Source organism: Sceloporus occidentalis, unplaced genomic scaffold (genome assembly GCF_023333645.1).
Source record: "Sceloporus occidentalis isolate IW3139 unplaced genomic scaffold, rSceOcc1.0.p SCAF_6, whole genome shotgun sequence".
Classification (NCBI taxonomy): Eukaryota; Metazoa; Chordata; class Lepidosauria; order Squamata; family Phrynosomatidae; genus Sceloporus; species Sceloporus occidentalis.
The window spans coordinates 135,361,396-135,505,574 of NW_028316986.1; the positions used below are offsets into that span (position 1 = coordinate 135,361,396).

The window sequence follows — 144,179 nt, forward strand, 5'->3', positions numbered from 1 at the left end:
CACTGCAGAAATATGGTGCCACAACAAACTACAATTCCTAGAATTCCATAGCATTGAGCCATGGCAGTTAAAGTGGTGTCCAAATGGGTTATTTATGCAGTGTGAATGAACCCCCGGGGTCCAATACTCACACCACAGCACCAGACTTGATATTTCTGACATTTCTTGACAAGAAACTCTTTTTCTGAAACAGAGGCGGGTTACACACCGCCATTTAGTACGTATTCTATACGTACTAGGGTTAGGAAGGGGCGGTGCTTCCGCACCCCCCTAACCCTAGTACGTATAGAATACGTACAAGATGGCAGCGCCCTGTTCATACGGGCGCCGCCATCTTTACGTATCGGAGGCTGTGCGTCCGGACGTCGCGAGGCGTCTATGATGTCGCGAGTCCGCCCCAGGCGCCTCGCGACATCATAGAGGCGCCGCAAAAAGAAGCTCCAAAATGGAGCTTCTTTTTTGCTCCGTGCGGAAGCCGCGCGGTGTGGCTGCTGCAGCTCCCTCACGGAGCAAATGGCCCCAGCGGGAGACCGCCGCAAAGCAGCGGTCTATAACCCGCCAGAGGTCCAAAACACACTGCAGAAATAACCCAGTTTGAGACCGCTTTAACTGCCCTAGCTGAGTGCTAGAGAATCCTGGGAATTGTAGTGTATTGTGGCACCACAGCTCTCTGACAGAGAAAGTTAAATGTCCCACAAAACTACAATTCCCAGAATTCCCTAGCATTGAATCAGGGAAGTTAAAGCTGTCTCAAACTGGAGTATTTCTGCAGTGTGTTTTGGACCAGAGACACAATAATTTTGCCTTTGATTGTATACCCATGCTGTTTCTGATATCATGGTGCAAGTCTTTTCTGGTGAATAAATAAAGCTTTATTACTGTTTTATTTTTTTTTAAAAAAATTAAAATTCTAAGCATTCAGTGCTAACTGTAACCAAATGAATAATCCTCATTGCCATATTCTTAGCCCCTTTCCAAGATAACTTTAAGGGTGACAAACAGATGTGGCCACCAGAAACCTAATGTGTGGATGCCACCATTTTTAGGTTGAGTCTTTTGTTTTCATTGGAAAACTGTATGGAGGCAGCCAGTTTTAACCCACAAGCGCCCCCCCCCTCCTTTGTGGAATTCATGGCAGTGCAAAATCTTTCACTTGTGTAGTTTGCGGAGGCTATTGCAAAAGAAGAGCCTGCCAGAACAGACTGCTACTCAAGTTAGAATTGTACCCTCAAAATATTTGCAGGCAAACGTAAGCCAGATACATTCTTTGAGAAAGACTCTGGGCTTTTTCCTGCTACAGATTTCCTTTTAAACAACGGCAACTAGAGTGTAACTCCCTTCCCACTCATCAAGCCAAGTTGTTAGGCAAAGCCACACAATCTCCTTTTATGACCACCTAAAGGAGAGAAATGTTTCTAGGGTTTGTGCCAGAGCTCTGGGTTGGCATTTGTTTTCATGGCAGGACTCTTCATTGTGCCTTCAAAACAATGCCTAATACCCATCAATACTGTGGAGGTAATACTATTGTTGGGTTGGAATGGCAGCTCTAAGAACCTGACACTTGGTGATCCTGGAAGTCTGTGGTGCTTCAGAGCTAAGGTGCCTCCTGAGCATGTCTTGAGTGCTAAGCGAATGTTCAAGGATTCAAGAGTAATAACAACTGGGGGAAATGTAAGGTTTTCTTGTTTTTAAACTTGTGCCATTTTTTTGCTTTTGGTAGCCTTGAAAATAAATTAACTGTTTAACACCCATAGCCATGCACACCTTGCTTAACCCAGTTTAGGGTTTCTCCATACGGAAGTACAATAACATCCAAAATCCACAGCACAATGATACCTTTATGGGGCCAACCAAAATGCACAGAATACATGATGCAAGCTCTTGAAGCTCCATGGCTTCTTCATCAGGCAAAGGAAGGCTTTGTTCCCAGTGCCACACGTCCAGAGAGACCCGGTATGCACAGACACCCCTTCACTTTGTCTCAACACAGAACAACATACCAACCACACCTTCACAAAGTGCAAGTCTGAGATTAATGTTGTCATATTTCTTTTATTTTTTCCCCTCTTTTATGATTTTTTAAAACACCTTTGCCTGTTGAAGAATCCAGTGGAGCTTTGAAAGCTTGCAACATGTATTTTGTGCAGTTTGGTTGGCCCAATAAAGGCATCCCTGTTTTTTGGGATTTTGGATGTTACTCTGCTTTGCTGTATGGCCAACAGGGTCACTCTTGGATACATAACGTGTATATTGTGTCTTTTGGTTGGGTCCATAAAACTATCCCCCGTTTTGTTTAGTGTGGACCATTGTACTTTGCTACATGCCTAACATGGCTAGCCCTGGATATGAGACATATATTTTATACATTTTGATCGGCCCAGGAAAGGTTTTGTGGCTATTGGATGTCATTGTACTTTGCTACATGTCCAACATGCCTTCCCCTGGATATATTTCCACACAGAAGGGATACTTCTGTCCTTTGTGTGTGTGTGTTTCTGGTGCCTCAGATGAAGAAAAGGCAAGGGGTGCTGGAGCAGAAGAGGAGAAAAGATGCTTTCCCTCTGGCATCATCCCTTCTTCTTCCTCTACTTTCTTTGTAGCCTCTGAACAGATCTTCCTTTTCCAGGACATATCCTACATTTCAGCTTTCTGCCCACAGGAAAAATTTCAAAAGGTCCTCAATTTTTGGAGCATGACTAAGAAGCATGGGTTTACATTTCTATGGGTGTTTTTCACCTTTTTATTTGGTAATGTCCTACATTTTTCTGGAATGCCCTACATGTTGCAGTGCCTTGCCCAGGGTGACCAGTGTCCTCCTTTATTCCAGGAGATGTCCTACATTTATTTCCACCTTCTGTCCAGGAGGCATTCCAAAGCATCTTCCATCTGGAGCATGACTAAGAAGCCTGAATTTATAAGTTATGTGAGTGTTTTTACTCCTTTCCTTCAAGAAAAATGGAGGAAAAGCTAAAAACACTCAGTACACTATAAATATAAGTCTGTGCTTCTCAGGCCTGTTCTAAATGGAGCACACTTTTGAATCCCTCTTGGATAAAAGGCTTGAAATGGAGGACAGATCCTGGGGTAAAAAGAGGATGCCTGTTCAGCTTGTTAAGACAGAACCAACCCCTCTGGCCTGTTTTTAAACACACTCAGTATAAATATAAACCTATACTTCTCACCCCTGCTCCAAATGGAGGGCATTTTGGAATCCTTCCTGGAAAGAAGGCTTGAAGTGGAGGACATATCCGGAAAAAGGAGGGCAGCTGTTCCCCCTGGCAAACCAGAATCAACCCTCTGGCCTGTTTATACATTTAAGATAGAATAGAATGGAACTGAATAGAAAATAATCTTTTATTACAGTCACAGACCAGCATATAATATACCCATGGTTCTTAGTCCTGCTCCAAATGGAGGACATTTTAGAATTCCTCCAGGGGAGAGAAGCCTTGAAATGGAGGACAGGTCCTGGAAAAGGAGGAAAAATTCTGGGCTCAGCCTGGCAAAACAGACCCACCCCTCTAGCCTGGTTTTTAAAAAACACTACATGTCAATGAAAACCCAGTAACTTTCTTTTTTTATCTTTCATTCTTCACAAGTTCTCTCACAATTTGTGAAGAAGGAGCCAATGGCATCTCCTTGGGAGCCCTTTCTTATCCAGCAGAGGCAAGCCATTTGTATCTGAGGAGAGGCATTTTCTAGATTCCTCATCCTAATTTGAAACTCTATTTCCTTTGTTCCCCCCCCCCCCCTTTGCTTGTTTTTAAGTCTGGCTAATTCTAATTCTTTGATAGTTTCTGCTCTCAATGGCGTGCCTCCTGGTAAGAGAGAGAGAAGCCTGGAAATGGAGGGCAGGTCCTGGAAAAAGGAGGCAACTAGCCTGGTCTCCAGGTGTGGGGCTGCAAGGGGGAGGCTGGGGGGAAAGCCCTGAGCTTTCCTGGCCCCATCCCTTCCCCTGGCTGGTAACCCCCCTTTCCCCCCTCACAGGAGGCGGGAAACCAAGCCCACCGGCCCTCCCTCCTCTTCCCCCTCCAGCTGGGACCAACTCCCTTCCTCCTCTTTAGTCCTTGGCTCCCAAAAAGTGTGGGGAGGAGGGGGGGCTTCCTTGGTCTCTGTGGGGCGGTCGCTCTTTCTCCTCCTCCATCCACAGAAGAAGGAGAAGGAGAAGAGGCAGCCTCCTCCTTCTCCTCCTCCTCCACCTCCCTCCCTTCTTCCTTCCCTCCTTCTTCCTTTCTTCTCTCCATCCCTTCTCCTTGGCTGCTGGGCAGCATGGCTGGAAGGCGCAAGGCTGGAGCTGCCTTGGTTGTGGGGCTGTGGCTGTGGGGCGCCAGCCTCCTCCTCCTGCTCCCCCTGGCTGCCCCCCAGCCCCAGCCCCAGCCCCCTCAGCCCCCCCGGGGGAGTGTCTGGTGCCCCAGCCGCTGCCTCTGCTTCCGCACCACCGTCCGATGCATGCACCTCACCCTCGAGAGCGTCCCCGCCGTCGCCCCCCAGACCACCATCCTGTAAGTCAGGGAGGGGCTCCTCTGGGGAGGGAGGCTGCCACTGGCCCTACCCAGCCACTGGGTGGCCTTCCAGGTAATGGGAGGGCATGGGCAAAGGCACAAAGCTCGACACTCCCAGGGGAACAGTGAATGCAGGCTTCAGAGTCAGGCTCACCATGGACAGGAGCATAGGAATAGTGAATGCATGCTTCTTAGGATCAGAATGGACATGGGCAAAGAAAAAGGGTCAAAACACTCATAGAATAGCAAAGGCATCTTTTTACTCCTGCTCCAGATGGAGGTCATTTAGGGATGCCTCCTGGGCAAAGGGTTGGAATGGAGGAAAGGGCATGGAAAAGAGGAAAAGTCTGGTCCCCTGCTGCAGGGAGAGGAGACTTCCACTTGCCTTCTCCAACTAGAGCTGGACCACCTACCACTGGCTGACCAGGGTCCTCATAACTGCACAAAATGGAGGCGCTTCCAGAAAAATTGGGGGGATGTGACCAAAGACAAAGGCCAGCAATTGCCTTCCCATGAGGCTGAGAGTATGTGACTTGCTCAAGGTTCCCCAGTGGGTTTCCAGGGCCGAGCTGGGAATCCAACCCTGGTCTCCAGAGTCATAGTCCAGCCCCCAAACCACAATGCCAGGCTGACTTCACACTCTAGTTAAGCTAGGGATATTGAAGTAAGAGGATTTGAGCTAATTGTTGAGCATGTTTAGACCTCAGGGAATTCAGCATGGGTGAAATGATTGGCTTATGTCCAGAGAGAAGGAGTGAGACTTTGGAAAAGTTAATTCTATTGGGAAGTTACTCAGAGGCCTTTCCCTCAGACAGGATGAGGCAGGCGCCTCAAGCGGGTGGGATATTGTCATAGATGTCCCATGGGCTGCCCTATCAGGGTGACCAGACTTCTTTCTTTCCATGGCCTGCCTTCAATTCCAACCTTCTGTCCAGGAGGAATTTCAAAGTGTCCTACATTTTTTGAGCACAACTAAGGAAGTATGAATTCTATATTTATATGAGTGTTTTGTGATTTTAATTTTCGTAAAGTCCTCCATTTTCCTTCAAGGCCCCACATTTTGTGGTGCCTTGTCCTCCTTTGTGGTTAGGACATTTGCTCACCCTGTGTCCTGTGCCCTGTTAAGCTACCTACCTAGCCACTTTTAGGCACAGTGGCAGGGACGTAGCCAGCATTTTGGGAAGGGGGGGGCAGACTAAGTGCCACCATTATAATGGGGCTGCGCAGCGGCACACACCATTGATTTTATCTAACAGAAGGGGGGGTCCAGACCCCAAGGACCCCCCCCCCCCCTTTTTTGCTGCATCCCTGACAGTGGACAACTCTTGCCCTTCAGTCCCAGTGCCAAATATACAGAAGTGCCAACTTCAGTAAGTGAAACAAGATGCCCTTCACCTCAGGAGGCAAAATGTCTTGGGCTGGCGGTGGTGTCATTGAAGAAACCTCTGTATCAAACCATGTTTGGTTTCTCTTAATTCTTCCTCTCCCCCACTCTTTTTGCTCTTTATTCTTGAGAGTTTGATTCTATGGTGTCAAGGTCTTTGTGTGGCTTTGTGCTTTCCAGGAATGTAACCACTAGCCTGAGCTCTGTGGCTTTTCCAAGTCACTGGTCTCTGAAGCCCCTTTGTTGTTGTAGCTTTCCATTCATCCTGCCCTTCTCTTTGGTTTTGAACCTCTGGTTAAAGGTGTTGTGGGATTGGCTAAGAATGTGCTAATTGGGGAGTGCTGCCATTTTTTATTGTTTTTGATACCTGTTAGAACTAGGAATCTTGCCTTTACAGAGTTCTGGTTTGTATTTTGGACAGGGGAGATTGTGGGCTACTTATGTGTTTCCTTAAAAAAAATAAGCACAGGCTTTTGAAACATTAATGCTTATGTATGATTTTTTGGAAGTGGGTTCTCCCCTCCCACCTTTCCTCCATTGCAGGCACTTCTGAGCAGTTTAAAAACATGATTCTTACTATTGACTCTAAGGCAGTGGTTCCCAATCTTTCTAATCCCGCAACCCTTTCATACGGTTCCTCATGTTGTGGTGACCCCTAACCATAAAATTATTTTTGTTGCTACATCATAACTTTAATTTTGCTACTGTTATGAATCATATTTTCGTTGTTATAAATTGAACATAAGTAAAGCATAGTCATTAATCACAAAAACACTCTCAGAAGATGGCAGTGACCAACCCCCTCTGAAGAAACCTGTCCAGAAAGCCCCAGGATAGGTTTGCCTTGAGCCTTGGGCAAGGAGCCACACTCTCTCAGCCTCAGCCAGCCCTCTCTGAAGAAATATGTCCAGAAAGCCCCACGATAGGTTTGCCTTGAGCCTTGGGCATGAAGCCACACTCTCTCAGCCTCAGAGGATGGCAGTGGCCAGCCCCCTCTGAAAAAACCTGTCCAGAAAGCCCCAGGATAGAGGGGCAGAGGGGTAGTGGTTCAAAGTGGAACTGGGACTCTATGGCTGTGCTGTCTCTTCTGTTTTGCACAGCTCTATCCTGAGAGGGGAAAGAAAGGGGACGCTGTGGGCAGTTGCTGAGCACCTGTGGGGCCTGGAGGTGGCTGCTGCTTTAATGAGCTTAGCTTGGAGACCCTTTTTTTGGGAAGAGGTGCTCCTGGGAAACTGTCATTCGACCCCCAAAGGGGTCCCGAACCCCAGGTTGGGAACCACTGCTCTAGGGGGTTATTCAGACATTGTTGGTTTTTAGTGCAACAGTGTGAATAATCTCACTCACATATTCCAGTTTTGTTGTTCACACTATTTTTTTTCATCAGAACTGCATCTCCATACATCACTGCATGGTCTGTTGCTCACACGTGTCAGCACTGTGAATAAAGATGGATTCGATGATGCAGATGTATTCAAAACATGTTCAAGGCATGCAGAGTTTTATCCTGATTTATCCCTGGTTGATTTGCATGCCAGCAACGTGACTGTTTTTGGAAAACTTTGGGGAAACCCCCCCAAGATCGATTATCCCAGGTTAAGTGGGGGTTTTGGCAGCCACATCTCCCAGACTTAATCAGATGTATTCCAAATACATCTGAATGACAAAGATTCAGCCCAGATTCTACCAAGATTGTTTTCACCATCTGAATAACAACCCCTTAGGCAAACTTCATCAGAGACAGGGGTCTTTCCTCTTTGTTTCTGCTTGTTTAGCCATAAAATGTACAAGAAGGAGCCTGTACTGAATTATGCCAGGAGAATGCAAGCTCCTTGATCTTGCAGAGATTTATGGTCATGCTTAAGATTACCTACGGCATGAACCACAGTGATGTTGCTGAGCACATTCTGTAGAGAATTGAGTTCTTCCAGTGTGCAGACTGAGGCATGCAAAGGGTTCAAACCTGGTGCCAGCCAGTAAATGGAGGAGTGCGAAGGCCTGTTATGTGAAAGCTTGATTTCCCTGTTTTGAGTAGTCACATGCATTCATTTGTATGGGATTACTTTAAGTTTATTTTTTTGGAACAGGTTCTGAAGTTTCACATTACTTGAAACTTCTGCTGTGTGAAGTAAACCAATAACACAGCTGAGATAAAGCTTTCCCTTTCAGTCAAGGGCTGCATAAAAACCTTGCCCGTTATGTACTCAGGATACTTTTATAGCTGTGAAGTGGAACTATATTACTACTGGATTGCACTGGGAGAAATAATATGGGGGTCTTCCATTTGTTTTCATACAGATAGATCTTTAAAGATACTTAGAAGATTGCATGAGTACAGAAACAGAGCCTGAAGAATTTGTCTGGAAAATTATTTCAGATTCCTAGAATCCTGCATTGAATTTGTAGGAGCCAGCCTTCCAAAGGGCTGTATAAACATTTTAAATTTCCAGGCAGCCATGTTCCTGGGATTTTCCAAGGCCTGTGTTTTGACATTGGTATTGTGTGTGTGTGTGTGTGTGTGTGTATTTAAAAGTGTTCTTTGGGGCTTGCCGTTTACTTCAAATAACAAAATTCATACAAAACCCACACAGTTTTCATACTCAGAGTGTTCATGTTCTTTTAAATGATCATTCCAGCCTTTCTGCTTGTGTTTTTCTTGAGTTTTAGGAGGACTTCTGGATGGAAAGAATAACTAGCACTTGATCAATACATATTGACTCAGAAATAAGTCTGCTGGAAATTACTGGGGCTTATTTCCAGGTAAATGTGTTTAAGATCAAAATTTAATTTTATAAAAACAGGTTCTAGCTGTAAGAGTTTCCTGTGACCCTAGTGTTAAAATCTGTTTTAGACTTTTTAAAACACTTAAGAATGTCTTCCTTTGTTTCAGATTCAAAAAGGAAAAAAAAAGTACAAATGAAAAGTGCTGTTATTTTGCCATTGCTGAATCCTTTGGCTCCACATGCAGCGTTTTGGCAGGCTCTGGTTAATTCTACAGAAGTTGTAAAGAAATTAACTGACTGGTGCAGGAAGTGGGTGGCTAATGTTTCGTGCATTTAAAACAAAGTGCATTTGCAGAGCACTTTTATATTGGTCAATGTTCCTTATTCCATTTTGTGTCATTCCATTTTCTGAATATTCATGAAAGCTGTTCATGCTGTTATTCTATTTTTATTTATTTTTTCATGCCCGAAGTTTAGATAGATGTCTGAAACTTACTATGCAGTTTTATTTAAATTTAGTGTATGGAATCAGTGGTGTAAATGACCTTTAGAATCATAGAATCATAGAATCGTAGAGTTGGAAGAGACCCCAAGGGCCATCCAGTCCAACCCCCTGCCATGCAGGAAATCCAAATCAAAGCATCCCTGACAGATGGCCAGCCAGCCTCTGTTTAAAGACCTCCAAGGAAGGAGACTCTATCACCCTCCGAGGGAGTGCATTCCACTGTCGAACAGCCCTTACTGTCAGGAAGTTCCTTCTAATGTTGAGGTGGAATCTCTTTTCCTGTAGCTTGCATCCATTGTTCCGGGTCCTGTTCTCTGGAGCAGCAGAAAACAAGCTTGCTCCCTCTTCAACATGACATCCTTTCAAATATTTAAACAGGGCTATCATATCACCTCTTAACCTTCTTTTCTCCAGGCTAAACATCCCCAGCTCCCTAAGTCGTTCCTCATAGGGCATGGTTTCCAGACCCTTCACCATTTTTTGTCGCCCTCCTTTGGACACGCTCCAGTTTCTCAATGTCCTTTCTGAATTGTGGCGCCCAGAACTGGACACAATATTCTAGGTGGGGCCTGACCAAAGCAGAATACAGTGGCACTATTACTTCTCTTGATCTAGACACTATACTTTTATTGAAATTGCATTGGCCTTTTTAGCTGCCACATCACACTGTTCACTCATGTTCAACTTGTGGTCTACTTGGTCTCCTAGATCCCTTTCACACGTAGTTTCATTCAGCCAGGTGTCACCCATCCTATATCTGTGCATTTTATTTTTCCGCCCTAAGTGCAATACCTTACATTTCTCCGTGTTGAATTTCATTTTGTTAGCTTTGGCCCAGCTTTCTAGTCTATTCAGGTCATTTTGAATCTTGATCCTGTTATCTGGGGTATTAGCTATTCCTCCTAATTTGGTGTCATCTGCAAATTTGATAAGTATGCTCCCAATTCTGTCATCCAGGTCATTGATAAAGATGTTGAATAGCACTGGGCCCAGGACAGAGCCCTGTGGGACCCCACTGGTCACTTCTCTCCAGGATGAAAAGGAGCCATTGTTGAGCACCCTTTGGGTTCGGCCAGTCAACCAATTACAAATCCACGTAACAGTTACCTTGTCTAGTCCACATTTTACAAGCTTGTTTGCAAGAATGTCATGGGAAACCTTGTCAAAGGCCTTACTGAAATCAAGATATACTATATCCACAGCATTCCCTTCATCTACCAAGCTGGTAATTTTATCAAAGAAAGAGATTAGATTTGTCTGGCATGACTTGTTTCTCTGAAACCCATGTTGAGTTTTTGTGATTATGGAATTGCCATCTAGATGTTCACAGACTCTCTGTTTAATTATCTGCTCCAGAATCTTTCCTGGTATTGATGTCAGACTAACTGGACGATAATTGTTGGGATCCTCTTTTTTCCCCTTTTTGAAGATGGGGACAACGTTCGTCCTCCGCCAGTCTGCTGGCACTTCTCCTGTTCTCCAGGACTTCTCAAAGATTATTGCCAATGGCTCCGATATTACATTGGCCAGTTCTTTTAATACCCTTGGATGGAGTTCATCTGGTCCCGGAGACTTAAATTCATTTAGATTAACAAGGTGTTCCTTTACTATCTCTTTACTTATTCTGTGCTGAAATTCCCCTATTCTGTCCTCTGCTCCATTATCCTCAGGTTGAGCACCCTTTGCCTTTTCTGAGAAGACTGAGGCAAAGAAGGTGTTGAGTAATTCAGCCTTTTCTCTGTCTTCTGTTAGCATTTTGCCATCTTCTCCACGCAGTGGCCCTACCATTTCCTTCTTCTTACTTTTGCTGCGGACATATCCAAAAAAGCCCTTTTTGTTGTTCTTAACTTCTCTAGCAAGCCTGAGTTTGTTCTGTGCTTTAGCTTTTCTGACTTTACCCCTACACATGCCTGCTATTTCTTTGAATTCCTTTTTCGTGATTTCCCCCTTTTTCCATTTCTTATACATGTTCCGTTTCAAACTTAGCTCGGTTGAAAGTTCCTTAGTCATCCATCCTGGTTTCTTGAGACACCTCCCGTTTTTCTTTCTCACTGGAACTGTTTGAAATTGTGCCTTCAGTATCTCTCTTTTGAGAAAGTCCCATCCGTCCTGAACTCCTTTATCTTTTAGTATTTCTGACCATGGAATCGCCCTCAATACTTCTCTAAGTTTACTGAAATCCGCTCTCCTAAAGTCTAGAATGCGTGTTTGACTATGCCTGGCTTCTCCTTTCCACTGTATTACAAACTCCAGGAGAACATGGTCACTTCCACCTAATGATCCCACCACTTGCACCCCATTAACCAAGTCATCCTTGTTGGTTAGGATCAGATCTATAATAGCTGACCCCCTTGTTGCCTCTTCCACCTTTTGGACCATGAAATTGTCCTCCAGGCAAGTGAGGAATTTGCTAGACCTTGAGGATTTTGCTGAGTTTGACTTCCAGCAAATACCAGGATAGTTGAAGTCACCCATCACTACTACATCTCTCCTTTCTGACTGTGTGGTCATCTGTTTTAGAAAGATATCATCCAATTCCTCAGTCTGACTTGGGGGTCTGTAGTAGACTCCCACCATAACATCCTTGTTGTTTCCCTCCCCTTTAATTTTTATCCAGATGCTCTCCACCTGGCTTCCATGATTGATGTCCTGGATCTCTTCACTGGTGTAAATATCTCTGACATATAGTGCTATTCCTCCACCTTTCCTGTTTGGCCTATTTCTCTTAATAAGGTTATACCCCTCTATTTCCACATTCCAATCATGAGACTCATCCCACCAGGTTTCAGTGATGCCTATTATATCATATTTGCTTTGTTGTACTAGGAGAAGACCAATATCCCTACTGACAACGATATTCTGCCTTGCCCCTGGATGCTGGATGGTTGATGGATTTATAATAAGGAGAAGTCTGTTGTATGTGGAGTCTGGAAGGGATTCACTTCACTTTGGCTTATGACCCTGAGGTGGGAAAGGAGGCTTCTTTTCTCTGAGACGTTGCCTGGTTTGTTTAAAGCTTTAAGAGCTCTGTGGCAAGCATTACACCCACAGAACTATATGGTTTATTTTATGGACTACAGATAGCTCCCACATAGGGAATAAGTTGAACTTGTAGCCCATCTGACAGCTAGTCTGAAATAAAAAAACCCAGCTTCTCTCTTCTATCATCTGCTAGCCCAAATTTTAATTGCAATAGTACATGGTGGGTGAGAATAAAATTGGTTATCATTTTTGATGTTATTTTATGTTGAGCAGTGTTTTTCAAGGTTCAGCCACATGTGGACCATGGATGATTTTTCTTTTTCCTGCTGTTTGTTCCTTTCCCCACTCTCTGTGCAGAGACATTAGCAGAGGATTGAGAGGCTCTGTGACTTTTTAAAGATAGTCCATGGTGCTGGCCTGAGAAAAGGGCAGTACTATTTACTACAGCTCTGCTTTCTATAGTTACATATTTCAAATCTTTTACTGTCTGATTTGTTTTGATTTTTTTTAAAAAAAGAAGAGAAGTAGAACTGGGGCATGACCTGAGGACTGACTGTAGCACTTAACTACTTGCATAGAGGAAGAAACTGTGATGTTAAAAATATTCATACTCTGCTATAGAATATTATGCTGTATAATGTGTGTTATAACAATATCCATCATCACAGGGACACAGTACAAAATTCAGTTGTTTCCATTTGCAGATGATAGGATGGAAAACAGATTCCTGCTCTGCCTTCAGCAACCTAAGGTTGTGCCTCTTCCCACCTCTGCCCTGTGCTCTGTTTCACTGACGCCCCTAAAACTGGAGTGGGCAAAGTACTATTCTCCAGTTGCCCTGCTCCTGATCTTTTAAATATCTAGCTAATGCTCTGGATACTCCTAAGCACAGAAGGAAGCCAAGTACAATCCTCTGGGTATTGTAGGACTGCCTATCTCAGCATTCCTCAGCATGCCATCATGATGGTTAGGACTGATAGGAGCTGTAGTCCAACTATACTGAATTATACTTTGGCCATTTCTGCACTGGAGTATCTGGAATGCTGAGCTGAATTTTTCATAGAATTCCTTATCTGCCGTTCTGCTTACCAGAGGTGTTGCTTACTATATACCGTATATACTCGACTATAAGTCAACCTCATGTATAAGTTGAGGGCACATTTTGGGGCCAAGATTATGGATTTTGATATGACTTGTGGATAAGTTGAGGGTTAAACTAGGGGCATGTAACAAAAGCTCTAAAGGATAAAGCAAAGGAAAACAATGCTGAAGAATTAAAAATTTCAGCAGACATAAGTGTTTAGCTCACACTAAAGTTTGGATGAATGAGAGCGGCAGTGGAATCAGTATTTCAAGGACGGATTACACTTGTCTTTCACCAGGGGATGGTTCCTTTCTTAAATTAAGAGTTAAAGTATACTTCTTACATTGACTCGTTGATAAGTCAACTCAGGATTTTTGGGTCAATTTTTTGACTAAACTTTCTAGACTTATACATGAGTATATACAGTACTTAAAACAATCTGGAACAATCTGGAGCATGTGTACATGTTACTAATCTGCATATATCAAAATTAGAATTCCTAGGTAGGAACATCTGTTGTTGACCCCTGGAGTTTCTCCTTAATAGTTCTTTCTTGTGATTAGCAAGGCTTGTACTGTTCCTTGTCTTGACTTCTCTGCTTTCAACAATAAATCTCAGGGTGCATACATTTCTTCAAATAGATCCTTTAGATTCTAGATTCAATTGCAATTCATTAGATACTGCTGATTCAGATTAATTTGAAGTAGCTGGATATTCTGCTATTCATTCTTTTTGTTTTACTTTACATCCCTTCTGTTTCTTAGTTTAGTTTTGTTTATTTTTTAAATTGAGGCACTGGGTCACTCTTTGCTTTTTTATTTGATGAAAGGGGCAATGAGAAATTGAGTCTAACCTTTAAATCAAATTGCTTTTTCATGGAACAATGGGTCTATAGTTTGCATTGTTATTTTTATTGGTTCATATATTCCTTTCTTGGGTGGATATCTTTTATTCCAAGCCTTCTCTATCTTGTTTTACATGTCATGCTGTTCTTTTACACTTATCTTTATTGGAATTTCATGTAATCCTGCCTTCCAGCTGACAGGTCATCATGGATTCCTTTGTGAATATGCTTAGTTTTGTTGTTCACGGTTGTCTTTTATAGCCTTTTTCAGACTTCCCTGCTTTGATTGGAACACGTGCGTATGGGCTTACATACATATATCCCAAAGAAATTAGCTTCTGGATAAAACAACTATAGCCTTATAGGAAACAAATTGAGCTTACAAAGTCTGTGGCTGAAATTCTAATGTTAGTCTTAACTAGAGTAGAACTATTTAACAAATGGGGTTTAGCTGCATCTTGATTTAGCATTCAACATTTGACTCAGTGGGTTTGCTCTGGTTATGAGTCCAACATAAGTTATGGTATATACAGCCATAGACTCCAGTGTGTATCCTCTCAGTGTGTACAAGTTGTGGATATGCCCATTAGACATTGTGGGTAACTTTTCTTTGTTTGTGCATTTCATCCATTTGATTGTTTACCTTGACTACAGATGTCTAATCTATCATCTGACTGTCCACACAGAGTGTATGATAATTTTTGTTCTCTCTTTAGGTACAGCTTACTTTTGTTCCTACATAGTGGTTTCAGTGTATTTTATTTATTTTGAAAGCCTTTTCTGCTTAATTCATATAATCTGCTATGCTTATTTCTCTCTGCATGTTTGTACCGATAAGGGATTATGTTTGTCATTGAGAGCTTGAGAGTTGAGAGTTTGTTCTTACTCTCTTTATCAGTTTATCTTCCAGAAAATGCATTGTTTTCCATAAGAACCAGAAAATGCATTACTTCTACAAGACAAGGAAGCACTCAAACATCTTCATGGACTATCCAGTCCTGAAGGTGTGCACACATACGCTGTAATATGCAAATTTATTTGTTCTACAATTGTGAAATACCCTTTTTAGAGTGAACAGTTTTTACACTATACTGTTTTCAAGATGGCGAGTGAGAATGTGTTTTTGTTTTTCAAGCAGGTGTTTATAATTCTGATGAGTAGCATTGTTTTATGGTGGCATTTTGACAGTGTTGGCTATCATCTCATTTCACTGTATATTTTCATTACATTTTTATATTCTGTGGACTTTGTTAGCCATAGTGAGTGCATTTGTAGAATGCAAAGTGTGATCAGAATTAGAAGAGTAAATAATATATTCATTGGTATAGAGCAGTGACTCCCAAACTTTGGTCCTCCAGGAGTTTTGAACTTCAGGTCCCAGAAACCCCAACCAGCTTGGCCAACAGGAATTCTGAGAGTCCAAAACATCTGAAGTACCAGAGTTTGGGAACCAATGGAATAAAGGCTAAATTTACTCTCCTATATTTCTTACCTTTTATGAACTCAGTAACAAGTTGTATGTCTGTGATGGTGAATCCAAAACCAATGCATGTTTTGCCATTGATAAAACTTTCCCAGAAATTTCAATGGTGTACCATCTCCAGAAGTCACTACTGCATGTCCCCTGAAATAAATTGTTCAGAAATATTGGGTGGTGGGTTAAGATACTAAATCAAAAGACATGCTCCATCACATAGCTATGTCTCCCAGTGTTTGGTATTGTTGTTGTTGTTGTTGTTGTTGTGTGCTTTCAATCATTTCCAACTTATTGTGACCCTAAAGTGAATCTATCATGGGTTGACAAGTTTTCAGAAGGAGTTTGCCATTGCCATCCTCTGAGGTTGAGAATGTGTGACTTGTCCAAAGTCACCCAGTGGGTTTCCATGGCTGAGTGGGGATTTGAACTCTAATCTCCAGAGTCAAATACTCAAGCCACTGCACCATGCTGGCTCTATGTCTCCCAGTGTAGCTTTCCCCAAACCCACCTTTTCAGTGTGGCAGATCCTTTGCAATGGCCATTTCTAAATTGGTTGAGAAATGGGAAGCAGCAGAGATTTGTTCTCTAGCTGGCACACCAAGTATTCTCTGAGATCTCCTAGGTGTCCTCTGGAAGTCCTTCAGGAAGATCTCATTGCTGTTCAGTCAGCTGTAAGAAAATAGGTGGAGGCTTCTTTGCTGCCCCTTCTGCTCTCCACTGACATGGGAGGAGGTTGCAAAGGAGGCAAGAATGGAATTACAACCTCCACAGTGACCAAAAAAGTGGGATATGGTGGTATGAACCATTAATAGAATAGATAATGGATTGGATCCATACCCATCTTTCTGTAAATGGTCAGGTCCCTTCTCTTTGTGGAGTGGACTGGAGGCTTCCTGCGTGGGGAAGGGGCCATCAGCAATTATTTTCACTGGCTATCCCTGTCCCTGGCACTACCACCACACAATTCCAAAAGGTTAGTAGACATCTGGAACTATATCACAAATGGAGCATGCAGTGGGACATGGAAATTAAAAAAAAAAACACCTGCCCCCTCTATACATCTTACAATTTTAACATGCTTCCATTGGGCACAAGGCTGGCTTCAGTCCTATCTGTTTCTTAAACCTTTTTCTTCTTTTTACACTCCTCCCTCCATTCTTGCAGTCTTCAGACTCGTGTCCCTTGCTTATGCACGAGGGAAAAATTGAGGGGGAATGAATGGGGTGCACCCTCGCCTATATTCAAGCCAATGGGGCTTGAATATAAGTGAAACTGTTTTTGCAAGGGGGTCCAGAATGGATCTCCCACAAAAAGGAGGGGCGACTGTATACAAACAAATTGCACAGCATACTTTATTCTCTACCTATGACTGAACTGTGAGCTATGATTATTTAAGGCTGACATCATGCTGTTGCTCACTCTCATTTCATTAAATGCATATTTTCATTCTCATTCAGTTCTGTGTCAGAAGGAAAATGAAAAGTGTGGGAGCATTTCCCTGCAAGTCCAAGGCATCTCATAGCACAAACAAACACAGAAAGATGCACATCCAAGTTTGCAAATGTTGTCTCAGCTAAAATATGTATTTGTGGCTGGTGACTTAGAATATTGTGTTAGGATACTGTGAAAACATCTGGAGGGAGTAGTTGATATACGATGAGAATTAAAGAGAATTGTATAATAAATCGATTGCACAGGACTATTGTAATATACTGTAGAGACATGAAGAAGCTTATATATACTCAGAAGAGAATATAATATAAGGATCAAGTTTCCAGGAAATCAGGGAAACTTTGGGAAGTTTATTGTGTTGAGTTATTCATACTAGTTTAGGTTTGTTCTTTATTGTTTGTGTGTATTTAATGTTTATTAGTTTGTATGAATAATTTATGTAATGTATTCTATATGTTTTTAATTTTTTTTCTTAGAAAAGTCTAGTTATGGCTGGTGACTTCTTTTCTTTTAACAGCAGTAACAACAAAAACCATAAATGCTGCAAAACATACCCACAAATCAAGAGTTCACTTAGAACTCAAGAGAAGGTGGGGATAATCAACTTTTTGACTGCCTTTAATTGTGGGTGTACATTTCAAGCCAGCGGAGTCAATGCTGGCTCAGCTGAAAAGGAATGTCTCAAATGTTTGGGTTGGGGGGAAGGGGGTTGCGAGTTTCCATTGGTTGCCAGGTTTGGATTCTTGTTGCTCCGGGCTATTACTGTTGCTAAGAGCCAGCTGATTCCTTTGAAAACAAAATTGAATGAGCATTTAAGACCCAACCATCAATGACTTAGAAACTGGAGAAATGTTAAGGTCTGCAGGCTTCTTTTCATTGGTCCTTGACAGCTGCAAGGATACAATTCTTGCCACCATGTAATCCCTTCCTCTTGTCTGCTGTATTTATAATCTCCAAAAAAGTATTTCTAATATATACGACTGAAAGTCTTCCTAATTCTTTAACATGGGGGAAGAAGAGGCCAATTCTGAATTCATATGCAGCTTTTCAGGCAAGTAAGAAGTCTTATCCTTACACCAGTGAGAATCTGTAGGGTTTTAGGGTTATGGGAACAGGAAGAGAAAAAGAAACATGCTCATTACCTATCCAGATATACTATAAAAAGGAACATCTGATACACACTTCAAAATAAATGTCATGTTTTGTTTTTCATCACAGAAGGGCTTGGGCAGGAAGCGATTGGCCTGCTCTGGGGTTTGCTGCTTAGCTGCATCTGTCAAATGGAATAATGGGAAAAGATGTTAATAATAATATGTTTTATTTATAGACCGCTATTCCGCGATGATCATAGCGGTGTACAGTAAAATCGTTAATACAATAAAAATACAGTTAAAGGAGGGAGAAGTCTCATCCTTCAGGCAGTCCAAGATGTTGCTGGTCTGCCTGATGGCTCCCTCTGAGGCCGAGATGACAGTTGAGGAGGGAGGGGCCTCTTCCTTCAGGCTGTCCCTGATGTTGCTGGGTCTGCCTGATGGCTCCCTCTGAGGCCGAGATGACAGTTGAGGAGGGAGGGGCCTCTTCCTTCAGGCAGTCCCTGATGTTGCTGGGTCTGCCTGATGGCTCCCTCTGAGGCCGAGATGACAGTTGAGGAGGGAGGGGCCTCTTCCTTCAGGCAGTCCAAGATGTTGCTGGTCTGCCTGATGGCTCCCTCTGAGGCCGAGATGACAGTTGAAGAGGGAGGGGCCTCTTCCTTCAGGCAGTCCCCGATGTTGCTGGGTCTGCCTGATGGCTCCCTCTGAGGCCGAGATGACAGTTGAAGAGGGAGGGGCCTCTTCCTTCAGGAAGTCCAAGATGTTGCTGGGTCTGCCTGATGGCTCCCTCTGAGGCCAAGATGACAGTTGAGGAGGGAGGGGCCTCTTCCTTCAGACAGTCCCTGATGTTGCTGGGTCTGCCTGATGGCTCCCTCTGAGGCCAAGATGACAGTTGAGGAGGGAGGGGCCTCTTCCTTCAGGCAGTCCCTGATGTTGCTGGGTCTGCCTGATGGCTCCCTCTGAGGCCGAGATGACAGTTGAGGAGGGAGGGGCCTCTTCCTTCAGGAAGTCCAAGATGTTGCTGGGTCTGCCTGATGGCTCCCTCTGAGGCCAAGATGACAGTTGAGGAGGGAGGGGCCTCTTCCTTCAGACAGTCCCTGATGTTGCTGGGTCTGCCTGATGGCTCCCTCTGAGGCCAAGATGACAGTTGAGGAGGGAGGGGCCTCTTCCTTCAGGCAGTCCCTGATGTTGCTGGGTCTGCCTGATCGCTCCCTCTGAGGCCAAGATGACAGTTGAGGAGGGAGGGGCCTCTTCCTTCAGGCAGTCCCTGATGTTGCTGGTCTGCCTGATGGCTCCCTCTGAGGCCGAGATGACAGTTGAGGAGGGAGGGGCCTCTTCCTTCAGGCAGTCCCTGATGTTGCTGGTCTGCCTGATGGCTCCCTCTGAGGCCGAGATGACAGTTGAGGAGGGAGGCGCCTCTTCCTTCAGGCAGTCCAAGATGTTGCTGGGTCTGCCTGATGGCTCCCTCTGAGGCCGAGATGACAGTTGAGGAGGGAGGGGCCTCTTCCTTCAGGCAGTCCCTGATGTTGCTGGTCTGCCTGATGGCTCCCTCTGAGGCCGAGATGACAGTTGAAGAGGGAGGGGCCTCTTCCTTCAGGCAGTCCAAGATGTTGCTGGGTCTGCCTGATGGCTCCCTCTGAGGCCGAGATGACAGTTGAGGAGGGAGGGGCCTCTTCCTTCAGGCAGTCCCTGATGTTGCTGGTCTGCCTGATGGCTCCCTCTGAGGCCGAGATGACAGTTGAGGAGGGAGGGGCCTCTTCCTTCAGGCAGTCCAAGATGTTGCTGGGTCTGCCTGATGGCTCCCTCTGAGGCCGAGATGACAGTTGAGGAGGGAGGGGCCTCTTCCTTCAGGCAGTCCAAGATGTTGCTGGGTCTGCCTGATGGCTCCCTCTGAGGCCGAGATGACAGTTGAGGAGGGAGGGGCCTCTTCCTTCAGGCAGTCCAAGATGTTGCTGGTCTGCCTGATGGCTCCCTCTGAGTTATGTTAAGTCACTTGTAGACAGTTGTTATATGGTTATCATTTTTAAACCTGGCAGTTGCCTCCCAGATGGCACGCTACCTTTTTTCTCTGTATACACTGGGTTCTTGTCATCTACTGGGATTTGGTTCCAGGACCCCCTGTGGATGTTCAAGTCCCATAAAATACAAAGGCAAAGTAAAATGGTGTCCCTTATATAAAATGGCAAAATCAAAGTTTGCTATTTGGAATTTATACTTTTTGTGGATATTTTCAAGCCGTGTATGCTTGAATCCGTGGATAAAAAATCCATGGTTAAGGAGGGCCTACAGTATTTATCTGTACAGTCACCCCTCTGTATCCATGGACTCTTTATCCCTGAATTCAAGCATCCTTGGCTTGAAAATATTTTTAAAAATATATAACTTCCAAAGAGCAATGCTTGATTTTTCCATTTTATATAAGGGACACCATTTTACTAGGTCATTGTATTTAATGGGATTTGAGCGCCCATGGATTTTGGTATCCACAGGGAGTTCTGGAACCAAACCCCAGCAGATTCCAAGGCCCCACTGTATAACTAAATACACATTCCTACCAAAATGATAATTTAGTCACATTGGTTTTCTGAATGTAGGAACTCATACTCTCACCCAAATAATCTATTTGCTAAGTCTGCACCCATAGAATGAGGTCACTCCATTGATTCACTTCAGTTCAAAGAGAAGAATAATTTGAAAAAATGGTCCTGAAGTAGGGATGAGATTTCTTGATTTTCCCACTTCTCAGCAGATGTTGAGGAAGAGACATTGGTATTACTTACCATGGTGTCAAAACATTTTCTCACAAAGGACAGCAAACCCACTGAAACATTTAAAAACTATGCGTTTTCAAGAAACTCACACGTTTACTTGGATCTGTGGAATTTTCTAAGGAACAACTATCTGCCTCTGGCCATGACTGTTTCATTTTGCACACCTTTTTGAGAAAGAAGTACAAGACAGCATGGGAATAGATAAGCCCAGAAACCAGGAATTAAGGTGTATTGCATACTGGAGTCTTTGGGCTGGTTTTTTAGTCTTGCTTGAGAGAAGGATCAAGTTGTGCAGCCAAAATCACCATCACTCCCCTTTCCCCCCGCTAGTCTAAGGAACTGCCAAACAATGGATTATCTGGGCTGTAAGACTCAGCTCCCCTTCTTCCTTGGCCTGTCTGCTTCTTCCAGTTCCCTGATTCCTTCTCATCCCTGCTAATTTACTTCATCCTCTTCAAGGCTGATTCTCTCCTGTCACCTGCCTCCACCCCCACCCTTCTGAACTGTTTTTTTGTGCAACATGCTCCCTGAACTCTTTGGGCTCTTGAGTCCACACTCCCCTTTATTCTTGACCTTCTCTGCCTAGACCAATTCTCCAATTCCTTCTCAACTACAAGTTGGGTCTCCCTTATCCAAAATGCTTGTAACAAGCAGTGTTTTGTATTTGGGAATTTTTCAGATTTTGGAATATTTGCATATACATAGAAAGATATTTTGGAGCTAGGAGCCAAGTGTGCACCTTTTTGCACATAGCATAAAGATAATTTTATACTTTATATTTTTAATAACTTTGAGCATGAAACAAAGTTTACGTACATCAAACCATCAGAAAGTAAAGGTGTCACTATCTCAGCCACTCATGTGAACAATTTTGGATTTGGGAGTATTTCAGATTTCAAATGTCTGAATGAGGGAGACTGAACCTATGATTCGCTTCATCTTCACCAAAGCTGCTGCTCTTCCTGTTGCCTCTCCTCTGCCTTGATTTCTCGGCTAGCTTTTTGTGCAACTTGCTCCTTGAACTCTCTGGGCTCTGAGTCTGTGCTCCCTTCTTTCTTGACCTGCCTTCCTACTCTGATTCCTTATTATCTTGCTCATCTGCTTCATCCCCACCAAGGCTGCACCTCTCCTGCTTTCCTGTTTGGAGGGAGATGAAATCACAACTGCTATTCTGTGAAGAATTTGGTTTCTAGAAACAATCTTTTAATTTGGGAGAAGGCTTGCTTTCATCACTTAGCAAGTGTGGCATGCATCTGCTGCAAGAATGCCCAGAATGTAAGGGGTCTGTTTTGTGGTGAATGATAGGAATGGCTCCTGCTGATAGATGGAAGGGCCATCTGTCCTGGGTTTATGACTAAGAACTCTTGAGAGGCTTCATCCCAAAGAACTTCTTAGGTAAGTGGATAGGATCCCTTCTTTGACTTTGTTGCTCACCTTGCAAGCCCCTCTTGATTTATAGACGTTTATCTTTTAAGCTGTTAGATGTTGCACAGGGCACCCCTAGAATTAACCATGGCCTGTGCCCAGGCACACCCCAGTGATGTACTTGAGAGAGGGATTAAGGAGCAGAAGTCCAGCATGCCTACTCAGCAGAAGGAGCAAGAGGCTGCCCATATAGAGTAGGGCTGGGTTGCTGCACTTTGCAAAGAGTGAAGTTAATATAAGTTACCATCCTAAAAGCCTTCCCTATGGAGTTTTGAATTACTTAACCGCACTGCTGGGCATCCCTCTCCTGACTCCTGTAAATAACACCTTTGGCTCACAGTCATTGTTACTTCAGTCAGAGTGGTGAACTGCTGGCATTTCTGTAGCATGTATGACCAATTGAAAAGGGATTGCTGGGAGTTGTGGTGTAAAACATTTTGAGGGCCACATGTTCCCCATCCTTGATTTAATATGCGGAGAACTGGAGCAAGCTGTAGCAGAAAAGAGGGCTCAACTTAGTTGTTGAGTTTTTAGCTTTGGGGAAGAAATGTTTAATCTTTGCCTTTTCAGACATTTTTCCTGTACTGTACATACAAGCATACCTTAATTAACAAAGCTTCTGACAAAGAAGGTTTTTTTTTACAAAGTGTTTTTTCACTTCACAAGCCCCCCCCCCCCCTTGTTGTTCTTTGTTCCTGTGGTTATATATATAGTGGCATTGGAAGAATGGTGAAAAAGTCCTGTTAAAACACAGAATTTCAGTGTCAGATTTCAGCAGCATCAGTTAGCCAGTGTAACTGTAGTAGTTGGAGCGTTGGACTACAACTCAGGAGACCATGCCATGAAACCCACTGGGTGACCTTGGGCAAGTCACATGCCCTCAGCATCAGAAGGAGGCAATGGAAAACTTTCTCTGAACAAGTCTTGCTAAGAAAACCCCATGGTAGCTTTGCCATAAGGCAGAAATGACTTGAAGGCACACAGCACTTTGGCATTGGGAGGATGGTGAAAAAGTACTGGCGAAACACAGACTTTCATTATCAGATTTCAGCAGCATCAGTTTGCAGTAAAAAAAATTGCATTGAAGCTTGAGCTGGGAATGAATGGGATTCTGTCTAGCAAATCCTACTGTAGATGTATGTGGCTACCTAAATCAATGAAGGTAATCAGCAGCTACTTCCAGACTCCCTTAGTGAGCATGCATGAACAGGAAAAGAGAGGTCCAAAACACTGCAGAAATAACCCTGTTGGAGACCACTTTAACAATCCTGGCTCAGGGCTAGGGAATCCTGGGAATTGTAGTTTATTATGGCACTAGAGCTCTCTGACAAAGAAGGCTAAACATCTCATAAAACTACAGCTTCCAAAATTCCCAAGTACTGAGCGAGGGCAGTTAAAGTGGTCTCCACCTGGATTGTTTCAGCAGTGTGTTTTGGACCAGAGAGAAAAGGAGAAATGAGATAAGTCTGCCTCATCAGCTGTTCCCCATAGAGTTATACTCTTGGCCAGAAAAATAGAAATCGTAAGAAAAGTGGAGGCTGGTGAAAGAATAAACATTATCCCTGGATGCATCTTGGAAGAAGCCTTAACATGATCTCTAGAAGGATCAAAATGCGTCTGTTTATTTATACAAGGCTTACCTGACCTGGGTGTTTTATTTCACATGTGCATGTTGTTAGTTTTAGGTAAAGAGTTTGCTGAAATATATTGAATTGCTCTTTATTTTGTGGGGTAGGAACCTATCCCTATTTTTCAGTATTATTTTTGCCTCTGGTTACCAAATGTTCTGCTAAAAACACACACAGGAACACATCTACTGTACTTAGATAACCAAGCTATACCTGTACTTGTATCTTTCTCCCATTTATGGATAATTAGTTTTGTTTGGTGGCCCTTTTGTGAAGAATTATATCCAGTGGGAAAGAATAACCCTCTCCTTCCTTTCCTCCCCCCCCCCTCTTTATATTCTCTGGCTCTTGAGAATGAGTGTGCGGTGTTTGTTTAAAATGCCTTTAGGGAAAGATGCTTGTGGGATTGCAAGTCGCATCTAGTTTGGGTCTGAAGAGTTTTGTCTGGGAGCTAGTAATATTATGGTTTGAGTGTTGGATTATAACTCTGAAGATCAGGGTTCGATATCTCTCTTGGCCATGAACCCACTGGTTGGCCTCGGGCAAGTCATACCTTCTCAATCTCAGGAAGGCAGTGGCAAACCTCCTCTGAACAAATCTTGCTGAGAAAACTTTATGATAGGTTCATCTTAGGGTCATAAGTCAGAAATGTCTTGAAGGCACACAACACAACAACAGTGTTCTAAGTCTGCTGAGTGAAATCACTCTTGTCTTTCCCTGCAATTGTTTTTGTTGTTGTTGTAAAGTATGGTTCCATTGGAAAAAAATGTGTGCCACTGAAGGAATAAAGCAAATATGGATATAGCTAACCTTACCATTGGTACAGTGGAGTAGTTGCCTCAGCAGATGCCAAAGGACACGATAGCTGTGAATTCGAAGGTTTTCATGGCCGGCATCCATGGTTTTTTGTGGGTTTTTCGGGCTATGTGGCCATGTTCTAGAAGAGTTTCTTCCTGATGTTTCGCCAGCATCTATGGCTGGCATCGTCACTCTGAATTCTACAGTTTGACACCACATTAGCTGCCATGACTCAGTGCTGTGGAATCCTGGTATTTGTAGTTTGTTGTGGTATAAGCTCTCTGACTGAGAAAGCTGAATAGCTCCCTAAACTACAAATCCCAGAATTGGTAGTTAAAGTGGTGTCAAACTGCATTATTTCTGCTGTGCAGATGCAACCAAAGTGACAACAAGATATTGGATCTATATAAACCAGGCAGCCTACTCTGTACAGCATTTTTTGTTGACAGAAGGTGTGGTGGAGCGTGGAGGATATTTGTGGTTGTTGTGTGCCTTCAGGTAATTAATTGGAGGCTATCGTTCCATCACAAATATTTAAAGGTGTATCTACACTATTGAAATAATGGCCTGTTACAGACAGCCAAAATAAAGCTGCTTCGAGTCATTTTGCAAGTATGCTGTTTAAATGATACATGCATCCTAAGAGTCCAGAAGCCGCACCAAAGCCACGCTCCAGTCCTACGGACTGGAGTGCAGCTTTGGTGCAGCTTCCAGACTCTTAGGATGCAAGCATCATTGAAACACCATACCTCCAAAGTGACTTGAAGCAGCTTTATTTTGGCTGTCTGTATAGGGCCAATGTAGTTTTATATAGCACTTTAAGTGCCATAGTTCCAGCCTATGGAATACTGGGATTTTAAGCTTTCTCTGCTGGTGCTTCACATTGCTACCAATCCCAAGACTATAGGATGGAGCCATAGGAGTTATAGTGCTGTCAAACTGCATTATTTCTACCGTGTAGATCATAGAATCATAGAGTTGGAAAAGACTCTTTTTCATTGCATTAAAGGAGAGGTACCATTTTGTCCTTCACTTTTGGCAGCAAAAAGTCTTGGGCCAGGCTTGGAGCTGTATCGTGAGCTTTGGCTACTGACTGTTGATCACTCATGTTCTGTGAGTCAGCCGGACACATGGAATAATTAAGTACTGGGAAGAGATCAGTGGGTTTCTGACATAAGCAAGAGCAAGTCTTGTGATACCTTAAAAGATGAGATGTATGTTATGGCATAAGTTCTTGTAGACTGCAATCCGTTTCATCAGATACTCAAAAGCAGGGGTAGGCAACCTGCGGCCCGCGGGCCGGATGCGGCCCGGCAAGGCCTTGGGACCGGCCCCAGCCCAGTCCTGCCGCCGATTGCTGCCGGGGCCTTTGGCCTCTCGCGCGCAAGGGCAAGGGGGGCAATTGTCTATAGAAGCCTCGGAAACATGCATTTATATTAACATTTTTTAAAAAATCAGCAATTTTTTTCGCATGTCCTCCACTTTTTTAAAAAAAGTGTCCACCATTTGAAAATTTTGTCCTACATCTGTCCCTGTTTGTTTGTTTGTTTATTTATTTTTAAATTATTTAATTGTTTATTTTTTTGCTTCGGCCCCCCAGTTGTCTGAGGGACAGTAATTCGGCCCCCGGCTCAAAAAGGTTGCCTACCCCTGCTCAAAAGTATTAGCCTGAGTTATATGCTTTAAGGGAATCGCCTATCCAAGTTGGCCTTGCAGTTCTTCTCCTTGGGCTCCTATCACTCACCTAGTCTCCTCGCCCAGTCCCCTTCCTGGGTCTGGTTTTGGGCCCCCAAGGTTATTCTTAAAATGGACAGATGGATGTATTGATCATTGGGCTTGGTGTGATAATGCATGAGCAGTCTTCCTTGTTAATTATTAAATTAAAACATCTAGTCATAGATGTATGGATTTATTGTATAAAAACATCTAACTTTACATTGGCTCCATGCTTTGTATAACATAACACCTCAATTAAAACAAGCTAACTCTTTCCCCTGATCTCTGTCTATACTCTCAGCTCAGATCAAACCAATGTCCCTATTCAGATCTTGTCCTCTATTCCCATTTGGCCCTGTCTCATCTTAAGATTCAATCTATTCCTATCTGCCACTGATCCTAGCTCTATCTCTACCTGATCCTAACTATCAGCCCCATCTAGACCCAGCTTGGGTCCCACTTTGGAAAAAAGGTGACATGTAAAATAAATAATAATAAAATAAACCTGGCATTGTTGAAATAAGTAACACATGTAAAAAAAAACAAGAGACTTCCCCCTGTCCATATACACACAGTTTAAGTCACTGTTGATAGAACTGAACAGAGCAGTGTAGTTAAGTGTTTTCATAATACTCTTCACTTCTGACTTTCCTTTGTCCTAGGAGGATGGCAATTTTAAGGTGAATTGCAGAGTTGAAATAACTATTTCACTGGTTTATTATTGCAGTTGTTGTTATTTCTAATGTCATCTTTCTGTCTACTTATCCACTGTGTAGGAACATTCCCCCCCCCCCAATTTTTTTTTTTTTTTGATGCATCAGGGTATTTTAAATGAAGTAGTTTCCATACACAAAAGGTTTTGAATTTGAATTGACATTCTCACATACCAGTGGCATATATATGTCTGTCCCTGGTTTTCACTCTGCTGTATGCATCTGAAGAAGTAGACTGTAGTCTACAAAAGCTCACTCTGCCAACTTCTTTCTTTCAGTTAGTCTCAAAGGGGTTACAAGATCTCTCTACATACCGATTCCACAGACTAACATGGCTATATCTTTGAACTGCGCCAGCTACGTTTGGACTGGGAAAAACAATTAGGTGAATTGATGCTCAGACTGCTCAAGGAAAAAGTGGATAGGTATTGAAATGCTATATTGAGTACCACATATGAATTTCAAGCTTCTAGTGCACATTTGAAGAAAATATTTTATTCAGTTTGAAATGCAGTTCCTTTGCTTTAGGTGTGAAGCTAAGACATCATGTCTGTTGCATCTTGTTTGGGAACAAGCTTTATTCAGTCAGTCTCCATTAAACAGTCTCATTTCTATTGTATCATTTTTCACATTGTCAGAATCAAATACAGATCCTCCAAGGCTCTGACTCAGAGAGCTTCAGTTCTGCTGCTTCATTTTATTTATTGCACCATCCTCCAAAAGCATTTACAAGCTCCATTATTTTCTTTGATTTTCTGGCTACACAGCTGCATCATCCTGGTATAACATGTATTCTTTCTTTTTTTCCATAAGAATGGCAGAAATTCATTGTTTGCATTTTAAAACTAAATTCTCTTTTCTCACTTTTGTAATCAGAAGACTAGATGTTTCTTCTGGTTTTTTTTTCTTTGTTTGACAATCTTAATTGTTGCCAGGATGGTAGTGATAATATCTGAGTTACACACACCAATTGTAAGAATGCACTCAGGCCTGATGAATTTAATACTTGTGGCCTGTTAACAAACATACTGTATATGAGACTAACAAAACAGTCCTGGAAATGACAGACACAGCTGTGGAATTTGTAGCAGTCAAGTTTTCCATCTGGCTATTTTTCTGGGGCTGAACACAGTGGGTGGATAGGGAAATTTAATGATTTGCAAGAGTTATACCTATTTTATGCAGTTTTGAACTGCTCACCACTCTTAGGTTTAGTGTGATTGAAATGTATGTTACTTTATGTCAGGACAAGCGTTTCAAGGATTAAAATCACACAAATTATAATCTGTCTTTACATTATACAGTTTCAAGTTAAAACACTGTCAGAATTCACAAACTAAAATTTTAAATCTCACACTAACCACAGGCTAAATTTTTGGTTAGATGCATTTTTAAATCGTTTGAAGATGTATAATAAACAGATCAAGAAGTTTCTTAATTTTCAAATACTGTTCATTCTACTTTAATGATACATGCTTATTTACTACAAATCATTACAGCATTGAATATTAGATGATGGGATACATGATAGAGAGGGACACAGTACAGAATCATGCATGGAGGTAGAAGGGAAAAGGACCGACCACTGTTTGCACAGAAGAGGGATAATGCTAGTAATGGATATTTTTATGTTAAAAAAGACCTTTGTGCTTTTTATATCTCAGCAGAGGATATAAACTTAAGTGCATTATATGATCTTGAAAATGTAATTTTTAAGGCAGATGCCTAAAATTAATACTTGGAATTAATACTTAGCATTTTATAGCACTTTCAGAGCTAGCATGATACAGTAGTGTGAGCATTAGATTATGATTTTGGGGACCAGGGTTTGAATCCCTGCTCAGCTATGGAAACCCAGTGGATGACCGTAGGCAGGTCACATACTCTCAGCCTCAGGGGAAGGCAAAAGCAAATGCCACTGAATGAATTTTGCCAAGAAACCCCTGTGATAGGTTCGCCTTAGGATCTCCATAAGCCAGAAACAATTTGATGGCATGGAACATAACACTTTCAAGTGAGAGGGGAGAATTTCCTGGCCCTCTGGTTCTCAAACCCTTGAGTTGGCTATCCAACTTGTCCTGGATGGTGTTGCACTCATGGAGAAAGATAAAGGGCGCACTGTGGGAGTCATACATTGGGAGTACTATTTAGTTCATGTAGGAATTGAAGGATCAACTCGACTTGTGTTTCAAAGTGGCTTTGTTAATGTTTTGGTCTGCTATAACCATTCCTAGACAAGGGCTAACCTAGCCACTATAGATAATGCACTTGTAAATTCCCATTTCGACTACTACAGTCTGTACTGCATGGGGCTGCCTTTGAGGATGACAGTTAGTGCAAAATGTAACTACTGGATACCATCCAGAACATCACACAAAAACCATATTATAGGACCTGCACTGGCTTGCAGTATGGGGCACATCTACACTGTAGAAATAATGCAATTTGACACCACTTTAACTATAGAATCCTGTAATTTGTAGCTTTGTGAAGCATGAGCAATGAATGCTAAAGATCTTGTAAAATTGAAAAAAATCCCAGGATTCTATAGGATGGAGGTACAGCACTTGAAGTGGTGTCAAATTGCATTATTTCTACAATGAAGATGCACCCATAGATAGATCGTAAACTGCTAATAGTATCAGAAAGATATTCCATCTTTGCTAGCATGAATGGCTTCTCCCTTGGTCATATAGGATATCCTCCTCGAGTCTTAAATGGAGTTTCTGATATGCTTCCAGACAGAGTCCTCTAAAATATATCAAAAGAAAGAAAGCAGTTGTGGATGGGGAAGTATTAAAAGTAGCTTTTGGTGCCTGTTCAGGATACAGCCAAGAAAACAAGGAAAATACAAGCTCCCAATGTGAGTTTGGAGGAAGAGCTGGGGAAGGGGCCAAAGCTGCATAGTTGTAGGCAGAGGAGGATCTAGCATGATTCCAAAATCCATTCTCTTGGCACATAACACGCATAGTGTTCTACGGGTGTTTGTAATATTGGCAGGACTTATTCTCCTATACACCAAACTCATGTTATTTCAGTTTTTAAAGGCCTATATTTATTTGTTTGCACCTGTGTCCTGTTTTCATAACAATGGGAAAAATCTGTACTGACATGAATCACGAATTCTTCCATTTCCCCTGGGTTTCTTGTGTGTTGTTGCCTGGAATTGTCTGTTTTAGATTGTAGGACTTGTCATTTTGTTGAGTTCTATACAAACAAAGCTGCTGTGCAAAAAAGAGTAACCTAGCAATGAGTCTTTTCATTCACCTTTCTTTTGACAAGAAAAGAAACAAAATTACATTCTGAAAAAAACTCAAGTAGGATTGACCAGAACAAATTACAGTTGCTCCTCTGTTTCTGCAGACTTGAAGTCTGCGTCCTTCACCTGTTAGCGGGTGACAAACAGAGGGGGACAAAATGGGGCATGAATATAAGCTTGATTATAAGCAATTTTACATCACAGGGGCATCCAGAATGGATCCCCCATGAAAACGGAGGGGCAACTGTAATGCCAAAACAGTTGTGTTGTTGTTGTTTTTTTCTTTTTACAGATATAGTATAACGGAGTTTTATTAGCATGCTTCTATTGTATTTAAGGTACACATCCCCTTGGAAGACTGTGATCTTGAAAGATGGCTAATCAATGGAATATATAAATAAATATGTTTGGGTTCAAGCAGAACTGCAGTTCCAACAGCATACCCTCCAATTGACTGACAGGGACAGTCCTGATTAATCCTCTGTTGTCCCAGTTTTCCAGATTCTTTTAAATGGTTCCACTTTTCCTCTCCTTCTCCCATTTCCTGTTTGTCCTCAGCTTATTGCTACTGCTGCAAACTGAGCTCAAAGTGCAAAACTAGTTTGCATTCAGTTAGCTCAATGAGGGGAGAGGAAAGTAGGGTGTGGAATCTTGCCCTTCCCAGTAGGCAGTGGCAAAAGCAAATTGCTGCAGCCTGTCCTAGTTTGTTGTTAAGTTCTTTCTCATTAATAATGTTTCCCAGTTTGACCACCCTCTGATGTTGCTTAGCCACACATGTCCTAGTTTTCATCTGTGAAACGTTGGAAGGTATGCAACAGAATACCTTACTGTAGTGCAGGAATGGGGAATGTATGGCTGCCCAGATGTTGTTTAACTCCATCTCCCATCAGTTCTAGCCAATGGGCAGGTATAGTGCTGAATTGTAGATCAGTTGTATCTGAGCCAAATATACCTCATCCTTGCTGTTGTGTGAAATCTGTAAGTCTGTGGCAGTCTATATAAGCTGTATTTATGTAGAAACTGGCAAAACAGTTTATTATTGGGGAAACAAGTAATTCTATAGTCAGTGCAATTGGGAAAAGTGATAAACAAGCAAGGGGACTTTTATACTGTTCCAAATGCAAGGAAGTTCCCTGAAAGCAGCTATACCAGTCAGTCTCTTGAGCCAAAGTCAGGAATGAATTTCATTGACTCCTAAAAGACAGGGGCTTTAAATGTATGAAATTCTTCCCTAGATAATATTAAAATCTGAGAACAATTCCTGGCTTTCTTCTATCAACCATCCTTTCTATATGCTCCCCACCACACCTACCACAGTTCTGATTGTAAAGTAAAGCCCTGCTTCATTCAATTAAGGCAAGAAGAGGGCTAAATGGTTTGAGTAAATTATCAGAATAGTAGTAGGATGGAGTATTTTAAAAATAGAGCAGATACAGTTTGAATCTCTCTTATCTGAAAAACTTGGGTCAAGAAGTGTTTTTGAGTTTGGATTTATTTATTTTGTTTTGTTTCATTTATTGGATTTTGGAATACCTATATGACTCAGAAGGAGGAGGAGTAAAGAGAAGAGGAAGGAACTTTATCAATCGAAGATATGTGGATGACACCATAGTGCTAGTGCAAAACATCATATACTTTCGAAGAAGAAAGTGCAAAGACAGGATTACTGCTGAATATAAACAAAAACAAAAATATTACCATGGAGAATCTACATAAATTCAGCCTAGACAATGAGGAAGTTGAAATAGTCAAAAAGTGCCTGTAGCTTGGATCAACATTGATTAGAACAGAGATTGCAGTGAAGAAATAAGAAGACTAGGAATGGGAGAATAAGCCATGAAAGAATTAAATAAGTTCCTAACATATAAAGATATAAAACAGAGCACTAACATTGGAATTGTCATTGTATTCCCTATGACCTTACATGGATGTCAGTGCTGGACAGTGAAGAAAGCCAACAACAGCAACAAAAATCAACTCATTTGAGATACAGTGCTGGAGAAGAGTGCTGAGGATACCATGGTAAACTAAAAAGAGAAACAAATGGGTCCTTGAATAGGTCAAGCTTGAATACTCCCCAAAGTCAAGATGATGAAACTGAAGCTGTCATATTTTGGCCACATCATGAGAAGGCACAACTCATTAGAAAAGACAATAATGCTTGACAAGGTGGAAGGCAGCAGAAAGAGAGGAAGACTGCACACCAGATGGATTGACTCAATCGAAGTCACGGGCCTGAGTTTGAAGGACCTGAGCAGAGCAGTGGAGTACAGGGACTCTTGGAGACGTTTCATCCACAGGGTTGCCATGAGTCAGGGTTGACTCAAGGACAGCTAACACACATGTAATTAAATATCTTGGAAATCCCATCTAATGGCTAGTAAGTATCTTGGAGGTCCCATGCCTAGACATTAAATTCATTTATGTTTCATATAGGCCTCTTACACACATAGCCTCAAGGTAGTTTTATACAATACTTCTATATAATGTTGTGTGTGAAACAAGGTTTGTGTAATCGAAGCATGAGAAAGCATAGGTGTCACTATCGTAGCCACAAAAGAAAAGTTTTGTTTTTTGAAATATTTTGGGCTTTGGTATTCCAGATAAAGGAGACTCAATCTTTGTTCTTGTATTTGTTGTTGCTTTTGTGGGCTACAAGTAATTTCTGACTTATGGCGACTCTAAGGCAAACCTATCACAAAGTTTTCTTGTCAAGTTTCTTCAGAGCGGGTTTGCCATTACCATCCTCTGAGGCTGAGAGAATGTAATTTGCCCAGTATCACCCAGATTTTTTTTACTCAAGCTGGGATTTGAACCCTAGTCTGCAGAGTCATAGTCCAGTGCTCAAACCACTACACCACAGATTCAACCTTTATATATATATATATATATATATATACAGTGGGCCCTTTCCTTACATGGGGGATCCGTTCCGGATCCCCCCATATAAGGGGAATTCCACATATGCTCGAGCCCCATTCAAAAGAATGGGGTTTGTGCCTGCGGCATAGTGCACGCACCATAGGCGCACGCACCATTACCCCATCTGGAGTGTTCTAAGGATTCTCCCAGTGCGGCTTTCAGTGTATGCTGAAAGCCGTGTAAGTCGTGCCCACATATAACACAGGTGCACTGTAATATATTTATATATTACTTTGAGGGATGGGAAAATCTAATTTAAAACTTTTATGGAATAGAGGAATGGAGCATTATATATTTTCCGATGAATAGAACCTAATATTGCAAACAGGAAATGTATTCTCATTGTATTCAAATTTACAAATACTTCAGCATAACATTCTTTACATATGGTGCCAGAAATGCTAAGCAAAATAAAATTAATCCATTCATTTGTTGTAAATGTATCATGAAAATAATATACATTGTGTGTATCTGTTGGATTTGCCTGAAGGTAGCAAAGTCTTGGGATGTGCTCATATAAGTATATGAAATAACTGTACAAAGATTTTAGAAGCAGCAGAAATAATATTGATGGACATTAAGTAAAATGTGGATGTGAAAGAGATTTTTTTTTGATGGACCCTGCTAGTGGCCAAAATTGTCTGTGGCAGAAGGTGGAGATTGAGTACTATTCCAGAACTGATGGAGCAGTTGACTAAAAGTTAGACAAGTCTCCAAAATGAAAACACTGACTTGCCTATGGGGAAAGAGGTAGAGAAGATTATTTGGCTTGGTTTGCAGAATATTGGTTAAAAAATAACAACAACAACCTTTATAATACCGTATATAAGAAGGAAGGAGTGAAGGAAGTCAGGAAGGAAGGAATGTGTGATTGTGATGACTTGGTAATATTTGATAAATATTTAATGGTTTATTGCTGTTGCTGTGTGCCTTCAAGTCTTTTCTAACTTATGGCGAACCTAAGGCAACCCTATTGTTGGGTTTTCTCTGCAAGATTTGTTCAGAGGAGGTTTGCCATTGCCTTCACCTGAGGCTGAGAGAGTGTGACTTACTCAAGGTCACCCAGTGGGTTTCCATGGCACAGACTAATAAAGGTGTCAAAATGTCTTTAAAAGTACGATTTCCTCAACATTTCTGCAAGATCCATTCTATTTGTAGTGAACATTTGTGTGCATGTGTGAATGCTAATAAACAACTCCAGATATCGCTTATATTATTTAAAACAGGTAATAGTTTAAATAATGCTTATGTAATATTAAGTAATCCTGTGAAATCACCATTCTGGTACTATTTACATCACACAGTCACTACATTGACTTGATTTGGTTATATAACTTTTTTTTGGTGAGATTTTTCAAGCTTTATCCTCTTTGATTGTTTTTTGCTCTGTTGATGTCTGTTTTTCATTTCCTGCTGCACTGACCTTTAATAATAATAAAAGGAGATTAAGAATAAGGTATGTATAAGCAAAACAGTCTTGCTGGCAGTTGCAGACCTTTTGTTAGTCACAGGGAAACAGTGAAGAGGCTTAATGTTTACCATTAGATGCTCTTGAGTAAACTGGGGACGTGGAGTGGTAACAGCTGCATCTCATATCCATCTATTTTTACTTGTTGTTTTTTCTCTTCCCCTCTCCATGCTCTGTACTCCAAGTAGCAGAAATTTGACAGAGGAAACTTCCCATTGTTACTTCCTCTGGTAAAGTATTATTGTTATTGTGCACCTTCAAGTCATTTGCAACATAGGTTGTAGTGCTTTGAGTGTTGGTCTGTGACTCTGAAGGCCAGCGTTCAAATCCCTGCTCAGCCATGGAATTCCACTGTGTGATCTTGGGCAAGTCATACTCTGTCAGCCTCAGAGGAAGACAAAAGTAACCCACTTCTGAAGAAACTTGCCAAGAAAACCCTGTTATAGGATTGCCATGTGTCATAAACAACTTGAAGGTGCAGCAGCAGCAGCAGCAACAAGAGAACCTAACATGTGGTTTTCTTGTCAATATTTGTTTCTTTCTGAGCCTGAGAGAATGTGACTTGCCTAAGGTCACCCAGTATGTTTCCATGGTCAAATGGGGATTTGAACCTGGGTCTCCAAAGTCATAGTCCAACCCTTAAACCACTACACCACAATGGCTCTCATACTGTCCTGGAATGTAGTCTCGAAGGGGAAGAGGAAGCGTAAAGAATGATTTTGCTCATGCTGAACTTACTTTATTTTGAAAACTTTGAAAACACATGGAAACATAGGTCCCATACAGACAGGCCAAAATAAAGCTGCTTCGTGTCACTTTGGAGGTATGCTGCTTAAATGATACATGCGTCCTAAGAATCCAGAAGCCGCGTCAAAGCCACGCTCCAGTCCTAAGGACTGCAGTGAGGCTTTGGTGCGACTTCCGGAATCTTAGGACACATGTATCATTTAAGCAGCATATCTCTAAAGTGACCCGAAGCAGTTTTATTTTGGGCTTTCTGTATGGGGCCATAGATATCAAAAATCAAAGCTGAAATAATTAAGTTTGGGGGAAATATTTGCAGAATGGTCAGTATACCCAGCCACAGTTATTCGTGAACGTACATTCTGTTTGGTCATTTCAGAAAAAACCAAACACAAAACAGCATGACAAAGTTCAAGTAATCACCATGTACAAGCCAACAAACTGCAATATGTGTGAGCAATAGCTCTTATCTATTGGTCAGTTTTGGCACAAGTTACAGAAAATATTGCATTTGTCTTTGTAAAATCTACAGTTTTGGCTATATAGTTGGCTCTCTGTATCCATAGATTCTTTATTCACTGATTCAACCATCCACAGCCTGAAAATATTCCAAAAAGCAAATTTTGATTTTGACATTTAATATGGGAATTTTACTACACCACTGTATTTAAACTGTACTAAGCTGAGACTTGAGCTTTGATGACATGTTTTTACCAGCCAGACTCTATCAGTGAACAGCACAATTCCCCCAAGTGGCATATGGAATTTTGTTGTTGTGTGCCTTCAAGTGGTTTCTGACTTATGGTGACTCCAAGGACACCTATTGTGGAGTTTCCAGGGGCTGTGAGTGTATTGCTTGTCCTAGTTCACCCAGTGGTTTTCCATGGTTGAGTGGGGAATTAGACCCTGATCTCCAGAGTCCTAGTCAAATGCTCAAACCACTATACCACACTGGCTCTCACATGGAACTACTGCTCCAAAAATGTGTTCTCTGTGGCTTTGGGGGGGGGGGGGCAGAGCATTGCCAAATGAGCAACCTTCCTGGGACCCCAAAGGCTGGAATGTGCTAGTATTAGCTTCCAGTCTTTCTAGACTTCATTTGCTGGCAAGGTAGAAACATGGAGGAAGCCAAGTTTCTTTTGGTTTGTTTTCTTTTTCCCATCCAAGGCATGTGTGCTTTTGACTTCTGAAAACTGTGGTCCCAGCCTTGGCTGCTAATGCTGGTTCACGCACAAAGACGACTGTGGAAAGCAGTGCTGAAGTACATACACTGATTCACCAGTGACAGAGATCAAACCATGAAGCTCCTCCTGCTCTGTCTTCACACATGTGTGATATTGCTACCTCTGTCTTCACAACTGGCCAGCCCACAAAACTGCAGAGACTGTTGTAAATGTGCAGCAGCTGAGCAACACAGAGGAAATTGTTGGCAAGTGGGAAAGGGAGCAAGCAAGGCCTTCCTGGAACAATGCTTCAGCCTAGCAGTGGTGCAGAAGCTAACTTTGAGAAATGCTGCTTTAATATAACCTTCCCCCACAAAAACACAGAGTTGCTGCTGCCAGTTGGCTTGTAAAATTTCTATTGCATAGCTAATGGAAGGCATAGTGGGCACTCTGGTATTGATTCTGTTTCCACTCTTGTATCTGTTTTCAGGAAAAGAACAAAGGGTTGAAATATTTCTTATTGATATAGTCTGACTACAGAAATTTAATTTGGTTAACTTTAGATTGAGCAAATCATATAAGAAGCAAATAACTAGAATAGAAACATGGTTGGCATGACCGTGGGATTTCAAAGAGCCCCTGGTTGCTAAAATACCAGCTACTCCTGAATTACTGTTCACTCACTATACCAGCATGGTGTAGTGGTCTGAGCATCTGACTATGTTGTTGTTGTTGTTATCTACCCTTAAGTCACTCTCGACACACGGTGACCCTGTAAATGAGACATCTCCAAGATTGGAGGGTGCATGACAGTGGCATCATGCACGTGCCACGTCCAAACGGTGCAGCACATGTGTGATGTCTCTGCACCACCCCAGGATGCTTATGGTGGCCTGGCTGTGACGCAGGAAGGAGCTCCGAAACGGAGCTCCTTTTTGTTGTGCGCATGGTTCCCACGGCAACAACGCTGAGGAGAATGGCTGTGGCTCCCGGGTTGTCCGGGGACTTGAAGCCCCAAGGACACCCCTTTTCCAGACCATGGGAAAGCAGCATTTTGCTGCTTCTCCGTGGCCTGGAAAAATAGCAGATTGGGGTCGCAGGGCTGCCGGTGAGGCTGCCCTGGCCCCAATCCCGCAAGAAAAGGAGTGCGTGCAGGCCGTGCCTTTCGGGTGGTCTGTACCACGCATTAGTCACCCAATGGGTTTTCATGGCTGAGCCTGAGGGATTCAAACTTTGGTATCCAAAGTCATAGTCCAAAGCACAAAGCACTGTATTTTAACAACATTTTAACTGCATTTTAACAACATTTTAACTTAAAAGTATGTATCTTTCATTTTTTTAAAAAAAATTCCACAATTTTATAAGGTTTAAGAAAATGAGCACAATCACACACACACACACACACACGCACGCACCCTTACCAAGATTTTAGGAGTACAGAATTTATATTTCTCAGGTATGCATAACATTTGGGGGCTGGTCCAGAAGCCAGCATTTCCCTACGTTTTGCCACAGAACACTTGTAAAGGTGATATTTTGGATTAGGCAGAGATCAAAAAGTGTTAACTTTGTACATGCCTTCTTTTATAGTTGGCTTTTTTATAGTTGCACTTCTGAACAGGAAAAATAATCTTTTTTTTTTTTTCCTTTCCTTTCTTTCTTTCAGACTTTCTTTCCAATATTATTTTCCAAAATATGCTGTGAAACTTGTGCAATGATAAACTTGTTTTAAAACTGATTCTGTCAGTCAGTAAAGTGAGTAAAGAATTTTTAAAGTATCACTTTTGTGTTGACCCCCCAGGAACAGGACAAAAGCAGGAACAAAAGAGAAGAGATTATAAATCTCTCAAGCTTGGCATATGTAGAAAGATAAGTTTGCCCTCTAGGCAGTTTTTTAATGGAGGAACAAAGACTGTCCAAAGAAAACATAAGCTCCCTGATTGACTTGGTTCCAAGATTTTAAAGATATCATTGTATTGAAAGTATGCTGGTGCATTCCAGTTGTCATTGCCAAAAGCAATATATGCTTCCCACATTTTGTGTTGTTATTAAGCTCATGGTTGTACTTAAAGATTGACAAATTTGAAATATTTGTGACTGTATTTCTGTGTATTTCCTAATATTCCTTCTTATCTGTTCTATTTATTATTATTTTTTATAACAACAACAACTCTTTGCTCTTTTGAAACCAGGGCATAAATGGCTGAAAGTAATCATATCAATCTTGTAAAGCGCTGGAAGCCATGTCTTTGATATACATTTTAGATCTCCGGACAACAGATATTAAGCAGGCTTCAATAGCAATACCAAATACGTTTCTATACCGCTTCTCAGTGCACTTAAGTGCTTCCTAAGCAGTTTACAATGTGTAAGCTAATTGCCTCTAACAAGCTGGGTATTCATTTTAGTGACCTCGGAAGGATGCAAGCCTGAGTCAAGCCTGAGCCCCAAGTGGGTATTGAACTCAAAACTTTATGATTTGTAAGTGGCTGCAGTACAGGCATTTAACCACTGTGCCACAGACTTGTTTCTAATGTGCACCCCATACCTGCCTCCACCATCACATACAGGCCCCCGGTTTTCCACTAGCTATCTTGTTTTGTTTTGTTCAAACTTCATTATTCAGTTTGAACAAAACAAAACAAGATAGCTAGTGGAAAACCGGGGGCCTGTATGTGATCATGGAGGCAGGTATGGGGTGCACATTAGAAACAAGTCTGTGGCATGGTAGCAGGAAGACATGTAAACATCCTCCTGTTGAAGTGCCAATCTGGAAACTAACCCAGGTCAGCACCCAGCATAGGATACCACAGCTTTGGCCCATTCTATCCTGCTCATCTGCTAAACCCTTCACAAGGTGCATTATCATGTATACATTTGATGATTTAATTTCTAACCCATATTTCTGCACCAAAATGGTGCTGAAGGCAACTACTTTAACAGCAATAAAACACAAAATTCTAATTGAAATATAAAACGAATGACATTAAAAACATGCATATAATGAAGAGATAATCAGCATGTACTGATTAGACCTAGGGGCCATTCACATTACCTTTTAACCCGGTTTTGAAATCGATTCTTCCACGTGAAGTTCATATTGGGCCCGATTCTTTCACAATCTATGTCGAGGCTTGCACAAGGAAATGCCCCCTACTGGGAATCGGGCTAAAATCTGCCTTTTCTCAAAAGACCCGGGTCCCGCGAAATATGAACTTGCCCTCAATCATGATTGGGGCAAATTCAGGGAAGGATTAAGGTAAGAGGGCGGGCAGAGGTCAGAGCATTCCCTCCCCTCATCTGAGGGGAGGGGAGGAGGAAAGAGCCGAAGGAAAAAGGGGGATCTGGAGGCAAAGGGTGAGAGGAGGCTAAAAGGGGGTGACTGACGGGGTCAATTCAGGGCAGGTGGGGGGGCAGAGGAGGCCAAGCCTCTGCTATCCATCAGGGACCATTTCCCTTTGATTTTGATTTTTTTATTATTATTTTCAGCAAAAAATGCACATATTTTTGGCAATAGAAATATATCTATCTATCTGTCTATAGATAGATAGAACGTAAGCAGGAGCAAGGGTCAATTCAGGGTAGGTCAGGGTGCTACAGCAAGGGAAGCCTCTGCAATCCAACAGAGACCTTTTTCCCTTTGGATTTTTTTAAAAAATATTTTTCTCCGTCTATGCGCATATTTTTTCCTTTGGAATGACTGCTGCAATGCGAATGAATGTTACCAATCGAATGTAATGTTTCTTTTTCCAATTATGTAAATTGGCAAATTGATACAGCTTTTGCTACTGTCTCTAAGGAATTCAGGGGTAGCCTAGGGAGAGCAAAAAAAAATTGCATCCTTTTCTGGCATTCCAAGGTGAGGAATTAATATTATTGTTATTATTATTATTATTATTATTATTATTACCTGTGTATGAGGTATTCTGGGGTGGCAAGGAGTGGGGGGATACAGGATGCATTAGCTTGCATTTTGGGGTTGAAAATGGGGTTAAGGGCAGATTATAACCTACAACACTGACCCAAATGCCCACCACACACACACACACACACACTAGAGGTTTTTAAATTTGACAAGCGGTCCTTTTAAAAAAAGGAGGGGTGGAAAGCACACTTCTGATGCCCCTATCAGTGCTGCAAATGTCACCTGTGACCATGGCGGAACTAACTTTGATTGACAGCCAGGCACCTTCACCTTAAACCCAAATTCTCCAAGAGGGCATTCGTGTTAAAATGCCCCTGATTGGTAGTCAGCACTTGCTTCCGGAGAGATTCAAGAGGGGCCCCCCCGAATTTGCCCAGTTCCTTCCGGAGCAATGCCGCTAGTGTGAATGAGGCCCTACTTTAGTGCAGAAGTTGAACTGAAAATCCAATTGTCTATATAAAAATATTGTTATTGTCCATAGCAGAAGGACAAAAAGATGAAATTATCCTGGTCTCCCTTAGCTGCCATATCCCCATCAAATGTGCCTTCTAGACTTAAAGAATAGAGGGAACAGATCTTACTACCTGGGCTTGTTCATTTATTGTTATATGCCTTCATGCTAACTCTGATTAAGGGTGATCCTGTTGTACAATTTCCTTGGCAAGATTTATTCAGAGGAGGTTTGCCATAGTCTTCAGCTTAGTCTGAGAGTGTGAGTTGCCCATGGTCATCCAGTGGGCTTCCATCACTGAATGTAGTTTTGCACCCTGGTCTTTTGGAGTTTGTTGAACACACAAACCAGTATACCAATGCAAACCATGCAGTTTTGTAAAGGAGAGTGGTTTCTCAAATATATTTCTTTTAAGTTGTGCAAAACTGTATAGACTGTAACCTGCACTAATTTGTGTTGTCCCTGGGAACAGCACATTAGGCAGTAAATCCATTGTGACAAAGGGATTACAGTATAATAAACAACCTCAAGTCAGTAGACTTGCTGTACCATGCTGGACCAGGTGAATCTCCCAAAAATGTTTGAAAGAACTCCCTCCCCCCTGAGACCACATTACATTGCTTCAAATGAAGTGCAAACGATGCAAAGACACTTCTTTGCAATGACACCAAATGGATGAACAACTTTGAGGCTGAATCCAGGAGAGTATCATAATTTCAAACTGGAGTCCTCAATGGGAGCTTAACCCAATACAAAATGAATTTAATCTCTAGTTCCTTATTCTACCTTTTGACTGAACAGGAGCATCTCAGTCTTGTTTGGATTAAACTGTAAATATGGTTGCCCTCATCCTATCCATGAGGTAGTGATTTAGAACTTAAAATGGGTTCCTTGGATGTAGATGGAAAGGAAAAAGAGAGTTGGATGACAGCATGCTAGTGGTGCAGACATCCAGTCTCTCAATATTCTCATGCCTACTTTAAATAGCATGGAAACAAGATGAGATACACCATCACTCAGTGACATAGCATCAAACAGAAATTTTGCAGCATCACTTTCTAAAATTTCTCTTTCAAGGAGAATGAGAACTCTGTCATGGTGGTTTATCATACATAGGTCATTCACCCAGGAGACCAAAGTACACTTTCATAGATTGAAATAGATCTAGATTATGAGTCCCTATGTTGGAAGAAGTGTGGGATATAATACAATAAAATAATAATAATAATAATAATAATAATAATAATGCAACTAATCCAGAAGAACCTGAAGCTGGAATGCATCCACAGCCTCCCAACAGCTTGCTCAAAATCAGAGTAGTGGAAACTACATCCCCGTATGGTATATTCCATGAAGGGTTTTTAAAGTGTTCTCTCTATCACAGCTTTTCCACTTGATAGAATCATAACCTTTTGCAAGGAGGCATTTACTATAAACTATCTCAGGACAAAATGCTTTCCAGTGAGAGAAAAATTGTAACATTCTATAAAATAAAAAAGTTTCATTAGGTTTGGTTTAGATTATTTTAAGAAGAATTATGTAAATTTAATAAGATACATGGGGCCTGATTTTTGTGATATTTCCTTGTGAAACCATATGTGAACTATTTTAGTTACTTGTCTATATGCAGGGTTTAGAACAAAAGGTTAATAGTCTGTCTACTTGGCATTTAGTCTTATCATGCTCAGCTATTTTAATTATGTGAAATGGAAGTGGAAGCACATTTATGTCCATTTAGCAATTAGCTTTGCAAATTCACTATGTTCTGACTATGCACATGGAATTTATCAATGTTTGGTAGGATTTAATGATGGAAATATTATTTTTATTCTATTTTATTTTTATTGCCCTGTTTCCCTGAAAATAAGACATATCCATAAAATAAGCCGTAGCAGGCTTTCTAAGCTTTTGTGCAATATAATCCATACCCCCAAAATAAGACATAGTGATAGGCCCGGCGTGGAACAGAAGGGGGCAGGAAGGGCATGGAAAGATTGGGGCCAGTGGTTCTAAAGGAAATGGAGTTGCAAGAAATTCAGGATGGAATTCTGTGTTTGGAGAGTTATGATGATGTTCCAGAAGAAGACGACTTAACTATATTTGCATAAATGTAGATTGTTGTACCATACTTAATAAAAATAAGACATCCCCTGAAAATAAGCCATAGTGTGTCTTCTTGAGGAAAAATAAATATAAGACAGTGTCTTATTTTCGGGGAAACACGGTATATGCCACCTTTCTCATAGCAGTGTGCCAAAGCATTATTCAGGTTATTCAGTTGTTATAGTACATTTAATTTTTGTCAGTAGAGTCCTGAGAGACATGTAAATTAGAATACGTTTGGTCAGTCATCTAACAGTTCCAGATGCCTTTATGCAGAGTGACAGTTGCCAAACTATATTCATGTTTTCACCTGTTATAACTGGCTCTCAGTTTAATTTTGGGCTGATTTTAGCTCCTTTCCTGGAAGCAGTATTTCTGGTTGTTTAGTTTTCTTTGAAGATCTCTGTGTTTTGACTAGAGTAAGAATGAATTATAAAGTATGCATGCACAGAGGTTGGAATCAAGTTTTTGTTTTAAGATTGAAAAATACTGGCTTGAAATGGTAATTTTTATATGGATAAATATATATATTTTTTTCCTAACAGGGATCTGCGATTTAATAGAATCAAAGAAATCCAACCTGGTGCATTCAGACGCCTTAAAAATCTAAATACATTGTAAGTTTTATTCCTGACAGAACTTACTTTCTCTTTTGCAAACCCTGTTTAACCATTTATTATTCTCACCTTCACCTAACAAGATTAACCTCATCAAGGCTACTGAGATTTTTCTGTTTATTTTCAAGTAATTTTTACATTATTTGTGTTTTCCTATGGACTGATATGTTTTATACTTAATTAATATTCTATAGTCTGCACAAAGTTCATTGACAAGTCTAATGTTGGTGAGAAAATTACATTCTTGTTATGAAAAGGAGGGAAAAAATAAATTTAGTATTACAATTGTTCCCCCACATTTTTGGGAGTTAGGGGCACAACCTCCTCTCCACCCAAAATGGAACAACCACTTTTTATTTAAATAGAAATAAAAAATGTAAATACTATTTTTTTTAACCCAAGAGGGCATTTCCCTAGGAATCTCTAGGTCCTCCAGTGCAACTCTGTAGTTAATTTCCATTGGAATTTCATTGGAGGAACTAGAGATTTCTACAGAAAACATATTAATGAAATCCACGAATCATAAAATCCATGAAAAATTCAGAGAATGTGGGGGGTCAACTATACTGCATATCACTTAATAATAGCAGGTTGGGTTGCCAGGAGCAGCCTTTGGTGCCTAACTGAATTCTGACCACCAATATGTATTAAATGTAAAAATCAGTGATTTAACTGTCAGATGAGCTTGAGTATGAACTGCTGCTTAAGTATCACATCAAGCTTTATTTGAGTATTTTTTACAATACTCAAATAACCTACTGCCCTTCAGATGTAATGGATGACAAAGCCCAGAGTCCCTAACCAGCCTGGCTAGGTGGTCAGAGTTTATGTGAGATGCCTGGGCCTTGCTGCCAGAGATGCTGGGCTAAGCCTGCTGGTGCTTTAGAAAGAGAAACTCCCCTGCTCCCCCGATGCTCCCAACCTGTCATTCGCTGTTTCTCACTCTTAAAACAGACATAGACACACAGTCACCTCACATTCAATCCCCTTTACTTTTTAAAACATGAAGCCTAACCTCCTCCTATAACTCAATCTGTGTGGATAAGGAAATCCTTCCTTCTTGACAGAACAGAGAGCTACTCTAGCTGGTGTCAGTGGCATCTCTGTGAGGGTGTGTGTGGGGGGGGGGGGTGAGGACTGCACCAGGTGACATGCCAGAGGAGTGGTGACACCCGGTTGGGCCCTCCTCCCCCTTCAGTGCAGAGGGGCAAATGTATGCCCTTTCTGGGTGACACCTTGTGCACTGGGTGACACTCAAGCTAGTGATGCCACTGGCTGGTGTTACTCTATGGTTCTTGAGAAATTAAGCTTGGAGAACAAGAACCCCCACTCTAGCCTACTGTACCTTCACCATGGTTTTGGCAAGGACAGTGGGTGCAGGGAGAAAATTGATAGTGGTTGTGTGTCGGGGAGATACTGACATACTTGTTGGACTTCAGGAGAGAACCCAAATAATGTCAACACTCTGTGGTCCATAGGTTGCTTACATTGGCTCTAATAAATATTAGAGGAGGGGGAAAAGCAAAGGAAATAATTCCATTCCAGTATAAATAAAAATAAAATATAAGTATAAATAAAATTCAGATTACAGTTGCATGGAATCACTTTAAGCAGGTTTCCACTTGTCTACAAAATTTATATAGTGAAACTACCGGGATGCAATGTTTCTTGTAAATGTAGTGTGGAAGATTTAGCAAATAACTGTTTTCACTTAATTTCCAGACTTCTAAACAACAATCACATTAAAAGAATACCAACTGGAGCATTTGAAGACCTTGAGAATCTAAAATATCTGTAAGTTGAAACATTTTTAAAGAGGGGGTGGATATGAGGTATGTTCTAAGTTCTGTGGGAAAGCTATTTTTTCATTTACAAAATACATGTGGAGGAAAAGTGGGTGAGGTTATGACAGCATTTTATTTACTATCATAATGCTCACTTCAGCTCATCCAAGACTGAACATGAATGTACCATACTGTATTAAAATTAAGAATAACTTTAAAGGGACTTCTAAATATATTTTAAGAATAAGATTGTCAAAGCACCATAAGGCTTAAGATATGGCAAACCAACACATATGAGCTTACCATACAGTGTCTTTAATTTTAATTATGTTCATGTGACTGTCACAGTATCATAAATCATATTATTAAACCGGTACTTCCAAGGTGTGTTTATGATCTTTCAATCACTGACATGGGTGAGAAGCTGAATCTCCACCAGTAACAATATTGTATATGGAAAGACTAGAAAAATAGTGAATACTTTTGGGAGTCCAAAGGAGAATGGGGTAACTTCCAGTTACTACCATAGCTGCACCATAAAATGCCATGCCAGAATTTCCAAGAATTCTATCCTATTGATAATGAACAGTGGAACAGATGTGATTCTCTGGCACCAGGAAAATAGGTTCTAGCATCCTTATCAAAATGATGACAAAATATTGGCAGCTGTCAATAGAATCATAGAGTTCGAAGAGACCACAAGGGCCGTCCAGTCCAACACTTTTCAGAAAACAAGCTTGCTCCATCTTCAATATGACATCCTTTCAAATATTTAAACATGGTTATCATGTCACTGCTTAGCCTTCTCTTCTCCAGTAGAATAAGAAGTGTTATTTTGTTTTCAGTAGTATGAATAGATAGCTTATGCTTAAGTTTGGCAGTTTAAGGATATAAAGCAGCTGGAAGCAAACTGGGAAAATAAAGCTGCCTGTTAGCAACTTACTTGTAAGCTATGGTACCTGGGGTAAGCTTTTTGGGTCTTTGGGGAGGTCTCCACACATTTCACCCTGAGTTCCTCAGGAGTGTAAAACTCTCACATTTGTCTGTTGCTGATGCTGGTTGCTATCCAACTCCCCTACCGCTGATTCCAGTAGCAACCACTGGATGGCAATCAAAAGGTCTCCCCACAAGTGGGCAGCGAAGAACACACCCACCTCACCACTGATGCTCAAGTCACAGCCATGTGCCCCTATGTGCCCAGTTCTGCCACCCTGGCAAATATTAAAACAGGTTACACCCACTTTCCCTAATCTGCTCCCACTTGATCATCATGAATTTGTGGAAACACAGCCAACTCTGCTCCCACCTTACTTTCCTCCCCTTTTCCAAAGCAGAAGCATCAGCACAACACTGCCAGCCAACATCACCCCTCAGCTCACTGCTAGGCCTTTGCTTCTGTGCATCGATTTCTGCTTGGCCTTCTCCCTGAGGCATTGATCTCTCTCAGCCTTCTCCATTGATTGTCACCATCCAAAGATGAGGTCACAAGGTGGGGCTTATTAGCTGTCTTTGCTTCAGCACCTCTCAGCCTGACACATAGCACCATGCCAAAGGTGGTTTGCGGGCCTCCATTTCAAGGCCAGCAAGGATAGCCTCTCCCCTGCAGCCACAGGTATACTTGCAGGTTTAGGGCTGAATTTTAGTTTCAGTAGTTCCTGCTAGATGGTTCATGCTTAAACTTGGAAGTTCAAGGACATAGAGACAACTGGGAAAAGAAAGAGGAAAGAAATTTTCTTCCTGTCAACTTCCTGTCAACCTGCAAGTATACCTGTTCTCACATCTACTAGGGTGGGAAATGGTCATAACTGCACAGTTCAGTGTCTTTTGTTTGTTTCTGCTCTATCCTATGAGTCTACATTTAAGTTCTCTCACCTGGATGTGTTCACTCCAGCCCAGAGGAATAGCTGTGAGGTTTGCATGGGTTAGGTTGAGTAGAATTTGTTGTTTAAGGTCCCAGTTCTATCATTTGCCATGGGAGATATTGGAACCCATAATATAAAGGGCTGTAATGATTTCCTTTATTGTAGACCCTTACAGGCACTTTGCTCTTCACCTTTCTGGCAGGCCTCACATATTGTTGTAGACTATCTTCTGCATGGAATTTCCAACAATAAAGCTTATCTTATAGCAGTGATGTGTCTCAGTTTTTGATATCTCGGTGAGATCTGTAACTGCAGCCATTTCTAGCTCAGAACAAGCAACTACTATGTGCTGCTTCATTATTCTTGCTAGTGGGGACGACTCAAGTATCCATCAACCTAGACTTCCCATTTGCCTTTCTTCTAGGGAACCAGAGTTTGAAGTTGGTTTATAACCCAAGTTTTTTAGAAGAGCAACAAGCCAGGGTTCAGGCTTAGACTTAACGCGTCTCCTCCCTGATAAATGTCTGGTTGCTTTTGCTGCTGCCATTTGTGGGAGGAACCAAGTGGCAGTGACGGGGCACTGTGTTGGACTTTCTGCTCCTTGCTGATAAGCCAGAATTCTTAACAATTTTGGCTTAGTGTTTTCTGCACATTCAGCCAATGTGAGTATTAAAAGGTTCTATCTTATTAAGTGTGGCCTGATAAGCTAATACTTTGTGGCTCAACATATATTTGCCTTGGCCAACATACTTCTGACTGTGCAAGAATTACCCTTCTATTGACAATGAGGCTTTTTTGGAGGGGGAATCAGGTTACAGATTGAGATTAATCCATTAGAGTTCCTTTGCCTGTATTTAGGAGCTTGCTCTTATCTCTTATTTTCTCAGAGTCCATGTGAAAGTGAGATTAGAAATCAGCATCAGCATTAGTGGATCTTTGTATAAGTGATATGGTCAGAATGACATAGTTGCTGAACTTCCTACACATTCTTCCAGATGGCTCAGTACAAGAGCCAGATCTCCCACTCTCTTGGCAAATCTAATGAGGCCAGTAAGGACAAAGTATATGACAAGGTCTGCTGGGTAATGCCTCTAGAATCAATATTTTCAGGAATGGCTCATGCCAAAAACCCAAAGGGTACCATCATAAAATAAGTGGTCAGTGGTAAAACAGGTAAGTTATAAATTAGAACAGCAATGGAAAAGATCAAAATGCTTAGGCTCATTATATACCACAAAATGGATTGACAAACTGAGCAGTTTTAAATTGACACAGAAAGGTTGACAGTGTAGATCAGGGGTCAGCAACCTCCGGCCCACGGGCCGGATCCAGCCGGTGGGTGCCTTTCCACCGGCCCCCGGTCCCTCCTGCCGCCATTTTGTCCTTCAAAATGGTGGCGAAGTCGCGCGAGATTTCGCTGCCATTTTGAAGGGCAAAATGGCGGCGCCCATTAAGAGGCCCGCTGTGGTCTCCGGAGCCCTGAAACGGGGCTCCAGGTGCCGCACCGGGCCTCTGGGAGGGCCGCTGCGGCCTCCGGAGCCCTGAAATGGGGCTCCAGGAGCCGCACCGGAGCTCTGGGAGGCCCGTTGCCGTCGCTGTGGCCCTCCAGGAGGGCTCCGACGGCGGCAGCGGGCCCCTGGGAGGCCAGTTGCCGTCGCTGGGCCCTCCAGGAGGGCTCCGACGGCGGCAGTGGGCCCCTGGGAGGCCAGTTGCCGTTGCTGGGGCCCTCCAGGAGGGCTCCTGTGACAGCAGCGGGCCTCCCAGAGGCCCGTTGCCTTCGCTAGGGTACTCTAGGAGGGCTCTGGCGGCGTCAGCGGGCCTCCCAGAGGCCCGTTGCCTTCGCCGGGGTCCTCCAGGAGGGCTCTGATGACGGCAGCGGGCCCCTGGGAGGCTCGTTGCCTTCGCTGGGGTCCTCCAGGAGGGCTCCAATGGCGGCAGCGGGCCCCTGGGAGGCTCGTTGACTTCGCTGGGGTCCTCCAGGAGGGCTCCAATGGCGGCAGCGGGCCCCTGGGAGGCCCGTTGCCTTCACTGGGTCCTCCAGGAGGGCTCCCAACGGTGGCAGCGGGCCCATGGGAGGCTCATTGCCGTCGCAGGGTCCCTCCAGGAGGGCTCCAGCAGCGGCAGTGGGCCCCTGGGAAGCCAGTTGCCGTCACTGGGGCCCTCCAGGAGGGCTCTGGCAGTGGCAGCGGGCCCCTGGGAGGCCAGTTGCTGTCCCTTGGGCCCTCCAGGAGGGCTCCTGCAACAGCAGCGGGCCTCCCAGAGGCCTGTCGCCTTTGCTGGGGTCCTCCAGGAGGGCTCCGGCGGCAGCAGCAGGCCCCTGGGACGCCAGTTGCCGTCGCAGGGGCCCTCCAGGAGGGCTCCGACGGCGGCAGCGGGCCCCTGGGAGGCCAGTTGCCATCGCAGGGGCCCTCCAGGAGGGCTCCGACGGCGGCAGCGGGCCCCTGGCATCAGGGGCCAGCAAAGACGGGGAGGCCTCCAGCGCTGGCGGTCCCCGCCGGCTCTTTCCCGGCCTCTGACAGGGCCTGGGGCCCCATCAGGGGCTGGCAAAGAGGAGGTGGCCTGGCCCCTGGGGGTGGAAGCTCCACCCCCCGGCTTCGGCCCCCCCAGTTGTCTGAGGGACAACAACCCAGCCCCCGGCTCAGAAAGGTTGCCTACCCCTGGTGTAGATTGCAATTGGCAAGAGCTGGCATTAGTTACATTGGGAATACAGTATACTGTATATACTCATCTATAAGTCTAGAAATTTTAGTCCTAAAATTGACTCCAAAAACCTAGATTGACTTAACTCTTATTAAAAAGGGAACCATCCCCTGATTAAAGGCAAGAGTTCAATCTGTACTGGAAGCACTGACCTTCCTCTACTCTCTCTTCCATCCAGCCTCTAGTGTGAGCCAAAACAGTTATGCCCGCCATAATTTTGTAGGTTCTTTGGCATTGTTTTCCTTGCTTCATCATTTAGGTCCTTTTTTTGCATGAACCTAAGTTTTACCCTTGACTTATCCACGGGTCATATCAAAATCCATAATTTTGACCCCAAAACCTGCCCTCGACTTATACATGAGGTCGACTTATAGTCGAGTATATACGCTAGTCCATTATAGAAACCAAGGAATTTGGGGAGGGGGGGTATAAAAGAACATCACATTCTGTTCACGGTCTAACTGTACATTTGGGGGTTGAATAGAAGATGAAGGCTTAATTAGGACTGCCAAAGAAGCAGAAGTTGAGAATAGAAGCTAGTCAGGGCTTAAGAAATTCCAGAAAGTGCAGAAGGTGATGAGAAGATTTTGTTAGTGTTGGCTGAGATCTCTGCCTCTATACTCTAGAGAAGAGCAAAAATAACAATAGTAAATTTTGAAGAGGAAGAACCATAATTGAATAAAAGAGTGAATTTGGAAGTGAGAGTCAGAAGGAAGCGGAGGGGGGGGGGGGCAGTACTTCATTTCTAAGCACCCAGTGCTATCTGCTTGAGAACAACTTTAGTCCAGAAAATGAGTTGAAAGTACTCTTGCCACTTCTTTGGACAGGCTGCTCAACTGATTTCACTTTCTTTGGCAAGAGGCTATGGTTTACATAGCCATTTGTAAAGCTGAACCAATACAGAGTATTCTCATATGTTAAGCATATACAGTACATACATTAAGATTACAATTAGAGATTAAATATATTGCTGTTTCAGAGTGTTATGTAAGTGCTAAAGTGTAAGTAAATGTCTATGCTTACTCTAGGAAATGATTCCAAAGGTTTGTTCTTAGGATTATATCCATTATTTATAAACACTTTTATGTGAGACATTTATTTTTTTTTAAATGTTTACTGGACCTGGCATTTCAGAAAACGTTTGATTTAACCTCATCCTTTCCTTGTTTGGTTATATACGAACTTTGCGTTTGAGCAAGTAATTTATAGGGCAGGAGGCATCTACGATTTTTTTGTGTACACTTTCCCAGAAGATCAAAAAAAGATTCAAATACCTCCTGTGCTGTATTTACCCAGTCACTGTAGATGCCAATCATTGGCCCGTTACAGACCGCCCAAAAGGGGCGGTCTTGGGCCGCTGCCAGTTGCAGCGCGGAGGAGCCGCAGCAGCCAAACCGTGCGACTCCTCTGCGCTGCAAAAAAGGAGTGCAGAAATCGCACTCCTTCCGGCAACCCGCGATGGCTTTTCCGGGTTTAGACGTCCGGACGCTGTGCGTCTGTTACGTCAAGATGGCCGCACCCGTCTGTATAGGGCGCCGCCATCTTGCCGTACGGAATACGCGCAAGGGGCAAGGCGCGTCCGGAAGCGCCGCCCCTCGCGCGTATTCCTGGCGCAACAACGGCACCGCTTAGGCCCGTCTGTAAGGCGCCTTAGTCTCCCTCATAAACATGGGATTAATATATTAAGAAATGTGACAGATCTTTTCATTTACATGCATACATGATTGACTTAGTATTTTAAATATCAAATATGGTCATACCTCTGTATCGTGGGCTTGCCATCTGCAGATCTGAGCACCTGCAGGCAGCAAGCTCTGTTTCCCCAATGGCAGCACATGCATGTGGCTATGCTAGCAGGCATGCACATATCACACTGCCTTTATGGAGAACAAGACTTGAATTCCTGCACTATTTTCTGTCTGTGGGGGCAAGGTCCGGAACAGATCCCCTGCAGATACGGAGGTCCAACTGTAGTTAATGGGGGAGTATTCGGCAGTCGTTGTACTTTAAAATAGAAAGATGTTTAAATTGATAATTGGAGATAAAATATATTTGTAGATTTCTGTACGTGGTCAGTCATACAACCCCTCCCCCCTTTAAAGTGTATGAAGCAGAGTATGAGGAACAAAAACAACAACACCCTTTTCATACCAGGAAACCACTTTTTGATGTGCTAGTATGTACGTTTCATTTAACTTTTTGTATGTTCTCCCTTTTGTTAAATTTATTGAAAAATAAACTGCATTAACAAAACCTGTTACATTGCTCTTGTCATATGTTTGGTTTAGATTTTTTAGTCTTTCAGTTGCTAATGTTTGTGGTCATATACTTAATGTTTAGCAAGTGCTTTGCACAAAATCTTATGGTGAAGTTGTAGTTGGTTATATTTATCAGGGCTGCAAACAACTCAATTCATTGACAAATTTGCCATACTGCCCCTAGTAATGCTTACCTTGTTGAATAGCTTCTTTAACCTTTCAGAGACACATTGTCTAAATCTGGGGTGCTTCAGTGAAGTAGCATCATCTATATTTAGGTTGTGCATTTATTTGGATATTATTTTTATCCGCTAATATTTTGAGAACAGGAGAGGACAGTTTCAGGTATAATACATTCTACACATGGAGTAACAGTACAAACATTTTTGCAGTGGATCAACTTAATGATGATAATAATGATCCCACTCTTATAAGTAGTTATCCCCGCCATAGTCCTCTAAAGGACATGATTCTTTCTGTATTTCTGGTCTGTAAGTACAGATGTAGCAAGATTGCAAATAGAAATGAAAGCCATTTTGAGGTATCATTTAAATTCCTTCACAGTTTCTGTGTGGATCCTAGAAGCCATGGCACACATGTAACAAGTGTTATTTGGTTGTTTATACATGTCTTGTTTTGTTGCTTTCTAATGTGTATTTGGAATACTGTCCTCATGTGTCACTTTAATTCTTCCCCACATTAATGTAGCTGTTGTTTGTGTATACTAATATTACTGATTGTTTCTTGTTTCAGCTATTTGTACAAGAATGAAATCCAGTCAATTGACAGGCAAGCATTTAAAGGACTTGCCTCTCTAGAACAACTGTAAGTGCCTTTTCTCTTCTGTGCTGTCATCTGCTGGGTTGCCTCAGAGGAAAAGTGCACGTTTTGTTCAACATTTTTTGCTTGCATGCTTTGCATGTCTGCACAGAATGGGTCTTTAGTCCAATGTGGCTGCAGTCATTGGCACCCAGGAAACATGTTTGTCAGACTCTTTCCTTCTACTTATTCTATTTCAAGACTATCAATCCACATTTCAGTCATTTTCAAGGACAACCACAATTTAAATGACCAACATTAATTACAGGGGTATAGCCAACATTGGAGATTTGCTCATGCAGTTGAAAAATTCAGTGTAAGTGTAAGTCCATGTCCCCTGCCCTCTGGATTTGGTTTTCAGGAGGAGGAGAAAGGGAGAAAGTTCTAAGACTTTGCCATTATCATTTAGGATCAGGATTGCAGTTTCTAATACTATGGGTTTTTATTTGAGTAAGCCAATACTTTTGCCTCAGAAATGTCCACCTGAGCTGCAATTTGTTTGTGGCAGCTCTTGGCAACTTTTTTATATGAAAAAATCCTCACATTCAGATTAGCTTTTAGTGAAAAACTATCTGAATTTTAAACTTTACTTCTGCTATAGACAACAGGCTTCTAATATATTATCACTATTCCATCAAAAACAACTGGCTTTGTGCCAAAGTTGTCATGGGGAATTTTGAGGTGCTGCAATTAAACATCTTGGTCTGCATTCACTGTAACACTAACAGCTATTACTGTAACACACACTTTCCTATGTGTTATAGCCACCCAAAAATATACTCCACAGGATTTCCCAACCTTCTGGAACAGATTCTAAGAATCCAAGGTTGCTGCAAGGGGGGGAGTTAGCCTATTTGTGCTAATTCCATGAGTGATATGACACTGTTGAAACCCGTAGGAGTTTACATCCACGCTGCAGAAATAATTCAGGTTGACACCACATTAACTCTGATGGCTTGGTGCTATGGAACTCTGAGAATTGTTGTTTGTTATGGTACCAGAGCACTCTAACAGAAAAGGTTAAATATCTCCCCAAACTACAATTCCCAGAATTCCATACCATTCAGCTATGGCTGTTAAAGTAGTGTCAAACTGGATTATTTCTACAGTACATACATATGCAGCCTAAATCTACTTATTAGACCAAGCCAGAATAGACCAATTGAATTAACAATATTTATCTAAGTGTTGCTTTACACTAAGGAATTTGGAGCAATTGGGACTAAAAACTGGAATTAGGTCTGCATGTATTAATTGTATCCATGCCTAATCCTGTGTTACACATTTTTATTGAAACAATATTAAATTTAGTCAGAAAAGCAGCCATCTAATAGTCTGAGGCATGCTGTTTCTGATCTGAAGGCTCTGGTTAGCTATTGTAATCAGTTACCCTGCATAGATATATCCTTTCAAAATTTCTCGTTAAATTGATTTGATATAGATCATTTTATCTGGTTCATTGTGCTAAATTAGTAGAATTCTTAAAACACATGTGTTTTGTACAGCACTGGTGAATCTTAGTTTACTGTTAACAAAGCTGTATACTGGTCATTGTTTGGCATTTTGTCCAAACCTGGACTTCTGACTTACTGTATATTTTTAAAAGTAGGATTAGAAACCTGGCTTTGGAACCAGTCCTAGGATCCAGTGTGGTACAACTTTTGGTTGTACTTTTTTCATGCTTCTGTATATGAGAATATCCAATACTTTCTTACAATAAGGACACATCCAATACTTGTAGTTCCCTCCATTTACAGCATGCTAAATGTAGCTTTCCATTGAGCCAGAGCTCACAGAGTGTACAAGAAGCCTCCTACCCAGATGTTGGAACTGCCACTTCCTGGCAGCTTTATCTTCCCTCTTTAATTTTTTAAAGCCTACCTCCTACATTAACTACACCAGTGGGAATAAATAGGGTACTAGGATTAAATAGGGTGAATTCTGGGCTAAAAATACTTGGTTTGGCAACAAAAAGCCAGGAACCTACTTTTGCACAACATACTAAGCAAAGCATTTTAGCTTGTCATCCAAACAGAATGAACCAAGAGTGAGCAAATGGACTGCATGCACCAGCATTTACCTTGTTCATGTTAAGAAAAGATTTACAAGTATCCTGGCTTAGCGTTCTATGAATGTGACTTCTCTCCCATACATATGGTTTCTTCTTAGCCATTTTTCAGCAGTGCTGCAGTAGAAGTTTTATTTCACGCTACATAGGAAAAAGTTTTGCTGTAAATTGAAGATGAAATTTAAATTAACACATTGTGCATATGGCTGCCAACATCAGTTATACCAAGTGATAAGCACTTAAAGCATGACTTGAGATCATCAGCTTCACTTCTTATATATTTTTATTTAGACTTGAATGGAATTCCAGATACTTAATACTGATATAGACAGTTTTATGTCTAGATATAAAGTGTGAAACGGTGAATGCTATAAAGGCTTGCATATTTTTGCTAGTCCAGTTGGAGCAACCACTTTTTCCAACTTGTTCTGGCTTTGGGGAACATTGTACTTCTTAAATGTGCATGATTGTGCTTTTAAAAATTGCATGCAAGAATTAAAAATTAACATCAGTGGAACATTTGCTCATGTTTCAGGTGGTGGTAAAATGTAATTGGTGGTGGCAGATTTTTATTTTTATTTTTTTTGGCCTAAGTATAGTTGTTAGTCTCAACTAGGGCAGACCCAAAGTTAATGCTTTGTTAATGTGTGTAACTATTGACATGCACAGTTTACTTGGATCCAGCCATCTCCTCTACTAAGTACTATACTAATATAGGCCCCTGATAATATTTTGCAGAATGCTGTTTCACTGTACAAAGAATGATGTAATTTTCATTTTCTTTTGTTATTAAGAAAATGTATTTCCTTAGTTTATTCACTGTGGCACATGAATCGGGGAATAACTGAACTTATAACAATTGTGTCTGAGGGATTTGTAGAATTTCTGTTTAGCATAATTTAATACAATCAGGTGATACTACTGCTCCTTTTGATCCTTCTTTCTTCTGAATGTTGGGGAGGAAATAGGCAAAGTTAATATGCCATGTATCCTATCATTTGCCATGGCATCCTATTATACTGTAACATAGTGCCTTTTCTTCTTATTGCTTTGAAATCACCAGCAAAATGTACACATTTCCCCACATCCCATGAGTTGTAGGTCCTGCCTTTTGCCTTCTTATTGGTTGTGAACCCTCAACCTTTATTTACATTTTCTATGGGCTATGTTTGAATTTGATCCTAGCTGTGGTTTTAAAAAAACCTTGTTTCAAACAAAAGCAGTACAGGAAGCTTGAAGCCCGTATCTGGATTGATTGGTTCCAGACTACAAATGGCTGTTACAGATTGGTCTCTTTTCAATTACACACTGAATTTATATTATCATGTAGAAAGTAAGGCATGAATCCTTGCATCACCATCTAGTTTTCATTGCAAGGAATGTTGATTTTAATGGAAGAGTCTTCTATCATGTGAACATCTGTCTCCAAACTGAAACAGCACTATTTTCATGAGTACTAATGCAGTGCATTCTCAACTCTCTATATCTATTGTAAAGTTAAAGTAGACAGAAGAATGCTCACAGAAGAAAATTGGCAGGCCAGATGTGGCCTAGCCCCACCTGCCATTCTCTCCTGAAAACTGTTGAGAACCATACTAGCTCCCCCAGAAAAACAAGAGGACCATTAAAAGGGGGAACCATTCAGATACATGAGTGATTAAGTAATCTTCCTTCCTATCTAAGACGGGCATTCTTGTTGTCTCATCGAACACCCCTGCATTCCTGTAGTCAGTTTAGACACAATCTGGAAACATGTTTAGTTTAGACATACTTTTTCTTATCCTTACCAATTTCCTTTCCAATAGCTTTTTGGTAGTTAGTAGAATGTCCTGTATTTTGTCATTTTTAGAAACATAAGGAAGGTATTCTCCATCCTATACTTGCTAGCAGTGGCCATTAAAATGGTTGCTGTGAACAGAAACATAGGCCAGTTACACACCGGCAGTTGGGACGTCCGCAGGACGTCCCATTTTAAAAAAGGGGCGTCTCTTCTAGACGCCCCTGGGTCTAATACGGACTGTGTCCGTACAATATGGCACCGGCCCTTCTACATGGCCGGCGCCATATTGACGTATCGGACGCTGAGCGTCCGAACGTCGCGTGGCGCTAATGACGTCACGAATGCGCCCTTGGGGCTTCACGACGTCATCAGTGTGCCGCGGAAAGAAGCTCCATTTTGGAGCTTCCTTTTTGCTCCGCGCGGGAGCTGCGCGGTGTGAGTGCTACGGCTCCCGCACGGAGCAGGCGGCGGCGGCGGTCTGTAGCCCGCCATAGACTTCTGGGTTGTAAAACAGTACCCCTTATTATTGTTCTGACATTTACTGAAATAGGAATACAATGTATTTTATGAAACTGAAGTGCATTTAATAGTTTACTGTGAACACATTTTTATGATGAATTCTGCTTATTGTTTGCTATGTTCTAGAAGGTTATAATGGTCTAATTAAACATTTCAGGAATGTGTTATAGGTTGAGTATCCCTTAACCGAAATACTTGGGACCAGAAGTGTTTGGGATTTTTGATTTTTTAAATTTTGGAATATTTTCATATATATAATCAGATATATTCGAGATGGGACCAAAGTATAAACAAGAAATTCACGAACGTTTCATATACTTCTGATACACATAAACTGATGGTAATTTTATGCACAAAATTTTCATAAATTTGTGCATGAAACAAAATTTATGCACATTGAACCAAAGGCAAAGCACTATCTCACCTACTCAAATGTTTGGCTTTTGGAAGATTTTGGATTTCTGGATAAGTGAGACTCAACCTGTATATGGAAATAATTTGAATAGTCCTTGGTTGTAGGAGTTATACATTTAAAGTGGAATTTTTCTTTCAGAAAAGAAAGAAAATTGTATCGCTTACTCTTCTCAATTAAACTACAATTATATCCATAATCCACAAAGCAGTAATGCATTTATTGGGCCAATCAAAGTGCACAAAATACATGTTGCAAGCTTTTGATGCTCCACTGGCTTCTTCATCAGGCAAAACTGTTAGAAACATAGGAGAAAGAAAAATATTATCTTAGTAACAGGCCTCATTTTGTCAAGATGTTGTGATTCTCAGTTAAGATTTCATTGGAGGGGGGATATCCAGGCAGGCCACTCCTCCATCTTTGGGAGACAAAGAGCTGCAAATTCCAGGAATTTGGACTTTGCTGCACAAAAAGATACTTCCTTTGAGATCCAGGTTGCCTCCTTTGGTAGGTAGAGAACATTGAAGTAAGTGCTGCTGCAAGATAGGCTGAAGTAAGTATTGCTGAAGGATAGTTTTGTGTCCAGATGAAACACGCCTGCTGTGTATGTGTTATATTTAATGGATTAAAAACAATTACAGAATAAGTGTGCGCACACACACATTCCTTTCTCGCATTCAGATTTGATGGGTACAGAGTTGTCCAGTATTTAATATGGAAATGACTCCCCCCCCCTCCCATTGTGTAGTGTTTCAATCAAGGAGGAAGCTGTGGCCAAAAAATAAGAGAGCCTGAAGTGATCAAGATATGGCATGAAATGTACAGTCATAGTACTTAGCATTTGTTCATCATAATCCTGAGAGTAGATGGTATCCAAGCAAAGAGAAAGCAAATTGCTCAGCAGACAAAAAAGGGGCTAAACCCACTTATTGGTTCCAGATACAAAAGACTTATTAAATCAGTGGGAACTTACATAATCATTGATTTACCATGTTCCTATTTATTCAGTGGGCTTACTCTAATTTGGACTAAGAATAGAAGCACCCATAGATTTTGATACCTACAGTAGATTCAGGAACCAAATGCTAGTGGATACCATTAGCCCACTGTACTATGTTTTAAGTTAACAGTTTTGTGAGTCCTGTTGATCCAACAGTTCTACTCAGCTGCGACTAATGGTTTTAGAATTTGGGATGGGAACTATGCAGCCCTACTTCCAGAGGTGATCAGACTGAAGTTGCATTATATCCTGACGTTGCATTCCAAGGAAGTATGGAGACAATATGATTTGTACCCCTGATTTAAGCTGTGGTACTTATAGAGATAGGTTTCATGCTACGGTATTTCTTTTTTGTTCCAAATGTTCTAGAAAAGTTAAGAATTGAGAATATCTGAGTAGATTAGGCAGTCTTTTTTAAAAGAAAAAACATAAATATTGCTTATAATTTTATTTTTAACTAATATGCACTCTTCATTAATTTATATTGCAATCTAATGTATAGCTGGAAGTAAATTTCACTGACTAGTGAGGTCTTGCTCCCGTTGCAAGTATACCCAGGATAACCACTTAATCACTCGGAGTATTTTTTTAGGTGCATGTACTAGTTTAGTGTGATTTCCTTGCTAGTAAGTATGCTTAAAATTTGAACTCTAGCTCAATCCTAGACCCATCTATATGATAGTAGATTCTATTGAAGCCACTAGGTTTTGGCACTAAGAAGGTTATAGGATTGGTCTGTAAGGCTGCTTTCCTAGGCATGTATCTGGGAACAAATTTTCTTGACAAGGAGCACTTAACTTTTGGGTAAACCTACATATGTTTGGTAAGTTATTAATTATGAAAAACAAACACAGTGACTTTGTACGAACATTAGCTTTAAAAAACTTAAAATATTTCAAAATAAAAAATGTATATCAGTTGAAACATATTCTATTAGACTAGGTTATTCTAATTTCTTTCTTTCTTTCTTTGAGAAGGTATTACTTAAAATTTCTTAAATGAAAAGCTGATGTTATATACAATTATTTTCTTTGGCTACAATTCTATGACCCTCAGGCTTGTTCCAAAACTGTCGGTGCTGCTTTCTGTACCTGAGAAAATAGATACTGAGAATTTATACTATCTGAAAATTGCTAATAGATGATATCAGTCTGCTCTAATATGGCATTCTCTGTTTTTATGTTTACTGTTTCACTGTCACATATCAAGGCTAGGGTTTTATGTTCGATGCCAGAAGACAGTTGGATCCATGTTCATTTTGCTTTAAAAAACAACTATAGCATTCTTTATTAAACATCTTTTCTATGTTCCCCCCACACCCAACAGGTATCTGCACTTTAACCAGATTGAAACATTGGAACCAGAATCATTTACCCATCTTCCCAAACTTGAAAGATTGTAAGTCCTCCCCCCCCCCCCCCCCCATTTCTTTTCTTAGTTCTAGGGAGCAGATCTTTTGCCCATCAGGTTTTAGCTATTTGAATACACGCAGGCATACATTCCTCATAGTGATTTCTTCTTGTTCTAGTTCTAGCTGAGGAGAATAGACGTTTCAGTGGCAGTGACAGAGTGCAAACAGTGACTCTGGGCACAGTGCCACCATGCTGCTCAGTACATCTTCTCGTGGTACTGTGTCTTTCAGTGTGAGATGCTGCCATCTGCATAAGCGTTTAATACCTGTCATTTACACATAATGATAAGTGAGAATTTTAAAGAATTTTGACTTTCTCAAGTGTTGCATTAGTGAAAAAAAGCCCTGTTACTTCTGTTTGGCTTCTCCCACCAGCCCATGCCTGCAGGAACATTTATATCACAAGGCATCATGGCTTGGTCCCCTGACAAATCCAAATCCCCAGCCAAGGTTTATTCTTGGTTTACGGGTCTCAGCTTGTTTGGATGTAACACTAACCTTGCAGTTCCTTTTTAGTTTAAACACTCTCACTCTTGGAAAGAGTTCCAACATGAATGAATGGGCTGTGTCAAGTTTTGAATGAAGTCTGGCTCATTCATAATAAGCCAGAATAGCCTGCAGTGTAGCTTTGGCAAGGTATAGAAATTATTTTCTGAGACTGTAGTGCTTTGCATGGTTACCTGTGGATGAGCCCCACTGAATTTGCTGAGACTTAATGTCCTGAGTAGTGGAAACATAAGTCTTAGTAACAGAAACATAAATGTATAATGCATTGCAAGAACAGCAATCTTTTAAAAAGGAAAACTTAGGAAGCATACCATATGTGGGGAAGCAATTTAAACTCCTAATTAATAAATGCAATATTTCAACAGATTTTTACACAACAACAGAATCTCTCATCTAATTCCTGGGACATTTAGTAATTTGGAATCTATGAAGCGACTGTAAGTAAAAGTATTTTTTCCCTTTAAACATTTACCAACTTGTTTTATAATCTATTACGTCTATTGTATTATCACCTGTTACCAGGCAGACTTAAATATTATTGATTCAGGCAACACTTACTCCTTGCTGACATGCCAGGATTTGAGGCCAAAAGTGAGCTAGGCCCATAATCTTAGTGCTCCACAGAGAATCTGCACTTGCCTTGGAGCAGATTTCTTACTCTTTTTCTGAAACAGGAGAAATGCAGAAAAGTAGATTATGCACACACGCATGCATGCATGTATGCATGCTCTCTGACACACACCAGATATTTTAGCTCATACTCCCTGATTTGACTGCAATGAACAAGGATCGCAAATCTGTAACCCAATATTGTTGTTCTAGCCTTGCCTCTGTTCCATTTCCTGTACTGACCTCTTGTATTCTGGTGCAATGAGTAATGGCATTATCACCATTAGATGTGTAAACTGTGGACCAAGCTAATGAAAATGTTTAACAGCCATAGTTAAACATAAGTCTGAACTTTCTTTTCATAGCTTCAAAATATTGTTTCATTTGTGGAGATTATCCCCCCCCAAAAAAAACCCCACACAAGAAGCACACTACCCAAACTTTAGTTCTATATGCTTCATCTTGATAACTAAAGCATCGTAGCCTAGACTAAATAATCATAGATTTTAACAGTTTTATGTCCTACTGTATGCCTTATGTACAGATTTCTTTTATCACTTTTATGGTTGTGCAGGAAGTGTTTCTGAAGATCTGCATGGACCATGGACTTCACCCAGCTTTTAAGAAAGTAGTAACAATATTATTTGTTTTGGAGTAATGACAGAACAGTAATTAAAGATTGCTTAGTCATTGATTAAACTATGGAAGTAAAAAATATCACATATTTGCCCTGTTTATTAATCAAATGTATTTGAAAACACTAGTTATAACCTGTAGGTCTAATTAGCTAAGAAAATTGATGTGAGGTTTAGCTTAGATGGTAGAATTTTGATTTGCTTCTTAGTGAGATCATCTACCTTATCCCTCTTTTGTGGTATGATTTCAAATCAATCAAATTCAGCAGAATCATCAGTGCTTTATGATGTTTCAAGACCGATTGATTTAGTATATTCATATCTCACATATATATCCCACCTTTCTTCAGTGATTGAATCCAGGTGGTGTACATGAGGGTTTGCAGTGCTCCTCCATCCTGGCTCTGACCAGATGCAAACGTGCTTAGCATCAGCAAGTTCATCATGTGCCCCCAGATCAGGAAGTCTTGATGGCTATTGTCCCCATTCTTTGCTAGCACATCCCTTGCTACAATTTGAGTCATCTTCATAGTTGAGTTATCTACAACTTGGCCATCTAAACACATTTTTATAATATACATCTTGATTCCCTTATTATTTCTTGAATGCTTTTCATATAATACCATAAATTCAATGTCAGTCTGATGTTGCTGCACCAGTAGGATGGAATTTCCTTCCTCTGACTGCAGGCCATGTAGCTACCCAAACACAATTCAAAAATGTTTCTCAACTCTACAGAACAAACTTGTGGAGTGGCTGCTGCTGCCACCGGGGTACACAAGCCCCAGCCTCCCTTCACTGCTCTACTCTGAGACTCAATTCCCTCTCTTCTTCTGTTACTCTCTCCCTCATGCATACTGATGGCACCTGCCACAATGTGCACACAAACCCCAATCTCCCATCCCCAGTTTCCCCTGGCAATCACTTTCCTTGCTTTTTCTCTTGCTGACTGTCCTGTGCGCACACCAATGTCAGCCACCTCCAGTGCATGTGTGAGCCTCAGCACCCCTCTCCACCCTGATATTCAGTTCCCTCTCTTTCTGTCTTGCTCTCTGCCCCACAGTGGTAGCAGTTGACTTCATGTGCACAGAGTGTAGTTAGTCTCAGTGTGGGGAGAGGAGGCTGTGACTTGCACAAGGGGCAAATGTCTTCAGTGTGTGCATGGAGTAGAGCACAAGAGAGGAACAGAGGCAAGTGAGTGTTGGGAGGCAGGGGCTTGTGTCCATGGCGGCAGCACTGGCTTCATTCAGTGTATGCACAGGGATGGTGGGGTGGAAGAGTTCAGATGACTCTTGAGCTTTATACACTGTGAAGTCCCTGTACATGGTATCATTAATATGTATAATGAAACTTTCTGATTTCTTCCAGGCGTCTGGATTCAAATGCACTTCACTGTGACTGTGAAATACTGTGGCTGGCGGACTTGTTGAAAACATATGCAGAGTCTGGTAATGCACAAGCTGCTGCTACTTGTGAATATCCGAGGAGGATCCAAGGAAGATCAGTAGCCACAATAACACCTGAAGAACTTAACTGTGGTGAGATGTCTTTACAGATGTAAATGTACCTCCTGCCATCTATTCATTAGGAAATTTATGTACTATGCCTACAGAACTATTCATCTCTCTTTGACTATATGATGTTGTGTTATAACCTGGAATTGAAATGGCTTTAATTGGCATTGTTACCACTTGATGCACACAAGCTACTGAAGATGCAAAATACTTTATACAATATTATATTATTGTAATATATAACATTTTGATGAGAACTATCATTAGTATTAATAATGAACACATTTCTTGGGTTTTCAGGTCCATTTTCTTTTAACCTCTGCAGCTTTATTTTTCCACTATTAAAAATTGGCAGTTTGTCTTCCTCATAACATGAATCTCTTCTTTGTATTTGTAACAATATTAAAAAACATGGGATAGGAAAAATCTCCTATAAAAACTTAGAGATATTTGGGTTTATTTTAAATGTTTTGGAATTCACTTTAACCTTCCTATGATAATGAAAAGTGTTAGAAGTCATTATGAAAAGGGCAGTGAAAAAGATAGAAGATATTTTAAACCAAGCTTGCTCAACTTGTGACTCATCAAGCTAAACCAACCACATATGCTGGTACTCCAGTGTCCCAGTAATCTCCTGTTTTTCCTTCCTCCTTGGGATTACAAAAACAAAGGATTTGTCAGTCTTGTCTCAGGACAGCGGACATGGCTAGTGAAGTGTATCAACTTGATTGCAATTAAACTGAAAGTTCACTTTAAGTGATTTAATAACTTCATGCTTCCATGTATCCACCTGCAGAATTAAAGCAGTTTGACACCACTTTAACTGCCATGACTATCCTACAGAATCCTGGGGTTTCTAGTTTCGTGAGATATTCAATCTGGTATGTCAGAGAGCTCTGGTGTGTCATCAAACTACAAATCTCAGGGTTCTGTAGAATTGAGTTATGACAGTTAAAGTGGTGTTAAACTGCTTGAATTTTGCAGTGAGGACACATCCTCTATATTTGCAGTTCTTATTGTTTTGAACAGATGCTTGAATAGATGGTTTGGAACAGGGTGAAGACCCTATGGCACTTCCAGTATTTTTAGCCATAATGGTTAGGGCTATTGGAAGTTGATATCTATCACTTGGAAGTTGGGCACAAGCTATTCATCCTTGTTTGGGAGGTTTGGATGAAGATCAGTTGCAAGTGGTTTTCCAAATACATTCTTCTTGGTTCAGTTTTTGATGGAAGCTTCACATTTGAATTGAATCTGGAAAAATGTTTAATAATTGTATAATGTGTGATATAGCTATTTATATTTGTATTATAAACTTCTTTGTTAGTTTTGTACAGCCTGTTCATAAAATAATGCAATTTTTAATTACAAAATCTGTATGAAATTATCTTTTAGAATGCATGTTAACAGGATGGACTACACTATTATTTTTAAAACACAGTTTTGTTAAGATTTTTTTTGTTTTGTTTTGTATTTTAAACACACTTTGTTGATGGTACAGAGAGGCCAAGAATTACATCAGAGCCTCAGGATGTAGATGTTACCTCAGGGAATACCGTTTACTTCACTTGCAGAGCTGAAGGCAATCCCAAACCTGAAATTATTTGGCTTCGAAACAAGTAAGACACTTTTTTTTAACAAAAGGCTATTACTCTTGTAGCCTCATGTAAAAAGAAGACTCAGTTTGAAAAAATGGATAAACATCAGACTGCTTGCAGGATTTTGGATAAACATCAGCCTGCTTGCAGGATTATTATTTTTTTGTAATAGTTTGGATGTACGCACATATACTGAACAAAGCTATTATTTTAACTTTCATTCTTTGGTATTTTTGTGACTTCAGAGATTTAGAGATACAAATTTGTTTTCCAACAGCAATGAGCTGAGCATGAAAGCAGATTCCCGTTTAAACCTGCTTGATGATGGCACTCTCATGATTCAGAATACTCAAGAGACAGACCAAGGCATTTATCAGTGCATGGCAAAAAATGTGGCAGGAGAAGTAAAAACCCAAGAAGTTACTCTGCGCTACTTTGGTTCACCAGGTGTGTCAACTGACTTCATTGTCAAATACTTTGGAAAATGTAATTGTTGGTTCCATACCTCTTACATACGAGATAAGATAGATACTACAACGGTATCTATGGTCCAGTACATACCACCAGGAAGGGGTGTCCTGGCGGCGATAGAAGGGCTTGGGACTGCGCACCAACCGCACGTTCCCAAGCCTTATGATGTGCAGGCGGTGCCATTATAGAATGGCACCGCCCACACGGGGGGCATATAGATGATGTGAGGGCATCTGAGTATCTACATGTCTTTTAGAGGAAGTGGTTTCATAGGGCTGCATTGCAACTCTTATGACGCCACAAAAAAGAAGCCACTCTAGGCGGCTTCTTTTTTTGCTGCACAGCATTGCTTTGCGGTTTGGTTGCTGCAGCAACTCTGTGCAGCAAAGAGGGGTAATCTCTTGTGAATCAAGGGCATGAAAAAAGACTATTCAAAATAGCCTCCCACGGTCCTTTATTGCAAATCACTTTATAAGTCCCATTTGAGTCCCAGTGGAAGGGATTCCATTAGTGTGGATGCAGTTGTTGATAGGCAAAAAAGGTGAATTCAATATAATGGCCTAAAACCAACTGATGGGCCCAACTAGAGCATACTTATTGAATCAGTGGAAAATATGCAAGTGTTCAGTTCAGTTCCTGTTGTTTCATTGTGTTGCGATTAACTAGCTGGAACTAACATTTTAATTTGGATCAGTGTGTGTGCTAGGACTAGTTTTGTCCTTACATTAGCACTGAAATATAAAGTGGCGTAACAACTTTAATACATACATTAATGCTTTAATGTGTTCTTTTGTTACAAAAGGTAAGGTACTAGAAGCTATTTTAAACATGTTTCCTTTTTAACAGCTAGGCCAAGTTTTGTGATACATCCACAAAATACCGAGGTCTTAGTTGGGGAAAGTGTGACCCTGGAATGTAGTGCAACAGGTCATCCCCAACCACGTATCACCTGGACAAAAGGTGACAGAACCCCACTGCCAAGTGATCCCCGCATCACAATAACTCCATCAGGAGGGCTTTACATCCAAAATGTGGCCCAGGAAGATGGTGGTGAATATACCTGTTTTGCAACCAACAGCATTGATAGTATCCATGCAACTGCATTCATCATAGTTCAAGGTATTTTTCCTTTAATGGGGAAATCTGTGTTCTGAAGGTTCTTCAAGAGCTGCAAAATCATGCAACTAGTGGTGTCCAGAATCTGCCTGTTGTAGAGAATTGTTCCTTCAACCTGCAGAAAGCTTCACTCCCAGAAGGTGCTTGTAGCTAATTTTTTGGGATTTCTTCTCTTTTTCTGATTCACCAGGGCTGGGAGAGGGGCAGCTACTAAAGGACTCTGTTTCTGACAGCCCAGTTCTATGCAACTAAATTTAGTTGCTGACTAATATTTAAGCAAAACAATAGCATCTTGCCTAGAGACATAACATTTGAAGCCTTAGGGTAGTAACCCTTTTTTTTCTGGATTTGTTTTCCCAAAGAAGGATAGTTTTATTAAAATGTGGGGGGAAATACAATATTATTATTATTATTATTATTATTATTATTATTATTATTATTATCCTGTATTTATATAGCACTGTAAATACAGTAGCGCTGTACATACAATATTTTTAATTAGACAGTTTTGTTACTATATATATTAGTACTGCTTACCACACTGAAAACAGAAGAGACTATCAGCATTATTAAAACAAATGAAATTATTTTCTTTCTTCTGATCCTCCATAGTGCCAAGGAGATATAATGCACTTTGTTGTTGTGTGGCTTCAAATAATTTCTGATTTATGGTGATCCTAAGGTGAACTAATCACAGGGTTTTCTTGGCACGATTTGTTCAGAGGTTTGCTCTTGTTTTCTTGTGAGACTGAGAGAGTGTGAATTGCCCTTGGTTACTCAGTGGGTTTCCATGGCTGAGTGGAGATTTGAACCCTCTTTTCCAGAATCATAGTATAACTGACAAACCATTAGACAACACTTGCTCTCCTATAAAATTATTATTCACATAAAAATAAAGGAGAAAGGAAACCAAGATGAGAAATTACAGTGATTTGAGAAACAAAACATAGGCCTGTTATAGACAGGCCAAAATAAAGCTGCTTCGAGTCACTTTGGAGGTATAGTATTTCAATGATGCACTCTTAAGGACTGGAGTGCAGCTTTGGTGTGGCTTTTGGACTCTTAGGATGCATGCATCATTGAAATACCATACCTCCAAAGTGACTCGAAGCAGCTTTATTTTGGCCTGTCTGTAACAGGCCATAACCTTACATACGTGTCTGCCTGCATATGTATATGAACTGTATATACTTATGTTCAAGATTACCTCATGTGTAAGTCAAGGGCAGGTGTGGGGGCCAAAATTATAGATTTTTATATGACCCATGGATAATCGAGGGTAAAACTTTGGGGCATAGGACAGGGCTCCTTGGATCCACAGTGGCTCTTTGACATTTCCCCACCTTGGTGGACAGAGGTCACTTCTCTGTTGCAGCAGGAAAACACTAAAGAGCCACCATCATTGCCTTTTTCCCCTCCCAGGCATTGAAAAAAGTCACTGAAGACAATAAAGAGGGTCAGTGCTTTTTTAAAGGTTCTCTTAGGACAGGTTATGGCAAGAGCTCCCCACCTGAAGCAGAGTTTTGCCAGGTCACTGAGAAGGTTTCTTGGCTTCCCAACCTTCCAGAGGGGGAGAGTTGGGAATAGGAATGAAGAGATAAAATTTTAAAAAAATATTTGAAAAATTGTTAGAAAAGGTGTTTCTTCAGTGTTAGGAAACTCTGATTAGAAGAATCCAAGACTGATGAGAATCTGTAATTTATTATGCACAAAATTCACATTTTTTTCTGCAGTGTTCTATACAAAAATGCTGTTTCCTATGCACAAAATGCTGTTTCCAGTACAAATATAACATGAGAATTTTGTGCAGAACAAGTCTTGAACTGTGAACAGTCTTTTAAAATGACAGTTTTCTTGCAGTGGGAAGACAATTTCTAAAATTTACTTTTTGCTTCCCTTGAGAATAAAATTATTGAAGAATTACATCCTTGATATATTCCCTAGGAATTGATATTTTTTCATATAAAAAGGCAAGGCAGTAAAAAATTAATTAGGGGGTCCCCGATACCACTTCTCCATCTATTACATGTGAGACTTGCAGCAGCCAACAATTTGTTCATGTATTTACTCTTGTATCCATTATCTTATATTTGAGTGTCAAATTAATTATGTCAGTACTTTTAACATCGTATTATTACTTTGGCAATTGACCTAGATTTCTTTTGCTGTTAGTACTTTGGAAATGTGCTTTGTGTGTTATCAGCTTATTCTCAAGCTGGTAATGATCAAATTGTGTTTTCTTCACAATATAGTTGAGTGTTTTTAAAGAGGGAAAGAAACCAAGGTGTTTTGAACCCATAGAACATTGGCACTTCATTAAAGCATTTTCAAGATACACTCCATTTTGGATTTTGCTTCTATTTGTTTAATGTCTCATACTACCTAGAGACCTTAATTGAACATTGATTGTTGTGCTAATCAGTGTGTATGTGTGTACACATACACAAAATAATGGGCATCCATACTCTATAAAGTGCTAGTGCAGTGTACCCGCATCATACGCGAGCATCTTTTTTATGCGGTTTTCAACTAATGCTGAAAGGCATGTGATGGGGTTGCAATGGCATGCGCACACACTGTGCCACGCGTCATGCACGAGCCCCATTATTTTCAATGGGGCTCGAGCATATGCGCTATTTGCTTTACGCGGAGGGAGCCGGAACAGATCCCCCACGTAAGGCAAGGGTGCACTGTATTTTGTAATTCACTGACCTACAAATCTAAATAGTATAATGCTAAAGTATATATTATAACTACTTATATTCTAAGTGTTCATTGTCTTTTTATACAGCTGTACCTCAGTTTACTGTGACCCCTCAAGACAGAACAGTGATTGAAGGACAAACTGTTGACTTCCCTTGTGAGGCACAGGGATATCCACAACCTGTCATTGCCTGGACTAAAGGAGGTAAGATTTTTGATTATTTTTTTAGCTGCTGGATTATTTTTAAGGCCTGAAAATAAATCATATACTTTTGAAACAATTCATCTGAAGTAGAAATTTTGAAGTGACTAATGTAATTTTGCAGAATTCAATTTTTCACTCACATTACCATGGTTACTTCTGGACAGTTTTATTAACAGTGCTGTTGAGTGACTGAGCCAAAGGAAGATTGGTGTGTCTGTGTGTGGGAGTAAAAGACTCAAAAACTCACTTCTCATAGGTGGGCTTTGAAAAGCCCTTGAAGTTCATTTGGCATTGCAGCATGTAGTTGGTGCCTCCAACTGCTGTTAAGTAGGACCAGGTTTTCTGTACTCCATTATTATTCCATCTACCCATGTTTTTCTCTTATCTGCAGCTTGACTTACAGAATATCTAAAATAAGCTTCAAAATTGGAGCATAAGTAGCTTTTCTACTTTTCTTACAGATTGTCACCACTTAGTGCAGGACTGGGGAAAGTGTGTGCTGTGCATCAGTGTAGCCTCTAGAATCATTTCTTGGTCTCCAAAGATTGTCTCCCCAAATGTTGATATTTGAAAATCTAAAAAATATACTTAGTTCTCTCTAAACAATATGAGAGTAATTTTGCCATATGTTTGGCCCTCTTTGGACCATTTTCAGCCCAAGTGACCTTTTTTCCTAAACATGCAAGTGTCTAAAATACCAGGAGGGGGAGGGGGGCTTGATTAAATTTCTCCCTCATACTTGCTAGATAGCATTCAAGTAAACTAATTTCTAAAAATCCAAATGGGAATGAAGGGTGGGAAGTTGTGGCACTCTTTGTTTGGAAAAGGATGTGTGCAGCTTCCAGACCTTGCGTAGAGTCCTTGGGTAGAGTTAGATTTAGTATAACACACATTATGATAGCCCTTATATATACTTTGGCCTGTAGTTTAAATTGTATTTCATAATATTTCAAAGTTGTTCTACTACTAAATATAGCATCCATTATACATATTGCCAGGTGCCTGTATTCTTCTCATTGCTTTCTTCCCTTTTGTTTTTTTCTGCAGCAGCTGCAGAGGAAACAGGTGGAAGAACTTAGATACACACATGCTACTGTATACATTTGAATTAATTCCACTGATTACTTTGAAAGATGTACTCTTGATTTCATAGGAATATATTTCCAAAAAAATATGTTCATGATCACAGTGACCTAATTATAATCCAGTCTGTTTTTTAATGTTTATGTTGCTTCCTTTTGTAACATACACACACAAGCAAAGATAGAGCATAGAGGAAAGCATGTGTAGAACTAATAAATAATGTCCAATAGCTCTTTTCACTTTGTTTATCTTTCATTGCCTCAACAATGTTCTACTGTTTCTGTAATGGAATTAGACAAGAGGAAACTTTAATTTTTCTTACTCTTTTATGTGTAAGAAGTGCTCCAGCAGGTGTTAGATTTGCAGTCCAGGAGACCAGCATTCAAATCCCCACCTCAGCTGTAGAAACTCACTAGGTGACCTTGGCAAGTCACACTCTCTCAGTTGAAGAGGAACCAATTCAAACCTTCTCTGAATAAAACTTTACAAGAAAATCCTATGACATAAGTTGGAGTCAATCAGAAAACAAATAAGAAAAGAAAGACTTTATATGATCATTTCTAATAATTTAAAGTTGCTTCTAATTTAAAGATGAACTTGGAATTGGTAACTAAAATAAAAATGACCAAGGAAAACCTTACAATTTGAAATAAACAGTCCCTGGGCCCATATTTCTTTGCATTCAGGTGAAGGCCAAAAATGCTTGGGCCTTGGTTGCTAGTTATCCTATTTTGCTAGCCTCCTCCACTTTAATACCTTCTTGCAAAGGAAGTCTTAGCTTGAAGAAGTGGTAAGTTTGGGTTAAGGATGAGAAGAACGTAATTGAAAAGCATGTTATAATTATTTCTCACAAAGGAGCCTGAAATTTATAGCTTTTCATGCCTCACAGTTTAACTCTTAAACTTAGGGACTATACATACAACCCTGAAGTGGCGGCATGCAGCTGTCCCTTCTTTAGCCAGATCGGGGTCACGGCAACCTCATGTCATGACCCTGATCCAGCCTTTGGGGGGTGCAAAAAGGAACCATAAACAGCAGCTCCTTTTTGCACCCTCCAAAGGACATGATAGCCACGGTGGCACAGCTGTATGGCACCCTTTTAGTGCTGTCTCATAATGCTGTGTGCCATCTGGAGTGGTGCATGGTGTCAGGGCACTGCACCCTGACTCTGCCCACAGGCTGGCCTTTTAGGCCGTTCTGGATAGCCCCAAAGTTTCCAGTTAAGCCAAGGTCACATAGACCTGTACTGAGTCCCACCAGCCACCTCCAGCAATCAACCCTCTGCTCACAATTCTCAAAGGCAAGGCTTTTGGTTAAAAAGTATTGACATTTCCCCACAGCATTCTACACAAAAGCTTAAACACAAAAATAAATGAATGGAAATTAAAGAGAATTTAAAAATAATACCTATCACTAGTTGAATTATTATATTTCCATTTTTTCCCTCCTGTAAGAATGAGATCATCAGAACTAAGAAAATGTAGAAATAGAAATTTTGTCCATGGGTAATCTTAGCAGTACATTCTTATGTTTCAGGAAGCCAGCTCTCTGTAGATAGGAGGCACTTAGTTTTGTCAACTGGAACCCTGAGGATTTCCAGAGTGGCTTTACATGACCAGGGTCAATATGAATGTCAAGCTGTCAACATTGTAGGATCTCAGAGAATTGCTGTACACCTAAATGTACAACCTAGAGGTAAGTTGGCAAAAGCTATATAGTAAGTATACATAACCTCTATTTGAAACAAGCTAGGAAAATAAAATTTCACAAATTTATAGTTGAGGTAGAAATAGAAGAATATCATGAACAATATTCCCCAAATTTTAAATTGAACATATATATTAAAAAAAATATGTGTGGAGAAATTAAAAGCTTCATGGAGAACCATACTGTCTGAACTAATTGTTCTAGAATTTTTTTTGTCCACTACACTTTCTATGTTATAGAGTTTAATATATAACATAGTATTGTATATATATTTACATGCATTTTTAAAAAGTATTAATTGGTTTGATGTGACCAATAAAAGAGGGCCTAAATACTCTAGGCACCAAATCCTGTCTGATCTTGAAAGATAAGCAGGGCCAGCCAAGATCAGTTCTTGGATGGGAAATGGCCAACAAAGTCCAGGTGCTGTAGGCTCTATGTCAAAGGAAGGAATTGGCAAAACCACCTCTTAAGCAGTGGCATCCCTGCTCGGGGTGTCACCCTGTGTGGAGAGAAGGGGGTTCTGGGGGTGGGGTCAAAAGGGCATTCCCTCCACCTTGCTGCTGCAGCATGTAGATAGGGCTGGGGCAAGGTGGGGTGCGTTAAGCGCTCTCAGTACCCCCCCCCCCCAGTCTTCTGAGTCCTGTGTAGCCATAGCCACAGCCACCCCCCGGCCTTCCAAGCCCCATGTGGCCATGGCCACTCAGGACCTAGAAAGCAGGGACCTCCCACCCCTCAGCCTATGGCCACATAGGACTCAGAAGGTAGCCGTCCTCTCTTCCTGGGGTGTACTACCTCATGTTTTACCTCCCTCTGGGGTGTCACCTGGTGTGGTCTGTACCAATACACATCCCAGTAGTGACGCCACTACTCTTAAGTATTCTTTGCCTAAGAAAATCTTATGAAATTCGTGTGGCACCCATAAATCGACAGGTGACTGTAAAGCACGTACACACACACACACCAACCAGCAAGCCTTTAATGGTTAGGTATAGTCTTAAAGTAAAAAAAAAAAGATCTTCTACTAAAAAAATTACTTAAAATATACAGTGCGCCTGTGTCATACGCGGGCGCGCCTTACGTGGCTTGAGCATACGCGCTCAAGCCGCGGGGCGGAAGGGGCGGCGCATCCCATTCAATTGAATGGGCGCGCGCACCCATTGCGTGCCGCCGCGCCGCCATGCACAAGCCCCATTGTTTACAATGGGGCTTGAGCATAGGTGGAATTCGCCTTACGCGGAGGGATCCGGAACGGATCCCTGCGTAAGGCGAGGGCCCACTGTATTCCCATAAATAGATCTTGTGAAGTCAGTTCCATTGGACTTGATGAGAATTATTTCTAAATACATTTTATAGGATCCTCAATGAACTTAAATTCTTCTATTTGTTTAAGGAGTTTTACTCACTTGTCTTTGCATCTGTGTAATCCCTTTCTTTTAGTAACCCCTGTGTTTGCTAATGTTCCAAGTGACATGACAGTAGAAGTTGGCACAAATGTGCAGATTCCTTGTAGTTCTCAAGGAGAGCCTGAGCCTATAATAACATGGAATAAGGTAATACACTTATGTTTTGATTGGTTTATAATAACAGTGTGTTCCCAGCTCCAGGTACTGCTTAATCTTTTCACTGCACTTAGTTGCTTCTGATAGTTGTTTCTCCTCTGTTTAAAATACCAGCTTTGCTTCTCTCTGAAGTGATCTATTGTAAAAATTATATCCAGCAAACAGGTACCTAAATGGAGTTTGAATATCTTCTGATAGAAATGTGAGGCTCATCCTATTGAAACTTTAGAAAACAATGCATGAACTTTACAGTGTAGATATGAAAAAGGGGTCCAAATATGTAATTCTTAGGGAGAGTGATCACAAAACTGGTCAATTTGACAAAGACGAATGCCAAATTCATGTCTACAATTATGGTTTTGTGTTTTGTGAACATGAATAAAAATATGCATTGAATTGTCTAAAAGGAGTATCTATTCCATGCATTATTCTGTATCTAGATGAAGCAAACTATGGATTTGTTTATATTGGGGGAAAGTGCTAAACTCACCCCAAAGCTGGTGCTAGCAGTCCTCATGACATACAGCTATTTCTGGGGTGATAACACAGTTTTTGGCTCTTAACCTGACTTTGCTCTGAAATAAGAGATTTTCCATCCCCATTCCCCACATTGAGCAGGAAAGGGGGATGGTCTGTTTTCAGACCCGCCACTGCCATATCCTCACAGGCAGGAGCTCTATGTAAAGCCTGCCCATGAAGCACTCCCCCCTTCTACTGAAGACAAATGGTCATATGGCATATGATCAGCAAAGATTACGGGTGCCTGTTTCTGTCTTCAACAGGGGTGGGGACCCACTGGGGAACCTTTACTCAGAGATAAGTGGCCTGTGCAGCTCCAAAAACAACACCATCACTACAGCCTCACCAGCCGTGCATTTCCCTTTGGCTATCACCATCATTTCTATGGAAGTCAGAACAGGGTACCTGTGTGATCAGTGAGGAGGAGATAGAGCGACCCCTTCCTTGCTGATCCCATGGTGGGATGCCTCATTCTGACCGCTGTACAAGCTCTGGTACCAGCCAGGGTCTCTCAGGGTGCTGCTTGGCCAGGAAAGTTACAGCAACAATGGCATCATGGGGGACATGGGGGTGGGCCAGTGGGGCCAATACAATATTGTCTGGGCTGGCCCAGGTCCACAATGACACATTATTGCACCTGATTTGGCCCTGTGCACATGGTCACCATTCTGGTCAGTCCAGGGCCATTCTGGGGTGTAAAGCTCTGGACTGGCTCCGAGTTAAACCACCAGTGTAGCTGAACCTTATGTTTCAGTGGGATGCAAAGAAAACAGATGTTTCTCTGAGCTCTGTCAAGCCTCTGTATTTCTAATTTCTTCATGCAACTATAGCTCTATTCAGACATTCATTGTTGTTGTTCTTGTGTGCCTTCAAGTCATTTCTGATTTTTAGTGACCGTAAGGCAACCCTATTACAGGGTTTTCTGGGGTTGAGAGTGTGTGAAAATGGCTTCTGCTAAAAAAAGAAACATTTTAAATAACTTTAAGGCACAATCCAGAGACCTTGGCTAAGAACCTGCAGCACATATATTACATAGTTATGTCTTCTGAAGATACCCTAATGAAACCTCATCTGGAAAGCAGCACAACCCTCACTAATATGGTCACTTTCATGTTATCAGAGTGCAAGGACTGAACAGAGCATATCCAGCTATTTTTCGTAGATGGATGCACTGCCAAAGACATCCGCAGAGCTCTAGGGTCCCTTGCAAATTCTCTGCAAATGACATTCTTACAGTGTATCAAGCTATGAGAAAATATCTGGATGTGTTCATTCCTCCATCCCCCACCTTCTTTCAGTATGCAGTGGTTGAGCTGGGCAGGGCTGTTCTGCTTACACAATGGGCTTTGGAAGAGATTTTGGTCATTATATGGTTGGAACAGAATGCTGGCTTACACAATGACCGTAGAAGTGAGCTGTGATGGTATAAGTCCAACTTAAAACATTCTGATTCACTAACAAGATGCCAGTCTTTATTTGTGTTTTCCTGACATTGCAGTTGCTGCCCAGTTATTTTTTTTAATATACCATGATAGAAAGCACAAGTGATTATGGTAAATTTGCTAACCTATATTTAAGATTACATTTAAAGGTTCTGTTGAAATGTATTGCTATACTTTTGAGTTGTCTATATAGTTATTGCTTCAACTACTGTGCCTAGATAGTAACTCCACATAATCTTTCACAATCAAGGAAATATTTAGGGGTTAAACAGCTGGTTCCACATCAGTCTTCGACTCTGCAGACCATTCAGGGGGGCTGTGAGCAAGAGGAAATAAGTAATTTTTCTGCCTGCCTGATATTTTCCCCCTGAAGCTGTACCCAACAAATTGTTTTTCCTCAAGTCTGGTTCTAGATCTAGATCTAGTGGAAATAATGTACATGGAACCCTGACTGGTGAAAGCAGCTAATAAGTGAGGGTGGCTGGAAATCAATAGTGGGTAAAAAAGGACTAATTCCCCAGTTTCCAACAGAAATGTCTTCTGCTTTCAAACTGCATTTTCCCAGCTCCATTTTTCAAAGCAAGAAGTACCAGTCAGGTGTAAGCACATGCTGTTGAATTATAAACTTTCAGAGTGCACAGTTTGATGTTTCCCCCCCTTAAACCAATCGTGTATAAGCTATTGATCTGGCACGTCATTGTAGGCTTTCAGCAACCTTATAGGATCTTAATACATCTTCTGGGCTGGATCTTGACTTAGGACCCAAACAGACAGGCCAAAATAAAGCTGCTTCGGAGGTATGCAGTTTAAATGGTGCATGCATCTTAAGAGGCTGGAAGCTGCGCCAAAGCAACACTAAGGACTGGCGCACAGCTTTGACACAGCTTCTGACTTCTTAGGATGCATGTATCATTTAAACAGTATACCTCCAAAGTGACCTGAAGCAGCTTTATTTTGGCCTGCATGTTCGGGCCTTTAGTTATGCTTAGTATAGACCTACTGAAGTCAGTGGGACTTATGTGAACCATGGGGAGCTTGTCCTATTGTTTTCTGTGCATCTCCTCAAACCATAATTAAGTCTGGCTCCAACCCCTGCTTTTGAAATTTATCTTGGAAATCAGAAGATGTTGAATACCTAATATGTGGTTGATGGACTGTGTTCAGTTTGCTGAGTTGTTCTTGTCTGGGCTGGGCTAAACTCTTCTTCAGCTGCCCTCTGATATTATGTTCTCTGTGTTTAAGTAGTTTTGATGAAGGGCCTATAATTCTGAACATTCAAAAATAAAAGTTGTACTTCCACAAATTAAAAACAAAGAATTTAACATAAGCTAATGTGCTACCAAATTATTAAATAATTTGGCATTCTGAATTGCTGCAGGATGGTGTTCAGGTCACAGAGAGTGGGAAATTTCTTGTTAGCCCTGAGGGATTTCTTACTATTCGTGATGTTGGACCAGCAGATCAAGGCCGTTATGAATGTGTTGCAAGGAATACCATTGGATACTCTTCAGTTAGCATGGTATTAAGTGTGAATGGTAAGATATATGCTTTACCGTGGACATATGGGGATGATTTTTTTTAAATGTAATGTTACTAAGCTCTAAAAATGTGCACTATTTATGATGCATAATGGGTTGAAGGGGTACCATGACATGAATAATCAGCTGAGTAAATCCATTCTGTTTAATAACTCTTTATCAGTAGGATCGGGCAACATATTTGCTGGGTGTAACCTTTAAATAGGGAACAAATATCCAAAGCCATCAGTCCTAGGCATAGTTGCCTACCTCCTTCATTATAAAGTACAGTTTTGTGACTGTATGGCTCAAATCTCAAATCTCTGTTGGACAGCAGATAGGATTATCAGTGTTACTGTCAGCCTCACTTTCCAGTAAACATGTCCAGAATCAAACTATATTTAGAGTTTTCTACAAAGACAGCTTTGGTTAATTCATCTTAGTTCAAACACAGTAGTTTATTTTAGTAGATTCAGAGGGAATAAACTGACAGATGGACTGTGCACCCTGGTGGTATTATGGAAAAGATGGGAAAGGGACAAAATTTGGTTGATGCATGGAATCCAGATGAGGCTGAGGGTATTAGTGTGAGGATAATTTTTCTCAGATCCTCAATGTTCCTTGATTCTACCAGCCATAGAAATTCACTGGAAGACTAGGGTTGCACGAGGGCAGAGCATTTAGACTCTCAGCAACCCTATTGCACTCCACGGGCGCCATCTTGGCACACATCCATACAGACGGTGCACGCCATGATGACATCACTTGTGCACAGTGCTGCACATGAGGGACATCATAAGGCCATGCCACAGCCCTTATGGCACCCCTGTAGCACCAAGAATTTTTCAAGCAGGTTGGGGGTGTGGCATCCAGTTGCTATGTCCACAACCCTGCACTTCAAGGGGTGGCACAGAGCTGCCCCTGTCGGGCCGTCTTGTCGAGTCCCTAGGTTGAGAACAAATAGTGGTAGAGTGAGAAGTGCCTATTGCCTTCCTACCCAGATAACAATGCCAGAGTTGGGTGAAATAACACTACAGCTTTATTAATCACAAGAACCTGCAAGACAGCAGCAAATGGGATTCGTGGGCATGAATATGTACGTGGGAACAGTTAAGCTGGATCTCCCTTCCAGAGACTTCTGAACTTGAAACTCAGGGTATAGACCCTGCAGTTCATCCTATGCTGATCCTATGAAGGGGTTGGAGGTTCCCAAAGGATTTTCCTTGATGTTATTGTTTGGCAATCTTACCTGAAGAAGTCATCCTGGGACATGAACCCATCACACATCTCTCCTCATGCCGGTCAGCAGTAACAGGGAAATGGGTGAATTCTTTAATTTGCCACTGAAAGCCTTCAAAGAGAGTGAATTGATGCTAAGTGCTTGCACTATGCCAATTGTGACATAAAAGCAACAGTTAACCAATTAGCCAAATAGAAAACTAGTCAACAGGCTCAAACATTGTACAGCATAAAACAGGCAAAAACCTGTGTCACCAACCAATTGTGGCAAAATAAAAAATTCCTACTCATCCCCAAAAAGGTAGCTGGAAATTCCCATGCTATATAGAGGTGGGTGCAGAGCAGAAATAGTGAAGAGGCTGAATCAGGGCATCTTTGCCTTAAATAACCCAGCACAGCCCTGAATGACATCATTCGGAAAATGCACCTCGGCATGCCATTTAGCTGACAGCTTGGAGAGGGCAAAACCATTGTATTCCAAGTGAAAGACTTGCAACAGAATGTGGTAGTACATCCTCTCTCTGAAAAAGAGGCCTTTCCCATGCAAGCTGGCAATTATACTGTCCCCTCCCAACTGCCTGTGTTCCTGTGTTATTTTATATTTCATGGCCATTGGGTTTGCTCAATCTGATGATGATTTTGGACACTTAAACGGAGCGTCTGTAGCCCCATAGGGTTTATTGTAAAGGTATGTTGTTGTTGTTTGTACTTCTAAAATCTTTTGAGTTTCCTACCTCTTGTTTCTTAGCCCTTTTATTTTGGCTACAGTCCTATTGGGAATAACAACTTGAGTTGAGTGTTGTAAGAACAGCATGAATTATTTTCAGTCTTGTGTTTGTGGATGTCCACTCACCCAGTAGAACAGACTTGCTCTTACCTCCCACCTCTAGCCCTTTATATGCCCTCAAAAGTTTCACCAAGCATCACACCACCCTTTGGAGCAGATCTGAACAGCCACAGGTTGGCTTCAGAGGAGAGAAGAGTATGTTAAAAGTATTAAAGCTAACGAGCCTTCTTAAAAGCATGACTCTCTTCACTTGAATCTGTGATGCATTGCAAATAAATATTAAAACTCTGACCTTACTATATCAATAGTTGTCCCTTTTGATGATTAAGATGAAATTCATTTGATAGTATATGGAGGGGTTGTAACAATTTGGAATTGTTTATAGAATATGCTAGAATACTTTTAAATTGCCATTGCAAAATAAACGTCCCTTCTGGAGTAATTTTAATGTTTTCAAAATATTCTCAAGTGATTGGTAATTTTCAGTAAAGAAAACGAAATAAAATTTCAGGAAGAAGTGGTTTTCTTTGTAATACCAAAATGATGTCGTGTCTAGACTTTGCTGACTGACTCTTTTTTCGTGTGGCTGATTTTTCAATTTTATCTTTTTCTCTCTGAAGTTCCTGATGTTAGTCGAAATGGAGATCCATTTGTAGCAAGCTCAATTGTTGAAGCAATCACTACTGTAGACAGAGCAATAAATTCTACACGTACACATTTGTTTGACAGGTATAGTATTGCTTGAGGGATTTACTTTCAGCATGACATCGTGTTGGTGGTTACTTGTTCCATTTAGTAACTGTAGCTTGAGCAAAATGGCGGGTTAGCTTAGAAAAAATTGACATTCTAATTCTTGTAAAATGAATATTTAGAAGAAATCTGCCTCCCTCCTTTTACAATCAGTCCAATGTCAGTGTATCTAGCTGCTTGTTTGTTTGTTTAATTACTTGTTGCTTACAATTGGGATATAGTAATTGAGGTATGTATTTATCAATTACTTACAGATGATTTAATATAATTTCTGGAGCTTTTATGGACACAGTCTTAATATCTGTAAGTGATATCAGTAATTTTTTCTAGTCTGTAAATGAATAGTGTTAGGATTAAGGCTATTGCTGCTTTATTTTATATTTATCTTTTATTTTTATGTGTTTTCCCTGTTTTATGTATTAGCCGCCCTCGTTCTCCTAATGATTTGCTAGCCTTATTTCGATACCCAAGAGATCCTTACACTATTGAGCAAGCAAGAGCCGGAGAAATATTTGAAAGGACATTACAGCTAATTCAAGAACATGTGCAAGATGGTTTAATGGTTGACCTAAATGGAACAAGTCAGTGTCTTTCCCTTGTATGCTCTAAGTATGCATGAAATGAGGCCAGAATGATACAGCTCTACACCACACAATCTGAGTTGTAGCTTTTGTGTTGAAGCTTTACATATATGTCCTGATGTGCTATTTTTCAGTGACAAGTTACTCCATATAATGCAGTCTGTGAGGGTGATGTGAACAGGAGAGGACAGTGATCTTTAGTCATTCCCCACCTAGCCTTGGGTTCAATGGCAAGGATTTTTCTATGGGCTCTGTTTCACACATCATTGAGTGTGGTTGAGGACTAGAGATGGGGGAAGGGGAAGAATTCTCTGCTCCATCCATGTCAGTACTATGTTTTGATGACCTAATGAAATAGATATATCAGTGTTGGTTTTTCACTGGTGTATTTGCTGGCCTACACTCTCATGACAGTACAATGGGCCTGACATATCAGTGGGCTAGCAGTCTGCAGACTTGATAGCATGCAGATCACCATATCCTGCATTATTCAATGGCAGCATGTGCACGCAGATGAACCCATGCCTTTGTCCATTGAATAAAATGGGCTTGAGTGTCCACATTTTTTCCTGTTCACAGGAGGTTCCAGAACAAAATTCCTGCAGATGGGAAGGATCTAATGTATATTGAATGCTCCTCTGGTATGACAGGTCTTTCAGCATAATCCATAGCACCCCAAGTGACATATTTTGAAAATAGGGTTGCACTTTAAAATAAATAAATAAATATGACAAATAGGGAAAAAACAGTAGATGACAGAAGTTATTTGATCTAAACCAGTGGTACTCAAACTTTTTACCTTTGAGACCTTCCTTTACATCTACATTTGGATGCCGTACCCCCCCCCCCTTGGCAAAGTATAGAAATACAAGTATTTTGTTTATTTAGTATTATTTTTTCATTTGCACATTCATGTATATTCATATTTTAACATTTTATAAAGAAATAACATCTTTCAAATTAGAACAGTTTTATTTAAGTAAATTCAATATTTAACTTAACGCATGTGTAAATTTTGCACATAAAAAGTTTGAGAAGAGGAGGAGGGGGGATCAGAGTCTCAATGTCTCATCCCTCCCCCCCCTGCCGTGATTAACTCTTGCACCCACCCCCTGGGGGTCCCACCCCACTGTTTGATAGTTTGAGAACTACCGATCTAAACTGCTCTTGGCAAACTGAAAAATGAATGGTTTCATTTCCCTTATTTTTGAACAAGGAGAGATTTGGGAGATTTAAATGTACCATTATTAACAGAAACACATGAGTTGAGAAAATGTTGTCCAAATTTGAAGCTACAGTGATTAACAGCAAGAGCTGTGGAATTTGAAACTCATGGATTTGAACTGGAGGAAAGGGTTCAGACCTCTTACATCCATCATTAATACCATATTAAGGAAAATACTATTTTCCATTCTCTTATGCTTTGGTAACTCTACCTGGTTGGAAAGGGATATTTTGCTGAGTTTGTGGTTATGTATGGGCTTCTGAGAAGAACAAAGAATCAGTTTGATAAATAGCACCCATATAGCAAGTTGAAATAATTCATAAATGGTTTTAGGAAGTAATTCTGCTTTTTGATTTGGCCCTTTTGGCATTTGCTTCCTTCTGAATGTTTTAGCTTTGTGACAGGTGATCCACAGTTGCACAGTTGAAACATGTAGGACTTTGTATATCATTCCTTGTAATGTTGCCTACTGCTTGCTAATTAGAGCAGTTCCATCTTGACACTGCTTAAAGCCTTTCGACAACAACTAATAAGTGTCCTGTGGAATAGTCATATTTGCATTCTGACTATATCAATGCAAGCTAAATTGCATTTATATAGCAATTATTTAGTGACCTTGTTTTTGGCAGTTACCTGTGCTTGCAACATGTTGCAAAGTATTTGGAAGCTACATTAAGGTTTTATAGGAAGACAGAATGGCTAGGTCCTGGCAGACAACCAAATGCTACAGCCAGACTGATCATGTGAAAGGAAATACTTGTGTTTAGGATGGCTTTTCTGTTTTGAATATCTGTGAATTTTATTAAGGCATGATAAAACTTTTAACTTCAAACTTGGAACTGTGCTAAATAGGCAAGGTTTTAGACTGTCTGCTTTGTAGATTTGAAAAATGACCAGATTAATTTAGCAACATGAGTTCCTCCACGTAACTACAGCAGAACAAATAATTTGACTACAGCCATCTTATTGGAAAAAAGAACCTACTTAAGGAAGTTGAAAAGAGTTGTCAAAGAAGGTTGTGCACGCAGCCTTAAGGTTCCTTTATTATATAACTAGCAGACCAACTAGCTTTGCCTTGGCTTGGAAGCCCATAGATCTCAACCTTGTTTCTCTTTCTCTTTTCTACTGATTCCAACTCTTATTTCTTTCTCACTGGTTTTTCTCTCCCACCACTCCACCAACCTTTCTTTTACTAACTTCTTCCCGATTTTACTGAGGATCATGTAGAGGAAAGAGACATATGGAGCTACTTAAGAGACCTTATGAAGGAATGATTCTCTCATGATCCCCTCTAACTTCATGTTTCCTGAGTAGGAAGGGTTTGACACCTAGTAATTTAAGAGACTACAACAGTTTACAGACTGATTTTAATTAAAATTAAATAATGTTTTAAAACAAAATAACCTCAAGATGCATTTAGGGTTCATTGAATATTGATGCCAAGTTGTAGGTGTTGGTTTCATGGTACAGTCAGACCTCCGTATCTGCGGGGCATTCATTCCTGACACACACACCCCACAGATACCCAAATCCGCACATGCTCAAGCCCCATTAAATTAATTTTAAAAAATTAAATGAAGGAAAACAAGGGCTTGCCGTCCACGGATGATTAAATCCATGGGTGGCAAGTCTGCCGATATGTAGGGCAGACTGTACTGGAAACATAAATGCTGAAGTTGTCAGTGTAAGTTTCATGGTACTGAAGGCATAAATGGAGACATACAACAGTGTGTGTGTGTACACAATGTTTAATAATTATAGATAAACAATTCTAAAAAAATGAATAAATTTAATTATTGTCAAAAGGTAATGCCTAGGTAATTATGGTAAGAATGGTATGTCAGATATTGTGAAAAAAGTTGCCTCATTAGAACCAGGCATTCATATTGTTTGCTACAAAACCTATCATGTGGAAACATGTACTGGGGAACTTAAAATGTGATTTGGACATGAGTGCGAGTTTAGGCTCTTGCCAGACAGCCTACTCTCTTCATTGTATTTGCTTTGTCCTCATAGTGATGATGATTAAAATGTCACCCTTTTCATATCCTAGGAAGGCTTGAGCTTACACGTTTTTCTTTTACGCGGGAGGTCCGGAACTGTATATATTTTAAATAAATAAATAGAAAAATCTGAGTTAGGAATGGTTACATAGAGTTTCATAATAACATTTATGATTTCTAGATTAGGTTCTTAAGATTCTCATGATTTAAATTCAGTGTATCCACTGGGACTGTTGGTCAGTTTCCCCCCAAACCTTGGCATTGTTATTAAAAGAGGAATTTTGTGATGTATCATATATTTAGGCTGCAGACATTTATCTGCCTACTAGGAGGATGATCTATGGTGGGATTTACTGTTTGATTATCCATGAATAGGCTTGTACTTGACGGATTTATTTTTTTAGTTGTCAGTAAGGGTGTGTGTGTGTGAACAGACGGGCCAGAAGGAGTGGCTTGAAACTGCCCCTTGGGTTGCAGCCTGATTGGGGCTGCAGTGAACGCACACCCTGGGCCCAGTCCACCTTGAAATCAGCTGGAAAAGGAGCAGCAAAGGTCTGATCCTTTTTCGGTTGGGGAAAAGGTGGCTTTTCCAGTCCACCATGGTCCCATGGAGGCTCCAGTGGCGTGTGGCATATAAACGCCATGCTGCTGGAGTACCTTAAAGCTGTCCATGTCTAGGCAGCTGCCTGACTTCCAGGCACCTTCAGGGTGGCTTCTGGATGTGCAGCATATCAACGTCATGCTCTGAAGCCGCCCAGGTGGCAGCTTAAAAGAGCTGTCTGTTCAGTCCCTATGTTAAATAATTTTATTTAATCATATTTGAACCTGTAAATTCATTAAATAAAGTAATATCTTTAGATATGTGAAAAGACTACCGTTTGTAATACCTTCCAACCCTCCCTTTCAGAAAAAAACACTTTACCTTTTTCATTTGTAGCACATCAAAGATAAAGAGAATCAGAAAAGGTAAAAAAATAATACACCCTTAAAACTCAGTACCCCAGATTATGAACCAATAAATTTATCTACATCTTTAAACTAATTGAAAAAGTTAATCTCATCATTTGAAGTTTTGTTCTCAGACTGTGAAAGTGTTTAATTTTTTTATCTCTTTCTCTCTGATCTGTTTCAGGCTATCACTATAATGATCTTGTATCTCCACAGTACTTGAACCTGATAGCTAACCTGTCAGGCTGCACTGCCCATAGGCGTGTGAATAACTGTTCAGATATGTGCTATCACCAGAAATACAGGACACATGATGGTACCTGCAACAATCTGCAACACCCAATGTGGGGAGCCTCTCTGACAGCTTTTGAACGCTTGTTGAAATCAGTTTATGAAAATGGATTTAATCTACCAAGGGGCATCAGAGCTAATCGGCGGTACAATGGATACACCCTTCCAATGCCACGCTTGGTTTCAACCACTCTGATAGGAACTGAAACAATCACTCCTGATGACCAGTTTAGTCACATGCTTATGCAATGGGGCCAGTTCCTGGATCATGATCTTGATTCTACAGTTGTGGCCCTAAGTGAGGCCAGATTTTCTGATGGTCAGCACTGTAGCTCAGTTTGCACAAATGATCCTCCATGTTTCTCCATTATGATCCCACCCAATGACCCTCGTGTCAGAAATGGGGCACGATGCATGTTTTTTGTGCGTTCAAGTCCAGTCTGTGGAAGTGGTATGACATCCCTTCTAATGAATTCTGTTTACCCAAGAGAACAGATCAACCAGCTGACTTCTTATATTGATGCATCAAATGTCTATGGCAGTTCAGAGCATGAGGCACAGGAGATCCGAGACCTAGCAAGTCACAGGGGCCTCCTGAGACAAGGCATCGTACAGAGATCTGGAAAACCTCTTCTTCCATTTGCTACTGGCCCTCCAACAGAATGTATGAGGGATGAGAATGAGAGCCCAATCCCCTGCTTCTTAGCTGGGGACCACCGTGCCAATGAACAGCTAGGGCTTACTAGCATGCATACATTGTGGTTTAGAGAACACAACAGAATTGCCACAGAGTTACTAAAACTCAATCCACACTGGGATGGTGATACAATATATCATGAAACACGCAAAATCATTGGTGCAGAAATGCAGCATATAACCTACAGCCACTGGCTACCTAAAATCCTGGGAGAGGTAGGCATGAAGATGCTTGGTGACTATAAAGGTTATGATCCCAATATTAATTCTGGCATAACTAATGAGTTTGCAACTGCTGCTTTTAGGTTTGGTCACACACTAATCAATCCCATATTGTATCGGCTGGATGAGAACTTTAAACCTATTGCACAAGGCCATATACCTCTTCATAAAGCATTCTTCTCTCCATTTCGGATTGTAAATGAAGGAGGCATTGATCCCCTTCTAAGAGGGTTATTTGGTGTTGCTGGTAAGATGCGTGTGACATCTCAGTTGCTGAATACAGAACTGACAGAGAGACTTTTCTCCATGGCACGAGCAGTAGCTTTAGACCTGGCTGCAATGAACATTCAAAGAGGCAGAGATCATGGAATCCCACCTTACCATGATTTTAGAGTTTATTGTAACCTTTCTTCAACACACACATTTGAAGATTTGAAAAATGAAATTAAGAATCCAGAAATTAGAGAGAAACTGAAAAGGTGAGATCCAGAAAAGTGTGGTTTTTGTTGATATTGTAATGTTGTTGAGATGTTTTCAAAATGAATATCAGCATCTTATTTTGGAGTGCCACATGGCTTTCTAAGATATTCATGAAGCTCTCTTGTGGCTAGACTTTCCCATTCCTCAGTGGAGGAACCAAACTCATTTTTGTATTTCTTTTGTGAGCACTCACAAAAGAAATACACATGTTCACATGGAAGGATTAAATTCATATGTGTTATATTATACATGCAAAGGGTCATTATATGATTTCTGAAGAGTGTGATTTCACTGAGGGTCTACTCCCAAGACTGTCTGGCTTCCACCAGCTATGCCCAGAGAAGGAAGCCTACTGCAAACATCCCAAACCCTCCTGATGCAAATAACCCAGAGCTTGGAAGTGATACTATTCAAGTAATAATAATACCAGCAACATGTTAGTTTTAGCAATGACAAGAGCACATTTCATTCTTTTTACAATATACAGCAATAGCAAGTACATTTCTATACCACTTATCAGTGCACTCCCTAAGCGGTTTACAAAGTGTAAGCTAATTGCCCCCAACAAACTAGGTACTGTACTCATTTTAGCGACCTCAAAAGAATGCAAGTCTAAGTTGCGCTTGAGCCCTAGCTATTATTGAACTCACAACCTTGTAGTTTGTGACTGAGTGGCTGCAGTACAGGCATTCAACCACTGCGCCACCAGGGCTCTTATAATGAAACAACCAATAATGCTGTTAGTGCACATAACATTTACTTCCAAAACTTCAGTTTATGTGCATCTAGAGGGATCATTCTCAGGATATGAAAGCATTTTGCAATTTTAAACAGTTTTTTCAAACAAATTAATTGAAAAGTAACACATTATTGAAGAAGTAACAAACAATGACTACTGTGTTTCTTTCCCTGTCTCTTTCATTTTAATTAATACTAACATGTTAGCTATTTGAAGGGACATAACAAACTCTGAAACAGCCACACATAGACTCTGCAGTTATGGCTTGGGAAAATGCATGACTGTGTTATGGTGGGGTCAGCAGGGGAAATTCATAGTAGCTGCATGTAGAGATTTTAAAAGTGGGAGAAAACTCTGGATTTGAACCAAAAAGCATGCAATGGTTGCTGGTCAGTGGTTGCTGACAAAAAGAAATAAAATGAAGCTCAAAAGGTTTTAAAGGTCAAATAGTCAAAGGAAATTTCAGAGCCTAATAAGAACTAGTTAAAATGAAGTTCTGCACACAAATACCTAAAGGCAAAGCAGCAAAAATTTAAAAAATTGAACAAGATCTGGTCTGAAATCCTTTTGGTGAGTTCCAATTGGACTCAATACATAAGTAACTGATTCAGTGTGGCCCTGTTTTAATGAGGACTCAGAATAGCATTTTAGCCTTGATTCAGATTGGTATTTTCCAGCCTCTAATTAAGTTAAATTTCAGCTGTTGCTCTTAAATACAATATGCTACTGAATTCATTTGTTTTTGCTGATCCACAATCATTTGACTTCTTATAGATTATATGGTTCACCACTGAACATAGATTTGTTTCCTGCTCTTATGGTAGAAGATTTAGTTCCTGGTAGCAGATTGGGGTCAACATTGATGTGTCTGTTGAGCACACAGTTTAAACGTCTTCGAGATGGAGACAGGTAGGTTGTGTGTAAAAGGAGTATTTTACAATTTTGACAATAATCAGCTATGGTAATTGACTAGAATTTCCAACACCTTTTCTTGAAAGCAAAAACAAAAAACAAAAAAGCTAATGAAGCATAGAAATAGTGGGGTGGGAAGATGAGCATGACCTTAAGCTCACTCAGGATGCTGCCACATGGCAGAATTAATGCAGTTTGACACCACTTTAACTGCCATGGCTTCTGCTGTGGAGATGCAGCCTTAGATTATGGTTCATGGGGTGTTTTAAGTTATTGGCATTACCCAGCATTTTATACCATGTCTAATTTTGTATGTAGTTGGTTCAAAGGTATTAGGGACTAACAACTTGGAAAACAAAATTGGTCCCAAAAGCCATCAGTTTGCCTGCTCCTTATGTAAAATTCTACGGCACTTCTTCATGAGTTATCTTGTTTGCCTTTTCCTTCCTGTTTTCTTCCCCACCTGCCTATAATAATACATCCTGCTTCATTTTTTACATAGCACACTTACACTAGCAGCTAGTTCAGGACTCTGATGTCCTAGACCAGTGATGGTGAACCTTTTAGAGGCCCAAACTGCAACCCAGAACCCACTTATTTATTGCAAAGTGCCGTGTCCCTTTGGCTTTCTAGTAATAAACTATGTCAAACCCTGAGCTGGGGCAATGGCACATGTGCCCACAGAGAAGGCTCTGAATGCCACCTCTGGCATGCGTGCCATAGGTTCGCCATCACTGTAGACAAATGACTGTCTTCCCCAAAGGACAGATTAGCCCTGTTTAGCTGGAATATTGTAATGGTGGCACTGAGTTCCAGCATCTGAAAATGACAGAAAAACTAAGTGATGCACAGTATTAGCTATGCCTAATGAAGCACCAGAGATAGAAGCTTCATATCACCCAGAGAGTAATGCTTTGTAATGGAGTTTGATTATTGATCACTTGTGAGTGAGGTGCCAAATACCAGATACTAAATGATATGTGTGCATATGTGAACTGTATCTTAAAGGTGTTATCAGGGTGAGTGTGTAAATAGGACAATTAAGGCATTTGACCATATTAACAGGCCATTTTTTAATAAAGCTCTGGAAATACTGCTGTTGTACAAGGTACTAGTGAGCAGTTCTATCTGATTTTTCTAACAGTATAGATTTCAGATAGCATTAAAGTAATAAAGTATCTGCTAGAATTATGAGCCTCTGTCTGTCTGTTTGTCTGTCTGTCTGTCTGTCTAGTTGCCTCAGAGAATATGATTGCTTCTACAAATATGTCAGGAGAAGTAGCTTCATATAGGGAGAGATAATGGTTACTGTAAAAATTGGTTCTATCAGTGACTGTATCAGTACTTCCTGGATTCTATTCATATTAATATGCACAAAATAGATATTGTGTATAGGTTCTAATAACTGTTGTCCACTAGTAAAATATTTTATTGATTATGGTCTAAGGGTGTATTCTTCATGTGAAATTACAGATTATGGCATGAGAATCCTGGTGTGTTTACTCCATCTCAGTTGACTCAGATCAAGCAGTCGTCCCTTGCCAGAATCCTGTGTGACAATGGGGACAATATTACCAGAGTCCAACGTGATGTTTTCAGAGTGGCCGAGTTCCCACATGGATATGGAAGCTGTGATGAAATTCCAAAAGTTGATCTCAGGATGTGGCAAGATTGCTGTGAAGGTATACTTAATTACATTTACACACAGATGTCCATTGGAAAAAAAATAGAAAAAATACTATAGATTTTTCAAATAAAATTATATAATTATATTGTATAGCTATTAGGCAGAAGGCGCATGGTATTGAGTGGTCTGACTGTTGGATTTGACTCTGGAGTCCAGGGTTCAGAGCTCTACCCAGCCATGGAAACATACTGGGTGACCTTGGGCAAGTCATTCCCTCTCAGCCTCAGAAAACCCTGTGACAGGGTCTAATTAGGGCTGCCGTACATTAGAAATGACTTGAAGGCACACAGACAGGGAAAATAAAATTCAGGAATATAATTTGCCAAATTACCCTTTCAGATTAACTTTTTCCATGACATTCTGAAGCTTCTGTTTTTATTTTTGCAAAATTTACTGTGGCTGTTTTACAAAAATTGCCTGACTTGGATTAAGATATCTTGGATTGAAGTCCCTGCTATTAAACTCAATGGATGCCCTTGGATGAGTCACCAGTCTCATAAGGCTAGTTTTGGCATGGGGCAAGTGGAGTTATAATCCCCATGTTAGTCAGTTGGCTTGTACTATTCACAGTGAAGCTTAATATTTGCCATAGATGCCTTCTAAACAAAGGAAATCCTTACCTTTTATAGGGGTGAAGGAAGCAGCAGTGGGTGGGTTTATGACAGACAGTTGGTTTCATCTCTATGGCACATAATATTCCTGAGCTAGGCATGATAGCTGGTGCACATGAGAGTTGATGTTTCTTTCCCGGTATATTTTCTGAAGCAGACTACAAGTCCCATGAACTCCAAAAGGGGAAAAAACTTCTCAGCATGCTTAAAAAGTCAGTTTTCTATTATGGAGATGCTGAATTAGTTTTTCACGTCTCTAGTGACCCTTTCCCACAGAAGATACCCTCTCCCACATTTTAACCATAGACAGATTAAAAGGGATGCAGGCTGTGCTTGGAAGAGGCAAATCATTTTGAAATGGGGAAACTTTGTCCTCATCACTCAGTGGTGCCTTAGATGGCTGTAACTTTGCTTTCTTCACGTTCAGTAAATGGAAGCAGGTGATGATCATTCTATAGGCAGCTGCATTATGTGTGTGTATATATACTTTCAAGTTACCTGCCTATTTATGGCAAGCACAAGAATTTCATAGTGTTTTCTTAAGATGAAGTATACTCAGAACTGGTTTTGCAAGTTCCTTCCTTTGAAAGGTAGCCTACAACACCTGGTATTAATAGGCAATCTCCCATCCAAATGCTAACCAGAGCTGAACCTGCTTAGTTCCCAAGATCAGATGGGCTCTCGTGTCTTTAGTGTATTCAGGCTGCCTGTACACTGTTATACTTCTAGATTAGATTTTAATATGCTTACCATATACAAACAGTAATTCTGTGATGAAAATTGTTAAATCAAGCTAGTGTTTGGGTTTATATGTTGCTAGTTGCTAGTTTATATATATCAAAAACAGTGTTTGCTCTGCAAAGAAGCATTGCTTTTATGGTACAGTTTATATCCACAGTTTGGGAAAAGTTTTTACTCTCTCTCTCTCTCTCTCTCTTTCTCTCTCTCTCTTGATATTTAACAGGGAAATTTTGTGGGTTGTGGATTATGTTGAATTTCTCTTACAGTTTTTCAGTCTTCGTCATATGACCTGTAACATCCTTTCTAATTTCAGATTGTAGAACTAGAGGACAATTCAATGCTTTCTCTTACCACTTTCGAGGAAGACGTTCTCTTGATTACAGTTTCCGTGAAGACAAGCCTTCAAAACATGTGAAAATTTCAAGAACAAGGTAAATAACTGGAATACAGAAGCACACATTATTGTGTAAGTTGGAGTCAGTTTGAAGGCACAAATCAGCACTACAAATTGTGACAAAGATCTCTTGAGATTTTTCAAAAACATTGTCAGACTCAAGTCTCTTTATCTTATTTATATTTTCTCCAGTTTATTTTTTGGTTCTTTTCCATGCAAATCTTAGAAATACAGTGCGCCTGCGCCATGCGTATACACATTTTATGCGGCTTCCAGCTTACATGGAAGCCGCCTGGAGAGGAAAACAATGGGGCTTGAGCATAGGCGGATTTTCCCTTACGAGGGGGGATCCGGAACGGATCCCCCCCCCCCCCGTAAGGAGAGGGCCAACTGTATGTCCAGATCTTAAATAGGAAGTCATTTTGCCTTATTTGTCTGCAGAACTAAAAGTTAATGTTTTTAAAATGTTTAATAAATTCAGAAGGAATTTAAGTTCCTCATTCTGTCAATTAAATTTGGTTCCATTCTTTGTACAGTACTGGTCTCTGTACCAAAGTAGTCCGTGGCCATGAGCACACTTGAACTTGAGGCATCTCCAATCCAGGACTGGCCATTAAATTTAGACAACCTCATCACCATACCCCCAGGTTTTGCATTTCCATGGCTATTCATACAGTCTGATTATAATAGTCCTTCCTGAGCATCAGTTCACTCCATGCATCTGAGGAAGTAGACCGTCTACGAAAGCTTATGCTCCAACCTCTTTCACTCAGGGTCAAAGGTGCTACAAGACCCCTCACATACAAAATTACAGTTAACCTCAACAGCATATGGCTGGGATTTCTGCATTTATGTATTTTGTGGAGTCTTGGAAACTACTGTACTTCTATATTTCAATAGTCACCATCCAGTTGTATGTAGAAGTTTGCTTGTAAGCCTTGGTGGCGCAGTGGTTAAATGCCTGTACTGCAGCCACTCAGTCGCAAAGGAGTTCAATACCAGCAAAAGGGCTCAAGCTCAACTCAGGCTTGCATCTTTCCAAGGTCGCTAAAATGTGTACCCAGATTGCTGGGGGAATTAGCTTACATTTTGTAAACCGCTTAGGGAGTGCTTAAGTGTACTGATAAGCGGTATAGAAATGTATTCACTATTGCTATTGCTACTTGTGTGAAAGGATCAAATGCTATTAGTTTTGCTGCTGTTGGAGAGCTGTGAAGGCTGTGTGAAGAAAAATTTACCATTGTGGGTAGAGAACATTCTTTGTATTTTTCAGTGGAAAATGGCCATTTGTTATCTCAAGGGTTGGTGCTACTCCTTTGCTTCTTTGCAGCTTGCTGAGCTGTCATTTAAGGAGTCCTAGTCATGGAGTTTTGAAGCAGCAATGGATAGAGAAAGCTGATGAGAAGCTAGAGGAAAAATTTCCCTTAGAGTAAAATTGTACATGCTCTGATTAGTGGTAGTTGATAGTTAAAGATGATGCTATAAACCATTGGCTGTTTGGATTATACAGGGCAATGGAGAACATAACTATTCCTGTGAAGGACCTTGGTAACATAATTCAGCTGTTACAGCTGTTAGAGGTGGTTTGCTGGAGAGTGTAGTTAAAGTATTTCTCCCCTGCTGATAAGAGGGATTGTGGAATGCAAAAGAGAAGAGAAGTGGAGAGAGCCAGAACTTTTTAGATAGAGAGAAAAATTATGCCAAGAAAACACAAGATAATGTTTTAGTGTAGTTTAACTGAGAAGTTTTGATTTTCTTATTTGCTACTGGACAACTGATTTGATTCAGTGAAGGAAACAGTTCTTACAAGCTAAATATAAGAATGCAGGACTATTTCTTATATGGGATTTAGGATTTGCATGGAGAAGGCACATAGTGACAGTATAAGCTTGGTGAGGTAAAAGAAATAAAAAAAATCTTTGAGATTATGACCTCTCCTTTATTGTTTATAAGGACATATTTAAGGTTAGGCCACAGTGATAATTTATGTTTTCTAATAAATTCTGAAACACTGATCTAGTTTTTACTTCTCATAATTGAAAAATTTTGAAAAATGTATACAGGAAAATGAACATTATGTTCTGCAAAGTTTCAGCTAAATATTTTGGGACAGATGACAATATTTTCCCTGAAAAGAGACTTTTTGAATACACTCTTTGTTTTATCTCCCCATATTTAAATTAAAATAGAGAAACATAACAGCTTGATAGGAATTCTGTGTTCTCATGGAGAAAGTGATTTACCTCCACCCCCCCCCCCCAAACACAGTATAGTAGACTATGGAGATAATAAAGAAAAGAAAGCTAAAGTACAGTGGGTCCTTGTTATCTGCTGGGATTTGCTTTCACAAACCCTATGGATAACAAAATCCATGGAAGCTCATGTCCCATTAAATACGATGGCATATTAAAATGGTGCCCCTTATATAAAAAGGCAAAAATCAAGATTTGTCATCAGTAACTTATACTTTTTTTGGAATATTTTCAAGCTCTGGAAGGTTGGATCCATGGATAAATAATCCATGGATAAGGACGGCCAACTGTAGTAAACCAAGCTAATTAAATGGGAATGAAGAACAGCACTGGGAAAGTAAATAGTTGGTTGGAAAATGTCCTTTGTTGTCTTATTCTACCCACTATAAATCCAGTGCTAAGCAAGAAGCACTTGCAAAAAGAATAAGGGCAGTTCTTAAAACCATCATTTGAATTTCCTTCAGAGAAGAGTTGTGGCAAGCAGTACCTGAGCTAACCTTGCCAAGCTGTGAACTGAGACTCTCAGAGAGACCACTAATGCCCTGAAAGGTTGCTGAGAGAAGAAAGTGGTTGTGTCCAGTCTCAGTTAAAGAGATACTCATATGCCTTCCCTAAAGAAGAGATGTATTGCCACCATATGATGTGGAAAGAAGTGATGGATGTCACCTTCCTGTCACAAAAAAACCCCCAAAATATAAGTCTGGACAGAGTGGTTTTGGTTTTAGAGAGACGGCAAATCTGCAGGAAAACCTCCAGCACTCCAATGTGTAAGAGACACAGAATGAGAAAAACTGCTGATGGCAGAAGTCCTAATTCCAGCTCTGAATAATGGCCAGGAAAAGGAGAGACAACAGTCTACATAAAGAATCTTTAAGAAAGAAAAGAGGCACAGAAGCCAAGAAGATTCCTCTTCCTAAATTAGAAGACAGGAGAGAGGAAAGAGAGACGAGGTCCCAAAATGAAGAACCCACGCCTGTTCCACAGGCTCCATTTTAGGTTTCCTTCTCTGTTTTGTTGGGAAAGAAACAAAGCAGATAAAGAACCCTTGCACATTTAGACCATATGCTTAGCAAATCACACTGCAAATTTCCAGGCTGGTCACCGGTACTTCCAGGGCCAGCCATATAACACCGGTGTTAAAAGATCTCCATTGGCTGCCCATTCGCTTCCGGGCACAATATAAGGCGTTGGTGATCACCTATAAAGCCCTAAATGGCTTGGGCCCGGGATACCTGAAGGACCGCCTCTCCCCGTATATTCCGCCCCGCACCCTCAGAACATCTGGGCAGCAATTACTTAGGGTACCGGAGGCTAGGCTCACCTCCACTATGAGGAGGACTTTTTCCATCGCCGCCCCGGCCCTTTGGAACACGCTGCCCACAGAGCTCCGCTCGGCCACCTCCCTGGCCCAATTATAAAGGACTTGAAAACCTTTCTATTTCAGTCGGCATTCCCCGAATAAAGTCCAACCAGCCCTCCATCCCTCTTTAAGGGCAAGAGGATCGGCTAACGGGGCTTTTAGTTATGTATTTTATTTTTGCTGTGTGTATTTTTTTGATAATGTATGCTGTTCATTTGTATTTTATCTTGTTGTGAACCGCCCTGATCTTTGGAAGGAGCGGTATAGAAATAAAAACTTTATTATTATTTATTTATTATTATTTTGCTGAGGATAGTTTATGACTAAATAAGCCAGGATTCCTGTGACTCTCAGGAGATTATCAATTGAATTTAAAGCACTTTATCCTTGATGGGATAAAGTTGCATTTAATTTTAAATGTGGGTGTTATTGCACACAGCCGTGGCCAGGCAAGTGCAACCCGTCTGCAGCCACACTTATCCAGTGGCTTTTAAAAAACGGGAGCTTGCCATTTTTGAAAAGTGGCAGGATAATCATGGCTGGGATCTGGGCTACATATGGGTTGCACTCATATGAGCGTGAGATAACACCCGCTTTTAAAATTAAATGTAGCTTTATCCTATCAGAGAAAGGTCCATTTAAATTCCATGCGATAATCTCCTCAAATATGGGAGATTACTACATCAGGCGCTAGTGATGGATTTGAAGTGGAATTACAGTCTATGATTTTTCTCTTTTTGGCATGATGTCATCACTCATCCATTGCTGATCTGTTGTTATACCATTATTGTTGTGCAATTTCATATTGATGGGCATCTCTTGCTAATGCAAAATTGTGGGATAATACAGTGAGCCTGTGCCATATGTGGGCTTCACTTACACTGCTTTCAGCCTACGCTGAAGCCGCACGAGAATTCTATCAATAGCATGCGCGCCTGTGGCGTCACGTGCATGTTCCCCATTATTTTCAATGGGGCATGAGCATACTCAATTTTCCCCTTACACGGGGAGGGGGGTCCGGAATGGATCCTCCGTGTAAGGGAAGGGAGGACTATAATGGTATAGCAACAGATCAGCAATGGAATAGCAACGGATGAGTGACAACATCATCCAAAAAGAAGAGGAATGATAGGCTGCTATTCCACTTCAGTTCCATCACTAGCCCCTTGTGTGCTAATCTCCTTACTGGAACCAAGCCTATAGAAAAATAATCTTGGGTTCTTAGTAGTGAATATTGTATTCTGTAGTATTTCCTTAGGACTGAATCATTTCAGTACATTTAAGTATTATTACAGTTTTCTTGAATGATAAAATTGAATGAATTTGTTTAAATCCAAGATTTTGTTTGAATAGGCAATATTAATACTGCTACACATCAATAATATATTACCTTTAAAAAAAGGCAATACATTACTAGAGAATAATAACACATGTATCCTTTTAAGATTAGATGCTATAAAATCTACATTCTTTTCTCCTGGCCTTAGCTAACTTTTTTTTATCCTTTCTTATCTCAGGTAACATGGTGGGAGGAAAGATTAAACCATTTAATAGACAAAACAGCTGCAAGTCTAATGAAATCCAGGAGTATAGTACTGTACTGTCTTTTATTTCATAGCAACAGAATATGAAGCCTGATAAAGAGAACACGTGCCAGCCAGTGTTCTTTACATGTTAATGCCAAATCTTCACATTGTGAAATTATTCTTTTTCAGCCCCATCTATTATTGTCATCTGGTCTGCACTGTATGCATTCTTACAATTTATGCTAATTTAGTCAACTGGTGCTGCAGAATTGTCAGCAGCGCTTTGGTTAAAAGCAACCTACACCCCAGAAATAAACAGTAGCCATGAATTATCCTATTTGCCGAAGCAAAAGTTTTAAGCAGCACTTGGAAAACTAACTTTTCCAATCTTGATAACCTTGAAGTTGGTGATTTTTCATTGGTAGGAACAGATTCCCTTTTAGACAAAAGAAATATTCCTAATACAGACATATTTTAGTTGAAATGTCTGTTTTATAATCTGGCTAAAAATGGGAATGCCAATCAGGCAACAGGAATATCAAGTCATATGTGATGCAGGAGGCTTTTGTTTCATGTCTCTCCAAAGTAGTATTAAAAATGTATCCCGTGGACTCTGGAGTAAGTTTAGTGTGTCTTACGAAGGCACCAGGAAACAGTAGTCAGGAAATGAGAGAGGATGGGTGGGCTTCTTGTTTGGCCTGTGTTTAAATGGCAAGCATTCAGCATCTGAGATGTCCAATCTCCTGCAACATTCAATACCACAGAGATTTAAGCTACTACTATTTTCCAATGGCACTACTAATTATGGTACAGGCAAAAGTGGAATTACGTGTTTTGTATCACCCAGCTCAAATGCTGAGATGTTGTTGTTGCGTGCCTTCAAGTCATTTTTTTTACTTATGGTGACCCTATGGCGAACCTGTCATGTTTGTTTGTTTGTTTGTTTGCAAGATTTTTTCAGAGGAGAATTGCCATGCCTTCCTCTGAGGCTAAGAGCATGTGGCTTGCCCAAGTTCACTCAGTGGGTTTCCACAGCCAAGCAGGAATTTGAACCCTGGTTTCCAGAGTCATAGTTCAGTACTTAAAACCACTGTGCCACACTGGATCCCAACCTGTGGAATGGCCTGCTGGATGAAATCCGTAAAATCACCAATCTAGATGGCTTCAAGAAAGCTGTTAAGACAGATCGCTTCTGGCAGGCCTTCCCAGAATAAATTACTTGGCCATGTAGTGACCCCCCCCCCCCATATATATCTGATGACTCTGCCCACTGTTATTGTTATAATTGTTCGTGTAATGTTAACTTTAAACTGTATAATTCTTCTTTAACCGGGGGGGGGGGGGGGTATTTTGTATATATGGTGTATTCTGTTAATATTGTAAACCACTTAGATTGGTTTTTTTTTAAAAAAAAGCAGGGTAGAAATAAAAGGTTTATTTTTTATTATTATTAACTGTAGAACAATTCAAGTCTGCTTGACACTTTCTTGTTTTTGTATCTGTTTGTTTTTAAAGGGAAGTAAAAATATCTAGTTGTATGAATATAAGATCAATTTCATTACAGCTTCTTAGGTCTCTGCAACCAGCATTTTATACTTACAGCCTGCTTCACCACCTTCCCTGATCCTACAAACCTAAACAAGGCTCCAGGATGGTGAAAAAGTTCATCCTAGGGGTCAAAGCACCAGGTGCCTGGAATTGGGTTTCAGTCAGTCACAGAGTACCATGTGATTATGCGTATTGACAAAGAGTTGTTGGGTCTGCCCTGCTAGAATTACATGGTGACAACTGTGCCACTTAGGGTTTTGTTATCTCAGGTATGTCTTGGCTGTCTGAACTAGTGAAGGACAAAGCTGGGTTAGTAGATTGCATTCTTGCTACAGCACATGAAGACCATGTGTGTCTCATTATTGTATTGAGTATTTAGTCCAAACCTCCTAACTCTCAGCAATCTGGATGAAATTCATTCAGTATGAGAGATTGGATTCATTATATGCAGAGTCGAGACAGTCCTGATAAAAACATGCACTTTTAAAAATAATTTTTTTGATTCTCCTCCTTAATGAGCTGGTTACTTTTTTACAGCTTTTCCAGGGAGAGTATACTTTTAAATAACTCAGTTTCATCCTTTGACGAGCGCAAGAAAGGACCTATAATGAATGACTTCAAAGAATTTGTTGGAGATATGCAAAAAACTATCACAGACCTCAGAAAACAGGTGAAAATGAAAAGTTATTTAGATAATAATCAATTGTATCACATAGGAAATGTTTATACAATGTAGAAGGGGAAAAAAACATTAAAAGTGCAGTCCCGTGCATGTGTATACATCATTTAAGTTCCACTGAGTTCATTAGGGCTTACTGTTATGTAGGAGAATATAGGATTGTCTCTTCGTTTTAATAAATGAGAATATAGTGGGCCCTTGCTTTACGCGGGGATCTGTTCCGGACCCCCCCCCCCCCCGTGTAAAACCAAAAATGCGTAAGCTTGAGCACCATTATATCCAGTGGAGTTCATGCTTGTTGCACAGCTGCCTGTGCACCCCATGGCTGCAAGCGCCATTCGCAAGCCCCATTGGATATAATGGGGCTCGTGCTTGCCATGCGGCAATGCGCACGTGCGCGCACAGAGCACTTGCCCATTTCCCAGGCGGCTGAAAGCCACCTATAAGGAGCCTGCGTATGGCACAGGCTCACTGTACATATGGGGTTCAAAGGGTACTCTTGTCATTGATTAGCAGAAGATGATTTCAATTTTCTGTACCCCCTCTCTTCTCTGTGCCTCCAAAAGTACGGTATGTTATAGGCAGTTGGTGGACCTTTTAGAATAGCATGGGAGTATTGTGGGAGGGATGTGGGCCTGATGTTACAGCAACAGAATGAGGTTTCCCCCTCCAAACATTGACCACTGGTGATGGGAGAATGGTTGGAACATTCTTTCATTGTTTTATCTGCTTATGGGACATAAACAGGATCCAACTGCATGGTTTCCCCCCCGAATATTATATTTGTTTTAAATATTACAATTGAATCATACATTTAATTTATCTGTCCATTTGTCTAATTTAATTATATTTGTATTTAAAACATTTTAATGAAAACATTTATTTCAAACATATTTACTACTTGACTGTGTATTTTTAAATGTTTTGAAAGTATGCACAAGTTTAGCAAGCAGTATCATGATATGGCTTTACATTACTAAATTGGAGAAATTTCATTAGGACAAGACATTGTCTGTGTGCTGTAGTGGTTACAATTCACATCCTGCTCCTGTAGGTCCTTGCCAAAGGTTCCTACTGTTTTTCAGGCTCATAGCATTCTTGTGAAGTTTGTAGTACTGAGCAGGCAGTGAGAAGAAACATGTATACTTTCTTGAACTCCTGGAAGTAAAACAAGAATACATATGTATTTTAATTTTGCAAAATACTAAACAGTTCCAGTTCTTGCATTTGGTCTCTTGAAGTGATGAGAATTTTTGCATGATGTACACAAAGTAACATTGTCTCTCCACTTCACCCGCCCCCCATCCCATTGTAATAATGGTGCGGTACATACCGCCATAAAGCAGCATACCAGCACTGATTGTAGTGCTAGGACCGTGCGGCAACCGCACGGTCCCTAACCCTAGAACGAACGGGTGTTGTAACAATGGTGGCGCCCTCTGTACACGGGCGCCGCCATTGTTACGTAAACACCGTGCGACATCCACACGTTGGTGTGCGGCGCTTACATAATGAGTGCTCCAGTAGTGCACTTGTTACGCCGCCCCTGCAGCTTAAAAAGAACCTGCTTTTCCTGGGTTCTTTTTTGCCTCCGTAGGGAAGCCACAAGGTTTGGCGGCTGTGGCTTCCTTCTGGAGGAAAAAAGGCAGCCGGTAGGCTGCCCTTTTTGGGCAGTCTGTCCCAGGCCCATAATATGCAAAAGAGGATTTCAGGTTGATCATAGCTGCAGAGTAGTCATGCCTGCCACTGCTTGTTTCCAGGCTGATTCTGAATGTAAAGTAGGAAGGAAACTGGAAATAAAGCGAGCCAGTGGAAAGAAACCTCTCCTCAGTCCTCTGTGTAATTGTATTCTTGTGTTGGTACCAAAGGAATTTAAAGGGGTGAGGGACCCCAAGGAAGTTTTATGGGTGTCTTTTCACCTTGCTCTTCTGCCCCATTCATTCCCATTTAAATATTCCCATTTAAGTGTTACATGGCAGATCCATTATTAGCTCCTGTTTAATAAAATGCATTCATTAATACATTTCCTCTCTTGTCTTGCCATTCACATACCTCCAGCTGCTTATCTTGTTTAAATTAGGAGGAGGCAGAAATGACCACCCTGCAATTCTGCTCCTGTCTATAAAAAAAAGTCCCATCAGGCATGAATGGCTTTCTCACAGCCATGGCTTTATCATGATAGCCGCTTTTCTCTTCACATTTTGCTCATCAAAAGCATCCAACCCAGGTGCCTTTGCCTCAAGGGATGTGTGTCTGTGTCTGTGTCTGTCTGTCTGTCTGTTTGTGTGCCTGTATTCCTCCCCTTCCCTCCCCTCACCACATTCCCATCCTATTTTATTTGGGAAATGGTATGATGCCTGTAAGGAAGAATGGATAAACATTCATGTGGAAATTGAGAAATGACCAACCAAATGTTGAAAGATGCAACGGTACTTGCAGAAAGCAATAGAGGCTGAAACAGGTGGCAGGCTAACTCTGGCCCATTACAAAAGGGCCTTAAAGTACGCGATGAGCGCGTACTAGGGTTAGAAAGGACATCCCTAACCCTAGTATGCGCTCTGCGTGTAGAAAATGGCGGCGGCCGTGTATTGGGGCCGCGCCAGGGCACCTAGGGCGCCCTTTCCGCAACCCCGGAAGGAGCTCCGTTTCGGAGCTACTTCCTGGCTTTGTGTCGCTGGGCGCAGCCTTCAGACGGCTGCGCCCAGTGATGCAGAGGAGAAAGGGGCCAAGTGGCCCCTTTCTCCTCCTCCCCGCCACCGTGGGGTGTCCTTGGGGCTTGAAGCCCCAAGCACACCCCTTTCCAGGCTGCGGGGAAGGGGCCTTTTGCTGTTTCCCCACAGCCTGGAAAGCGGCGGATCGGGGCCTCAGCGGCTGCCGCTCTGCCCACTGAAGCCCCGATCCGGCAGGGAAAGGGGCGGGTGCAGGCCGCCGCTTTTCGGCGGTCTGTAACCCGCCTCTGTTTTCATTTTGTCTCCCCTGATGATGCCTTACCTGTTTATTGATATTTTTGAGCATGACTTCGCTTCCTCCCCTATGCATCCTCTTACTTTCCCTCTAATCTCTTATCATACACATGTAGTTGGTGGGAGTAGACCCCATCTTTCATCTTACCCAAATACACAATGAACACTCACACTTGAGTGAAGACAGTATTTTTTGATGATTTCAAGCATCAACTTTCATACAGGGACACTAAGAACACCCACTAGCACTCCAATGTACGAGCCTCTTATTGCTATATTTCATTAAAACAAACACATGCAAAAATATCAAGATCTCCAAATAAAATATAGCTTGGCCTTCAAAAATGTCAAAAAGAAATAGAAATGGTGAGTATCACATGGAACCATCAGGAGTGGAATGAGTAATCAATAATAGAATCTCTATTGGCCAATGAATAGCCTGGGAGAACAAAATAGTGTAGCATTATAGCCAAGCTGCACTTCCTAGCAGTCTGAGAACACTGGGAGTAAGCAGCAGATATTTAAAGCACGCAGTGTTTTCCCATCTATAATGATTTTTAGAGTTAAGAAACTTTCTAGCATTTTTATAACTTGAATGTTTAAAAGGGTACAGTACATTTCTTCAGCTTTGTTGATCTACACAGCAAAGTGCTGGAAATTCTTTTAGCATAGACGAATAAACACATATTTTCCTGTCTTCAGATAAAGAAACTTGAATCACGGCTCAGTAGAACTGAATGCACTGATGAAAATGGCAAATCATATTCCAGTAATGAAACTTGGAAAAAAGATCCATGCACCACATGTGAATGCAAGGTGAGCAGGCAGAACGTTCATGTTTATGTTTTAACATGGCTTAAAGCACAGTTTTGTGTGTATTCGGTTAGCTGTATAGTCAGTGAAGCTTACTCTAAGGAAAGTATGCTTAGGATTGCTATCTTTCCTGATTTTGCATTGTGCACTTCTTTCAATTTATAAGTAAATGGGTCTGCTGGCATAGTTTTCAAATTCATCAGATATGACAGAATAAGCAGGAATTAAGCATGCTTACAATTGCAGCTTGCTGTTTTGGCTCAGCAGCTTTCCCTAGCAAAGAGACAAGCTGCTGTTCAGTATATTGGCTTGTTTCTTCATTGGAAAGAACTACTTCCAGGGACCATGTATTGAGGACAAAATCTGGCTGCTTGACCATCTTTGAAAGAAAAGGAAAAAAAACAGCAAGCATTTAGCCATGATGGCTGTGCCAATACACTTGCCAGTGTTTGAATACTGCTAATGAGTTGTATTATTGGTGTCAAGTGTGTCATTCTGCCAGCATGTTTTACCATTTGCAGAAGTCCATTTTCATCAATTATCTAATCCAGTACTTTGATTCTGCTTATACAAGGCATTGCCTCACTCATTAAAGATGATTCAACAAGGTGTTGCTTGTGCAGAACAAGACTAGTACCTGCACTTTTCCCACTAGCCCAGTGTTGGATAGAATTAATGTTTCAGAAACCTGAAAAATAGTTGAATTCACAATGGTTTTGAAGGTTACAGCTTCAACACCATGTTTATCTTCTATTGGAGACTGCATTCCCTTATTGTAAATTTATTTTAATGAGTCTTCAACCAATTGTTAGTTACTGTCTCCAGCATTTCTGTAAGCACATGGCATTTCAGTATTACAATAGTTTCCCTGTGTTTTGTGTCAACTACACTAAAGAAAGATGTATCTTATTCTTTGAGTCCATAGACAGATCTGCAAGTTAGGGACAAATTCTTTTCTATAGCCCTCATATTAATTTTTTTTAATTTAATTTTTACTTTGTTTTGGGAAGAAATGAAACATGTTAGTGAATTTTCCTGAACTCAGAATTGCAGTAAGAATTTATTTGTATCTCAGCAGTTCAAGCCATAATACATGTTGCAAGGACTGAATAATACAAATATTGAATCTCTTAATTTATCAATCACTGCTTATATACTTAATCTTTGCTACAATTTTCCAAACACAGGTCGGTCAGATAACTTGCTATGTTGAATCGTGTCCACCCCATGATTGTGCTACACCTGTGAAGCTCAAAGGAGTTTGCTGTCCTGTTTGCTTAAAACAAACTATTAGCAAGGCAAATAAGCCCTAAGTCTGCATTGCAACTTGCACATATCAAGTCATATGGATATCTGATGATGGCAAATACAGGTAACAGTAGGCTTAAAACCACAACAGCAAATCGAGACATTACAGGACAGCATTCAAATGATGGTGTAACAGTATAAGAAAATGTATAGTTTTACTTGGTATCCCACTAAAAAGCCACACTGTAAAAGTATTGAAAGGGAATATACAGTACAGGTCAGGTTAACTTTGTGTTAAAATTTCTCAGGTTCAACAAACTAAAAGCTGGTGCTACTTTTTAAAAAGAAGCCTTTGGCAAGTGGTTTGAGGCTCCCGGCCTCGTTTTTATTTCTACATACACTGATGGGCAAATGCCAGGTACCTTTCCATTGGATTAAAAAGCTTTGTTGTTGTTATGGCTCAGTACTGATGCCCAGCTTGCCAGCTGTCTCATAAAAAACAGTGTTAGACCCTCCTGAGACCAACATTTGACTAAGGCAGCTAGTTGTGCTATGATGCGGTTTAGTCAATCCCTCTTGCTGTGGCAGTGCCACATCTGGGGAGAACCTTCATTTTGCGATAGATTCTTTCACCTCCACTGATAGAATTAATGTCTTATCCTATCCACTGCCTGCAATTGCCTTCTCTCCACTTCTTAAAATAATGCCTAAGAGATGGATGGAAAGCATATGCTTGATTATAAGTGAACAGCCCACTGAGGTCTGCTGCAAACATTTATATAACAAACTGTAAATTCACAGTTCACAAATCTGTATAGTCATGGGGGGAAAGGACACTGCTGGAATATACATAGTTGCATCTTTTTAACTCTTTGGCTGTGGGGAAAATCTTTTCTGGAGCAATAAACAAGATAACCTTCTTGACTGCTGTATAGTTTTAGCCAGAGCTACAGAATATCTTTATTCTCCACCTAAGCAGATGGGAATAATTTCCCCACCTCCAACACTGCAGACCAGATGAGACTATGATATATCATTGCTTTATTGTTCCTTTATCGTCTCAAAGTGTAGTGGAATCGTCTTGACAGATATACGATTCCAAAAGATTTTCACATGAGGCTGTTAGTGTTCTTAAAACGTTGATATATCAGAATTCAACAATTCAACTGTTTTGAAATCGTTTTGTAATCATTTATTGTGCATGCGGTGGCATGAGTGCTGCGGGGGCATGCCATTCATTAAAAGTCGCCTATGTGTGACGTGGGTGCACTGTATAAGGTTTTGGCATTCTTGCCCAAATCTGAAAGCATCATTCTTTTTATGGAAAAGACATCATGGATACTTCTTAGAAAGTTCTTTGTCACACATAAATACTCATCATGCCACAAACAGTTAAAAGCAAAGAAGGGTTTCTTTTACACTTTCTGAAAGGCAACAATATGAACTCAGAAATAAATCAAATGGTCATTAAAACAAGGAAATATATGACAGTGAGATACCTTGATTTTAGGAAAAAATATAATTCCCACAATGGTTTGGAAAATAATATGACACCCTCAAATTCCATATGCAACTGCTGCATTCCTTTGAGATTACTTGTATGATGACCTCCCAGAGTGTAATTTAGCAAACATTTTGCTCCTGGCCTTTATCACGTGCCTTGGTCAGATCTAAATTCAGACCCCACAGTGTATCTTGAGTCATCACCTATTTTTCTTGGTTAGTCAGTAGGTTTAATGGCAGGTGTCCTATACCTTTAACTATTACCTGTCAGTGGGTACAGCTTTCTCTGTTGTCGGGTTCAAAGAATGGGGAAAAACTTCAGCAGTTATATTTTCATTTGTTCTACAGTTCTTAAAGGAGCCTTATTCCTGCCTCACTTAGTACAGTGCCAACTTGTTTTTCATGATGTTGTTGTTATGTACCTTCAAGTCATTTCCAACTTATGGTGACCCTAAGGCAAATAGGATTTTCTGGGGCTGGGATGCTGTAGAGTATTCCTGCCTCCCAATATGCAAATGCATAAGGCACCATGTAGCACCACCTTAGAAATGTGAAAAGTGAAAACCAGTGTTACGCACCAAATCCTTATATAAAAAGTGAAGGCTTTTAAGTGCTTTAAATTAAATCCTTTACTTTTTAGGCTCCTGTCATGGGGGCTGAGTTGAGGTAGATTAGAATTCAGTGATATCTACAGATTTACTCTTTAAAAAAACCAAGTCCATAGCTATATTGTGACATGATTCATGAAAAATATATTAGAGAGAAGGCTTACCAAATAGGGATTAGATGCTCCTTTACATTTAAAAAAAATGCCAGTTTCATTTTCAATTTTTAACATAGTACTTGTTTTCTCCCGCAGTCCTTGTACCAGAATTCATGTTAATAATTACAGTTATGTGAATCTGTGTTCCTAATTAAGATTGTTTGAATGCACTGTCAAATGTGTGTCTTAGTTAACTTGCCATTGTTTACTTTTTTAAATCTTCCATATTGCCTCCTGATAACCAGCATGTATTATTACAATAAGTGAAGGAAAACATGCATACCTCATTTGACAGACATGTTTGGTGGTGCTTATCACTGAGAATGACTCTTAGTTTCATGGAATTTAGCAGCATTTCCCTGAAGTCCCAAGATACTATGTAAAAATATAGCTGAAGTAATTTGAGTTTAAATCTTTAGAATTTAGGACTCAAGATTGAAAGAATTAATGCCATATGAAAAAAGGAAAATTAAATGGACCTTTTCAAATGATGTGTTTAATTTTTATGATAATCAAGGTGTCCATTTAATAACTTCCTTGCATTAATCATTTTCATCAAAAATAAATATTAACTAAAACATGTATAATGGGGATAGGAACAGTATCTGTAAATGGTGCTGGTAAGCAAAATATGTTAGGAGCGCATATAAAATGATAAATCATATTTTAATGAACTGTTTAAGGCTGCAATTGAAAATGAACTTACTTGGAAGTAAGCTGCATTAAACATGGGCAAAGGGGTCTACATTCAAGCAAACATAAACAAGATTATACTATAAGGCAGTTTTATTGATAAAGTGGCCATACATTAAGAGGCATACTTCAGTATCATAAATGATTTTAGTGGTTATCTTTTGAATGTTGAATACACATATTAGGTTTTATTGAAAATCCACATTATGCTTTTCTTTTCCAAACTGTTACCTAAAATTTCCTACACATCTGCACAGATTTGGAAATGAGAATAGATAATACTATTGAAGTATGTTGCTAGCTTTAGAAAACCAGATGAACTGTAACCATACTTTATTTCCAATGTTGTGTCATTTCAAAGAAACTGCTCAGGTATTTTGCAGCTCAGTCCTATTCATGTCTACTCAGAAGTAAGTCCCATTCAGTTCAGTGGAGTTTGCTCCCAGGTAAGTGGATATAGAATTGCAGCCTCAGTCATTTAAAAATATCTTTTCCACTTATGCATTAGCCAAATATACCTCTGGTTTTCTTTGTTGAAATAAAATGGAAAGCTAATCAGTATTTCTTCAGATAGTATGTAAAATTATATGCATTTTAGCATTTATTGCTACTAAACATCTGGTAGAGAACTGGATTAGGAAATAGGTCTGATTCTAAAATTTTAAAAGAAATTAAACTTTGTAAAAAAAACCTGAAATATGTTCTGTGGATTAAAAGCTCATGTAACATTTTTAAGACAGTAGCCAATGGCTGAATGATCATTTTCTTAATAGTTCTTCAGTTGTGGTTGTTTCATATTTATTTTCCTCTTTTTTAAAACAAACAAACCACCATCTCCTACCAAAAATGAAATCTTAGTTAATTTTTCTTGTACTTTAAATCTACCAAAGAATTGTTTGCACTGTTATGAATGCTTTTCATTTACAATAAACAGGTCACATTTTTAGATGGAGTCACTGTAAATTATTTCAACAATAGTGTCACAACCAACATTGCAGACACTGTGTGTGTGTGTGTGTGTGTGTGTGTGTGTGCATGCGCGTGTGTGCAAGCCTTCAAGTCACCCTCCCACTGCAAAATCTATAGTCAGTCTGGCAAAGGAATAGAAGAGCCTGAGTGGTTGTGACTATCCTGTGCCCTGTTCATTATTGCACAGTGGCTATGGAGCGATGTTGCCTCAGGATCCTAGAGGATTTGTGGAACAATTGAAGTAATGTCTACCAGCAACAACACTTGCTACCTAGACCTTTTCCTTCTGCTGCACCCATCTTCCACTCACAGAAGAAGGAGAGGGAAGGTGGGAAGTCCACTGCACTAGTGGAGTATGGTGGGCCACCAAGATGGTGGCAGAAAGGCCCTGCCAAACTTGGCACAAGCACCGAATAATGTCAGTATGAGAGGTGGTGAGACACATGTTTACCAGCTCACCGATTAACCTAATAAGGCTTCATTTTCTGGCTGCAGTGTACAAACTATGTCTTCAGGAGCATCTTCTTAAGGGACTGCATGGCTGAGTGGGAAATTAAACTATTTCTCCTGTGGACCTCTTCAATAGCTCTCTGTGTGTGACCCCTTGTCAGGAAGAATTTTACTTATCTCGTGAATGATTGGATCAACCACAATAATAAAGATTAAATTGGATATCCCTTGGGAACAACTACTAAGAGAATAATCTATGTTTCAGATTTGTCAGACTTGTTTTTCACACTCTGTTGCCCATATAAAATGCAGTATTGTTCTTATGTAATCCATGATGATTGAAAAACTGTGGCTGTCCACCCACACAAATATGACTTTGGATACTCTCCTCCAATTTAGGAAGGCATAGGATCCCAAAATCAGTCGAAGAGGCTGGATGAAGAGTATGCAGGGTGTTTCACACTACACAATCATAGCACTGTGATTCCACTTTGAACTACCATGGTTCCAGCCTATGAATTACTGGGATTGGCAGTTTTGTTGTTCTTGTATTTCTTCAAGTCATTCCCAACTTATAGTGATCCCAAGGTGATGCTACCATAGGATTTTCCTGACAAGATTTTTTCAGAGGGGATTTGCCTGCACCTTCACCTTCCTCTGAGCCTGGCTTGCCCGAACATATCCAGTGGGTTTCCATTGCTCAGTGGGGATCTGAACCCTGGTCTCCTGGAGTGGGTTTCCTGGTCTCTAGAGTCATAGTCCATCACTCAAACAACTACACCACCATTGGAAGTTTTGGGAGGGACATTGAGAATTGAGAAGTTTTGGGAGGGGCAGACAGCTCCTCGTAATTCTGATCAAACTACAAACCCTAGGATACCATAGCTATGGCAGTTACGGTGGAATTACGGTGCTATAATTGTGTAGTGTGAATGGCATCTGATTTTCCAGTATGAGGAAGTGCTGAATGCTATCATCAGGCAATAAGTGGTCTGTCTGATGTCTGAGTGGTATGTCTGAAAGGGCCCTGTCACTGTGTTCAAGTAAGAGAGAATCAAAAACCCTATTATGCCCACGATCTTGTTCAGGGAAGTGTCTATCAGTACTTTGCTGAGAATGGGGGGAGACAGTTTGGTTATTATTTTGTTAATGGTGACAAAATGCCTACAATTTATATATATATATATAGAGAGAGAGAGAGAGAGAGAGAGAGAGAGAACAAACTGGCCAACTAGATCAAACCTAAACTCACGTATTCCAGTCTTTTGTCTCCTGCCATTCCAACCTTCTTTGAAACTCCCAAGAGAAGAAGAATGGTGACAGCCCTCCCTTTCTTCACAGCATGGTTAAATCTCAAGAGCTTATACAGTTATGTCTAAGAGCCACTATGCAGCTTGTGTAAATGTAGATAGAAACTTGGTATAATCCTCCTATGGATCCCTTGTGAAATATCTGTCCCAGCTCTCTTTGGTTTTGTTGTGGTATGCCTTCAAGTTGCTTCCAAATTACAGCAAACCTATCACAGGGTTTTCTGAGGCTGAGAGTGTGTGCTCACCCAAGGTCACCCAGTGCATGGTCAAGCAGGGAATTGAACCTTAGTCTCCAGAATCACAGTCCAATGCTCAAACCACTATATCAAGCTGGCTGTCCTCTGTTTGATATACTTCTGGGTAAGTATGTACAGGATTGCTGTCTTAAAGACTAATGTACTGCATCAAAATTGTTCATAAGTGCAACTCAAGCTTGGAAAATGTTGTAGGGAAGGAACCTTGCTATATCTGCCTCCTATACCATATATAGCTTGTTTGACCCCTATTCCCTTTAGAGATACTTAGTTTGCCTACTTGATTGAGGTGCTACTGCTTTAATTCTAGTCCAGGTACTGCATCTCATCTATCCTCTCTTCCCTCAACAGTAACAACAACCAGGCATTTAAACAGATAAACAGATCATTTCTGATGACTGCTTCATATTGTACGTCCTGCTTCATATTCTAAGTGATAGGTACTCCCCCTTACCTTTCTTTTATTTCTCATGTAAAGCATAATGAAAAGAGAAGAGGTAACACCCAGTAGAACAAATGTAGAGAAGAGAAAGCCTTGGGGCATTGAAAAAAGAGGATTTTATTCTTCCAATTCACCCACTGCATTGCAGCCTAATAATATTTAATGGCTAATAAAAAAATTGAAAAGAAGTGACAATATATAAGCAACAACAAAACAAAACAGGAGACAAGCTACAATTTGTAATATCAGTATTATGTACAAAGTACCTTGCATCAAGATGCATGTAAAATGCTTCTGTTTTAAAAATGCCTATTAACTTAAATAAGTCTATAAAATATTATTTCTTGTGCAACTTTAAAACCATCTGCAGGGATTCTAAAAAGAATTTTGCCAGAACTTATGCCTTGGCACCTGATAGTTTTAAGAAGTTGGAGGCAGAGCATTGTACTGCTGTTTTTTTCCCCCAGTACTAAGGGCATCCTTCTCATAGGAACTCCACAGCAGAATGGAAAGTTGACTATATGAAAGTTAAGGGACTTATGTGTTAAAGTAGATGGATGTACTCTGAAAAAAAAATCCATGAAATACTGCAAGGCTGAAATGCATTGATTTAATTGCAAGGATAAAGTCATCTTCTTTAGCACCCTGGGACTTTGTCTTTTCTCTGGGCCAGAAGAAATGTTCTTTCCTATTGCATCTTTCTTTCTTTCTTTCTTTCTTTCTGCACAAATGAAAACCAGGAGGCAACCTAATCACTATGTGCCTTTTGTCTTTTGTTGGCCATGCACAATGAAAAGCATTTATGGACTGCAAGACCATTAACCAGCACTCTTGGATGCTCCAAAGCTATTGAATCCCCCTACTCCCTTTATTTTATATGGGAGTAATGTGCCAGCTGACCAGAAAAATTGCAAGGTTTTAATTTTTAAGGGAAAACAAGTGGCAAGTCTTACAATTTGTTTCCTTCAAACTTTAACTTACTTGGCCATTTTATGTACGTAGACATACTCCTGCTAAGAAACTGCAGGGCTATCTGCTTGTGAGAGATGCCTTGGACACAATCTCATCCTGAGATATGCCATGGACACAAACTGAAAACCCTGTTTAAGTTATCAGAAAGTTTTTGAAAAGATAGCTAGATAGATGGTGTTTGTCTTTAGACGAGAATGAATGGTTGCAGTAATGACAGAGGTGGGGTAGTTTATTCAGGACTAGATAATCTAAATAAGAAAAAGTAAACTCATAGGAGTGCAGGAGAACTGGAAGTTTAAAGAATGCAAAAGAAGCATGAAATGGAACAAGGCAGGAAATAAAACCCTGAGCTTCACATAAAAGTACTTATCCTTCACAACTTGCTGCCGCTGTTTAGACACTGGGCTTCTGTGAGAGAATATTTCAGTCTTCACTATAGCTAAGCAGGCTTTTCTATTTAAGGAGACACTTTTGTCTTTGTTGTATGCCTTCAGAGAATACTGTATTACACTGTCAAAGTATTGCCATTCCACTTTTACTGCTCTGGCTATGTCCTGTGGCATTCTGGGATTTACAGTTTGGTGAGGCCTAAGAGCTCTCTGGCTGAGAATTCTAAATGCCTTTTCCAAATCCCAGGATTCCACAGGAGCAGCCATAGTAATATAAATTGAATAATAGTTCTATAACAGTGTAGTGCAGTATTATCTTTCAAGCAATTACCGACATATCGTGATCCTAAGGTGTTTTATTATAGGTTTTTCTTGGCAAAATGTGTTCAGAGAGGGTTTACCTTTGCCTTTGTCTGAGATTGAGAGGGTGGGACTTGCCCAAGATCACCCAGTCGGTTTCCATGACTGAGAGGGCATTCGAACCCTGGTCTCCCAGTGTCCTAGGTCTAATCTGCACTGCAGATTGATACCACTTTAACTGTCATAGCTGAATGCTGTGGAATTCTGGGATTTGTCATTTATTGTGTTATTCTCTGACAGAGAAGGCTAAATATCTCACAAAGCTACAAATCCCAGAGTGCTATAGCACTGAGCCGTGGCAGCTAAAGCACTGTCAAACTGCAATATTTTTGCAGTTCAGATTAGCCCTAGCCCAACATTCAAACCCCCTCACTGCTGGCTCTTAAAGAGGCACACCCTGAACAAAATAATAAGGTTATTGTAACAATACAAAACAAAAAGGAAATAATTTTTAAAAGTACATTAGTCAAACATATGCCCTAATTCATTACAGTCTTCTACTAAAATGCCTGGAGAGGCAGAAATAAAGCCTTGAAAGAAAGGCACAGCAGGTTATCCATAGCAGGATTGTTGTGTGACAGTCAAGGGCAAGTGTGTGATCTCAAGGACAAAGTAAAGCTGGGAACTAGGAATCAGTGATCCTAAGCCAGGCATGTCAAGTCATCAAGTCCAAGGAGCTTATCGCTTGGGCAAATCAGCTAGTTTACCTCTTCCGGCTTCAGTTTTGGATCCGAGATGCCCCCGGATGTTATCCTAGCTAAATCACCACCAATCTAGGTGGGATGCCACCACCTGGATGCATCCCAGGTCGAAGCCTTACTCAACCGGCCAATTTTTTAAGTTGGAAGCTCCCCGACTTCGAAAAAGTGCTGGCTGAGTATGGCTTTGACCCGGGATGCATCTGGGCAGCAGCATCCCACCTAGATTGGTGATAATTTAGCTATGATAACATCCAGAGGCATCTGGAATCCAGAATTGAAGCTGGAAGTGGTAAGTTGGCTTATTTGCCCAAGCAATAAGCTTCCAAATTTCTGCTGCATAGAAGGACACATCCCCAACAAATGACTGTACAGCCTTTACTTGAAGACTTCGAACAAGAGATTCCATATTCCCTGGACAATTTCTTCCACTATTAAACTGTCCCTGCCATTAAGAATTTTCTCAAAGATTTGATTAAAAACTATGACTGTTTGAGGCTTCAGATTTGCACAATATACCTAACAATCCCCATTTAGTCTCTCTGGAATTTGTGGTGAAACCTGCCAGGGCCAAATTAGACCATCACTTGGCATGCAACCTACAACAATGTTTTTTTTTTTTCCTTTCCTTCCAGTTATAGATGGCCTTTTAGCTGAGCTGCAGGGAGAAAGAAATTAACAGAGATCAGGTAGGAGGGAAGATAGATAAACTTCACTTCTCCACATCTTTCATTCTGGAACACATTCCAGAAAAAATTGAAGAAAAATTACGTTGCTGCCTGCTTCTTGCTTAATCAAAGTCTAGTTTGACCCTCACTTCATAATTCCTCCTATTTTTACCTCTTCTTACCACAGAATGAACAAGGACTGCCGTCTAAACCTCCCTTCCCCTTTCTTCATTATCACTGCCTTTGTGCTACTTGGCTCTCTTTCTACATGTTTTGAACGATAACTCCAGCCTCCTTTGCTGCTGGTAAACTGTAGAGATCCTTTTCCTCTGCCTCCCTTTGGAATGTCTGGTTTTCTCATAACATGTTTTCCACTCATCCTAAGAGCCACTTTTTGTTCCAGCTGTTACCATAGGGATAAGGAAGAATTTCAACAAAACCTTGCTGTAGCATAGAGCCAAGCAATTTCTGCACAATGTGGGTAAGAGGATTCCAGAACTATCTGTATTGTTAAAGGTCTTACCCCAGGGCACCCTTGGATTCATTTCCAAATATGACAAGTGGTGGATATGTCTTCATTGGCTTGTTCTTTCCTTTCTTCATCCTTTGCTTTGAAGAAGTACAGCTTCAGCATTGTTCGTTCTTATGCAGATATGAAAGCTGAGATTCCCTGAAGGACAGTTACTCTTGTCAGCTTTCTTGTCTCACCCGCTGTGTTTTCTAAGATCTACCAGATGTTTACCAGGCTTATTCAAGTTTAAAGCAAGTCAACACTACAGCCTCCTCATCTGTGAGCCAAATACCCTGTTCGGGGAAAACCCTGAGCAGTAAGAAAGCCATCTGATCAAAGGTACAGAATTGAAGAAAACACTGTGCCTTAGTTAGGACTAACTTTTCAGGTTTAGATTTATAGTTTACACAGAACACATTGAAAACACAGCTCCACAAAGAGAAATAAGGAAGAAGAGATTCTTTTATGAATCCAAGCAGTATGTAAGACCAAATGCATTTTGAATGATAACTTATCATTGGATGATACAAGTTCACATTGCAATTTCTACTCCCCAAAGAAACTACTTGCTCCCTGTAGTGGAGGCTTTTTGCTTGAAGTGTCTCCAAGCCGTGCTATTTGCATCTTTTGTCTGTATTCTTTTAAAGCAGCCACAGCTCTGTAAGAACCTTGTTTCTTGTTTCATAGGGGTTGTTCTCACTGGCTAATACTCCGGGTTACAAATCGAATTCAAGGTATAGCGTTCCTATTTGAAACTGAATTTAACTCTAGAACAGTTCTAGAGTAACCCGCAATCGTTTCCACTACGATCCGAATCAGAAATCGGGTTTTTAATCCACGGTAGGGGCTTATAAAGCGGGTTAAAAAAATAGAAGGGCCGAATGTACTATTTTCCCTTGATTCGCGATAGGAATCGGAGTATTTAAATAGGAACGATCAGCCTCTGAAATTGGGTTAGCTGGATGGGAGGAGCGGAGCGTGAGGGCTGGCTCGGGGGAGTCGCCCTTTCTTGTCCTCATCCGTCGTGGCCGTCGTCATCTTTGCTTCCCTCACCCCTTTGTCCATGGCGGTCTTTCAATAAGAGATAAGGATTATTATTTTTATTTTTTTAATGTTTTACAGGCGCTTAATCTCTTCAGCACTTTAAGCGCCTGAAGTCCCGGCCTCTCAAGTGCCTGCATCTGTCAAAGGACTCTTAAAAGCTTCCCCCGGTGTGAGGAGAGCCATTGAACACCATTTGTAACGGAGGAGAGGGTGGATGCACAGCAATCTGGGGGGAAATAGAGCCTTTTCATCTCTCTTTCCCAAACGGAATCTGCCTTCTCCTCCTTGATCACATTTTCCAACCCTGGAAAGAGAATCTTTGGGGAAGAGTGCTCCCTCCCTGGGCTGTCTGTAGAGCCATGAATCGGGGATATGTCCTGCAAAACCCATCCCATAGTTCCTCTGGAAGGAGCTTTCCCCAAATTTGCTTTGCCTGCAGCCTCCCCCATTGATCTCTGGGCTCTCTGGAGGGCTCCCTGGCTGTCTGTAGAGCCATGAAGTGGGGATATGTCTTGCAAAACCCATCCCATAGTTCCTCTGGAAGGAGCTTTCCCCAAATTCGCTTTGCCTGCAGCCTCCCCCAGCCTCTCTGGGGTCTTTCTTCCAAGGCAGCAGCCTAGCAGAAGTGCTTTGGTGAGGCAGTTTTCTCTCTCCCTCAACCATCCTTCCCCACGAATAATTACTGGACTCATAGGCACTTTAAGTACCTCCTCATTGGCTCTTTTATAAAAAAAAGCGAAATTTAAAAGTGACGTTATGATGACGTTGCTTTGATTGACAGCCCCAAAATGGTGAGTGGGAACGAAATAAGGCTAAAACCGGTTTATATATACACCGTTTTATTTGAATAGGAACGAAAGCGGATCACTTAAAGCGAATCAGTTGGTAAATGAGAACGAAGAAAAAAAGCGATTTGGAATGCGGGATAACACCCGTTGTATTTTGAATCGGTTTAACTGAAACCGGTGTATTTTAAACCATTGTAAATCGCAAGTGAGAACACCCCCATAGGCTGCTTGTGTCAAGGTTCTAATTCCACAAGTGATGCCTGAGACAAGGACTGATTTTTCCCATTAGCAACCATAGTTGTCTGTAACAAACACATACAATGTATGTAAAACCACTCTATAGAAAAGATTCTGTACACAATTTGGCATCTGAAATGTGTGGGGATCAGAGAAACAGAAAGTTATCTACAATAATATCCTAACCTTTATTGCTGTAAAGAAAAGGTTAGGAAACTAGTGAGGAAGAAAAACATGTGAATCCCTTTTGCTGCCCTGTATATCTTATATGCAGCAGCATTTCATTACTTATTTCAGTGGGATCAAGGTACAGTGGCCTTTTGGTATCTGCTAGGATTTGCTTCCAGGACTTCCTGTGGATACCAAAATTCATGGATGCTCAAGTACCTTTAAATACAATAGCATAGTACAGTTATTCCCAAACTTTGATCCTTCAGATCTTTTGGATTTCAACTCCCAGAATCCCCAACCACCTTGGCCAACAGTCAGAAATTCTGGGCTTTGAACTTCAAAACATCTGGAGGAGCAAAGTTTGGGAACCACTGGTATATTAAAATGGCACTCCCCTATATAAAATTGGAAAAACAAAGTTTGCTTGTGGAATTTATACATCTTTTGAATATTTTCAAGCCATGGATGTGTGAAACCATGGTTTAAAAAATCTGGATACTGAGGACAGACTGTACTGGGAATATATAGTAAAAAAGTGATTGAGGGGATTGCTGGGGAGGAGGGGATGTCAAAGCCATTGCTGTTGGACAAATAATTGAATTGACTTCCCTGCCATCCATATGGACAAAGGGATATTTGTTTTCCTTTCAATCCCCTTAGTGGCACATCTTTTATGAGCATTATAAGCAAAGGTTACAGCTGTATGGCTTTGGCAGCCAGCATTAGCAGCCAAATGGCCTGAAGTGATCCATGAGAGCACAGCTGTCACCCTACACAATGAAGCCAGAGTTACATGATGAATGGCTTTCTGGGAGGTTGGCAGGAGGAAAAGATAATCAAGGGTATCATGGAATGCCTCTACAGAGAGGCTGACTTGTTTAACTTACCCTGGTGTTCTGGACTAACTTCTCAATTTGAAGGAACCAGAGCTATAGCCTCTGGCAAATTCCTGCTTAGCAATTCTTCCTTTGCAAGAGGGCTTCTCCTCTTCCCATGACCTGTGAATTCTTGGATTAAAAGCACCACTCTGGGCACAGAGTTGCCTATTCTCATAAACAAGTCTCTCAATTGTCAGCCTCTTCCATCCAATGCCTTCATGGGGTATTACTGGAAAACAAAAGCAGCTCTTCCTACCTTACTGAGAGAAATTTGCAGAAAAATATTTTGGTCCCAGGCTCAGAAACATTCCCTACAGGCCAATATCCAGGAATCCCTTACTAAATTAACCAAAATCTGGTGGACCTTAAAAAAATATTCCTAATGAGTCTATAGACAATTACAGACTGCCAAAATAAAGCTGCTTCAGGTCTCTTTGGAGGTATGCTATTTAAATGATGCATGGGTCCTAAGAGTCTGGAGGTCGTGCCAAAGCCACACTCCATTCCTAAGCACTGGAGTGCAGCTTTGGTGCAGCTTCCGGATTCTTAGGATGCATGCATCAACCAGCATACCTCCAAAGAGACCCGAAGCAGCTTTATTTTGGCAGTCTGTAACAGGCCTATAATTTGGTTTATGTGCGGGATATTCTTAAATGTCTAAAGGTTTGCATTGGCAGGCAGTGAACATGCTGGTTATACTTTAAAGAGAATATCTTCCCTGCAGCCATTTAAGGAGTATTCTGAATGCAGATAATTTTTCTCCAATCTAGTGCTGTTCAGATGTGTCTGAATAAAACTCTCATCAGCCCTTATTTTCTGGCAGGCCAACAGAGAAACCTGCAAACTATCAGCCTTGAAAGGGAAAGAGTTCGTTTAGCCAATAACCAAACTTTCATATCTCTCTTGCTCATATAGATTTCCCTTGCCTCTGTGATCAAAAGAGGTTTTGTGTTGAATGAAGATTTATTAGAATACTGAATACTTGTGCTAACATAAATTTGTGATAAAATAGAAGATTTACAAGGTAAATCTCCATTATTGCGTATTTGCTATCCTAGTGGCTATTTCTTTTCTTTTCTTTTTTTACGAAAACCACAAGATGGCTGCTGTGTATCATGACTAGCCTATAGCTAGACATCCCATTTTCAGGAGAAGAATCTGAGCTTCCCCCTGAGCTTCCATGACTCCAGCAGTCTTGTAGATACATACATACACACACACATTCTTGGAATTGCTATACCAGGCCTTTCAGGAATGGTATACTAGGAGCTATGTTGAGGAACCTACCTTGCTTATAAAGGAGGAGGCTTAATTACCACCCAACTCAAGAGGGCATTGGCATCAGAAGGTATAGCCACAGATGACTCTCATTGGCAACATGCACACCTAAAATGTTAGGATGTTCAAGTATAAGAGAAGTCTTCTAAAATGGGGGCCTTCTCAAGAGCAGAAAGCCTTGTGGTTTCTTCTGGTTTTAGATAGGACTCTGGACTACTACGTTATGTAACTCTACACTTCTAGCCTTTTCATTGCTGGAACAATACAGGTCCTATTTTTGTATAACTAGCTGCCTAGTGATTCTTGCCTATTCTTGGCTCTGACTTCCTAATATCTTTGTAACTGAATCTTGGGTCCTATTCCTTATGCATGATCTTGACTACTTTCTTGTCTCTACCTTTGGAGTATGATCACAACTGGATTGCTTCTTTGCATTTTGCTTTTCAGATTTCCCCAGTAATCCAGGACAGTTTGGTACCGGCAAGTTGCTGTAGAACTTTGTGGATCTGTATAGTCTACCACACATCTTTCATTTTAATTAGCATTTGTTACACATAAAGACGAGATCATTGGCTCTTCCTGTTGACATATATCATTTGGAAATCACATCTCAGATACACAAAGGTAATCTTAATAATGGGTTGTTTCATCACCTAATTGTGTTGTTGTTGTTGTTATTGTTGCGTGCCTTCAAGTCATTTCCCTAAGGTGATCATGGTGTTTTCTTGGCCAGATTTGTTCATGGGGGGGGGGGTATCTTTGAAGCTGAGATGGTATGACTTGCCATAATGTCACCCAATGGGTTTTTATGGCTGAGCAGGGATTCAAACTCTGGTTTCCAGAGTTGTAGTCCAGTGCTGAAACCACCACATCATGCTGCCTCTGTAGTGGGACAAGTTTGCTAAATATGCTGGTGACTCTTAAGAACAATTTTAATAATGAAACAAACTGGCTGTATTCAGTTACTTGTGTCATCTGTGACAAAATGAATGCACATTCCTAATAAACAACAGCCATCTTTAAGGCTTGGTATTCATATATAACAGTTGGTAGAAAACTTTTCCCCCTCCTAAATAAATAAAACAATAAGTGTTTTTCATTTCAAGCTGGGAGTTTCATAGCTGCAAGACAGAAGCAGCTCCCGAACCTAAGATGGTAGCAGTAGCTAGCTGCAAAGAAATAAATCTCACTACTGTGCCTACAGCTTGCTTATGTTTTGCTTTCAGAAATAGCAGCATATTACATAAACACATGCTGGAAATGGATGCTCATCTTGAGGAAGAGAAAGAAACACTCTTGAAGCAATGTGAGCCTTTGACATCAACCTTACATTTTTACTCTGTTCTTGCTGCAAACAAAAAAGGAAAGGGAAAATAGTTAAAAGGAGATGAGTATTAGCAGTGGGCTGAATCTCAGCCTGTGGAAAACTTAAATAGTACAACCCACAGCTATCATATTTCTCTGCAGGCCAAGTCAGACCATAACACATAACAATTAGGGAATATTCATTAAATAGCCCCAAAGTCCTTTCAAACTCCTACATTCAAATTTTTAGATACCGCTAATGGAATTGTTAATTAATGTAGCAATGGACCTCCCCCTCCCTCCTTTTCAGACACAAACACATAACCAAAAACTAATGGATAGTCTTTGAAAAATCTAAAAAACACATAACCAAAAACTAATGGACAGTCTTTGAAAAATCCATCTATACAAAAATAGTAATAATGACTTTCCAAGTGTCTCGGTTTATGGCAGCCATAGCTTATTATACCACACATCTCAAAATGTGGGTTTTTCCCCCCAGCCATCATTGAACGTGAAGTGCTGACTTGGAAATCAAAATTCTAAAGTAAGGGGATGCTAGAAGCAGAAAAGCAGGTAACTGTAATTCATGAGGAAATCATGGTGGATGCCTCTAAACTTGCCAGAGTTGTTATAGTCCAAACTGAAGCTCCCTGTTTCAAGTTAGAAAGCTGAAATTTAGGGGGCGGGGGGAGCGATCACTAAAAGAAAAAGAAAAAAAGAGGCATTTGTAACAAAATCATGGTACATACTTCAAAACTGGATTGAGCAATTTATATGGCCATGTACATTGTCCAGTTTCAAGTCGAAAAATCAAACTTCCTAGAAGTAAAAAAGAGGCAGCTACTGTGAAATAATAGCAGACTTGTAAAATTTAAGGATTTTTATTGTTTTGTTCTGTGCATTGCTAAATATATTGTACGTTGGTGCCAATATATTAATAATTAATCATCATCATTGTCATCATCATATCATCAAAGATCTCATTGCCCTCATTTTTATACACACTGAGCAGCTTTCCTTAGCCTAGTGCCCCAGAGTGGCTTAATTACCATTCATATCAGCTTTAACCATCATGGACAGTGGTCAGGGATGATGAGAACTGTGCAGCCAAATATCTGGAAAGAGCAGATGGGGAAGGCTGAATCAGGGGTATTCCCAAAGCTAGGGGCTCCTTCTCACAATACCCACCTAGGACTGTAAGTGTGTAGTATGAAAGAGCCATAGAGTCAGACCTTAGAACCCACTTTAACTGCCATGGCTACAGTTTATTGAATTGTGAGGTTTGTAATTTGGTCAGAGGCAACTAGGCTGAGAATTTCAGGTTCCCCTCCTTAAACTGCAAATCCCAGGATACCATAGAATGCTGTCATGGCAGTTAAACTGGAATCATGGTGGTATAAATGTATAGTGTAAAAAGTCTCCAGGTTTTCTTGGTCTGACACAAAGATATAGAAATCCTGAGTGGGGAAAAACAACTAGCCCACCTACACTACATTATGAAGAATTATAACAACCTGATAGTTGGTATTTGTGTTTAACATAAGGTCTAATAGATGTGATGTGTTTATTCCTCATAGTCATTTGTAGATTTTTAAAAAATCTACAATTAACTTCACATGTCAGTGATCTTTATTACATTACATCAATCTGTGAAATACAAAGTCAGTAGGCAGCATTTGAAGTGATTCAGCAGAAATGCATTCAATTACTCTGAAAGGTGAAATGTAAAGCTATGTTGCTTGTTATTATTATTATTTTAATCTGCACAGGCTATAGAGGTAACTTTTGCTCCCAGGTTTTCTGCTTCACAGTTTGTGGAAGGGAATTCTAAGCTCACTCCCCTTGAGTATTTCCCTAATTATCAAAGAAAGATCACAACTGCATTAATGTTTATGGAAATCAAAGCCAGCCAATATCTTTGAAGATTTTAAAATTGTGTTGAGGGAAACATTTGTGCAGTATTGTCAAGGAATACTGCCTTTCCTGTATTTGTGCCTTTCACTTCATTGTCTGTTGTTGTCTGCCTTCATGTCATTTTGGACTTATGGCAACCCTAAGGCAGGGTTTTCTTGGCAAGATTTGTTCAGAGGCGGGTTGAGCCGTTGTCATTAATAGCACATAGACAAGATTAGACCATGCCCATTAGTTAACCTTTCTCGCAACCTTTAGTTATCCTGCTGTTGTAATGGGGAAGGGACATACTAAAGAATTGTAAGGGGTTGGAATCTTTTCTGAACCTTTAGCACATGCATAGACTTGGGTAAAAGATGCAACATATGTATATTTAGCCATTCATATTTTCAAAATGCATGTATGGTTTGGTGCTTTGTGTTTTTATCTCTTTGAAATGCATCATAAGCTTCACACATGTGTGGATTTTGAAGGTAGGATACACTGTGTTTCCCGCTGAGTCTCAGCAGGTATAAAATCCCCCCCCCCTCCATTGGTGGGAAATCACTTTCCATCTGTAGTTATGGTAGCACTCCCATCCTAATAATAAATCTTAACTTGATTCCTCCCTATTTGCAACAGACACATTGCTGATGGCTTTCTCTCTCTGCTGTGTTCAAGTACCTGCAACAGATTTCCCCCACTATGTTTTTAAAAACCAAGGAAATTTGTATTTGGGGTTTTTTTTAACCAAAATCCGTGGATGCTCAAGCCTCAGAAATGTGTATTTGTTAATTATCCTGCCATCTGTGATGAACGATTCAGAACAGCTGCAAGTTGTGAAATGGCTGGCTGTGCATGTCCATATGCATCCATTTCTGTTGGATACATATAAGAAATGTGGTGTAAAACTTTATATATTTAAGTAGAGTTCCTTATGAAAGAGGTGAACCCTGAAGGATGAGAAAGCTAGAATCTCTCAGGAACAGCCTGGTAATAAGTTGGCAAAAGGCAGAAATGGGAAATGGAATTTACTGGGGAAAGATATAAGAAAATAGGGTACAGTTAAGCATTATGTAATGAAGTAAATGTTGAGTCCAGAGGGTGATAACAGTTAATTCTCTGGAAATGTTACAATTTTACCCTTCTTCTCTGCCTTCCTGCCTTCTGCATCTCTCTTATTCAGTGTTGCACATCCTTCAATACTTTACAGATGAAAATTGGGACACATGTGGCAGAACAAAATCTGAAAGTGGTCAAGATGGAAGGAAGAATCACAAGATGGGACAGGTTGCAGCAATTTGAATTTGCCTGAGCCTACTGGAAAGGGCATGAGTCCATCTCTTCTTCTCTTCCCACTGAGTTAATTAAATACAAACTACTTTTGCACTTTGAAAGCAGTTTTCAGTAATTAAAGGAAGCTGATAACAAAAAGGGAAAGTGGGAGGAGGAGAGAAAAATGGAGACGTTTTAGAAACAGGTGAAAAAGTGGGATGACTGAAGATTAATCAGGACTATGCCTGCCAAAGCAAGGACAGTTGGAGGGTATACTATTACTTTGCACTATATCACAAGTGTGGAACTTGTGGACTGCCAGATGCTATTGGAACACCCATCACATACAGCCAGCATAATCAGTAGTGAGGAATAATGGGAGCTGAAGTCCAATAACACCTAGAATGCCACATGTTCCTCACCCTGCTTGACATCTTCTGTTGCTGATGCCTACAGCAAGTGTCAGAAATCAGTCTAACAGGACTATTGGAACAAGAATATTAGGGGGAACACAAACAGAGGTTTCTAAGCTTAATCCAAACAGCTTGAAGCCACATGTTTCAAGCATTCTGAGAAATTTGTTTGCAGCATACAGACTGTACATTCCAACTTGTTCTCCCATTCTCAGCATGGAGAGAAACTAGTGGAATCCTTCATTGGGAGACGTACATCTAGCACATAGCTACATCTCCAATAGTTACATCTCCTGGTGCTACCCCCACCCCTATTTTAAATTATGATACCCCCCCCCTCCCAAAATGGCCATTTCCATGACATTGGAGGGATCAGCAGAGGCATGTCCGGGTATTTTCCTCTAACTGGATATTCTGCAAGGACATCATCTGCAGGGACTTCCAGAGCATCCAGATAGAGAAAAATAGCTGATCATGCCTATGCTGTCCCCTCAATCTCCAATAAAATGGAAATGGAAGTGGCTCTGCTGGGGTGGTGGAGATGTGTTGCTTAAAAGCTAGATTGGGGGAATTGGTCATCGCACAGTTGGTAAAGAATTCTGACTTCTGCAATAACCCCAAAATCAGGTTATGGTAGTGTAAGTGGACGTAAACACAATTCACTCACAGGATGCCACCTTTCTTCATTTTTTCCTCTTAGTGCGGTAACACCTTTCCCCTTTCTAATGCAAATACAGGTTAACTAGATTTTTTAAAAAAAATTATTAGCAATGAACCAAAAACATTAATCTTTTTCATATGACTTTTCTATCTCAATGTGTTATGTCCATGTTGTTGGTATACTGTGGGCAATTTATCTCAATCTCTGTTATGTGTTTACATTTTTAATAAAACAACTAAAAGCAAAGATTGGGATAATGTCTTTGATCACATAATTTTCTGTGGGGGGAGAGTGAAATCCACTTTTAAAGGCTGCGGCTGCAACACATCAGCTATTTCTGAAAAGGGAGCATGTGTCTTTTGTGCATGAATTAAATCCAGCTTAGTAAAAGCCCCATTTCTGGCAAAGGTACAGTGTATACATCTGTGGAAGTGGGGGAGGCTGATTTACATTATGGATTACAAAGAAAGCATTGAGAAAGCATATTCTGTTTAGCTGAGATGGACTAAGAAGGATTTCAAGACAGGGTATGACTCAGTGGGATTGTTAAACAAATGTATCCCACAGGAAATGCATTGTTTCCCACATACATGAAACTTTTTCACAGATTGACTGCTGCATTGCTTACAAATATAGATCCTGGAGAAGAGTAATGCACTTAATTCATATGATAGGAAACTATTTCTGTGTCCTGATCATCCCAAGGAATGTGATTTGCAAATGAACCTGCAATGTGATACTGCGGCTGCTGCAGAGTTTGAGTTTTCAATTCTGTATTGTTTAATGACTTCTGTTTTAATTTCTCCTAACTCTCTGTACTGGAAACTCTAAATTAAGGGAGGAAGGAGTCCCCAAAGGAACTTGACATAGTTCCTTTTATGTTTCACCGTGAGACCTTTTTCACTGCCAAAAATAAAGATGCAGACAAGTTTCAAGCTAATGGTTGGCAGATTTTTTTTTAAAAAAGTTACAGTACAAGAAGAAGAAAAAACACCCATGGTTTTAAATGGGGAAGATTTCTGATGGATTACTGTAAGGATTAAAACACATAAACCATGATCAAATAATAAAATAATAAAAATGTTAACATCTATAAAACTGAAAATACTTGAGCAAGTCACATGCTCTCAGTCTCAGAAGAGGGCAATGGCAAACCCCTTTGAACAAGAAAACTCCATGATAGGGGATATGGTTGCATTGCCATAAGTTGGAAATAATTTGAACATACACAACAGCAACATGTCCACTTGGCTACAGTCATATTCAGTACTGAAATACAATTAAATCAAATGGAATAACACTCACATTTATTTATTTATATTTATTCAAAGTATTTCTGTATCGCTTCATTTAAATTTGGGGCCTGAAATATTTAGACCTGGTGAGCCTGATCAGTCAACAAATGCTGAATGTCATCACTGGGGCCACTGAATAGCCTTGAAGCTATTTCAACTAGGACCTTCCTTCTCACTGCAGATGGCTTCATGCTACATAACATTAACTCATGGAGCAGAGCTCAACCAGCAGAATAGGGAACACATAACTAGTGAACACTGAATGCTTGAAATAGGTACATGATCTAAATGGCAGGTAGGGCATTGTTGCTACAAAAGAGAGATAGATGGAAAGATTGAGACACGGAGGGAGGAGAGAGAGAGAGAGAGAGAAGGAGAGAAAGGCTGAATATGCTCCCAATCTTGACTGAAATTGAGAACAACAACATTCAGTTGGAGTGTCCCAGTCATTTTCAGAGGCAAGACATAAACTGAAAAGCAGACAGAAAGCCTCTTCCTAAAGTCAAAATATAAGGTAAGTCACACTGCCTTCTGTCTACAGACACATGATTTCCATGGACCCACTCTCAGGACAACTGGATCCAAACAACTGACTTCCGAGTTGTGATTTATGTGCCTATGCTATGCTTTGTGATGTGTGGTATAAGTACTTTCAACTCAGATCCTGAGTTGCTCTGGACTTCTATCCTGAGATCTGGGTACCACATTTTAAAGAAGGTTGAAGGTAAATGTGGAGCACATCCAGAAGACAGCAAACAGGGCGTTGAGAGGCCTGAAGCTCAGGGCTAGAATTCACTAAGTGTGGCGGGTTACACACCGCCATTAAAGTATGCACGGAGCGCGTACTAGTGTTAGGGAGGTGCGGTGCTTCTGCACCTCCCTAACCCTAATACGCGCTCTGCGTGTAAAAAATGACAGCGGCCATTCCAGACGGCCACTGCCATGAGGGCGTCACAGCCGCACCGCCTCTATATGGGGCTGTGTGGACGTGACATCCTCGCTCCGCGCCAGGGCGCCTAGTGCACCCTTAGTGCGGACCAGGAAGGAGCTCCATTTTGGAGCTCCTTCCTGGTTTGCGGCGCCGCTTTGTGTCTCTGGGCGCAGCTTTCAGACGGCTGTGCCCAGCGAAGCAAGGGAGAAAGGGGCCAAGTGGCCACTTTCTCCTCCTCCCCGCCGCCGCAGGGTGTCCTTGGGGCTTGAAGCCCCAAGGACATCCCTTTTCAGGCTGCGGGGAAGCGGCATTTTGCCGCTTCCCCGCAGCCTGAAAAGCGGCGGATCGGGGCCTCAGCGGCTGCCGTTCTGGCAGCTGACGCCCCGATACACCAGGGAAAGGGGCGGGTACAGACCGCCCCAGATGGGCGGTCTGTAACCCACCGCAGTTATGATTATGAATGTGTAACAATTACTTCCATACCTACATCAGCCCAGTCTGACTTGTCCAGCCCCATCCCCACTTACTGAACAGCAGCTGCTGCAGGTGACCAAGGTCCATTGCAGGACTTTCATGGTCCCTATGTATTCCCTAAACTAGTGATTACATAGGAGTTGTAAATACAGACCAGTCATAAATGCGTAACTCTAGGTTATGCATTCATAACTGCTGTAGTGAATTCCAGCTCAAGTAATATAAAGAATAGGAGAAAAAGTTGGGTATCTTTAGCCTACGAAAGAGAAGCTTGTTGAGGGGAGCATGACAGCTGTATGTGAACTGTGCAGGAGCAAACGTATTCTCTTGTCAATTGTGTTCCAGCTGGGAGGAAGCTCAAGAACCAACATCAGAAAGAGTAGAGAAGCAGACTTGCTGAACGTTAGAAGAAACCTCCTGATATTCGACAGTGGAGCAGAGTGACTTGTGAGGAGGGCATTCCTAACAGGGAAAAATTTATGTAGGGTGGCAGATGCTATAGAGACCAAGGTTCTTGCACCTTTGATAGTTTTATAGGAAAGTGACTCACAGGACATATTGCTTCTCATGGAAGCTTTTGTTGCTGTTATGTGTTTTCAAATGGTTTCTGGCTTATGGCAAACCTGGCGTTTTTCTTGGCAAGATTAGTTCAGAGGAGGTTTGCCATTTCTTTCCCCCGAAGCTGAGAGCATGTGACAAGGTCACTCACTTGCTAAAAAAACAAAACCTCACTTCTATTTCATTGGTGAAAAGTGACCTGCCCTCTTTTGCTTCTTGTTACATTGTATTTCAGTAGAGATCCAATATCTATGAGCTGTGTTTAGTGTGGGTACATGCTATACTGCAAATCTTGCACAGAGCAGAGTGTTGGATTTAATTACTTCCATCTCTAAAATCCTATGGTTGCACATACATGTGCTCTGTGAAACGGGCCACAGAATGGCTCTGAATGTGTTGAGTACTGCACTCCAAAGATTGGAGAAGAACAGTTGACATCTAGCAAGGCTAGAGTGAATTGTGAACAGATGTGTAACACAAAGGAAGGCCAAAGAGGAAAACAAATAGTTGAGTATGAAGATGTGTGGGTGAGAAGAAACTGAATGACAGTCTGCAGAACCAAAAGAACTATGTCAAGGTCAGAATACAGGATGTGCTGTTAATACAGTCTCAGGAGTATGCCTGTGTGAATGGTATTCTTAGCCTTCATTTGAAGAGCCCAACTTTCTTCTTTCTGATCTTTTATTAATTATGAAACTTTCCAACAAGATCAAGTGACAGGAAGAGAAAACTGAAAGCCACTTGAAAAAAAAGCTTTGTGATCTTGTTTGCAAAAATGGTAAAAGATTGAACATGTGAAATGTGTATGCACACGTGCACACGCGCGCACACAAACACACACACACACACACATTTATTGAAAAGTGTAACCAAGTGTCTGCAACCTCTTCAGTCTAGACAGTCTATGGAAGTTGAGATTTGTTTTTAAAGGGACAGTTTCCTCTGGTCTACAGTATTTAAAGTATTCTAAAAACAGGGACCCTAACTAACATGCTGATGGAGACAACTGGAACTAGCAAGAGTGGGGTCACAACGGTTAGTGTCCAGTGCAGTAACTCATGGTGCCATCCCAGGCAGGCAGCCTTCAGTTGAGTAAACCAGCCCTCTGTGTGTTAACAGCAAAACTTTATTTCAGTAACCAAAGAAGTGAACATTTCTGTAGGCAGAACTACTATAATCCCCAATTACAAGGATATAGTAGTAATGTCACCCCTCAGTTTACAGGCTTTCACCCCCTTCATTCATTAACCAAAACATTCCTGCATTCATTCTTGGTCCCCTCCTGCTTCTCCTGACACATCTTCCTTTCAAGCTTCCCATGAGACTAGCCTTAGTATATCTGCTCATTATTATTATTATTATTATTATTATTATTATTATTATTATTATTATCATACATCACCACCAAGACCCTCATCCCAGTTACATCAGATTTGTGATACAGCCTAATGATATAGTCAAATTCAGCAATTCTGTCCAAAGGCAAAGCATAAACAGTAACATAACAGTAAAAGGTAAAAAAAGGCAAACCACTTTTATGGCAGGATAAGCCAGGATCCTGACAGGTGTAGAGAGCAATCCAGTATTGGTTGTCTCCCCCTGACCTCAGAGCAAAGGATGAAAGGGGTTTAGGGACCCTCCAGGGATCCCTCTGAGCTCTCCAGGGGGAGGGGGAGGCACAGAAGAAGAGGAGGAGGATGCCACCGTCACCCTTACGGCAGCTCCACCTAATCTGATGAACCAAATGGCAGGTAGTACCATGTGCTGGGTCCCTCCTCCTCCAAGCAGTCAGGATACATAATCCTGGGGAGAGAGTGGGAAGGAAGGGGTGGAGGAAGGAGAAGTAGCAGCAGTAGCATGCTGGAAGGGATGTCCACCTCCCCCTCTGGCCCAGCTGCTTGGCACACTGCTGCCTTGCCTAGCCTCACCTCCAGCTATGCTGTACCTCCTTCTGGGGGAGGGAGGAGTCCATGCTATCACTGCTACCACTAGCACCATGGGCACCTCCCTTTCCCGGCACTGTTAGTAGCCCTGCCAGATCTGGAAGGAGCCACAGCAACACCCTACTCCCATTAGTGGCTGGCTGGCAGAGGTGCCCTGCCTAGCAGTGGTGGATGGCCAGGGGACCTTGAAACAAATAGTGAGTCACCACCCAGGCAGGTGTCAAACCCCCCCCCCCCCCATGATGGCATTCAATATGGTCTACACCTCCCACATCAGTGATGCCACTGGTTGGAATACCCTCCAGCATTGCACAGATGAAAACCAGGACATACATGGCCAGGCAACATCAGAGTGTGATCAAAATGTCAGTAGTTATTAATGAGGAATTATACACATGCTGGAAGAGGCTGCAACAATTGCATTTGCCTGAGCCTACTGGGAAATGTACGATTCCGCTCCTCTCATTTCTTCTCCCCTCTCTTGAGTCAATTCAGTGCAAACTATTTTTGCACACTTTGAATTTAGTGTGCACCAATGGAAGTGAGTTGGGGACAAAGGCGGAAAGTGGGAGGAGGAGAGAGAAACTGGACCATTTTAAAAGCAACTGAAAAGGTGGGACAACAGAGGATTAATTGGGTCTGTACCTGCCGAAATGGGACAGATGGTGGGTATGCACTGAGTCTGGAGCAAGATGCATGATTGGGCCCCTCCTCCCTAAATTTAGCAAAAGCGTAGTTATAGAAGTAAAATCTTTAGAATTAGCACAAGAAGAGGGATCCAACACAGTTCTTCAACTGTACAACCAGTTGCATGAAAAACAGTATGTGCATGCTGTCCTTTGTGACGCCTAAGCTACATTTCTCTGTAGTCCAGAATGCCTGTAAGTGTTCTGTTATCTCTTTGTGGAAAGGAACCAAAACTCAGGTAAGCACCATTGCCCCAAGAAATTCCCACTGGGGGAAGTGAGGCGTATGTAATCATATGTGTAGTTCATGTGAGGGATCTGAACCTGAAGATCAAAGGCCACATAGCAAAGCAAATCCCTTTGTAATTATTTGTTCTATTGGATTAATCCTTTTCAAGACCATGAAAACATAACTCATATCCTATGTAACTATTGTCAATGTTTTTTTCTACTTTTATCATGTTTATCTTTGTTATCAGGAAATGAATATATCTGTCTGAAATCTATCTATCTATCTATCTATCTATCTATCTATCTATCTATCTATCTATCACCACATAGCAAGTGCAAGGTTGAGGTGAGAGTAGGGAAACTTCATTGGTAAAACTTCAGTTCAGCAGCCAACACACTAAAATGGCCCCACAGCTGCACCAATACAGGAAAGCAGTGCTGGAACATAATGGTTAGTGTTGTTCTTCATTGCTTTTGATTTTCCTGGGTTTCCACCCACCCCCTTCTGTATTTCTCTGCTATGCCTCAATTTTTTTTTTATTTTTTTTTTACTTCTAGTAGCAAAGTAAGCTAAATCTGAATTCATTTTTCTCCCCCATACAGTCGCTTTCCAACTGGCTGCACTTGTTTTGGATTAAATAATGGGAAATACCTTTCCTACTGTGCGATTTATTGGTCCTAAAATGTCTGAGAATGAATTTTGGCAGACTCTTTTCCATAAGGATGCCAATAATAATAATTTTATAAAAATCCAGAGGAGTATCCATGTTAGACTGTGGTAACAAAAGCAACAGAGTTTCATGTGGCATGTCTCAAGGACTGAACGAGGTGTACATTTTCACAAATAATTTGTTAGAGGCATGAAATGTAGAACATGTAGTTGCAAGCACATGCGCACCCAGAGAGAAACACAGAATTTACTAACTCTACTGTTGGAAGAATGGCACAACTGCCTCAGGCAGCAGATGTTGGTGGCTGAGTGATTATGGTGAGATGTTTGACGATGGATTTTTGTTGATCACATAAGTCTCATTGTAAGTATTGAAGTAAGTTTCCATTGCCAAGATGGTTGTCTTCTGTATTCTACAGACAAATGTTTTTGTTTTTTTGTTTTGTCTGAGGTAGCCAAATAATAATAATAATAATAATAATAAAGTTTATTTGTATTTTCCCACTTCTCCCAGTGGATCGAAGCAGGATTACAACCAGAAAAATCTCCATACAATGGCAATTATATCTAAAATACATATCATAAAAACATCAGACTATATAAAAATTTTATTATAACCACAACAAAGCATCGGTTGGATTATGATGTTATGAACTGGAAATGAGGGTTTTCTACAGTTCTTCATAGAAGGTCAGGTGGGTATGCCCACTGGAAGAGATCCGTCTTTAGTGCCTTCTTAAAGGCATCTAAGGTCGAGATGAGGTGGATCTCTTCTGGCAGATTGTTCCGTAACCTGGGGGCCATAGCTGTGTATGCTCTTTTGGAAGTAGCTGTTAATCTGACCTTTGGATAATCTAATAGGTTCTTCCCTGTTGTCCCAAGCGTGCAGGGCGGATTGTGTAGGGAGAGGCGTTCCCTCAAGTAATTCGGGCCCAAGCCATGTAGGGCTTTAAAGGATTGTGAATATAACATTGTAGGGCTGGGAGCTCAGAAGCCTGCACTCTTATTAAAAGCACAGGATAGCGATCAAATGGATGGAAAGAAATGAACTTCTTCCTACAAGGAATCTATGCACAAGCATTTCAAAGATAATGAATCTTTGCTCCATTTTGATATTTGTTTGCTTGTTGTTTTTTTTAAAAAAACTGTTGTATTTCTTCTTGATATATGTTTAATACATAGAATCAAATGGTGGATTTAAAGGTGCATATTGTGTCAGATCCAAGATGGAGTAGGGTTTCACTGAAGCACACTTGTACTGTGGCATGAGCTGGAATGTTTTGTAGACTGGGTTGGCTAATTTACCCAGGGACAAAAAGCCTACTGCAATACCATGGTGTGATGTCATTATGTCACATTGGTGCACCAGTCCTCTGGTCATATGTGGAACAGATAATCTTACAAAATTACTTGAACTTCTATATTGAATAAGGGTTCAGTGTTTTACTTAAGTTCACTAGTTTATTGTTGTCATGTGCCTTCAAGTTGTTTCCAACTTATGGTGACCATGGGGTTTTCTTGGCAAGATTTGTTCAGAGGAAGTTTGCTATTGCCTTCCCTTGAGGCTGAGAGAGAGTAACTTGTCCAAGGTCCCCCAGTGGTTTTCATGGCCAAGCTGAGGATCAGTAGTAGCACTATGGTGTTAGATCCAGGAATTTGGCAGAATGCAGCTGGGAAGTCTGGTTTTGATGTTTCCAGAGTATTTTAATTCTAGGAGAAAGACAGGATGTAACATAAATGACACATGTACACAGTACATTTCGCTACTTTGCTCATAGTAAAATATGCCCACCTCTCCTATGACAGAAGTAACATAGCTGTTGCAGCTGTGGTTCTTAGTGTTTGGCTTATATAGTCTTTGCTTTTTAAAAAGGGGAATGTAACTTCCTAAAACAAATATATTTGACAGTGTTAAATGTCAGAAGTAGATGTTCTGGAATGAGCAGCAAAGAATATAGCTGCTCTGTAAACACTGTGTTTACTTCAATTTGACCCATACAGAAATAGCTTTTATGCATCACTTGTTGAAAGAGTGTGTTTTTCAAGCTGTATTTTTCCTTGTTAAGGCTTCAGAAAAACATTCCTCATTAAGAATGCTTTGCCTTCCTTGACCTTCCTCTTTTGCAGTCAAGAATCATTTGCAGCAACAGATAGCTTCTGTTTACCATTTCCTTATCACTTCGAAGCAGGAATTTCTTATTCTCAGGCCAACTGTTATTAAAGTAACCTCATTTGGGACAATATGAGTTCTCTGAAAAGTTCACTGGGAACAGTGCCATCATATCCATGGTACAGTAATCAAATGGGATTTGGATATCTTGGCTGTAAAGAAAGTGTACAGTAAAACTATCTTATTTAATTGTCTGTTGTAGTTGCACAGTTTATTCACAAGCATGAGTTCAGTGGGTTGGATCCAAAAGGCTGCTTTCACCAGTAGAAAGCACTTACATATTTGCAAATGGGGACGTACTCCATTTCCCCTAAATCCAGCTGCAGTAGTTTAGCTCTTTGTTACCAGGCATCCTACACAATTCCAAAGGGTCCCTTGACCCTTTTAAAGTCATTTTTCAGAGGGATGCAACAGGGAGGAGGAGGGGAATGTCCCACGCCATAAGCCACACACAGGTCTTGGAGTCCAACCTAATATTTTGTTCTGACGACACCTTTAAAGATGAACAAAAGGAGTCTTCAGAAGCTGCCACTGTTCAGAGCACATTGCAGATTTAAACTGTTTCTTTTTCCATTTCATTTCCCATGGGGACTGTGTGTATATATGTATGCATTTATAGTATTTATAAATTGTTTTTCTCAGCATCAGGACCCCAAAGCAATGTATAATAAACTAAAAACATTATAAAAACCAAACAGAAACAAATTATCTCTCTCACACACATGACTACAAAAAAAATTTAAAGACCAAAGGGCTAGTAAAATAGCACAGCTGCAAATGCCTGTTGCAAGTGCAATGTGGATGCAGCCAGCCTGATTTCCCTCAGCTGGAGTGCCACATCCCATGTTTTTAACAACCTACCAGCAGCAATCTGTAGTTCACTAGGGGTGAGGTGAGGCTTCCCTTGCTCAGACCATAAGCCATCCTTGTTCTACTGCTTGGGAGTGGGTGGGGCATGCATCCTTCTGTTGAAGATCTATTTCCAGGTGTCTTCATGTGGAAGGGAGTATTATTTCAGGTAACCTGGGGCACATTTACACTATTCAGCTATAGCTCTGTGATTCCAAATGCCAGTGCCCTGGCTTCAGAGGGTGAGAAGAAGAGGCAAAACTCTATCACGCCTTGGTCCAGAAACAGATGTAAGGCCCTCCATCCATATTACCTGCTACCACCCTGGCTTCAGAGGGAGAGAAGAAGAAGCAGTATCTCCCCCCCCCCCCAGTTTATGGGGAAATTACCAAGGTACATAAAAGGACAATATAACAAATCTAAGGTTATGGCCCACCTCCAAGGCATAAGAGGGAGAACTGAACGATTCTGTGTTGGAGTCCAGAGGGAAATAGAGCACACACCCAAATAGTACATGTTGATGATCATAGGTTATTGGAGTGCAAAAAAGTAAGCAACAGAATAAAGCCAAATGGCCCACAATCTGGACATGTTTAATATACATTCCAGTCCCCAAGAAAAAGGACACCAGGGATTGCAGTAACCATCAGATCATTACATTAATCTTCCATGCAATCAAATTGATGCTGAAAAATTTATAACAAAGACTTTTACCATATATGGAGTGAGAATGGCAGATGTCCAAACTGACTTCAGAAAAGGAAGAGGCACTAGGGATCATATTGCTAACTTGCATTCGATAATTGAAAGCAACAATGCATTTCAGAAGAAAATCACCCTGTGCTTCCTAAATTATAGCAACACCTTTGGTTGTGTAGATCATGAAAAACTATTTATTACTCTTGAAGAAATGGGTGGACCACAACATTTGATTGCCCTGATTCATAGCTTATACTCAGGACAACAGGCTACTGTAAAGGCAGGCTATAAAGAATCAGAACAGAACATCGCATCACTGTTTAATTTATATACTAAACATAGCATACAGAAATCTGGATTAGACTTGCAGGATGGAGGCATGAAATATGGAGGAAGGGACATCAAGATATGCAGATGATATCATACTACCAGCAGAAAATAGCAAAGACGTGTAACAACTATTGAAGAAAGTCAGGGAGGGAAATGCAAAGGCAGGGTTTATTCATTTATTTATTTTTGCTTGATTGTATATATAACATTCAGTAAAAAAGAATTTGCATTGTCTAGGTTTCTTTACTGGCCATTATTTTTATTCATTTTATTCTCTCCCCAGATTTGTTACCTAATTGTCTGTTTTTACATCATCCAAATTTTTTTCATGAGGATAAATTTTGAAAATATAAAGGTTGGGTAAAAAAAGGAATTTATCAAATTAAAGACCTCTTTAAGAATAATAAACTCAAATCAATTGAAGATTTAGCATCAACTCTAGATCCATTACCGATGTTGTGGTTTCAATTTAAGCAAATAATTTTTCCCCCTCTAGCTTACTTAAGAAAGGGGAAAGATTGAGATCTATGACTCCCTTTGAAATTTTATGGAATGAACCTGTTGGAAATTGTAAAGGTTCAGTCTCCCAAATATATAATCTCATCTTGTTGAATTCATATCATGATACCATATGTATCAAAACATTGTGGGAAAGTGAATTAAATATATCAATTCCAAAATCAGACTGGTGCTATTTGGTCATCTTCTGTGTTGAACACAAGATCAGCTTTAACCGAAGAGAACTTTCTAAAGCTAGTACATAAATGGTATCTGACCCCTGTTAGGAAATCACAGATAATAAAATCTATGACGTGTTACAGGCCGCCCCTATGGGGTGGTCTGTACCCACCTCTTTCCCCGACAGATTGGGGCCTCAGCTGCCACAGTGGCAACCTTGAGGCCCTGATCTGCCGCTTTTCCAGGCCGCGGGAAGCGGCAAAAAGCCGCTTCCTGTGGCCTGGAAAGGGGTGGAAAGGGTCCTTGGGAAAAGGAGAAAGGGGCCGCTTGGCCCCTTTCTGCTTTGTGTCACTGGCGCAGCTGTGTAAAGGCTGCACCAGTGACACAAAACTCAGAAGGAGCTCCAAAATGGAGCTCCTTCCTGCGCCGCGGAAAGGGTGCCACAGGCGCCCTTCCACGGCACCAGGATGTCATGTCTGCACCGCTCGGTTTGGAGGCAGCGCGGTCATGACGTCTTAATGGCGGCACCCATGTAGAATGGGCGCCGCCATTTTGTACGTACTGTGTATGTACTAGGGTTGGGGGTGTCTGAAAGAGACGCCCCCGGGCAACCCTAGTATGTACACAGTACGTACTAAAAAGCCTGTCTGGAAAGGGCCTATATCACCTCTGTGTTGGAGAGGTTGTCTAGTCTTAGGGACTTATATCCATATGTGGTTACACTGTTCCAAAATTACCCACTTCTAGCATGATGTGATCAACCAAACTGCTTCAATTACAAAACAAAACAAAAAAATTTTTTGCCTAGCTGTTTTCCTATTTTCAATATACACAAAAGGTATACCTTAAAAATACCTTTAAAAACTTTTATACCTTAAAAAGCTTTTTTATACCTTATGATTGCAAGATTTTGTATGATATATTTTGAATAAAGTTTAAAACAATATTCATTTTATTTATTATTATTACAGACAATAAATGTGTTGTAGAGAGGAGGGGAATATTAAGAATAACCAGCTGAGTTGTTGTTGTTGTTCTGTGTCTTCAAGTCATTTCCAAATTATGGCAACCCAAAAGCAAGAGGAGGAGGTTTGATATTGCCTTCCCCTGAGGCTGTGTGACTTGCCCAAGGTCACCCATGGGTTTTGTTGCAAAGCTAGAAATCAAACCTTCATTCCCAGTGTAATAGTCCAAACACTCAAACCACTATGCCAAACTGCATTGAGCCATTGGACAGAAGAATGCCTGATCATTTTGGGAAGCCCAGCTAAGTTACTTTTTTTTAGCTCATACTGCTCAGAATCCTGCATTGACTAGGTTGACTAGTGGACCCAAGTTTGGATTTGTATTGAATCTTAGGCCTGTTACAGACTGCCAAAATAAAGCTGCTTCGGGTCTCTTTAGAGATATGCTATTTAAATGATACATGGGTCCTAAGAATCCGGAAGGTGCACCAAAGCTGCACTCCAGTGCTTAGAAATGGAGTGTGGCTTTGGCGTGACCTCTGGACTCTTAGGACCCATGCATCATTTAAATAGCATATCACCAAAGAGACCCGAAGCAGCTTTATTTTGGCAGTCTGTAACAGGCCTTAGATTCAGCAAAAGCTAGAGCTGGGGTCCCCAAACTTTTGGGGGGCTATCATCCCCCTTTCTCTTGGATGACAACTCTAGCATCCATGCAATCCAGCCTGCATTGAGCATCAAATATACTAGGTTTGCCACTGATTCAGCATTACCTTCAAATCTCTAGAAGCTAGGAGTAGTTATTGTTTTGAAAGTGACATCTGTCCCAAATACTGAGGCTTGTTAGAGCCTAATTTTACCCACACATTTTTATTATTCAAAAGGTAATGGCAAACCTTCCCTGAACAAATCTTGCCAAGAAAACCCTGTGATAGGTTTGCCTTAGGGCCGTCATAAGTCGGAAGTGACTTGAAGGTACACAACAACAAAACAACAAAGGCCCATCAATTGGACAGAACGAGATAGCATACAAAAAGCAATGACATAGCTAACTTACAGCCATAAAACATCAAACACACATATACAAAATATTTAAACAAAATATAAACAAAACATTTAGTCAGCATCATGTCAGTTTACATACCAATGATATAAATAGAGTCTGATCATGCCTCTCTCTTTCCCTCCCTGCCTTTATGGCATGGTCAGAATTGTGAGACTTTCAGACACAAACCTACGAATGTTGCTGGACTAGATGTTCCATCAGTCTCTAGCCAGATTAGTTAGTGGTGAAGAATGTTGGGAGCTGCAGTTCAACAATATCTGCAAGCCCATATCATTCTCACCCCAGCTTCAGGGAGAGGGAATGCACTTCTTTGCTTTTCTGTGAACTAGAGTGAAACCAAGATAGGTTATATGTAAAGTATAAACTACCGAGTGCTGAGCACACAGAGCCAATTTTTTAAGACATCTATCTTGGCTTCATTTTCTCTCTCTCAGCTAGCAGCCAGCAACTGCCACCTACCAAAACACCAACTGAGAACAAGTCGTTTTGATGAGTCTCAAAATAGAAACACAAGAGCAATTTTTTGTGTGTTGTAGGCAACTGGCCAAAGGGTAGAATTGGAAGGGTGTCTTATATGCTTGACAAGGTTTGTAGTAGCACAATGATAACTCTTGGCATGCTGCCTCTTTCACAAAACAACTTGTGGACAAAAGGTCCAAACAGAAATTATGGTGGATGTAAAGTCTATCTGATTTGTTCAATGTGATGTGATACATCTATATAAAACAAGTCAGCAGTGAAAGCAGGATGAGAGACAGTGTTATTCACATTAAACCTCACAATAGTACTTGAAACTGTTCCTTCAGTGGGTACTTCTGCCAAAAGCTGTAAAAGTTACTTTTGGGGGTGGATGACAGCTCCTGACATTGCTCATTGCTTTTTCATATTTTGTTTTTGAGAGGGAAATATTCTTAAGATTAATAACATAAAACTTGAAAAATTCTGCTCAAAATGTCCCACATTCATCTGTGTAAGCAATGAGAAAGCATAACTTATTCCACAAAGACCTACTAGCATTGTTCCCAGCTGCTGTGGAATTGCCAGGTGAAGTAACCTTTCCTGAACCTTTCATGTTTGTGTGAAGAAAGAATTTCACTGGGTGTTACTTGTGTGGCAAACAGTATATGCCTTCTAGTCCCCTGTTGACTTATGGTGACCTCATCAATTTCATAGGGTTTTCTTAGGGAAGGAATCCTCAGAGGTGGTTTTGTCAATTCCTTGCTCAGAAATATAGCTTACAGCATCTGGTACTTGTTGGTAGTCTCCCATCCATGTACTAACCAGAGCTGACCCTGCTTAGCTTCCAAAACCAGACAGGATCTGGTGCCTTTAGGGTATTTAGGCCAGCTTCTTCACATCTATTAAGGGACATTATTTCATCTGGCATCCCAGTTTACTTTTCACTGTGCTCTTTTTACAAATTAAAGTTGTAACTAAAATCTGCAATGCCATCCTGGGGGGTGTTGTAATTCGGGGTCGAACACTAACCCTGGCATGCATTTGTGTTTATTTCTAAATTGATAGCTACTGTATTTCTAAATTTAAATTCTGCTTCTCAGTTGAGCATACTAGCAGCCCTACACAAGAATTAAATTTTAAATAATCTATAAATACTGAATTAGAATACTATTATGAGAGCTGAATTGATCTCTGGTAAAGGTTTCTTGGTGCAGCAGTCAATAGCACTGCTAGAACAGAAATGGTTACAATGGTTAATGTGTAACCAAACAAGAGGATCCATTCAGATGATCCACAGAGACTAATTATTATACAAAACTGAGTCATTTTGTAGAGCTCATGATAATCGATTAGTAAATGAACTCAGAAGAACCCAGAAGAAAATACAAATAATATCAGTGTCCATGTTCAAAAGAATTTAAGCTCCGAGTTGGATTTTGCAATACTTCTTTTCCACATCTCTCCTAAAAGCCAGTAGTATGTCCAAAAATTTGTGGCTAAGAATTGAAATTATATCCCAGATGTTTCAACATTACGATGCCTAGACAGAACAATGCAGAAAACCAATTCTGTCTGGAAATAATTTTCTGTGTATTAGGAGCATATTTCTAACTTCTTGTGAAGTGCACATCAGAGGCACATAAAGCCAATGGTTAATGATGTTCCTTGACTTAGAACAAATAGTTCAGATCTTGCATAATGTCAAAGGATAGAACTGAGGGAACTGCATAGGGATTGTCTACACAAATGCAGGTCTGACAAATAGATCATTTAAGAGTTTTCCATGGGGATTTTAAAACTAGATGTTTTTCTCCAAGACAGACATGAAAAACATTTTGAAAAGATGTAGCTGTGCTTCTTTTAAGCACAAACCAATGTTGTTTATGTAAAATAATTCTAAGCAAACAGCAAAACTTAAAGGTTTACAGTAGCAATTGCAGAATGTGCATGTCTGGTCAAAACAGACAAAGCCCACTAGCAAAAGAAAAGAATAAGAACTCCATCTAGAGATAGGAAGATAGGTTTGGGATGCTACCAGCTTGCTACATACTTGGGAGAGAGAAAGAGAGAAGGTGGGGGGGGGGGGGGGGAAGGATCCATAGTCATATTTGAAAGTATTGGAGAACGGTTGGGCAAAACACAGAGGAACATTCAGATAGTGCTATTTGTTTCCATCACTATTGCCCCCACTATTGCTTCACCTTTTCCCTCTTACCACCTGTCCAGCCTGAACACACCATGATCTAGCCAGCTTTCAGAAGGTGAACAAGTTCTGGCTTGGGTAGAACCTGGGTGGGAGAACATCTCATCCAGACACAGTTGACAGTACTAGACTAGGTGGATCAATGGTTTGATTCAGCATAAGAAAAATTCCTATGTAACAATGGATGGTAACTTAATTTGATACACTCTCAGTAAGTTTGTATAGGATTGCACCCCCATCAAACCCTTCATGGACTATCATATGTGTCTGATCAGCTGCATTCATCTTTGTGGATTACAATCCCAAAAATGCCTCTAGGAGATTCAGTGGGAATGCTGAATCTTTGACATTTGTAGATCCACATATTCTTTTAAATTCTATTCCTGTGACTTGAAATTTAACTGAGACTCAGTACTGATGGATCCTTCATGCTTTTACTGTTGGAAAAAGATTTATACTCTAACAGAAAGATAACATTCATCACCTATAATTCAATGGTCAGAAGATTTTACTGCTTTGGTGACACATTAAAGTATCTTTTGCAGATGTCAGTTTCAAGAAGACATCTTTTTGGAGATATGGATAGTTTGTATCTATGCATATGCTTAGCTCTTGTTCATACATTATGTGTTTTGGATTCCACTCTCTTTCTTTTTTTTACTTTCTCCTTCTCCTTCTTTTCCCAGAAGATTACAGAAGATTGCCTTCTGTACGCATAGCGTGAGGTGAGCAAATGGTTTCACTCTGCTTTTGAATTCTGTAGGACTTGGTGGGGTCATTCCTTCGTAACTAATATCAGTTTCCCCCAAACTTAAGGTAAGCATTATCTTTGTAACTTAAGGGAAGAGAATCTTATGCCTTGCTAGGATTGCCAGGTGAAATAAGGGATAGGGTTCCTGTCTCTTTAATTGTTGTATAGAAGAGAGAATTTCAGCAGCTGTAGCTTGGATGACAAGGAACACCTGCTGTCATTTCCTCTTCTACTGAGTTATTAAAGGGACAGAAGCCCTGTTCCGGTTTTCACTTAGCAACCCTATGCTTTTCATGGTTTAGCTCCTAGCTTATTGGTACTTTTGTATTTATTGGTTTGGACTCACTAGATGGTGTGGAAAGGATTACCCATAGATCAAGCAGGGTTGACTGTTTTAAACCAATTTTTTAAAAACACAAACAAAACTGCTCTGTTTCTTTGCTTTGATTATTCATATATATTTTTAAAAGTTTGGCTATTATTACTATTTTCCAGCCCTCTTGTTAGAACAACAATGACTGTTTGAATTTAAACATCTCCACTCTAATTGTTTATTGGCAGTTCTTCACTATTATTCCAGTATCTACTGTCAGTTGCTTCTTTTTAATCACTTTACTTTACAGTGCAAGAAATGCCATTCAGAAACAAATCCTTCAGTTAACAGAAGTTCAACCAGAACAAGTATAATTTAAGCTAGTGGTTCGGCATTATTTTGCTACTAATTTTTCTGATTTAGCCCTATATTGGTGTAGTCCTACACATGAATGCAAAAAAACCCAGTTAAAACAAAAACACAGTTTTTTTATTTTTAAAAAACTTCCCCCACCCCAAACCTGAGTTCAGTTTCTGGCTCATGCAGCCCTTCATGCTCTGTTACGGGTATTAAGATGGCAGAGAGGTTGCTAACAGGAAGTGCTTTTCTTCTAGGCGTGCATGAGCAGTTGTCATTTTGCACCATGCTTTGGAGATGTTGGAACCAGCAGCCAGAAGTTTCTCCAAAGCAATCTCATACCCTTCCATAACTCTTTGGCACATCCAAGAGGTCTCAGAGATGGGAGGGACTGGGGAAAACAGTAGAAATAATGAGCATGGCCAAGGCTATCATGAGTTAGAACCTTAGACCAGAGTGGACATTGTGTGATCCAGGACACACACGTGTGTGGACATCCAGCCCCAGTCATATGTATGTCTTATGTCCCTTTAATTGGCCAACATTGGATATTTTCCATTCCTGGATGCTTCCTTAAGTGGTGGTTTAATGCTTAATCAGACTGCTGATGGACATAAAACTGAACACATTCCAATAAGTCAAAGAACAAAAATGAGCAATGACCATCCAGTTACATCCAATTTTGAATTCTTTATCCCCCCCCCCCCCCCGCCCTGCCATTCGTGCTGATTTTGGCATAAAGGTAGCTTGTGGTGGGTTATGTGGTGGAATAAACATGCAATCCTTCCAGCTTGGCCATAGTTGTCAAAGACATGCAGCAGTCCTCAATATGGCAATAGGAATTATCCCAAGAATAAATCCAGCCTCTTGCTACGTTTCTAGAGCAGCTGGTGAGCCTGAGTCACATTCCTCTGTGGCTACCTGCATAGAAAAGGAAGAGTTCAAAAATATGAAACTGGGCTATGCATACAAATTAATTCAAGCAAGGAATGTGTGAATGGCCCAGTTTCATATTTTGAATCTGCTCATGGTCTGGCTTGCCACATAGGCAATTTGTGGTAGGAATTATTATTTCTTTATTTTGTTACATTGATAATACATCCCATCTTTAGTGGCACATAGTCGTAGGGTGCTAGAGGTCTCCACATGTTGGACTGAAATAGCAACCCTCACTATCACAGCTAATGATGCAGTAAACAAGTTGCACATCTCTGTTTTAGAAAAAAAGATCTTATTTTTCAGTCAGCATCCTATGAGATATATTGACTTTCCTCCCATTTTCTCTTCAGTGGCACTGGTTTTAGCTTGTATTAATGGCATCACTCACACACCCCTCTCTATGGTTCAGTCTGTATCCATGACTTCAACCATCCACTGCTTGAAAATATTATAACCCCCCCCCAAAGCAACCTTTGATTTTGCCATTTTATATAAGGGACACTATTTTACTATGCCATTGTATATAATAGGACTTGGCCAACTACGTGTTTTGATGTCCATTGCTGGTGATGGTGGGATCATGGAACCAAACCTCAGCAGATACTAAGGAGTTTATCACATGGGAGGAATTTCTCTTAACTTCGAATGAAAAGAAAGTGGGGCCAGAACACATTCACGTGAATTCACTAGTTCAGCGAATTTACGTGAATTCGAATTGCATTCAAAGTGACTTCCTATTGCCTGAAAATAGCTTGCCATTGCCTGGAATTGCATATGATCACCTGTCACACAATAACGTGAAGCCCCATTATTGTGTTCGGACTGACTTCCCATTGCCTGAAATTGCGTGTGGTAGTCTATCACGTAATAACGTTAAACCCTATGATTGCATTTGGATTGCCATTGGATTAAACTTCCAATTTCCCTTGTCTGATAATGTCCTAAGGGCCCACTGTGCCACCTTTCTGTGCCATCGCTTTTGGTCCATTATTTTCTGCACTACCTTTCCTCTTGACATGCACTCCATTCCGCTTCTCTGTAACATTCTCTTCAACATCTGCTCTACTGCTTCATCTACCCACTCACCATCATTCCACTTTACTGCATTCATCATCTTTCCTCTCTACTTCTACTCATTCCACTCCCTTTCCCTGTTCATTGCCTTTCCATTCCACAGTGCTGCTTCATCACTTTTTCACTTTACGGTGCCCTGCAGGAATAATAATAATATTCACCCCCTTTGACGTCTCCTCGCATTATTGTGTCATGACCTAGAACTGAAATGTGAAAAGAATAGCCAGTATTACTACATGATGTATCAAAGATATTCAACACATTGTAGGTGCAAAATATTTGTACTATGGTGTAAAAGTTAAATACACAAAAACATAAACAAATGGCACTTGTTCGCTCCATAAGTATTCTCTCTCACACACACACCCTTCTT

General features: G+C 40.7%; 1 protein-coding gene across 2 annotated transcripts; it reads left to right on the top strand.

Annotated features, from left to right (window-relative positions):
* The first annotated feature begins 4,269 nt into the window (after positions 1-4,269).
* On the top strand, positions 4,270-108,130 carry LOC149311428 (peroxidasin homolog). 2 transcript variants are annotated; one of them, XM_089531041.1, is made up of 23 exons: positions 4,270-4,502; positions 43,673-43,744; positions 45,467-45,538; positions 53,102-53,173; positions 60,273-60,344; positions 61,230-61,301; positions 63,477-63,646; positions 65,124-65,241; positions 65,498-65,667; positions 66,538-66,810; positions 69,599-69,715; positions 72,335-72,493; positions 73,946-74,058; positions 77,407-77,563; positions 80,192-80,300; positions 80,745-80,902; positions 85,263-86,766; positions 88,281-88,415; positions 89,892-90,100; positions 91,771-91,888; positions 99,075-99,207; positions 102,882-102,995; positions 104,180-108,130. In XM_089531041.1, the coding sequence occupies exons 1-23, from the start codon at positions 4,270-4,272 to the stop codon at positions 104,303-104,305; spliced, it is 4,476 nt and encodes a 1,491-aa protein (XP_089387167.1). In that variant the 3' UTR covers positions 104,306-108,130. The 2 variants fall into 2 exon arrangements, with proteins under 2 accessions (XP_089387167.1, XP_089387169.1); XM_089531043.1 differs by lacking the exon at positions 53,102-53,173 and having other exon boundaries at positions 4,431-4,502.
* The last annotated feature ends 36,049 nt before the right edge of the window (positions 108,131-144,179 follow it).

Coding starts and splice junctions, on each gene's coding strand:
- LOC149311428 (XM_089531041.1), top strand. CDS start 4,270: ATGGCTGGAAGGCGCAAGGCTGGAGCTGCCTTGGTTGTGGGGCTGTGG. Junction 91,889..99,074: donor GTGAAAATTTCAAGAACAAG/GTAAATAACTGG, acceptor ACTTTTTTACAG/CTTTTCCAGGGAGAGTATAC. Junction 99,208..102,881: donor TCACAGACCTCAGAAAACAG/GTGAAAATGAAA, acceptor TCCTGTCTTCAG/ATAAAGAAACTTGAATCACG.